General features: G+C 40.7%; 2 protein-coding genes across 5 annotated transcripts; one reads left to right on the forward strand and one right to left on the reverse strand.

Annotated features, from left to right (window-relative positions):
* Window positions 1-2,552: 2,552 nt before the first annotated feature.
* On the reverse strand, window positions 2,553-11,251 carry ENPP4 (ectonucleotide pyrophosphatase/phosphodiesterase 4). Of its 2 annotated transcripts, XM_062638477.1 has the most exons (4): window positions 11,104-11,251; window positions 8,336-9,200; window positions 6,895-7,065; window positions 2,553-4,463 (listed from the first exon to the last, which is right to left on the reverse strand). In XM_062638477.1, the coding sequence occupies exons 2-4, from the start codon at window positions 9,156-9,158 to the stop codon at window positions 4,099-4,101; spliced, it is 1,359 nt and encodes a 452-aa protein (XP_062494461.1). In that variant the 5' UTR covers window positions 9,159-9,200; window positions 11,104-11,251; the 3' UTR covers window positions 2,553-4,098. The 2 variants fall into 2 exon arrangements, with proteins under 2 accessions (XP_062494461.1, XP_062494462.1); XM_062638478.1 differs by lacking the exons at window positions 2,553-4,463; window positions 6,895-7,065; window positions 11,104-11,251 and adding exons at window positions 4,573-6,253; window positions 9,767-9,786.
* Window positions 11,252-11,802: 551 nt separating this feature from the next.
* Window positions 11,803-93,042, forward strand: CLIC5 (chloride intracellular channel 5). Of its 3 annotated transcripts, none has more exons than XM_062638482.1 (6): window positions 11,803-12,247; window positions 67,093-67,202; window positions 67,561-67,686; window positions 69,056-69,162; window positions 88,820-89,001; window positions 91,503-93,042. In XM_062638482.1, exons 2-6 carry the CDS (start codon window positions 67,147-67,149, stop codon window positions 91,668-91,670), a joined length of 639 nt encoding a protein of 212 aa, XP_062494466.1. In that variant the 5' UTR covers window positions 11,803-12,247; window positions 67,093-67,146; the 3' UTR covers window positions 91,671-93,042. The 3 variants fall into 3 exon arrangements, with proteins under 3 accessions (XP_062494466.1, XP_062494463.1, XP_062494465.1); XM_062638479.1 differs by lacking the exon at window positions 11,803-12,247 and adding an exon at window positions 18,980-21,081; XM_062638481.1 differs by lacking the exon at window positions 11,803-12,247 and adding an exon at window positions 40,781-41,157.
* Window positions 93,043-144,179: the final 51,137 nt, after the last annotated feature.

Genomic DNA, 144,179 nt, shown 5'->3' on the forward strand with positions numbered 1-144,179 from the left:
CTGACCTGTGAAGCATACTTTGAGATGTCAAATGTTTTCTTTGTTTCTTTCTGTTTGGAAACGTTGAAGTTGAAACATGTCTTTGCTATAGAGCTATCAAGCATTGGGTGCTTGCTCCATTTAAAAGGACTTCTGGAAAAGACTTGAATTGTGGGGGGATGGCTGGGGGAGAATGGCCTTAACTCATATGTATCCCAAATATTTCATGTACTCTGCAGAGTGTATCTGTAATTGAAAATAACTGGAAGTGTAATGGAACTTAAGAACATTCGGGTCAAAGTTCTTAAAAGACCTCTTGTTTCCCACCTTGCTATTGTTACCAGGAATGGTAATAATTTTTTATCAAAACAAGCTGTGCAGGTTTCCTTGGTAAAGAAAGAGCTGCAGTAATGTTATTTGCAAGAAATGCAGGCTCAAACAAAAAGGGGCACAAAAATGCCAACCAAGGGTTGTGCAGAGTGACTTTTCAGAGGTGTGGAACAACACAATCCTGAACTGTGTGCTGGGAGAATGACAAACAGGCAGTTGTTGAGTCCTGCTGCTTTGTAAAATGCAGATGCCACAGGCTTCCTGCCACGTCATCTTTCCTGCTTAAATAATGGCCACAAATGTGGGCTTGACCATACCTGTGCTGCTCTACACATCTTTCCAGAAAGGGCATGTTTGCACTACAGTAAAGGTAATGTATGTTTATTACATGTGAGGCTACAACAATTGTTGCAAGCACATGAAAACACCACATTCTAATGGGCCTTGCTGTAATGAAGTCCTGATCTGAATCCTATTAACTTAACAAATCTTACTGTTTTCTTCAATAAAAGGTAGTACCAGGCATATTAAAGCAAACCTTTGTGGTCTCATCATTGGAGGTATGTAATGCTGTTGGTTTGTATTCATAGACACTACAATTCTTTTTGAATTACAGCAGGTTAAACTTCCTCTGTAGTAAATGGTTTGGACCTGTAGTTGCTTGAATCAGATCAGTTGTGGAACTGTTTCCTTAGTGCAAAAGGACAAAAACATATAAACCCCAAGGGGTGGATGTTATAAAGGCTTCTCTATGCAGTGTTGAGAGTTCCTTTATCAAGCTAGTCAACATAATGGAACATCTGTCTTCATTGCTGGGAAGTAGTGTTAGAAACTGCCCATTCCCTTCTAAACCTTTATGCTAGTTTTAGAACTTCCCCTAAACTAATATGCCCTGTATGAACACTGCAGAGTTGTGTATGTTTCACAAGTCATTAAATGTTGCCACAAACCATTGTAGGGTATGCATGTCCTCTGTCACAGCTTTGAGGAAGGGGGAAGTCATGGCTTCTTATGTTTGTGTTTTAGACAAACTATTCAAAAGGAAATCAGGTGCTGACTTTCACAAGCAGTAATTCACACACTATAATTGGACAGTGGAAATACTGAACCATGTTTTAGGCACTAACTTCTAAAAACAATCTTCTTTAAATATTTCAACTTTATGTCTAAGGACAAAGAGGTTTCTTCTAGGTCCTTTATTTGTGCATTATCTGTATGAAATCCTGGCTGTACAAGAGCTACTTTGAAGCCTGTCCTGCCAGCAGCAGTTATGCCAGGAAGAAGACTCAGCACTCTAATTGGAATTGGCGATAACTAGCAATGCAACCAGAATATAGTTTATCCTATTTCTTAGTACTTCAGCTTTCTCTTTAAACCCTTCTCCACAATAACACTGTTTAGTCCCAACACTAAAGGGAGGAGGAGTAGAGGGTAAGAAGCGTTTCTGTTAGATAACTACCACTTGCTGCCTGGTTTCATAGGAGCTCTTCTTGTCAGAATGGGCTACCTACAGCTAGGAAGAGAAATACAGTTCTAGATTTTTTCATCTCTGACAATATGCATATTCAGATTAGAGTCCTACCACTGTACTTTGTCAACATTTACATTTCTGGTAACTAAAATCCTGGTGGCAACTGTGACACCTGGCCCATGACAGTGATGCACAGTGGAACTGAAAGCACATCAGTCACACTGCATGACAGCTATTCAGGGAAGGAGGAAGAATAGAGAAGAGCATATACTGTGCTAATTTTAGCATCTAAAATAACCCTTCTGACAGGTAGAGAACAGTTTAGTCTTTTACTGAGTCTGCCAGAAAGATACAGATAACTCAGATGAGTCAAGCCTTTCTATGTACAGATGATGAAAAGCTGAGGATGCGTTCTTAAGCAAAATAACAAGAAGCTAACAACTTTCTCCAAGGAACTCAAGCATCCTCCTTTTTACAGCATCTCTAAGCCTGAGATGCTATAAAGCATTCATTTATAGTTACTCCTTAACCTAACCTCTTATTGTATGTAATTAATTACTTTAAATCTTCCAGCAGGATGAGAAAGTGACTTCTCTATTCAGTTCTGTTACTGCTCTATTATAACAGTCTAAAGCCCACTACACTGTCAGTAACAGTACTGATTTCTGAAGGGGCCTGAACTTCTCTTAAGCTCAGATGAATTCAGAGTAAAGCATTAGTCAGCAAGTAGGAGCTACCAGTTTAAGAGGGAGTAAAAAGAAAACAGACCAGGTTAGCTTGTGCATTGTGTTTTTAATCAGTACAACAGAATCCTCAGGGAGGAAGATACTAATTTGTAAGACTTCCAGAAATAATTTAAAAAAACCCCAAATACATCCGAGTTTTGAAGTGGGCAGTTAAAAGTAACCCTTCCCTCCAAAGTCAGGGAAAAGGTAGTCTGTAGCCAACACCAAACTGCATTGAACCTGAGCCTGCAAACAAGAAATCATGCTGCATGCTACCAGGTACCCAAGTGCTGTCACTTCAAATTAATCAGTTTTTCAACTGTCAAACTTATAAGAAAAGCACTTGGTAACTATAGTTCTCTTTTGGGGACAGCATTAACAATTTAATCCATCTTCTTTGCTCACTGAAAGATAAGGTAGCACTAAGGCTTTCTAAATCAATTTCTCTTACAGCAAATTATTAGACTTGCCCATTAACAAGGAATCAAGAGTTCAAATAAAGAGAACACTAGCCCTGGTCTGCACTAGAACTTTGCATCTATACAATTCAGACACTACAGCTAACAGATCTTAACTCAAAAACTAAACTAACTTTTCCCTTTAAATTTCCAAGGTTTAAAGAAAGAGTTTAGAATCCTTGCTTGATGATTGCATATCAAACTTCCAAACTTGCTTTTTAGCACATGACAGCCTTCAAAAGATTATTACCAGCTGGGGCAGAACCACCTCTATTGCAAAAAATACCTTTAGCAGAGTTTATACCTGAAAAACTTCTCACAGCATTTAGAAGCAGCAATTTTCCCCTACAGCCCCAAAACTGGATTATTGAGGGATTCTCAGTTTAAACTGAGATCTTTGAGATAAGCAAAGTGGTACCGTCCTAACTGGAGCTGTGCAGGAACTAAATCATCCACAGGCACACATCTGGAAATGTCAAGAGCCATCTGCGCAGTGTTACAACTGCTGAACCACAAACTTTATTGCTCAAAGTAGAAGTGATATGCACCAATTCTTTTCCTGCTGACTTCCGTTTGCCTTCTCACCAGCTTCTTGTCATATTGCTGGCTGAGGGTGGAGACAGAAGTATTGGGATCTTCTCTATGCCTTCTATGCCCAAATTCAAAAACAAATCAGAACATACTGTCCAAACAGAAGTAACTTTTAACTCTCATAAAAAACATCTTTCCAAAACATGTACATGAACACTAAAAGTCAACATTAAATTTAATACAAAACCCTCATTAATTATCAAAATATTATCCCACATTTACAAGTGTTAAAAAATCCACTTAGTCTATATCCTGGCTAGTTCACACTCTGGGATTTCATTTTGAAAGTGGTCAAAGGCTTTGAAAAACTAAGCATCCTTATTTTGTTAAGCATCTCTTCAAGCAGAATGCCACCTGCTCATTGTTTTGTTGGCTCATATTTTACAGGACTACTAGTCAGGCAGCACACACAAACAAGTTAGCAAGATCTGGCTGTACAGTATTTTATACATATACCATTAAAGTGCAAAGAATGCCATCCAGTGCAAGTGCAAACTCTCTTCCTGAAATCCCTATTTAGCAAGCAAGACGAGGCTCCCTAACGCTATCCAATTAAAGGGTCATCATCATCATATTGTAACTGAAGTCTGGAAAATGGCCTTGCAGGAGCTACTCTATTCTTGGAGATGATAATAATGCAGGTGAAGGTAGTCAGTACCATCAAAGCCCCAGTGACTATCCCAATAGCTTCTGGAAGGTTTATGCACCACTGGTCAGCAAGCAAGCACTTGGTGTTACTGAAAGTGCCGTTGTGGGGCAGCGGTGTCAGGCCCAGGATGTGGCACATCATTGGGTAAATATCAACGTTGTTTATTGTGCTCTGCTTGTAACCCCGATGAAAAGCAGGCCCGTGAGCAGCCAGGAATGGATGCATGCTTGGGAGAGCATTGTCATAGCCATGGTCACCTACTGGAGAAAGGCAAAGTTTACAGAGTTAAAAATCACAATTTCTGTTTGCATATTGAGTATTCCCCTCCCCTTCCCTCCACCCCTCAAAGGCACATGTTGTAACCAAAGACTAATGCAGACCATAAAAGCAGTTCTTGGATCAAACACAGAAGGACCCCAGAGTTCCTTCCCTCCTCCCCAGTCCCCAGAAGTCTTTTCCCATAGTGGTCTTGCACCATGGTTCCCTGTCCATTGTCTTTTTTCAGCCATCAACACTTCCAGTTTTCCCCTTCCCACTTCTCATGTCAAAGTTGAAAAGGAAGTGGCCACGCTGCAAGTCAGTAACTGGAATGTAGATTTGGGCTTCTCAGGTTTGAGACAGGTATCACCCCCTTGCAAAGCAGACATTTTAATTATTTCTTAAAAGCCAAGCACTTTTCCTTAAGCAGTGTTCAGTTCCAGCATGTGAAGTACCCTCAAATCATGCTTATCATCAGATTACGTACTTCAGGTGAAGGGACACCCAAGCAGTCAAAACCAAAACACAGTCAAAGGACGACAGTGTTGGTGACAGGCATACAACAGAACGTTTGTGGCTATAAGGCCACCAGTAATTGGACATTTGGTAGGTTTTTAAGAAATACTCAGATTTTTGGTGGAATATAAAGAGCTAAAACCCAGCTATAATTAAATTTCCTAATAACATGCCTGAAAAATTTGCCCAAGATGCTAAAAGTTTCTCAAAGCAAACACAGCACAGTATTTGAGCAGCTGCATTTAAGTTTTGAGTTCATTTCTCACTAACAGTTAATGAGTCTCTGAGAACTGTCTCCTTGGCTCCTTCACTGAAGTTTCTTATGTGAAATGTCAAGATTCCTATTGATTAGGTCACACTCCCCACTTCAGTGTACTTCAATAATCCTTTTTACTGTTTTCCACCATTACATTTGTTACCACAAAGCTACTATTGCACCACATCTTGCTTGTTTTAATGCAGTCCTGTCTTTCCAGATTACACTTTTTTTCCTTCTACTCCTCTCTTGTTTTGAACAGAGCTGTTCCAAGTTCCCACTCCAACAAAGACTCCTATCTTCCACCCCTGAAGTGGGAGGGCTGGTGTGTGCTGACACAGGAACACTGTAGGAATTGGTACACTAGCCACTTCTTATGCTGCCACTCCGTCTGTGATGACAAGTACAATAAATGCTTAAAATAACCTTTTAGGCTAAAAGCGCCCCTGCCTGCTTCTGGGAAGCGTTGGCTAGCAGAACTGTTTTGAAAAGTGATTTCACTTCAACTGATACAATGCTGTTACTTATAAACATAGACTTATTAACTATTTTTAGGTACATGGAAATGAATCTAACCATAAACAAGAAAGAGACCTCTATTAGAGAACATGTGTGCCAAGTATTGCCAATTTGAAGATTATTGCACCAAATCTGTGACGAAATTAAAATAGAAACATATCATACCTTGAAAACAGTACTTTTGTACAAATAAACATAAATTCACAGAATGGTTTGGGTTGGAAGGGGCTTTAAACCACATCCAGTTCCAACCCCCTGCCATGGGCAGGGACACCTTCCACTAGATCAGGTTGCTCAAAGCCCCGTCCAACCTGGCCTTGAGCACTGCCAGGGATGGGGCAGCCACAGCTTCTCTGGGCAACCTGTGCCAGCTCCTCACCACCCTCATAGTAAGGAATCTTTTCCTAATATCTAATCTAAATCTCCCCTCTGTCAGTTTAAAGCCTGTGGCTTTCATGTAACTGTTGCATTTTTTCAGTAAGTTATAGACATTTCTCTTGTCTGCCAAAACCCAACCCTGCATGTGAAACACCTGGAAATATATATACATACATAATCACACCTACACATATGTAGGTATGCAATTTGACATTCATAACATGTAGCAGGAAAAACATGCACAGCTTAGCAGTGCACTCTATGAAGTAACATCTCATTTGTTTTTTCTCTTTAAAACATGCTATTTGATACCCCTAACAGGAAGGCCTCTGGCTTCTTTGACCATTATTGTTGTGTTCCTATTAATATTTCACCCCATTTATTTTTATTTTCTATTATATGTGCTGTAGCATTAAGTATTGTGTCTGGCATGCTTCAATCTGCGCTCTTATATATATATATATATTTTATAAACAAAAATGAGCTAAACCACCTCTAGTAGAAGCTTGAGACTGACTTGCATAAGATAACTCTTAGGTTGAACATATTTTAGCCAAAGGAATATCCCCCATCTCTTCCGTATCCATTAAAACACTCCAGACTCGGGCTGAGAATGTTCTAGAAAATGCTGAGATGTTTCTAAAGAAGCACAGTGCTAGCACTCCACTCATTAAACTGGGACCAGCCTGCACATGGCTGGAATAAACCCAAGACAGTTTATCAACATTAGCCACCAAGAGCACAAATGAGTGACATGCACTTACATTTTGACAGTGACTCGTTCTGCACAATGGTCCAGCCTTCGTCTGCAACCAGGATTATGGGTTGGATTCTGTTATTATGACGATAATGAAATCTGTCTGGAATTTCTTCTTTGAGATACACTTTCATGTGACTGTTGCATGTTTTCAGTAAGTTATACACATCTTCCTTGTCTGCCAAGAAAAAAAAGTGCATGTGAAACAGCCAGAAATGATGTCCTGGTACTGCAATTACCTGTCATTAAACCCGAGATTTTTTATTTATTTTTTTTCAAAACAATTACTCTTTAAAAGGCACATAGAAAAGTTATTTGTTCAGGTCCCCAGTGAAACACTACATGTTTCAAGGTGAATTTGACAATTTGCTCTTATTTTCAATGAGGCACCTCACAGCTGTGGTTTTGAAACTACAGTTGAATTAACCATCTGAATGTGCAAAGCAGAAGGGCAAAATTCAAGCAGAGAAATCAAGAGGAGGCAATCACACACTAAGGCAGTAAATTTTGCTACTATATGTATCACTTTGTTCATTAGAATTGCTTCAATTTGGCCACAGATATGGAAACTGAGACCAGCACTGTCACGACATGCCTGTTAGTAATTACTCCAAGGTACAAAAATTCTTAATAAACACAAGGGTTTATTTCAAGCTGTGAATTATAACCATATAGACTAAGCAAGCAACAAGACAGCAGGCATAGAATCACACCTTAAAAGAGGTTATCTATTTCCAACCCCCCTGCCATGGGCAGGGACACCTACCCCTAGACCAGGTTGCTCTAAGCTGCATCCAACCTGGCCTGGAACACTGCCAGGGATGGGGCAGCCACAGCTTCTCTGGGCACCCTGTGCCAGGGCCTCACCACCCTCCCAGGGAAGAATTTCTGCCTAAAATCTCATCTCAGTCTCCCCTCTGTCAGTTTAAAGCTATTTCCCCTTGTCCTGTCCCTACAGGCCTTTGTAAAAAGTCCCTCTCCAGATTTCTGGCAGGCCCCTTTAGGTGCTGGGAGCTGCTCTAAGGTCTTCCCAGAGCCTTCTCTTCTCCAGGCTGAATAAGCTCAGCTCTCTCAGCCTGTCTTCATGAGCATCTTTATGGCCCTCCTCTGGGCTTGCTCTGACAGGTCCATATCCCTACTGTCTCGTAGGCCACAGGGCTGAATGCAGTACTCGCACTAAGAGCCTGTGTACTTTTTCAACAAGCTGTACTAGGACCATCTTTACCACCCATAACAATTTTACACTGATTACCAAAGCAAAGTACTTTCTAAATAAACATTATTTAACTTACTCATTAAATTATGTCAAACTTGCCAAAGCAGTGTAGTTCACCTTGCAGAGGTGTGAACAATCTGCCATAGCATGTACTTTTTAGTAGCAAGATAAACAACATTTAATTCTCAGTGTATGACTTAAACAAATAACAAAGAAACAAACCAAAACATACTCTGTCTTGGCAGCACTGCAGCAACTGGACTCTTGTCTATCAGAGTGTAGTTGTTGCGCCCAATGCACTTATCCAGGACAATCAGCTTCTTTGCTGAACAGGAGGCCATTCCATGGTCACTTGTTATTACAATATTAACAGTTTCCCACAAACCTAATGCCTTCAATTTATTGGTAAGGAAACCAATATGATTATCCACTTCTTCTAGTACCTTGCGCATGTTCTCAGTGTCATCTGGCCCATACTTGTGTCCACTTGCATCCGGTTCTTCCCAGTACAGTATAGCAAAACTGACAACTGGATTAGAGCTGTTCAGCCAGGCAATGATTTTCTCCACTCTCTCCTCAAATGTTACTGAAAAGTTATACTTCATGAAGAACTGAGGGGTTGTATCATTAATTTTTACGTCGGTACCAGGCCACATTGCAGCAGCACTTGCTCCATTTCCCTGCTGTTGATTTGTCACCCAAATTGGAACTGCCTCATTCCACCAGAAGGGATCCGAATCATTGAACTGTGAAAACTTCTTCTTGGCATCTGCATCATACATGTCATTGGCCACAATGCCATGGCTTTCTTCATATAAACCTGTCACTATGGTATAATGGTTTGGGAAAGTCTTGGTGATAAAAGAATTTGTAACTTGTTTTACAAGCACACCATCCTCAATGAACTCCTGAAGATGAGGAAGTTTATAGGTTTCCAAGTAATCAGCCCTGAAGCCATCAAAGGACACAAGGAGTAACCTGGATACTGGATCACTCACAGAGCAAGCACAAAAGGCAACTATTCCAGAGAAAAGCAATGTTAACATCGAGTTCATTGTTGATACTTCAAAATATTTACAGCAGGTAATCAGATGCACCTGAAAAATTCAAGATAAGGCATGTAACACAAAGTAATTGTACTGGAACCAGTTTAACTAGCTAGACATCATGTACATCTTGCTTGTAGGAAATAACTGCAAAATAACCCGTTTAAACAACCACGGAAGTCAACAGTGGATTTTCCTACTGACTTCAGAAGCTTCTCATATATTGTCATAGTTTTTCATACATTAAAACAGCTGAGCAATGAGATTTTCTTTCATTCTAGACTAAATGAAAAGAATTGCATTCTCTTTTTTAAGCAATCACTCCATCGTTCTGTGTGTCTTATTATGATTCTGCATTCAAAGACAATCAGTATTTTTCTTCATGTTCAAGTGCAGACACCTGAACAATTCTGGCTCCACATTTAAGAATCCCCTGCAGCTCTAAATGCTCATTACACATCACTGTTCAGACCAGAATTTTGTTTTCTTCTGTAATTACAATTTTTCTTTTCATCCCATCTTTTTCCACAGTTCCTACCTTTTTCCCCAGTTTCCACCCTCTCGAGTTGCTGGAAGACTTTTGAGCCTTTCAACACTCCTATTTAATCATTGCTTACTCTGTACATAAAACTGCCAGGAGTAACTTCTGTTTTCCTTCTAAGCTGTTGCACATCTACCATAACAGCATTTAAACCTGTTCTCTATGTATCAGATTTCTAAGTAAAACTAAAAAAAAAAAAAATAAATCATTAGCAACCTTCGGTATGAATCAAGAGTTTCTCACCAATGAATTCATTACTGTTATGAAACAAGGCATGATTTGTAAGCCTTTTTTTATCCTTAAACTTATTATGTGACAGGAGTACTTTGTTCACAATTATTCTATAAGCCTTTAAGAAAGAGGAGGTGAATTCCAGGTTTCACAAAAACCTTTGCAAGATAGTCAGACAGTGTATTTACTTTTTGAAAGTAAAACCCACCCCAGCAAATTTCTCCTTTATCTTGCACAAACAAGGGCGATTCCAGGAGGAAGAGCAGGTATCTTCCTAACTAGAGTAATATCTTCTGGCCTATCTCAACCCTTTTCCCCAAACTCTTAGAAACTGTGAGTGCATTACTTCAAAAATGAAAGTAGAGGAATTCAAAGCATAGGAAATCCCCCCCAAACCAACAGTTAAAGTTTCTTTAGAAGATACAAATGTTTGAAGAACGGATAGTCCAAAATAGTTTTAAGGGATCTTCTAATAGAGAGGGCTTGTGACACACAGCCCCTTTAGAGAGGCAAAAATGAAGAAATTACATAAGCAATGGAGCAGAGAATTGCCTGCTTCATGTTATCAATTGCTTTAAAAAACAGAAGCAAGCCTTAAGCCTTACCCAGCACAGTAAGGCTTAAGACCATAGCATTAGCTTCGAAATGCTCCAAAGATGCTAAGCATTTCTGGCTTACACACTACATCAGCATTACTCCATCCCTGTTTGCATGGGATGCCCCATCCCTCGCACTGTTCAAGGCCAGGTTGGACAGGGCTTGGAGCAACCTGGGCTAGTGGAAGGCGTCCCTGCCCGTGGCAGGAGGCTGGAACTAAATGAGCTTTAAGGTCCCTTCCAACGCAAACCATTCTATGGTTACAACTATGCTGAACCTCCTAACCAGGCTTCCAAGTCCCCTGCTGCTCGGCTCGGTCAGGAACGCGCTACCTTGCGGGCTGTCACCGCAGATCCACTCTTCAGCGTTCCTGGAGCCAGAGCGCCTGCACCGCGGGGCCGCTCAGCCAACGGGCCGGGCCCTTGGGTCTCCGGCCTCACCGCACACACCGGCAACGGCTCCACGGAGCCCGACAATACTTCATTTCCCCTCACCCTAAATCCGGCGGGGTCGGAGGCGCAGCCACCAGAGCCCGGAGGGGTCCCTCGGCCCTGTCCCGTTCTCCGCTCAGACAGCACCACTCACCACAGCCCCGCTGTCGGCCCCTTCCCCGCTGCCCGGGCGCCGCTGTTCCGCCCCGACCCCACTGTAAGGCCCCACTCCTGCGGGCAGCGCCGCCGGGACAGGCGCGGAGGAGACCGGCCGCGGCGGGGAACCGGGACAGGAAGCAAGGCGAGCGGAGCGCCTGCGCACCCGTCACCCACCCCGCACAACCGCTTTAGGGGCGGCGGCACCGGCACTGCCCGGGTGGGCGCGGCACCGGGGGGCTCTGCCGCATGTGATTGGTTGAGGGCTCGCTGGCGGGAGCGCTGATTGGCTGCGGGAAGTGGGCGTTGCGCTGGAAGACGTGGAGGGGATCGGGGGGAGCCGAGCTGGGGAAGCTGGGGGTGATCGGGGTTGTTGAGGGGTAGCGGGAGAACAGAGCGGGGGAGAAGTGAGGGGAGGTGAGGTGAGGGCTGAAGGTAATTGGGGAGGTTGAGGGGAGCTGAGAGGTATCGGGGGAACAGAGCTGGGGAGAAGTGAGGGGAGGGGCGCGCAGAAGGTAACTGGGGGCGTTGAGGTGAGTTGAAGGGAATCATGGGGAGCTGGGGGGATGTGAGTTGAGGTGAGGGGCCTAAGGGGGTCTGAGTGGAGGCAGGTTGTAGGGAGCTGTGGGGGACTGAGGAGCAGGGCTGTGGGAGGCTGATGGGAGGAGAGCTGAGGCGAGCTGTGGGAGGCAGCTGTCACAAGCAGGGAGATGTGGCAGGCTGTGGGAGAACGTGGGGTTTATGAGAGGTGTTAGCCCCTCTGGGCTGGGGATGTGGGTCCTGCTGGTGAGTGGTCAGAGCTTTCCTGGGGCACAGACTGCTTGCTAGGGTGCCGGTGGCTGCGGAAGGATGCTGCCAGGTAAGGCGAGGCTGTGACCGGTTGTGTGACTAGAAGTTTTCATGTGTCTCCCCAGGATGCCTGTAACCTGCCTCCTTTGCAGGCGTCGCAGCAGCCCCAGGCTGTGGCCTTTGCGAGGCAATGGCGATTATCATCGTGATTATCAGTTTCCTGTTCTCTGGGACACCAGTTTGGCCGTGCAGCTCCGAAAGTGACTGTTCATATTGTATCCTGTGTGTGACCTTTTTGCGTTCTCTTGTGGCACGCTGCTTTGCCCTAAAACTTAAAATACAAGCAGGAAATTGTGAATTGTCGTATGTAAGTATGTATGTATGAACTGTGCTCTTGCATGTAAGAATGCTGAATGCCACTGCTGCTGTTAGGAAAGCAGTATGTTATGGTATGATGCATTGAGATCTGTTTTGTGTCCTGGTGTTTATTTCATAAATTAAGGCAAATAGTTCACATGTCCTTGGGTTTTCTTTTTATTATGAGAAGGCGTTAGTAATTCTGCAAAAGCTGTTAAGTTACTGGTGCTGAATAATAATGAAATCAGCTCTGCCTGAACAGAGATAATAATTGTCCTTTGATAGCACAGAGCAGAAATAATCACTCCATTTTAAATTTCATCATAAAACCTGGGAAGACAACCTGTCTGTAACTTCATGGCAGACTTAAAAGAATTTCATACTGTGCATCCTCTTAGCTTGTTTATACTCAACGCCTCATAGATTTGAGCTTGTTTCTTTCTAATGCCTTTTATATATGCATGAGTTTGGCAGGTTGTGCTACCTTTGCATGCTGACTGTGGAGTGGCTTTAATGGTGTGGTATAATCAGCCAAATAAAATGGCATGCCTCATGATTCACCTTGATTTAGGGAAATGTAGCAGGTGGGGCAAAACACAGGAGGAAAAAAAATCCAGGTGAGCTTATAAGACTTCTTGAAGGTATTTCCATGTTATTTGTCAAGTTCAAGTCAAGGACTTTGTCTTCTGTCCCTTTTTTCTTCTTTTTTTTTTTTTTTTTGTTTGTTTGTTACTCTAATTCAGGTCTGTAAATATGCACACAACAGTAGATCATGTGGAGGAGGGAAGTGTCCTTTACCAATTTATTTCCTTCAAAGTATTTGTTACACTGAGTGAATTAGAGGTCAGGGGAGCACATAGCAGTTGTCATCTTTTAGCCAATTTTATCAAATTTCGATTGGGGTCTTCTTAGAAACCTTATGCAGGGATACAAATATATTTTAAGCACCAATGCTCTTTTGTTTACCTTGTTTGGCGGCATAATAACTCAGCTATTCAGTGCTAAAAGGTATGAGTAGTCTTTTTCACCCTTACCCAGGTGCTTTTGAAACCTATTTGCAGTATTCACTTATTCATGAGCCTGGCCTAATATAATGTATTCAGGTTGACACATCATAAAAGCAGCATGCCACACCAACTTTGGACTTTGAACTGGGCTAGCCAATATGTATTGTATATTTAATACATCTCTTGGTTCCGTTTACAGCGGTAAACATTGGTTTGTGTCAGTGGTATTCAGTGAATGATGGGAAGTAAAGGGTTGGCAACCTCAAAATATTCTCAGTGTTTGGCTAGGTTTAGTAAAACACTTAATTTTTAGATGGGAAACAGTACTTTCCTGTTGTCCGTGTTATGGAGGGAAAACAACTCCTTATTTATTTGGAAGAAAACTAAAATGTTGTACATGGGTAGTTCAGATACTTGTCTTAAGAATAAGCTGGGTATTTTCTTTCTTAAGAAAAAGCAGGCCGTTTTCATTACCTAAGAGTTTAAATAACTAAATATTGACAGAGGCACATTTTCCTGCATTTTTCGTTTTATTTTTTCTTTCCTTAATTTTGTCTATGTGGTGAAATCTCTTTGATCATTTTTGCTGAGTATTTTTTTAATCCATTTACTGTGTTTTGATGCATCTTTATACAGTTGAGGTGAAGAAAAATGGGAAGACATTCTGTAAAACAGTAGAAGTTTTAGGTGACTAACACCTGTTAGACTGTATTCAATGTTAAGCTTTTAGTGCCCATTTATTCCAAGAAATAGGTTGTATATGAAGGCTGTAAGTGAAAAAGGGCTTTTGACTCTGCTGTTCATCAAGCTGTCCATGGAATGATGTCCGGAAGGCTGCATGACAAGGTGATAGAGAGTAGGGTGGTGTCTCTGCTTTCTCTATTTTGGATACTAGAGCCTCCATCATAAATGAGCCTGAAGACAGATTGCTTGGGCTTCCTAAGCGTGTTTGGTTTCAGAGGCAAACAAGGATTTGAAATGATGCCAGATTTTAAAGGCAAACAGAAATGTTTTCCTTGGAGCACTTGGGGGAATAAAAAGCCAGTATTTCTTAGGCTCTCAGGTTTCTAATGGAGTTTCTGACTGTAGAGCTAGAGAGAAAACCAAAGAAAGTTTTGTAAAAGGACCTGGAAGACCACAAATAAAGGGCTTTGGAGCATCCAAGTCAGGAATAATTGTTTAGGCCCTTCAGCAGGTAAAGCAGATTTTCAAATGTCTGTTGATAATTCCTGGTATTTTTAACATCTAAAAGCTGTTGATGAGAGTTGAGTGTCCTGTGCAAAATAATTTTCAATTGTTTGTCTAGTTCCCAATGGAGAAGCATCTGTCTTCTGCGGAGTTAAATTTACTGATATGCTGGCTTTAAGTACACCTTTTTGCAGTCAGTAGCAAAGCAAAATCTGGGTGAAGATGAATCACTGTTATTACAGCGTGGTCCTGAACTCATGAGCTAGCTGGCAGCATCCAGGCCAGTTTTAGCTGAGCAGCAAATGGGTTTCTGGAGGCCTGACTGCTGTGTGGAACAACAAGATGATCAAGGTCTTCTACCAAACCACTGTCTTCTGAAATGTTATTTAGTGTGTGTTTTCATTTCCTTATTATGTACCATGTCTTAAATAGAATGCAGAAACTGCTAAAGCTGCGCATGTCAACAGTTATTGTGAAACTGAGCTGAAGCGTATGTTTCAGAACATGCTAACTCCATACAGACACATAGCAGTACAGATAAAATTGTCAGTGTATCTGTGCAACTTCTTGTCCTTTGTAAAGTAGCCCTTCTTAGCAGCAAGGTTCCAGTGATCTTCTTGGGTGCCCAAAGATGACCATCCAAAGGCTGGAGCACAAATGGCCATACTGAACAGTCTTGTTCCTCCTCCTCACCAGGTCATTCCCATCTTGAAACAATTTGGGGAGCTGCAGATGCTTGGACTGCTATAGTGCTGCTTTTCACAGTCTGTTCCTATCAAACAGGTCTGTGAGTGTTGATGTCTGTGGGAATAACTGGATAGAGGAACTTGATTCTCTCATTCTTCTAGAGAGAACAGAAAAAAAACGATCCCTCCATTTCTACTGACATAAAAAAGGTTCACCATCATTCAGTTTCAGTTTCAACTGTTTCCAAGAATACGCAGGTGTTTTAACTATTAGGTTTTCTTGTTAGGACTGGACAAAGCTACTTTACAGCAAGCAACTGACAGACCTCAATTTATTTAGGTTGTGATGAAAGATTTACAAGCTCTTTGCTAAAGTGTGGAAGCATCTTCAGGAAGAATAAATAAAACTTAAAGGTTCTTTTAAGTAAAGCACTAAAATCATAGCAATAACCAACTAAAAATTGCCTCCTGAGAAACTGCAATAGAAACAGGTTGCTGTTTCTAAACAGGGCTGTTAACTACTGAAGCTGCTTGTGGCACTTCTAGATGAGTTGGAGTTTCCAGAGCTGTGGAATGTCTAGGAGGCAGGCAAATTATTTTCTTTCCTAAATGGGTACCCAGGAAAAAGTCTTGTATTAGGAATCTGAATTAAATAGTGCAATATGGCATTTTGCCTTTACTTACTAATCTCTGAGAAGATGCAAGGTATGCTGACATTCTTGCTACTCTTCCTTCTTTCTACCCTTCTCTTCCTCTTCGGATAACATACTCTCACAGTATAGGAACTTCTTTGCAAGCTAGTCTTCTGCTTGACTATTTTAAGCTGGAGGTGCTGATTGCTGCTAAAAAGGGTTAAAGGGTGAACAGCTTAAGTTTCAGTAGCAGCTTCAGTGATTTTAACATACCATTCTAAGTGTGTCAGGGCCCTTACTATGTTTTCTGGCTTTCAGATAAAACCAAGTTGGTCTGTGCAAACTCAAATACCAATAAATGCCTGTATGTGTTCTGGGGCTTCTGAACTGAGCTCCATGTTTCTCTGTAGAGTGAGCCAGGCAATTATCTAGGTTCGTAGTGTGAGTTTTGGAGTTCATTTCTAGGCTTTTAAATGTAGGTGAATTCCAGCCTTGCTGTCTGAGAAGATACCTATTTGAAGGAGCTCAGATGACTGACTTTTGCAGCAATAAAGACCATCTCCAGAATATACTTAATTTCGTTATAATTTTTTTCATCTCTTTTTATCATGGTCTCTGAGGTGCCTGTTGCTGTCCGTTGGACTGTAGAAAGAATTGGTGGTTAGCTGGTGTAGTGCTGTGTTTTGGCTTTAGTCTGAGAACAATGCTGGTAACACACTGATGCTTTAGTTGTTGCTCAGTGGCGCTTGCCCTGATCAAGGACTTTTCAGTCTCTCATGCTCTGCTAGTGAGGAGTGGCGCAGGAAGCCAGGAGGAAGCAGAGACAGGATGCCTGACCCAGACTAGCCAAAGGGGTATTCCATACCACAGCACGTCATGCCCAGTACAGAAACTGGGGAGAGTTACCTGGAAGGGGCCAATTGCTGCTCGGGTTGGGCTGCGTATCGGTTAGTGGGTAGTGAGCAATTGTATTGTGCAAAACTCTTGTTTATTTCTTCTTCTATTTCCTATCACTGGTGTCATTAGTCTATTATTATAATATTTTATTTCAATCATTAAACTGTTCTTTTCTTAACCCATGGGTTTTTACTTTTTTTTTTTTTTTTTTCCAGTTCTCCTTCCTGTCCCACTGGGGAGCAGGGGGAGTGAGCAAGTGGCTGTGTCTGGTGCTTAGTTGCCGGCAAGGTTTAAACCATGACATCTGGATTGCCCCAGCATTATGCTGGGGCCCCAGAGCTGGATGAAGTAATGCAGGGGGGTCTCTCCAGAGTGTACTAGAGGGACAGAATCCCTTCCCTTGATCTGCTGGCCATGCTCCTTCTGATGCATGGGTGATGTTGAGCTTCTCATCACCCAATACGCCCAAGTGCTTCTCCTTAGGGCTATGTTCAATCTGCCTGTATTTGTGCTTTGGATTGCCCCCACCCAGGTGCAGGACCTTGCATTTGACCTTGTTGAACTTCATGAGGTTATATGTACTAGCTGGAGTTACGGTCATGTTAATTCTGATATTTCTTGCATTAAAAAGAATAAGGTTAGCATAAAAATAGAAATTCAGTCCTGAAGTAAAAAATAAACCTTGAAAATGATGAATTATGTTGCTCATGTTCTTTGTCCTTATATGAATTTTGCTGCTTCTGGTTATATTGTTATATGTATTTCGCTACAGCAAGTAACCAGTGTGATGGGATGTCTCACGTGGGTATGGGTGGTAAGGGACACAACTTGAATTGCAGAACTAACAGCAGAAAGTATTGCTAGCACCCTACACTTGGGAGCAGAGGAATTTGGGGAATGGATTAAACTGGTGATTTCTCTGTTTTGTAGTCTTAATATTCTTGTGACGGTAGAGCTGGGCCTGATGCTTGAAGGGCTTTACTTTCCAATGGAGAATGGAGCAGAGTGATGCTGAGACTTTTTAGTGCCCTCCTGCCTCATACAACCTCTTTCCTCTCACTTCTGTGCAGGAGTGAAGTCCCATTTCACTGGACACAAGTTCCTTTGCTGGAACAGAGCATTTTCAGCTTGGGAGTGGGGGGGAAGCAGCATAGGACACTCATGTTCAAAGCCACAATGTGGACACCTCAGTTTTGATCTTGTTTCTTACAAACCTAACTTTAGAATTATGACACCAAAATTATTTCTGTCATCCCTGAAGATGAAATATAAGGGTTATAAACCAGCAGTGGGTTCACATAAGATGACTTGAAATGCACCTGATTTTCACCTGGATAAATTCATAAATGTGATCAAGTTTACTCTGGGGTGTTATCACCCTGTCACAAGAGTGAAATCTGGATCTTGGAGGTGAATGGGACTTTTCTTTGCTCTTGGAGGGGGCAGAGGAAAGGAGAAGTTTTCTGACTTGTGAAATCCACATCAACTCTATTTATTTTTAAATAATACTCATACATGAGTCTCTTATTCCTTATTTTACCTGTGATATTTTATACCCTCCAGCAGGTGCTGCTGCTTCCTGCTGATGTTGTGTTTGCGCAGGAAAAAAAAGAAGTCAGTCATTGGATTTAATGCTGTGCAACTGGACTTTGTTCTTTGTTTTGCATCATGAATATGCCTGTGTTCTCTTTTCTTCATTAAGTTATTTGCCAGAAGAGTGACTAAGGAGGGAATTTTTACAATCCCAGTATACTTAATCCTGCAAGAGCACTTTGTAAGAAGGGTTGAAGATCAAGGGAGTTGCTTATCCATGCTCAGAGCAAGTTGAACAGATGCAGGTAGACATACATTTTTTTTCCTAAAAATGTGAAGAAATGCAAGTGTTTTCATAAAAGTAAAAAATACTCAAAAAATAATAACATTTTCTAGTTGGCTTGTTGGCTTTCCCAAGTTTCTTGAGCTTTAGTAAATTAAGCTCATGATTTTAAGTCAGTTTTTTTATCACTCTAATAGCTGGTGTGGAATGCTTGAAGTTTGCAGTACAGATGACAGCACAAATTTCATAATCTCTTATTTAGGATTTCCACATGAATAATTCTGACTGAATTACATACAGAAAATGTAAATAGGAGATGTGATTGTTCTGTTCTGTGATAGGAGATGTGATTATTGTGGAGTTCTGTTTGCTGATGGACTGCATGTGCCAGGCAGGAATTTGTGGGTAATAATAGTTGAAATTAGGCCTTGATATGGGTTAGGTATCCTTGAAGCCTCTGAGGTGCCCTCATGAGCTAAGAGATATCCTTGATCTCTGATACTTACCTGCGTCTTTTACTGTGTTGCTGATTGTGAATATGTTTTTGGCACTTTTGGCATTATCTAGGAACCTTAGTTGAATCTAAGTTTGATAAGGTGAAGTATTGGTTTGCTTTTGATATTGAACTTTTATAGTTGTCTAAAAAGTTCAATATAAGAATAAAGACAGTAAATTACTATTATAAATCTCAGACAGAAAGCACCTGCTACTCTACAATGTAAAGAAGCATGTGGTCCCCCTAGTTCTGTTTGGAGATGGGTGCAATTACAATCCTTCTCTTTAATCTCTCTTCTGTGTTTCTTTTACAAATCCAGCCTTGCTGTAGCAATTACCTTTCATGAAGTTACAAGGATGCGTTAGGAGGAAAACGCCTTTAATTTAAATCGTGGCTCAACCCCAAAAGATTAAATATAATTGGATCCTAACAGTTCTGATAATAATCCATATAATCCAGATGTAGTAAACATCTAGATAAAAAGTCAGTCGGGTCTGAAGCTCTCACAACTTTGATAAATTCAGATTTGAATCTGTAATGATTTTCAACTCCACTGATTTCAGATGCTCTGGAATCTGTATCCATCTTTAAGAAGGATGCTAAAGCTGAAAGTATTCCTCTGCTTTAGACTCTGTGGGGTTTTCTGTGTGTCTCTAACCTCTAGAGAAAAGGAACTGCATGGAGAAGGAGGCTAACTAGGTTGCTGAAGTCAAGCAGCATTAACCCAACTTTGGCAGCTTGGGTCTATGTCTTATGACATGGAGATGTATAACCTGAATGTGATTACAAGTAATTATAAATTAAGTATGCAGTTACAACAATTAGTTAATGCTTATTCAGTGTTTCTTTTTCCCCTTCCTAGATTGCAGGGTAGCTCACAAGCCTTTTACAGTCTTGACTCTAGTTTATAGATGAGAGGATGAAGTTGTTAAATGTGGAGTCATTCAAGGTCAAGTGAACCACTGTCAAAACTAGAAAGAGTTCAAGTTTGATGCCTTTTTCTCATGGATATGCCACTTTATAATTTTTTATATTTGTAGGTTTTTTTTATAAATTATTATAATTTGCTAATGATGTTGTAAGTAACCAGAGAAAATGTGCAGGTGATTGCTTGTTTTGTTGAGGCACTTTTGCCTTGCTTTTCCTTGAAGCTAGGTTTTTGTGGGTTGAAAATATGAGTAAATGGGTGAAGTCTGCATTTGTTTCTCTTTACACAAAATATGCATAAGATTGCCAGTAAAACTGTTTTTGACTTCCTGTGGAAAAAGTACATATTTCTTTACCATAGCTTTGTAGGTGCTTCATCTGTTCATCACTGTACTTGGCCAGGCTACGTCTTGATGGACAACAAGTGATTCCATCTCCTAAGATATAGTAACCAGCAGCCAGATCAACAAAGGGGTTAAAACTGAGACAGCCCTTTTACTTCAGTGGAAGTGTAGTTGTTGATTTATAGCTCTCAGTAAATGATTATTGGAGATCTGCCATGTGTAGCAGAGCATTCAGAAAGCACACCACAGACTCTGCTTCCTCCTGAAGAGCGTTTGTCAACATCTCACTTTAGCTGCAGTCTTGTAAGGTACCAGCAGGCAGGCAAAACTCACCAGCCAGCAGTCATGGAAGATCAGGTCTTTACCAATGTTTATCAAAATGTTAACACCACCAATATCTATGAGATTCAGGGCTCTAAAGAAGACAAAAGGGATAATCTTTATGATCATGTCCATGAAGATCCAGTGTCTCCTTCTTCCATCACTACTCTCCCCGAGAGCATGGATAGTAGCCAGGACAGCTCAGAAGATAGCTGTAGTAATTCTGTGGCCTTTCAGCATGGGGCTGATGGGGAGGATGGTTCTTCTTCATCTCACCATGGTGCTGAAGAAGACCACCCATACCAGGAGATGGATCTGATGAGCCCAACTCTGGAAGATAAACATGTAGAGGGCATGATGTTTAAGAGCAACATGCATTTTCCTCTGGATTTCCAGTTGCGTCGGAGCCGGAGCACTTCTTCCAACTCTCCAACTTCCCTCAAGTTCCCTCTTAACAATAACTTCGGAGAAACTGACAACTTTCAGGAAGATTGTGAGATTTTCATGTTTGTAAAGGTAAGAGCTTGAGTGCTCCTAAGAACACACCAGTTTTAAACCCCAAATCAGTGTATATGTCCTCCAAATCAGTAAAATACATCTACTCAATGCTTTGTTCCCAGCTCTGCTGCCTGTGTCCTGTAGGGGTCAATTCATTCACTTACCTCTTACATCTTAAGGTACAGGAAGAGATTTGTATTGTGTGAAGATGACTGGGATTTCTTTACTTCAAGTGGATGTCTGAATGTGGTAAAAGTATTCTGATTGTTGCTGCAATTTATTTATTCTGTGAAATCTCCTGCTGTTACAGCTGGACAACTACTACTTGGTTTAGTTAAGCTAGTTTAGATATCTCTGTATTTCACTATTTAGCTAGTAGCTATAGCTCAAAAGTTATTAATGTTATGAAGAAAGCTAAATATATGGTTTAAATAATGGCAATAAAATTTCTACAAATGCTCATCCCTGAAAGTGGTTTTCCTTTTATTTCTTTCAGTGTTCAGATTAATGTGTTTCTGTGACAATTTAAACTAATTTCAAGTTAGGTAGAAATTACTGAGGGGACTTTCACACTTTCTCTAAAAAGTATTTTGTAAGTACTTGTAGTATAACTTAAATTTCAGAGCCATAAACATCTGTGTTCTTAAATAAACACTACACTTCCCTTTATAAAAGCTCTTGTATTCAACCATTTCCAGTATTTATTAGGCCATAATACAAACCTGACAGTTCCTCCTTTTTAACTACATGAGAGAAATTTTCGAGTTCTTGAACAGGACCATCCACTGTGAGTATAATGCCATTATTTCTACAGAAGTCTTGTGAAGTTCATAACATAAATAAGATTACCAGAATCTGTTCCTTAGCTTCCCTGGCAGATGCTTTGAAAGCAGGCTGAGAGATTTCATTGCCACACATAGTGAGAAGTGTTTTCAGCAATGTCTGTTCTTGTTTAATTTAGTTTATTTAAACAAGGGCACACTGTAACATTTGCATTGGTATGAAATGCTGATTATTTTGTATGAGCTAGGGGAGATCAAATGATGTGGTGGACTCTCCTAATACTTCATTTGATTTCTCTTGTAAACCTTCGATTTCTTGGAAAACGGCTTTAAAAAGTTATCCAACATTCATGGGTAGGATAAAGAAGAGTGCTTCCATGAAGTGTCAACCAAATTTTGAGATTCTCTTGAATGCATTAAGAAAGATATGATTTAAATATTTTTCCTTTCTGTTATGTATTCCTGTAGATGACAGGGTGCCTGAAGTGTTCAAAGCCAGGTGGGATGGGCTTTGAGCAACCTGGGCCCCTGCCCATGGCAGAGGGATTGGAACTGGATGATCTTTAAGGTCTCTTCAAACCCAAACCATTCTATGATTCCATGAAAAGTTGATGTTGTGCCCCCTTCATGTCTCTTTTCTCTATGTGATAGTCCTTCATGACCGCTTTTGTAATTTTTGCATAAAGGTTGATAATTTAAATTATTGATACAAAAATAATAATTATACTAATACAAAAATTAATAATAATACTAATAAAACCCAAACAAAAAGACCCCCAAAACATAAAAACCAAATACACCAAAACCAATAGCAAACCAGCAAAACCAGAAATGGCTGTCAGGTTACTCAGTCTTACTTTGCATAAGACAAACTGTACAACTTCAGCCATTTTTCTTGAATTTTAATATAACTGCAGCTAATCTGGTAGAAAGGTGAGCATCCTTCAGGAGAGGGAGTATCTACTAGTTGCTAGGTCATGAACCATTCTGAGTCCATGCTTACTGCCGCTGGTTTCTGTAGGATTGGTCTATGAGAGCCATCTGTGAGGGCAGTTGGCCTTTTTAACTTTATAACACACTGTATGACTCTGCAGCAGTAGCTGTCCTATTTCTGTGACTGGATCATGGTTGTTGCTAAACTTATGTTAATAATTTAGACAAAGTAAGATCTATGGTGTTGGTTCAAGTTTATGTCTCTGCTAGTAGTCCTACATACACGTTTGAAAAGTCATAACGATTGTATTTTGTTTGTTGGCAACAACACGGGTGTTAGCAACGTGAGTGTTGCATTTTGCTTTTAAAATAATCTCCATTCCTTATTCTTCCACATTCCTCTTGCTTCAAAATAATGATGTCCTCTCTTTATGCACAAGAAAAGCAAAGGAGTGTGGATGTTCCTGTTCAAGCAGAGATGATGGGTTAATTTGAATTTCTGAAAGGTGAGAAGAGGGGTATTTTGAAAAGAACTGTCCTGGGGAAGGATCAAGGAAGTGTTTTTCCTTGCTTTGTTGTACAGAGTAGCTGGGGATCTCGTAAAGGGGCTTATCAGCAGATCTAGAGAGAAGTGAAAACTTTGGACTCAACTCACTTGCCAAAACGTAAGTGCCTGGCGCCTTTAAGGTGTCCTTGAGCCCCAGTCCATCCCTACCTAGCTGGAAGATGGGACATGAGTCTTTCAGGTGATCCTCTCCCAGCAGGAGCTGGAGGCCTGATAGGCAGGGTACTGGATACTGCCCTATGGGTGGCTGACCTGAACTCCTGTGACAGCGTTTTGTTCCTTGAGAAATGAGCGACATTTCAGTTTGGATATTTGCTTTTCTTTCTTTCTGGTATCAAGGTAATAAAGCACTAACTCCATGGAGTGCAGATCCAGCTTTGCTATCTTTAATTATCTAGATAGCAAAAGCCTATAAAACAGAAGGTCGTAGAGTAATATATAACAACAGTTGTGAAATACCTGAGGGCTATTGCTTCTTGCATGTAGGAATCAACTCAGTTATATCAATGCCTGTTATTCATAGTTTGTTCCCTTCTCCAATGGTCCACCTGAAACCAGTGTGGCTCTGAAATTGGGTATACCTTCTGGATTTGCTCTTTTCTGCAGACATTAACAGCAGGACCTTTTGCTGTGGGACAGTAGTGGTAATGACAGTTGCCACTATTTATTTCTTCCTTTGTTCGTAGCACTAATAAGTGTGAGTGGCTGGACACGTGAGTGTCAGACAGAGGTCGCTGCTCACTGAAAACCAGAGGAAGTGGCAGATTAAATGACATCTAATTTACCATCTAGTTGGCTTAGTTGCAGTGCACTGCCTCGGACAGAATTTCAACTTCATCAGGATATTATATTGTTGCAATAGGACCATAATTTCAGTTGGACTGGATAATCTTTTCTGTAGCCCATTCTGTGTTATTAGACACCAAGAAAATGTTTAAATCACGTTAGCTCATCTTTCACTGGTGATTGGTAACTATGTCACTGCCAGTAGACTATTTCAGGATGTGCTATTTTGGCTTTCATCAAGGAATTTCCTGTACCTTTAATAGCAGAATATAGCACATGCCAAAATGGAGATGCTTGTGTGAATCCAGCATGTCCAGGCTTGTAACCGCCATCTCAATGCCCTTTCAGTAACATTGTAATTTCTTCAAACAAAAGCCTTTGCAATGTAAATGGAAATATGACTGACATACAGGCTATGTTGCTGAGTGCAGAGGACAGCTTGACCTGATTGTACTTGTTGCTCGGAGGTCCAGCCTTTTCACTTGTAGGCTGCATTTCCCTGTTTAGCCAAGTGTGTGTTCCGATGGATGAGTTTCTTTGAAAATGTTAATTTTTTGTCTTTGTGAAACTTGAGTTGTTACTTAAAGAATAGTCCCTCTATTTTCTTTTCAGAAGAAAATTACTGCCCTTCTGGTTTATTGACAACCTGCAGATTGTACCCTCTCTGTACACATTTGTGCTACAGGAGCACAGGTCCCTCAAGGAAGGTAATTCTTCACCCCAAGCAATAAACACCTTGTGTAGTGCAAACACTACTAATTTAATGCAGTCATTTAGCATGGTGAACATGCATGTTGAGTCACTGTGCTGGCATAACAGAGTTATGGATGCTGGAAGGCACCTCTGGAGATTGTCTAGTCCAACCCTTTACTCAGAGCCAGGGCCATGTCTGGTCAGGTTGTGAGTATTTCCAAAGGTGGAGAATCCACAGCTTCTCTGTGCAGGCATTCCCATGTCCTACCCTTGTGAAAATGGCTGAAGCCAGGTGGTAGGTGTAATGCTCTATATTTACATAAAATTATAGCAATTTGGCTTTTTGCTACAAGTTAGTACATGCACAGAAGAAATCACTGACAGGGAGCCAATATCCTAATGTGATAGGATGTTGGCTTTTTTGATAATTTAAATGAAATTAACAGATGTTTTTTGCTCAAAAATAGTCTTACTTAAGACAGTTTACAAGTACAATTAAGTATGGAAATACAAGCCTGCAATATCAAGTGATGTGTTTTCCTGCTCTCAGCCTTATCTAGACTATCCCCAGCAGATGCTTCTTTGAAAACATTCAGTGATGCAGATTCAGCACTTACACCTATTAGTCTCTGTCAATGCTTAATTATTCTCCTGAAACAGAAATTTTCCTTTGTTAAAATTCTGTTGCTCAGAGCTATTTTTGTATTTTAATAGATAGGTCCTTTATGTACTAGAAGATATATCAAATTCCCTTCAGTCTTTGCTTTCCTAGACTAAACAAATTCAGTTCTTTCATCCTGCCTTCAAGCTTGAGTCATCATTTCTAAACTGGAGTGGTTTGGTGTGTTGTGGGTTCTTTTGGTTTAGGGTGGGTTTTGTTGTTTTTTGGTTTTGAGTTGGGGATTCTTTTTTTGTCCTTTACCAGTTAACTTATATATTTCTTCAGCTCCATTTTTCAGGTACAGGTAGTGTATTTAGCAGTGCAAATAAAATTTACTGCAGCAAGCACCTCTTTAATTAATTGTCTGTCCAGCTCTCTAGTTGGAACACTTTATCTGCTGTATTTTAGCGTATTTGTGTATCCTTTAACCTTCTGTTTAGGATTGCAAAGTTCATGTTCTAGCCCTGATGTTTTCCCAGTAAATGCTGTTGTAATGGTCTCAACCCTTTATCACTCGCCTGTTTTCCAGCAGGTGTAATGCAGTACTCTTGCACAGTTTGTGCCTGCCATTTGACTCCAAGAACACTAGGATTCTTTTAGTGGTGCAACCAGACTCTGATCACCCATCCCTGAAAACAGTATGGTTTTGGAGTCAGAAAATTGCTTTAATATAAATCCTGTGTGGAGGGGACTATCACCAATGCTTTTGCTTTACTAACTCAGAGACTAGAGATAGACCTACAGCATCTCCACATCATGCTATGCAGATACAACATGCCTTTATGGCTAGCTCTTCTACCTTGTCATGGGTAATCTTATATCTAACATATAAACCTAGAAGCAATGCAACCTTTATTTCTGAGGAGGAAAACTGTAGTGTCTTCATAGTTTGATTTATGCTTATCTGAATTGCACTGTGTGCGTGTGTGAAAGATTAGCAAATGGCCGTTCTGTTACAGATAACATCCAGTTCTCAGCTATCAGTCATAAACATAACATGCGCTTTAGCAGCAGGGCATAGCAATTTGGTTAATCTTTTAGATACAAAGAGTAAAAGGCCTTGCTTCTGATCTCTGCTGAGTCTGTGCGTTGTTCATGCACCTTTTCTGCCTCCAGAAAGGTCCATGAATCAATTTTCAGCTGACACTCCCATGCCACCTTCAGCTTTTGGCTCCAGCAGTGACTGTGGCTGGGTATAGCACAGTAACGTAGCAACAGCTTCAAAATAAGTACCTGTATTGTCTAGGAAATTGTTACTGCACTGTGATTGCAGCAATTGCAAATACAATGTAAATATGTAGGTCATACTGAGAGAAAATGAAAACAGGATTTATTTATTCATTTCCTTATATTTTCCTTTTTGTGACTTTCTCTTTGATGTTCTGGAAATAAGACTGTTGTACCAGCTTGGGTTGTTCTTTTCTTTTGAAACATCTCAGCTCCTACATTTTACAAGAGAAAAATTTGTGGATTTGTGGATTGATTACTTCTTTGCTGTCCCTGAAAAATTATCTATGTAGCAGCATCGTCATTGTTAAATAGTTTCTGTCCAATACAGAGGGTTTTGTATTATTTTTGTTTATTGCAGAAGTAGCTAAAGAGCAGCTCTACTGAGACAGACGTTTTTCAAACCAATAATAGATAATCACTTCAGAGCAACTGCAACTGATACATGTAAATATTTGGAATCTGTAAGCAAAAAGCTGCTTTCCTGCTCTGCTCTGGATGGGGCTTTGAGCAGCCTGGTCTATTGGAAGGTCTCCCTGCCCAATGCAGGGGAATTGGAATTAGATGAGCTTCAAGGTACCTTCCAACCCAAACTTCTCTCTGACTCTATGAAGGGTTGGATTTTGCTCACCCAGCCTAAGGTGCGTCTGTAAGCTAAGTTGCTAACTGCATCTCTGCAGGAAGTCTAGGCTCCTTTCACATCAATAAGCTATCTGAAATAGTGCAAAGGGATGTTCGTATTTGTGGTCGTAGGCATCAGCTGTAGGGTGGGGTTTATTTGGTAAATGCCATTTGTTCTATTGAGTAAGGACCTAATTCAGTTTTCTAAACAGAGGTGTCCAATGCTGCCTTAAGGCTTCCCTCCTGGCCTCCAGCTGCCTCTGCCAAGGGTCTCACTTAGATCCTTTCTCATATATGTTTACAGGTTTCCTCAGCTATTGTAGGGTCTCTGAAATGCTGCTGGGTTTAGGCAACTGAATCAAGCCATAAACTTTCACTGAGTACAATGGCATTATCACCTGAAGTTAAATAAACTGAATGCCACCAGTGACAGCTTAAGTACAAAGCATGGATTACTAGACTAGACTAGAAGTTAATTCTGGTAATGAGTATCTGGAAACAAACTTCAGACTAACTTTTTTTTTTTTTTTTTCTGGGCTATTTAATTTTCCTTTTTCTCTCAGTGGCCACACTCGGCAACAGCTGAAGTGCAATAGCAAACAAACATTGCAATGTTGGGCGCTTCGGCTGTTCACTAATTTACTCAGATAAAATAATCTAATACATTTCAGTGTCTTTCCAAGACTGAGAACCAGCACGCTTTCTTTAACTTCTGTCAACCTTTATCCCTTTCTTAACAGCACCCCCATATATGTTTCTTTCAAGTGTATTTGTTTTATAGTTACTTTTTATTTTAGACACCAAAGTAGAAGAGAAAAGCCAACTTAATATGCTAGATTTGCATTCCCAGCTACCAGTTCCAACACAGTTTAAAATTTTAACTGTGAAAAGAAAATTTGCTTTGTTTCTTTGGGTCATAAAACGCTGTATTGGAGGAAAGTTTTCCACTGCCCTGCAACTTTATTTAATGGTCCATTTTAGAAATATTTTTCATATTAATGTCCTCTCATGCACTGTGATTGTGGCTGCAGAGGAGCCCTGAATATTTTTCCTGTATCAGTGGCAACTTTTAAAATATTTACAGCTGTCTAATGGCAGATGTTATGAACCTCTATGAAACTACCTTCTGTGGGAAAAAAATAATGGGAGGTGTCATGTCACTCTAAAATGAGTCATTGATTTGTTGTCTAAAGGTGTGACTTTTATATTTTGATCTCTAGGTAATCCTTTCCATGTCAATTAATAATACAGTTATGATTGACTTTGTACTGTTGGTACATCTTTATAAAAAGGACATGGAACTGTTGGAACAAGTCCAGAGAAGGGCCATGAGGATGATCAGGGACTGGAGCACCTCCTGTATGAAGACAGGCTGAGAAAGTTGGGGCTGTTCAGCCTGGAGAAGAGAAGGCTGCGTGGAGACCTCATAGCAGCCTTCCAGTATCTGAAGGGGGCCAGTAGGGATGCTGGGGAGGGACTCTTCATTAGGGACTGTAGTGATAGGACAAGAGGTAATGGGTTAAAACTTAAACAGGGGAAGTTTAGATTGGATATAAGGAAGAAATTCTTTCCTGTTAGGGTGGTGAGGGACTGGAATGGGTTGCCCAGGGAGGTTGTGAATGCTCCATCCCTGGCGGTGTTCACGGCCAGGTTGGACAGAGCCTTGGGTGACATGGTTTAGTGTGAGGTGTCCCTGCCCATGGCAGGGGGGTTGGAACTAGATGATCTTAAGGTCCTTTCCAACCCTAACTATTCTATGATTCTGTGATCTCTGATAATGTTGTAAGATGTCAGTGACCTTTGTGAAGTTACAATGATACAATCGGGAGCTGATGAGAAGTGAGCTGGTTAGTGTGCAGGTCAGGTGTCAGTACAGGCAAGAAGTGTTTGAAACCAGGGTTTCAATTCACAGGTTAATTGATTTTCTGTTGCAGCCTCCATGTAGTAACCTCAAAGCAACCTATGAGTGTTAATGGAGTAAAAATCAAGAACATATCTCCTGTGAGAAAAACATTTTCCTGCTTATAGGTTTAGAAGCATAAGGCACAGAAAGGTTTCTGTCCACTTACCAAAATCACTTTTTTGGGGTTCCTGGTAATCTGAAAAACATTTCATAGGGTTGGAGGTGACCTTTAGGGATATGAAATACATCCATGAAACAGACAGCCTCATCGTGTAATACATAATTCATAAACTGTTCAATGTTGATCTAAAAACTAAGTGGCCATTATTATTCATTTTGGAAATGTGTTTCAGAACATCACTGCTGTGATGGTTCAACACCTTAATTTCCAAATGACATTTATTCATATGCCACTAATACCTCCTTGTTCTTGTGCCAGCATGGTCCATTAGCATTCACTCTTTCATTTAGCAGTTTTTAAAGTCAGTTCAGGCTTAGACTTCCTCAGATGTTTTGGGACTAAACCAACCATTCCTTTTTGTCTCCATTTCTGCCAGTTGTCATATTAATCCCCTTCCACATGTACCTATTTTCCACAAAGTGACTTTTTTTTCACAGTTGCATCCTGTCTCAGGTTACTTCTACTTTTATAGCTAGACTAAACAAATGGCATAAAAGATTCTCTAATAATCTCTTGGTTTATGATATCTATGGTTGTTAAAGTAAACACATCATTCTGTTTGTGGTGAGCTGTCCTGTTATAAACACATTAGAGTCAGACAGAAAGTTTCATTAATTTCTTGGTGCTTTTCAGTTTTTCACTTATCCTGACACCTGTTTTCCTTTCAGAAACAGTTTTCCTGACACAATTGTAAGGTTCCCTGATCTGCCAGCAGATGATCAGCAGGGCATGATTCCCACTGTCCCATTGGTGTTAAGAGTAGGCACAGACACCAGGCATCAGTCTTAAGTTCAACAGCTTTAGAGGGCTTCTCTCTGGATCCTTAATTGGCATTTGGATGGGGTTGTTCACTTCTCTGTGTTACTGTTCTTTGGGAAATCTCAGAATCTGAAGCTCACCACTATCGCTGTAGCTTGAGAACTAGTTCAGAAGCAAATGGAAGGAGCAGAAGTTTGCATCTCAATTTATAGGTATTTAATTTCTCTCTTACGGAGGTGGAGTTACTGAATGCCTTCTTTAGTTCAGTTTTTACTGCTTTTGTAATGGTCTCAACCCTCTATCACTTTCCCTTGGTTGAGGAGGATTGGGTTAGAGATCATTTAGCCAAACATGTGTCAAGGGAGCTGGCAGATGTTGTCACTAAGCCATTCTCTATCACCTTTGAAAGGTCATGGAGAACAGGGCAGGTGCCTGAGGACTGGAGGAAAGCCAATATCACAGCAGTCTTCAAAAAGGTCAAGAAGGAGGATGCAGGAAGCTACACAGGCCTGGCAGCCTCACCTCCATTCCTGAGGGGAGGGAACAGTTCATGCTGGATGTCATCCCTAAGCATGTAGAGGAAAAAAAAGTTATAAGGAGTAGTCAGCATGGATTCACCAAGGCAAAATCATGCTTGACCAGTCTGGTAGCCTTCTATGATGGAATGACTGACTATGTAGGTGAGGGGAGAGCAGTGCATGTTATCTACCTTGATTCAACAAGGCTTTCGACACTGTCTTCCATAACGTCCTCATAGGTAAGCTCAGGAAGTGTGGGTTAGATGAGTGGGCAGTGAGGCAGATTGAGAACTGGCTGAATGGCAGAGCTCAGTGCTGTGATCAGCAGTGCCGAGTCTAGTTTATGCCTGTAGTAGCAGTGTTCCCCTAGGGATCAGTACTGGGGTCTAGTCTTGTTCCACTTACTCATCAATGACCTGGATGAAGGAATGGAGTGTACCTTCATTGAGTTTGCTGATAATACAAAACTGGGAGGAGTGGCTGTTGCATCAGAAAGCTGTGCTGCCATTCAGCAAGACCTGGACAGGTTGGAGACTTGGGTGGAGAGGAACCTGACGAATTTCAATGAAGGCAAGTGCTGGGTCACTTCTCTGTGGAGAAGGACCTGGGAGTTTTGGTCCATGAGCCAGCAGCAATGTGCCCTTGTGGCCAAGAAGGCCAGTGGTATCCTGGGCTGCATTAGGAAGATGTGGCCAACAGGTCAAGGGAGTTTATTTTCTCTCTCTGCTTTGCCCTGATGAGGCCACATCTGGAGTACTATGTCAGTTCTGGGCTTCCCAGTTCAAGAAAGACAAGGACTTACTAGAGAGGGTCCACTGAAGGGCTATGATCAGGGACCAGAGCATCTCTCTTATGAGGAAAGGCTGAGAGAGCTGGTCCTGTTTACCCTTGAGAAAAGATGACTGAGAGAGGATCTTATCAATGCATACAAGTATTTTAAGGGTGGGTGTCAAGAGGATGGGGTCAGACAGTGGTTCCTAGTGACAGAATAAGGGGCAAGGAGCACAAACTGAAACAAGGAAAGTTATGTCTGAATTTGAGGTAAAACTCCTTTACTTTGAGGGTGGCGGAGAACTAGAACTGGCTGCCCAGAGAAGTTGTGGAGTCTCCCTGTCTGGAGAAATTCAAAACCTGCCTGGATGTGTTCCTGTGTAACGTGCTCTGGGTGAACCTGCTTTAGCAGGACAGTTGCACTAGATGATCTCCAGAGGTCCCTTCCAACCCCAGCCATTCTGTGATTCTGACTTCTGCTCACATGTATTTGTACCATTGTTGGATTTAATTTAAGATGTATTTGATCAAAACTCTGGAGGTCTATGTCTAAACTGTTTAACCCCAACATCCATTTCTCTAAGCCTAAAGAAGTTACTACAAAGTCATGTTTCTGTGAAAAGTCACTAAATAAATATGCTGGGAAAAGCCCAGTATCAAAACTTTGTTGCACAAATTTAGTTGTGTCCTGTTTTGATGAGACACCAGTCTTTCTTCCCTTTCATTGGTGAGCACATGGATTTGTAAATAATCCACAGTAAGTGGTTTCTAGTTACATAGTGCATAGTTACAAGGTGACATAAAAAAGAACAGTGTTGTAAAAACCACACAGATTGTTTTATATGTACATATATATATATATCATCCCACAGGATTGCATACTTTAATGGACTTTATGAGGTGCTTGAAGTCTACTTATACTCACCAAACATGGTGCTTATCTGTTGAATCAGTAACTTCATGATGGACCTAACTATTCGTGCACTTCGGTGCGCTGGCGCGTTGCTGTGTTAATGAGCCCCTATAGCGAACAGCAGCAGGGCAGCAGTTTGGAGTAGCAGATGCAGTCGTTTGGCTCCTCCCTGTGAGGCTGCAGGGCGAGTGAAGTTTGAACGGGAGCAGAGTTTCTTGCAGGCATCCGGCGCTGATTGGCCTTGCACCCTGCAGCTGATAACAGCTAAAAATAGTGCTGGTATAAAAGCGCAGCGAGCAGCAGGGCTGTCCTGGCATTGCCTCCTGACTGCCAGCGAGGGAGGAGGAGACGGTGTTCTCCAAGCCCCTGCAAATATATGACCGAAGCACATTCTGCTGCTTCATTCCCCTAACAATTAACTCCTCAAGTAAGGACATACGCACTGGACTGTGTGACTCATGGGGGAAGTAACCAAGTTCTATTTCAAAGATACAAAAAAGACATAAACTGAAGGCCAGATTTTCTGAGCAGAGCATGACAGGTGGGCTGGAGTAGTGTCTTTGGAAGTGTGCCCGCAGAATATCTGTGGGTTTGTGTGCAAGAATGTTGTAAATATGCTCACATAATTACCTGTATGAGGAGCATACTCTATGATGACAGAATTCCGAACACTTGGAAAAACAAATGTGGTTTTGTTTGACAATGGTTTGACTAAGCTGACATTGAAGAGTTTGGGAGTGTTCTTAGCCTTGCTGTTGGTTCTGGGGAAATCAGGTCACTTCCTTGCCTTTCTGTTCCCAGCCAAACTCTGCCTGTCTTCTGTTTTAAACTGTAGTCTTGGGGGGACCAGAGACTTCAGTGGTTGATTGCATTGCAAGAAAAACCTTTGGGTGTCTGAAGTGCTTTGGATGAATAAAGAAGGGACATAGCTACATTGAACAGCTCCTCTTTGAAACTCTGGCGAAAGTTACATTAAATTGAAAACAGGGTGTAATTGGGAAAGCATTAGGAAGTCTTTAAAATTGGTGGCAGTATCAGCCCTATCAATATTAAACTATTTCCTCATGTATTTATTCCAGAAGTTCTCTGTTTTTATGAAACTTTGCACTATGAAATTTGTATGTGTAGATACCCTTTCATTTTAGTTAGAGTTTTGGTTTTGGGTTGTTTTTTTGTTTTTTGTTTTTTTCTGGTTTATAATAATACACTGCAAGGTTTATAACATCCTGCAAGATTAACAGGACCCAGCTAACTTGCCTTCAGTTTTGATTTGATACATTTTATTTTCTGAAAAGGTTATTTATAACTGCTTAGCCATTTCCCCTTTGATAAGAACATTCAATTACCTTGTGCTGTCTTAGCTGAGAGATCTCCTGTGTCAAACTAGATAAAAGAAGATGATGGTTTAGCAGTTCTGCAGACTGAAGTCATCTTTTTCCTGGTCAGGAGACCCAGCATGAGCAGAGGTGGTAGAAACACCCACACTGGCTTCCACCTAATTGAGATACAGAGCTGAGTCAATCATTACAGCACATCTAACTTCACCCTTCTGAACTTTCTGCTTTTCCTCTCTGAAAGCCAGTTTTCTGAGTTAACATGAAGCCAAGAGATAAGCTGAGAGGCTCTTATTGGTGCCATCCTCTGCAGGGGAATTCAGGCTTTCTCTCAACATCATGAGGTAGCTTTATATATATTTCTTAGTTAGTCTGGCATCACTTGCTGCTTGACTAGGAATGAGTGGATGTTGCTAATAGTATCTAATTAGCACTTTCTGAACTGATGTAGGTCTCCCAGGAAAAACTAGTCCATTTTCCACAGACCTGTATCATCGTCACCAAGGTCAGAGCAGTGAGACTGCAAAGATGACTGGGCATTTTGGTGGTCTATGAGGTTGCTTCCAGGCAACTGAGGTCCCACACCTTCCTTGTAAAAGTGATGCCTGCGAGATGCTCTGTGAAAATTGTGAATTTTGGAAAAAGTGATTTTTATTTTTTTTTTTTTAATTTTTTACTTAAGAGGAAAAAAAGTAAAAATCTTCATCTCCCTAGTTAAACCACCCAGTATTCCCAACTCTGACAGGCTCAAAAAGACTGTATCACTATTCAGACTGTGTTCAGAGTGAATTTCACACTAAGGTTTCCTTTCAGTCTTAATCTAAGCTCTTCTTTAACAATTGACACCACTATCTTTACTTTAAGGATGTGGGACATGGTCTCTAGTCCTAGTAACCTGTGCATGGTGGTCACCAATGAAAAATCTACTAACGTGAGAGCGTAGATGCACATGAGGGGTTCACTTCTGTGCTCAACTAACCATATTACTCTGATTCATCCTGGTTGTCTGCATTAACTCTGCAGGGAGAAGGGTCCATCAACAAACAAAAACTGAAATGAGATATCACCAAGTCAATGTCAGGTGCTTCAAGACGGTGAGCTCTTATATGGAAGAAAGAAGGAAAACAGCCCCAAACAACGCACCGTTCATTTAATAACAGCTCGAAGTGATGCGCTAAGGAAAGTGAGCTTGTTCACTGGCAAACTTTATGGAAACCTTATCACATAAGTACCAAAAGGTGAAATGAAAAATGAATGAGGGCAATTTTCTAAGGAGAATGGAAGAGTTCTACAGTTCACTATAAGGCTCCAGCTCAGCCACCTGCGTTAACCCAGGCGTATGGTACTGCCATTGAGGAGGTGGACCATAACATAAGCAGAGGTTAAACTTTGCTGCCATGGAGAGATGTAAAGATGTTGATACCTGCTATTTCACACGGAATAAGAGTGGGTTTATCAGGGAGCAGAAAGCCAGAGGTCCTTTCTTTAGCTGAATAATACATACACCATAGGGGATCCTGTACTGCTATGCAGATCCACACACAATCCATGCACAGGTTCTTTATGGCTTCCTCTGGCACAACTAAACATCACTAAGGCCAATGTTTGAACCCATGGGAACTAGCCTGAGTCACAAGGAACTTCAAACTGGGTTGTTAAAGGCTTCATCTTTTAGAAATAATGTGCCTCAGAATATAGAAAGTAATTTCTGCTTTCAGCTGAATTGTTTGCTGAACAACAGAGCGAAACACAAATCTATCAAGCAAAATCAGCAGCAATTGTGTGTTCTTTGCGCTTTACCTACTGGGGGTAATTGAAACCGAGCCTGAGACCCACGTGTGTTGTACATACCATTTTGAACACTTGCTGCAAATAATCCATAATTGGTATTGGAGAGTGTGTTGTGTGCTTGTCTTTTGCTTGGGGAGATTTAATCCTTGTTTCCTTGTTCATGGATCAAATCCTAATTAATTTAGACTTAATTAATGACAAGAAGCATTCAAAGAAATTATCATAATCTAAATAGGAACTTGCACTAAGAACACTTGTAAAACAGGGATATACATTACTTACTCTGTTGCAAACTTATAAGTAAAATGTCACTATAGTTGTGTGACAGTAGAGTCAGCAATAACATGTACATCACACTTACTTGCTGTTGTTTTTCTTCATCATGCTTAACAGTATGGAGGTTTTATTTTGAAAAGCAAGGGCTAAAGATATCTACATTCCTCCTTTCATCACTGTCCATATAGCTCACAGTTTGGGACAATCTGTAATGCTCTCCATTGTATCCCCTACAATACCTCTTTCCAGAGCAGTCTCAGCCCTGTTTAGAAATACCTTTTGTTTTTAACAGAAATGACAGTTTGGGAATGATAGCAAAATAAAGAAATAAAGGAATAAACTATTGCCCTCTAGAAGCCCCTCTACTGAGCACATCGTTAGGAGATGATTTTGTACCTTTTAAGTTGCACTTCCTCATGAATGGTTAGCTGTGACTGTCTCAACATGACTGCTGAGATAATTATCCATAATGAAATCCCTCTTCACACTGAACAGCAGTGGGGTTATATCTTGAGGGTGTTAATGCTTGTTAATGCTTATTAATGCTACAGCAAAGGTTGCTACTGCATCCATGTGAGAACATAACTATATAGAAAAATTCACTTTGCAAAAATCCTGTCTGAGATGATTCTAGTCATCTCTCATTCCATTAAACAGCCAGAGACCTTTAGAGCTAAAATATTGCACGTTCATAAAAAGATGAAGGAGATCTGCTGTACCTCATAACTATAATGGATTCATAATATCTGGGGATACAGAGTGGGCTATGTCAAATTAGCCAGTTAAATGATTGCAAAGTTTTCTGGCCTAGGTTTTGCCAACCAATCCCCACCTTGGGTCATTCAGTCTGCATGCTTGTTGTATCACTTGATGTCTTTTGTGGCATGCTTTTGAGAGTGGGACAGTTTATAAGAAAGAACAGAATCACAGTTCTTCCATCAAACCAGCATGTTTTTAGGCACTGTACATCTCTGGAATTGAGGGAAAATACCTGCTTACCCAGCTTTGGCATGAGGCTGAGGAGAAGAACTTTGTACATCATTGCATGTCTTGTTCATCTAGGGCAGGGAACATGCAGTCTGAGCCCAAATATCTGAGATAAATCCCTTTTGATTTTCCTGAAGATTAAACAAGAACTTGATAGTGACACATTGTAATTCAAAATGAAATTAAATTTATTGGATTAGTTCCTTGCATTTGTTAACTTGTGAAATAAGTAGCATATTGAAGCTACCAGCAATGCAGTAACTGCAGTTGCACATTACCAGTAATTCAGTTTGTTCCTGGAAGACATATTGTCATAACCTGTTCAAACATGCTTGCTTAGTGCCTGGTTGCTGCTTAGTTGTATTTTTCTAGGCAATTGAGCAGTTAAATAGTTCCCAGCTAAAATCATAGCCTCAAATGCCATTTACTGCAGCTGCACGAAGACTTCTATTATTTTCATCCATCATGGAGGTTTTTTCACAATATGAAAAATGTTACTTGTGTTGTATACAACTTGTAATACCCTGCTCACAGAATGAGCTGGGTGGCATTACCAAGGGAGATCCGTGCCATGATCCTTCGTGGTAACTTAGCGGTCTGCTGGAGAACTCCATGATAGAATTACATTCTGGATGCTTGGCCTCTGATTCACCCCCTCAGAACAAATCTTTGCTGGAAGTGAAGCTTGGATCAGGCTCATGAAAGCTGATAGCGTGTCAGAGTTCAGCTACAATAGAGGTCTTATGTGGAGATGTGGCGGTTCCTTTTCTGAAGCTGTCCTTTTCTTTTATTAATGGGATGACATGCTCATATTCGCTTATATAGCTCAAAAACCTCAAACTATAATGTCTTGGCTTATGAAGAGTTCATAATTCAGTATCTAATATTCTTGTACGTAACTCAAAGCCTCTGCTACTTCTGACTTTGGAGCAAATGATAGGCCAAACCAAGAGACCCATTCTTTGCATTAAAATAAGAGTGTACTAATTATTTATCAGTATCTTCCCCTTAATTTGGCTGAAGAAAGAGATGATTTCACAACACAAAACAGAGCTGTGTAGGCAGTAACCACCATTGTAGTCAAAAAGGTTCCACCCAGATGTAAGTGATAAGTCAGTTTTATATGACAGCAAAGCAGTAAATGCATGAATAGACTCCTGAAGTAGTGCACATATATATATTTATATTTCCTCCTACTCACTGCCTCCTACATTGTTTATCTTAAATCCAGCTTTCAGGATTTATTTAAAAAACCCCACAGCATTTATATGAGCAAGGACACATTTTCTTGGTCTGTTCTAGGGTTCTGTAGGGAGATTTCTGAAAGTCAGAAAGTTTTTGAGGTGGGCTGGGTTATTTTCTATGTGGAAATTTAAAGCACAGCTGGAATAACAGGTGTGTAGTATCCACACTACAGCTTCTGTAGCCCCTGAGCACCTCATATCAAGTCCTGGGGCAGGGGATGAGTGCAAGGTGGTGCCTCAAAGGTGAAAGTGGACGGGGGAGGGACCTTCCAGGGGCACTGCTGCCCAGAAGCATCTTGAATTAGATGGGGTCAGGCCTGTTCCTGCACTAGGTTATATCTGGGTCAGGATGGAGACGGCTTCAGGGCATCTTAGCTCCTTTCTCTGTCTTGCACAGTTTCCCTTCTGTTTTGCTGAGCCTCAGCACAATAACCTTTGTCTTGCAAACTGATTATAATGTGCCACTAAACCCAGACAGTAATTGGGAAGGAGGGATTTAAATGTTTTGACACATTGAATCTCTACCAAAATTGATACCTCTAGACTGTAACTTTCAGAAGCGCAAGGTATGCACAGCTTCTGAAGTGGGAGAGAACACGTGCATAAAAATCAGGCACTAAAGCTACAGATTTCTTTTACTTAATAATTACAGCAGGATTTGTCTGACCATAATAATGTCTTTATCTAAGCTTGTTACCCTGGGCTGCCTTTATCACCAGTGAAAAAAAATAGGCACTTCCAGGGCACATATTTTCATTCTAAAATAGGCATCTAAATAGGTCACATGCATCACATCTTATAAGCACTGATACCTTGAATGCTGATTGTATTTAAACATTTTGGTTTAGCATTAGCACTATTACCTCCTTACTGTTCTCATGGCTAGCAGTATTCTCTCTTCCAGAGTTGATATATACTCTCCTGTGATTTAAACTGTTCAAAGACCTTATCTATATCAAAACAGTGTTCTCAATGAGGCTGGAGCTAAAGGTAACCTCAGTCAAGATGACTCAATTCCCTTTGTTTCCAGAAACCCTCATTAAAGGGAAATTATGTTATCACACGAGGTGCAAATGAAACCAAACAGTTTTTCAGCAAAACCAAAATCATATAATCCTATGGTTGATCTTCAAGGTCCCTTCCAACCCAAACCATTCTGTGATTCTGTGATATCTGATAATACATTACTTAGGGATGGATTTTAGGGATAGGGTGACTACACTTTGGTTTCTGGCAGATTTTTATAGCTGTAATATATCATTACAATGCAATGATTCTTTTTACCACATGTAAGTACACTTAGCCCATGTCCCTGGAAGTTTGCCGGTAGGCCTAGGAATAATTATACAATAAATGTTTGGTAATTAATGTGCCTATTCCAAAAATTACATGTAAAAATTTGAAATCAAAGGAGTAATAACACTTAATTCTCTTCCAGTTAACCTTCCAGTTATTTGAATGAGTGCTAATTAGATCTGAAAACCATAAGCACACTTTTACAGTAATTATAATGTTGATTATGTTGTAATTACAGTTGCAACAGCATAATGAGATTTACTTGTTAACCATTTCAGTGCTTCGTGGAGTGCACATGAGACAGCTGTGGGGAAATCCTGTAGAGCTTATCCAAAAAGCCATGGAGATGTTGGCTGCTGCTGCTCTGGACCTGTGTCAAATGCCTGGGGGTCACGGGAGGGAGTTAGAGATCATCACAAAAGCACACAGCTAAGAGCATTTTCAGGAGAGGCAACCATTTGATCATGTCAAAACTATACCCAGAAGGTCTCTCTGTCAGAAAGGCAAGGTAGAATTGCTCATGGCTGGCAGTGTGAGTGGCCAACAGCCTGTGAGCGAGCTGCGGTGGTCCCCAAACAGGAGCAGAGGGCAGTGTGGATGGAGTACCCCCAGGCACTGAGGGCAATGATGAGGAGGTCCCACTGACCCCTTTGCCTTGGCTGCTCTTCCTTCCTGTGCCAGCACTCCCTTTAAGCTGTGTCCTTTCTACAGTGCCACCTCTGGTCTAGGGCTGCTGTGAGGTGACCTCTGAGCCACACAAGGAATGCCGGGTGAAGGAAGGGAGTATAGATGACAACAGTATGTCAACAGCAGGCTGAGGCCCTTGAAAGTTTTCAATCATACTCCACCCCAGCACATCATCACTCCTGTCCCCCCTCTACAGCCAGCACTCTGAGCACTGAGAAATGCTTATGGGACCCAAAATAGTGTATTTTCCCAAGGCCATGAAGCTCTTCATTCTCCCGTGTAACCTCATTCCTCTCCTGCTGAACTCATCCAAAAGTGGTGGCACCTTGGGTGCTTTTTTCACCTAAGAGTATACACTTTTGGGTTCTGTACCTCTTTGTTTTCGCCAAGGGGTTTTCGCCAAGGCAGAGCTCTGCTATTCAGCACCCTCCTGGGCCAAGGTAACAGCTAATGCACAGGGGGAGGAAATTAGGCTTTTTCCCCCCCTTACCTTTCTTAGCAATAGCAGTATTAGGACTTTGAACAGCCAGAAGCAGGACAAACACTCTTTAGAAAAGAAGGAAAAAAACATCACTGTTGCTTAAAGCAGTGAAACCAGCCTGAGGCAGAACTTCCCTCTTCCCATCACCGGTGATCCCAGCTGTAGAATAAGGGAGGGACCAACAGAAACACTGAAATTGGGGAAGAGCAGAATTATGCGCTCAGAGCCTGATCCTGCCGTAGGTACCAGGAGCTTGTCTCCTCCCCTGTGAGTTAACCCCACCCTCTTTTTTTATGCTCTGGGCTATTTTGGGCAGGCAGCGAGAACTGCGGCTCTGACAGATGAGATACTGTACCAGAGCACAGCAGCACTTGTTGCTCTGAAGGACTACACAGCCCTAACAGGGACTGCTGCTGTGCTGCCTGCCTTTTCTTATGCTTTTAATTATTTATTTATTACCCGCAAACTTGTTTTCTGAGCTGGTTTCGAGCCTTATCCTTACAAATGATGTTTTAAGAGCTTTGTGAGAGCTGTTTGGAAGGGAAACCCACCTGCTGTGCAGTTGAAGCCTCCTTTTGCCACTTGGTAGCGGGAGATCAGCCGGTAGCCTTGGGGGTGAAAAATGACAGACTCTGTTGCTGCTAATGGGGAAGGAAAGGACCCTGAAATTGAGCTCTTTGTGAAGGTAAGTTGCACTGTGAACTGGACGCTGGTGTGACTCTCAGATCAGCTCGGCTTCTACTGAATAATCAAACTTTAATTCTCTGGCGCTGAGTGGAAGCGGTGCTTTGACAGCCTGTTATCTCCTGCGCACACGTTTGTACTGCTTTCTCCTTCATGACATTAGAATTAGGTAATGTTGTGAAGGGAGAGCCAGAGTTCCTGTGTTTTATTGCTATTTCTCCCCTCGTGAGTTTGTCCTGTTATTCTTAGCCTGCTGCCTGCAATGTGCTGTGTCCTAACTTTAGGCTTTTTAGTTTAGCCAGTAAGAATCCTGACTTCCTTCTCCAGTTTTGGGAAGAAAGCAGGAAGAGCTGAGGGGTACCATGGTTTGGTACCACAGCAGAGGCTGTCAGGTCTGAAACACTAGCAGAAAGTGAACCAAAAAGGATTGAGATAAGCTGGCCATATTCTGATTATTTCCTGCAATACTTTTTTATTTGTTTGTTTTTTTTTTTCCTAAAAAAAAAAGAAAAGCAAGCAGATTTTATTCTCATTTTCCCCAGACTGAAGCTCATGCTGATTTTATGCAAGGGTAACAGAGAACAGGAACTGATATAATGAAAATACAGAAAAATCAGTACATCTGTCACATGGTGAGATTTCAGAATGTCTCAGATTGGGTACATCTGTTAGTCTTGGGCTAATAAAATCTTGCCATTAAAATCGGATGTTCAAACATATTACATATACAACCTTATTAACAGCAAACTTCATGCAAACTCTTCACTCCCAGTGAAGAGCTCAGATTTTTTGATGTTCAGAGCATGTTTGAAAGCTCTATGCACATTAAGCCTGAAATCCACTATGCGCATCTAACATGCAGGTGTCTGGTCTCTCAGAGCCTAAACCATCCCTGTAAATCAATATGATTATTATCAACATACAGGAGTTACATCAGACCCTTTGTAAACAAAGTACTGAATGATTGGGAAAGAAAATTCCATCCCCTCCCTTCTGTCAAGTTGAGGGTATATAATTGCTTTGTACTCCCTGATGGATATTTTGGGCTATAAGTTGAAATGTCAGCCACATCCATGGTGTGTATACATGGCCTTTTCACGCATCTTCCAAAACCAGTCAGTTCGGTGCAGCCTTTCTGACAGAGCCAGCATCAAGGTCTTCTTCCTTTGCAAACAGATTTTACAAGAATTTCTGGTTCATAAATGCCCAGTAGATCCTTTGTGTGTTAAAATGGACCAGCATGGGTCCACATACCCAGACACTTTGCCTCCTACAGGCAGTTTCTCTAAGAGTGCGTTTAATAGAGATGTTTGTGGGCTAAAAAACAGGTTAGTGGGATTGTTTGGCGCTCTCTTATCACAAATATATTCTGGAATGAAAACGTTTAGCTACTGATTCATTTTAGTGCCCACGCTATTTTATTGAGGCTGATACGGGTGTTTGTGATATATGGTGCTTTGACTGCATCAGCTGTTAAAGTGAAGGTCATTGCTCAGATTCATAGCATGAAATTCTGGGTCCATAAGGTACTAGAAAAAAATTGCACTGCATTTAATTGAGCCATGCCATCACCTGAAGATTTATAACTCCAGAAAGAACATTTTTAGTAATGTGACTTCCTGCATAATGTATGTCACAGAACTGCATAAAGACTCTCACATAAAACCCAGAATTTGCAGAGCTGGAGCAAAAGAATTAATTGGCATCTTCCTGCAGACTTTCCACTTAGGTTGAAAAATTGCAATTCTTGATGTTTTGGAAAGGTGCCATTAATTTAATTAAAAGTCTAAAAAGTTGTATAATGTAACCAGAGTGTGTAAGTTATACAGCTCAGAAGCTGGAAAATAAAAAAGAGAACATTCAACAACAGATGAGGAAATTGCTGAAAAATAGGAGCATGTAAGAGAAACAGGATCAGAAATCTCTTCTGGAGCATGAAATTTCTCCGCTCTTGTGAGACCCCACCTGCAGTACTGTGTTCAGCTCTGGCCCCCCAAGACAACAGGGACATGGACCTGTCAGAGAAAGTCCAGAGGAGGCCACGGAGATGCTCAGAGGGCCGGAGCACCTCTGCTACGGAGACAGGCTGTGAGAGCTGGGCTTGTTCAGCCTGGAGAAGGGAAGGCTCCAGGGAGACCTTAGAGCAGCTTCCAGTGCATAAAAGGGCTGACAAGAAATCTGGAGAGGGACTTTTGACAAGGGCCTATAGGGACAGGACAAGGGGAATGGCTTTAACCTGACAGAAGGGAGATTGAGATGAGCTCTTAGGCAGAAGTTCTTCGCTGTGCTGAGGCCCTGGCACAGGTTGCCCAGAGAAGCTGTGGCTGCCCCATCCCTGGCAGTGTTCCAGGCCAGATTGGATGGGGCTTTGAGCAACCTGGTCTAGTGGAAGGTGTCCCTGGGGGTTGGAACTGGATGATCTTTAAGGTCCCTTCCAACCGAAACCATTCTGTGGTTCTATGATATTACTAAGAGGAGATGAACAGGAGAGAGTCTGCAAAGGTGAAGGCATTTTGTTTTATGCTGGAAAGAACTGAAAGGTGACAATTTCTGTATAAGATACTGGGGCAAGTGACGCATCTAAATATACTGAACCGCACTTGAGGCCAGTTCAAATAGCAGGAGATGTTGGGGCCGGTGAGCGTTCCATCACTTGATTTTTGTGGACCTAATACTTTACTCAAGGAAAAGAGTTCTGTCCTCCACCTTTGAAAGAACATACAGCCAGAAAATGCAGAGATCAGTGAGAAAATGTAGGGCAGGAGATGTGGCCTGGAGGAAACTGTATCTTCCACGAGCACAAACAAACCAGAAAGGGCTGTTTTTCACCTGTCATGGAATCTCTAATAAAGGCAGTTTCTGTCTCAGGTTAAAAAACGAAAGGTGTTACACAATTGCTGTATTTCACTTTTCTGTTTAACCTTAAAAAGACAAGTAGAGAGGTGATTGTAAACAGAAGAGCCTCTCTGTAACCCAATGCAGGTTAGCTGTCTCCTGAGCTGTGCAGATAGGCTGGGCACCACTAGGACACAGCTGAGCTGCTCTGGCACAGACAGGTTACATGGTTATCACATCTTGTTATCATTCCCATTGATTTTACTCTTATTCTAACAGTGCCCTAACCTGGATCTATGAGATCATTTTGCGAACAAGTGTTTGTTCTTGCAAGAGGTGCTTGTTTGAGAGTAAACCCTCCCAAATCTGGGGCAGGACACAAGCAGACGGCTGGTGAGAACGGGCAAAGGTGAGGCCTGCCGGGGAGATGGTGCCCCCTTAATCAGATCTGCAGTTTGTGTGAGCAGGCCTTATGTGAACACCGAAACTCTCCAGCTCCGATTCCCCCTCTAAACTTGTTTGACAAGGAACTGGAAGAGGCTGCCAGAGGAAAAGGCTTGCTGTGCGGTGCTGCGAGACGCTGGCGGCAGCAGCCTTGGGGAGGTGAGCATTGGGAGGTAGCGCTGGTTCAGTGCTTAACTTGGCTTGTTGTAACTCAGGTTGATTTTAATTAACCTGGAGCAAAGTGCATCTGTATAAATGACACCCTGTTGGAAGGTATACTCAGCTTTTCCTGGCAATCTCACACCTGCATACTTGAATGTAATGGCTGAGCTGGAATGGTGCTCTTTTTACATGCAGTAATTCAGACTGTTAAAATCCATATGGGAGGATCACAGAATGAGTGGGTCAATCAGAGAGCCTGGCTGTACAGGACACAGCACTCATCCTGCTGATTTAGGGTGCTCCATCAAAAGCCCAGGAGTCACTGCTCTCGGGAGGGTGTAGCTGCCCTTCTCCTCAGCCTTGGACAGTTATCCCAGAGATTATTCCAGTGAGGTGCAGGATTTTTATGCATTCTGGGATTTCTTTTTGTGCATTTCTTTGTTTTTTTTCACAGAAACTGTGTCTGCCAAAAGGTGATTTCAGGCTAACCTTGGTTTGGGTTTTGGTGAACTGCTGCTATGTAGCCTTGAAGGAAGATACAAATACAAACGTTACTCCTGGTAACAACCCGTAACTCCTGGTTGGCACAAACAGCCATTCATTCCCTGCTATTAAGGCTCTTGTGGTTTTAATGTATGAGTTTCTCTGATAAGGAATCTCATTTCAGTTTCAGAATTTCAGGGTTATGAAAACAAATAATGACTTTACAAAGTGGGAGAGACAACTTGACAGGAGCCTTTTAACCTATTGCATCGGGTTTGCATGGTCAGGTTTTGGTAGCAGGGGGGCTACAGGGGTGGCTTCTGTGAGAAGCTGCTGGAAGCTTCCCCCACATCTGACAGCCAATGCCAGCTGGCTCCAAGTTGGACCCGCTGCTGGCCAAGGCTGAACCCATCAGCAACAGTGGCAGTGCCTCTGGGATAACGTATTTAAGAAAGGGAGAAGGAGCAGTTGCAGCAAGAGAAAGGAGTGAGGATATGTGAGAGCACCATCTCTGCAGACACCAGGGTCAGGGCAGAAGGAGGGGAGGAGGTGCTGCAGGCACCAGAGCATAAATTCCCCTGCAACCCATGGTGAGGCAGGCTGTGCCCCTGCAGCTCATGGAGGTCCGTGGTGGAGCAGATCTTCACCTGCAGCCCATGGAGGACCCTACACCGGAGCAGAGGGCTACCCAAAGGAGTCTTTGACCCTGTGGGTAGCCTGCAATGGAGCAGGCTCCTGCCAGGACCTGTGGTCCCATGAAGAGAGGCCCACAATGGAGCAAGTTTGCTGCAGGACTTGCAACCATGTGGGGAACTCACACTGGAGCAGCCTGCTCCTGAAGGGCTGCACCTCATAGAAGGGCCCCACACTGGAGCAGTTCATGCAGAACTACAGCCCATGGGAAGGACTCATGTTGGAGAAGTTCATGGAGAACTGTCTGCTGTGGGAGGGGCCCCACGCTGGAGCAGGGGCAGAGTGTGAAGAGTTCTCCCCTGAGGAGGATGTGGTGGCAGAGACAACATGTGATGAACTGACCACAACCCCCATTCCCTGTGCTGCTTGAGGGGAGGAGGTAGAGAATTCAGGAGTGAGGCTGCTCCTGGGAAGAAGGGGAGAGCAGGGAAAAGGTGTTTCTAAGATTTAGTTTTATTTCTCATTACCCTGCTCTGATTTGATTGGTAATAAATGAAACAGAGTTCCCAAATCTGTTTTGCCCATTATGGTAACTGGTGAAGGATCTCTCCCTGCCCTTATCGCAACCCATGAGCCTTTCACAGCATTTTCTTTCCACTGTCCATCTAAGGAGGGCAGTGATAGAGTAGCTTTGGCGGGCACCTACTGTTGAGCCAAGGGTCAGCTCACCACGCCAGTTGTAATAATACAGTTTCTGTAATTTATTTGCTTCACAGACCACCCCTGAGAAGAGCAGAAATCAGAATCAGATCTGGATGGTATAAAGTGAATTTCTGTTTCTTGAGAAATCTGGGTATTTCACTGGGTTTTATGAACTCAGCTCTTGGCTTCCATACAAAATCATTCCTACATTCAGCGAAACTTTCTAGGTAAAGAGGAAATACTAAAGAGAGAAAAGCACAAGGAAGAATAACGATACCGACACATCTGGTTCAACCTGTCTGGTGCTCAAAGACCAACAATAGCATTTTTTCCAGATCCTTGGTCATGAGGTTGGCCAACCTTTCACGCTTTGAGAGGGATGTAGTCACCATATAGGGTAAATGCATGCAGTCTCTGGCACTTCTCAGCTGTCACCCTAGACGTGGTGTGAGCACAGGGGTTATTATAAACCTTGCATTTTTCATCTCTTCAGACCTATCAAGCAGGGGTGGGCACCACGGTTCATGTCTCTTATTTTGGTGAAGCAATGTATGATCACTGGCCTAAGTCTCCTCTTCTACTGCACTGGCCTTCAGCATTGGCACTGAGGTTACCAAATTTACAAGGTTTACTGGCAGTCTGGAGGAGAATAGCTTTACTGGGTTTGTTTAAACATTTATAAACATGTTTCATAAGCTCCATGCAGGGGCTCAGGTGTTTCAGTGTAATTCTGGCTCAGTTCCTATCTTGCTTAGGTCATTTCAAATCATGAATGACTGGGTTGAGGCCCATAGAGGCTTAATATATCTATAATGAGCATAAGAAGAGAGTCAGGCTTCCTAAAATTGAATGACAAATAGCGATTCAAAATAATAACTCCACTACAGACACAGTTAAATCAGGGAAACACTCCCTCGTTGCTTCTCCGGTCTTTTAAGCAAGCTAAAGGTGAATGACAGCCTTAGGTGCCACAGTTTGTTTCCTCATATAAATCTCTGGGACTACTTGCTTTCTGTTGAGCTTGGTAGTAACAGTATCAATGTTAATTGTGATCAAAACATCTGATTAAAATAAAAAATTTTCAAATGCTTTGTTGAATATCCATAAATTCATTTCTTTAAATGCCTTTAGAAATTGGATCCCTAATTCAAATGGATAAGACTTCAGAAGTGTTCAGGGTGGGTTATATCCCATGGCCATAAAAGCCAGTCAGGTTTGTAGTGCTGAGTTCAGAGGCAGAAGATTTAGGCCAGTTTAAGTTCCAGAGGGACCTTAACATGCTTGTGAGGTGGGCTGATGCCAACCTCATGAAGTTTAACCATGCCAAGTGCAAGGTCCTACACCTGAGTCAGAGCAATCCCAGGCACAGCTACAGGTTGGGGAGGGAAGAGATTCAGAGCAGCCCTGAGGAGAAGGACTTGGGGGTGTTGGTTGATGAGAAAATGAACATGAGCCGGCTTCAGTGTGCGCTTGCAGCCCGGAAAGCCAGCCGTATCCTGGGCTGCATCAAAAGGAGCGTGACCAGCAGGTCACATGAAGGAGGTGATCCTGCCCCTCTCCTCTGCTCTTGTGAGACCTCACTTGGAGTATTGTGTGCAGTTCTGGTGTCTTCAACATAAAAAGGACATGGAACTGTTGGAACAAGTCCAGAGGAGGGCCATGAGGATGATCAGGGGACTGGAGCACCTCCCAAAAGAGGACAGGCTGAGAAAGAGAAAGTTGGGGCTGTTCAGCTGGAGAAGAGAAGGCTGCGTGGAGACCTCATAGAAGCCTTCCAGTATCTGAAGGGGGCCAGTAGGGATGCTGGGGGTGGACTCTTCATTAGGGACTGTAGTGATAGGATAAGGGGTGATGGGTTGAAACTGAAACAGGGGAAGTTTAGACTGGATATAAGGAAGAAATTCTTTCCTGTTAGGGTGGTGAGGCACTGGAATGGGTTGCCCAGGGAGGTTGTGAATGCTCCATCCCTGGCGGTGTTCAAGGCCAGGTTGGACAGAGCCTTGGGTGATATGGTTTAGTGTGAGGTGTCCCTGCCCATGGCAGGGGGGTTGGAACTGGATGATCTTAAGGTCCTTTCCAACCCTAACTATTCTATGATTCTATGATTCTAAGTGTATTTGAGATCTTGTTTAAACACCACCTACTAACTCCTTCCTCTGTTACAGCTTTTCTGAGCCTGATAGTCAAACCTGGTAAACACAGTGTTTTAATTCTACCATGAGAAACTGGGGATATTTGTAATTCTTATTGTGCCTACTTAGAGATCACCACCAGGATGCTTTTGGCGCTCTATGTTTAGCTGCAGATTGCTTTTTCCATCTCTGGCAGCAGATATCTCATCAGGCTCACAGGTTGTTGTGTCATGGCTTAGTGATGACAGTGAAGCTCCAGTAAGTGTCCCTAGGAAACTTTTATTGGCAATATATGGCTCTGTGGTGGCTATTCCCGAACAGCAAATGTCACAGAGATCATTTGACATAACATCCCAAAAATACTCAGGGATCCTTTCCAAAAGAGCCAGTAGGAAGTACATTTGCATGTGCTCCAGAGTGAATGTTAGTATCAGTTCACCTGGCTATGTCAAATATATCTTGATGGAAGGCTGTGTAAGGATTGTTTCAGATAGCATATTGATCATCATGGCAACAATATTAGTTCTTGTATGACCCATAATTCCTCAAAATCTGGCAGATACCAGCAAAATAATCGCAGCAATGCTACAAAGAGGTAACATCAACATTAGCATTTCCAATATTCAGGAAGAAGATTTTTCAAATTACTCTTGTTTCAACAAACAGATATTAAAGGCCTGTGAGTCTGAGTGTCAGTTTTATACATAAATAACAGAAGGATTCAATTATCCTTTTTATTTTAGTAAAAGCTGACTCAAAGTCATAGGGACAACCAGTCGGAATAAGGAAGGGTTTGGATTTGTGCTGGATTCATTCTTGTCCTGGTATTCAAATCTATAAATCTTATGCAAACTAGGAAATCAGAGCAGGTACCAAAGGTGTTATAGTAGGTACTTTGAAAATAGCTCAAAGTGGTTTGTTTGACACAGTAAAATTTAATGTGGGCAAAGTCCAAAATAGTTCCTTACTCCCTTTCCTTCCTTGGCCTCTCCATTTGTTTGCACTTGTGTATCAATGGCATACAGTAAAACTCATCTAGATGCAATTCTGATGACACACAGTAAAACTCATCTAGATGCAATAACAGTGATATATATTTACATCTGGAGCTATGAGTTAAAAAAATCTGTGATTTTTGTAGGTCTGATAAGTTTAATCAGCGTCATGTATTCCTGGCATGATTTTTTATATTACACTTAAGCATTTAAACTTATTACAGTGGAACAGAAATAATTCAAAAAGTATTCAGATCCAAAGACAGGAATTTTATCTAATAATACCTAAGGGTAGAGCTTTCTGTACCTGATTGCATTTACAGCATGTCATTGCTGTTTGCTGCACAACTTGATTGCAAGTTCACACATAAATGTAGAACAAGGTCCATAGGATGTTTTCTCTGACTCTTTGATTCTTTGTAAATTAGTATTATTCTGTCCCTCTCAATAATAATTTCAAAACTTATCTTTTAGAGTGTTTATGAGTTTATATGTATCCTTTTTAATGGTGGTGTTCACTGGCTGAAGTGGATCTTCCATGATATACCGCAGATTTTTTGATTTAGTGACTCTGGTGCACCACAGAAATTGCATAAGGAGAGGTACTCAGAAAAGAAACTGGGACATGCAGCACCTGAGCTACAGTTGTGTAACGCACCATAGCATTTTTGCTATGTTTTGCCATCTTAAAATTGCCCCTGTGTTGTCAAAATCTGAATCAACATTTTTTGGACTTCCCATTATATGAACAGGTCAGTGTTTCAGCGCTTTATTTTATTACAAAACTACAGCAATAGCTCCCACCTTTACAAACTCTGTTTCCAATTACTTTTTCTCCAGCTCTAATCGAACTATGAGAAGGTTCTGCCATGCAAATTTTGCAAGATGTTAAGCTCTGTAATGTTAGTAGGTTTCTACCTGCGTTCTTGCAAGACTTCTATTTACTTTTTTTGTTTTTCTGCCTCCTTTAGCAAACCAAGGCAAGTTATTCAGACTCTCCTTGGTAAAAGGCTGATAAGCAGTCCTTCTCCACCAGAGGTGGATATATTGTGGGAGCAGGGGACATTCTTCACCCTTATTCCAGTATGGCGTACTGAGCACCACTTAAAATAGAAGAGGAATATATGATGAGCTCAGGTCTCCAATATAGAGCTGTCTTCTGGCAAAGCATATTGAAAATCTCAATTTCCTGGACATAAAATATATCAAACTAGAGGAAACACAGCATTTGCTCTCAGGTAGAGGCCATTGGGTTCTTTATTTAGTATCTGGACGTGAGCTAGCTCTAGCGAAGTGTTTGTGGAGCGGTGCTAGCCCTGCACTGTACCCAGACAGGTAGTGGTGCTGTGAGGAGATCAGTTTGAGATAATTGAAATGTATTTCAGAAGGATTGCATTGTAATAACCTATTAAGGCCTCAGTAGGACAGCGGGAGTTGAACCTATCCCTTCTATTGCTACTTTGGCATAAATGACATTGTATTAAGGATGAAGTTGCTCAGATAGTCATAATTTGCTCTTCTCATTCTTGATTGTCATTACTTTTGTGTGTGGAACAGAAGACGGAAGCCCATGGCATTCACCTGTATGTGCTTGAATTAATATAACAAGGATTTCTAAGCCTAATATTCAAGGCCAGAGCTGACTTTCATTTGCTTTAATCTGACTTAATGGTGCTCTGTATGACCACCCTGGTCCCCTGCGCCATCCTTTAGGCATAGCTCTTGTGTCTTCTGTTTTTTACTTATCACTTAGCATGACTGATTCAGTGTTCATGTGCCACACCTGCTTAGTAATTAATTCACAGTAAATATTCCAATAATAAATACACAAATTATACTAGTCACAACTAAGCTTTCTTATTTTTTTCCTTTGCTGTTAGTAGGGAGGGTCAAGGTTTAGATTACCTTTTGGCTGGCTATTTGAAATGCACATGGGTCTAATGTGTGTTTTAATATTGGAAAATACATAGAAAAGAATAATTTTAAGGCTCAAAAAATCCTTAAGGCAGTCTTTCTCATTGAAGTAAAAGACCAAATGTCACTGACCGCAATATTAAATGTAGGGGGCTTTTTAATATAGTGATAACAAATATAACAAGACATTAATAGTTAAAGTCAGATAGAGTCAACTTAGAAATAAGCTTAAATAGTAACTGTAAAAGTGATTAACCATTGGAATGAGCCAGCAAAGAAGTCATGCCCTTTCTTCATCTAGTTCAGATCAAGACTAGATATGCTGTAATGAAACACATAGTTAAAGTCAATGAAGGAATAAACAAGCCATAAAATCTACAAACCAGGAAGATATTGCAATGGAGGATATCTTGTCAGACCAGAACAGGGCTTGGTTTAAGCACAGAAGAAATCTTTGATTTCCGTGTCTCTGATAGATAGCACAAATTTGGTGGAAGACAGTCTGATAGAAATGATATTCAGAGGCTGCTTGCATGTCTTAAAATATGTCTTGGTGTCCTGGGTGTGATGGTGGGATATGATTAGTTCAGGTAATGGTTAAATATGCGATTGCTTATCTTTCTCTGGATATGAAAGGGCCAGACTTCAGAAGCGCCTCTAAAGGTTGAGGAGACGCTGGCTTGGCCGGGGCTCTCAATGCTGCGTCACTATAGGTCAGACCTTGGGGCTGAGATGAAGGAAGAGCTAGACTGGAGATAAGAGAGCTGAATTCCCTTTGTCTGTCGTTGCCTAAGTCGTGGCACATCGTTTTGCCTTGGCTTAATTTCCTATGGAAAATTTGCACCAACATTTGTGTTCATATTTGTGTAGCCAGATAGCTTCTCCAGCTAAAATTGCCTTCATAATTTTTCTTTACATAGAGGAATGACTATAAAAGCTACTCAAGCCTTGTGGTTTAACACCTCACAAAATACTGAATTAATCCTTAGGTCAGGCAGGTGCTTCACTAGATCAGTTGCCAAGCTTATACTCCCCATGACATTTTAACACCCAAATAAACATCCTGAACCTCACCACGCACCACACATAGCTGTTGTTGTTTTGGGTGCTGGTGTGTGTCTGTACCTGTATATTGTCTAAAATAAGTGGAAATCAGAGAAACCAGCCCCAGTGAATTGCTATTGTTGCCGGTGTTTTTCTAGATTGTGATTCAATTTGTGTGGGTCAACAGGCATGTTGTGCTACTGCTTTCCTCTTGCTTTTAGCTGCTGAATGAGCAGCTTCAAACAGATACAAATGCATATCATGGGAGGAAATTAGTTTCTTTCACTGCCCTGTGTTTTGTGATGAGCCATTGCTGCTGATTCAGTGTGCAGCTGAAGACCTGTTTCATTCATTTATTTTATTTATAGCATTTTTTAAAAAGCTTTTCCTGGATGATGAGGGGTTGAATCATGGAATACTCTTGCAGGTTACAACATGCATCAGAGTGGCCATTCTAGTTGTTTTTCTGTCCCCAGTTATTTTACCTGTTCAGGACATACCAAGAGGACCCAGTGCTTCAAATGCCATCATTATTAAGCTGTTTTTTCAGACTTCCACTGGCATTTGGGTAATTTTATTGTACTTTTATACTCTGACTGTTGACTCGCCCATGCAGCTTGACAAGGAATAGTCTTTTTGCCTTGATTTACTGTTGCCTTTTCTTGTATTGAGGGGCTCTAACTTCAAATTTTTGTTTTTTTCTTTTTAAAGTCAATGTATCTGTGTCTCCCCATTAGGCTGTAGATCCAGTTCTACAGCTGGGTCTTGTTTGAGGTTCAAAAATGATCTGTTGCTTCCTCTGCATTAAACACTCCCCCTACTCCAAGACAGAGACATGAGGGTCTCCTTAGGGTGCCTGAATGTAATCTTTTGGGGTTTAGTTCATCTCTGACTTCACAGCATTTAGCCTGCAATAAAGGCATATGAACATGCATGCAGGAAGACTTTTTTCAGATTGGGAAGTATTATCTGCCCATCCTGGTATGCTGAAACCAGCAGGCCTGTGGTATGTTTGTATAGGGACGCCTCATTGTCTCACTGGCCTGAGTATGATCTTTGCCTGATGGCCTCATGGTTCGATGTTTGTCTCAAAAGAGATGATTCTATAATATTATTAATAATAATAACATCATCATCAACAACAATAATAATAGCAACAATAACAATTTTTAAAAGTGCTAATTGTGCACAGCCACCCAGTTCTAACCTCGGAGAGCCTGGGTAGTCTGTGACTAGGAAGGGAACTTAAAGGAATCATGGTCCCACTCCCCTGACAAAGAGAGAAACCTTGAAATATTAATTTTCTTTTCCAGGGGAAGGAAATGCCTCCTTCCCTCAACCTTGGCCGCTCCTCTCAGCCTTGTCTACACATGTGGCAGCACCTTGCTGCAGCTCCCATGGGCAAGAAGGGATTTTTCAGAATCAGCCCCTGGACATCTGTTCCACTCTGGGCACTGAGGATTATTTTTTTTTTTTTAAATGAAATTTGTAAATTATTTAAATATTTTATTTATTTAAAATTATTTCTTTAAATATTGATTTAGCATTTATGTAAAGCCATATCTAGGATCTTTGAGAATGAACAGAGTTAGTGGTAATCACACTGCACGATGCTGTCAGAAAACGGGTTATTGTACTGACTGATGCTTAGCTCTTCATTGGACATGTGAATTTATAGGATTTCTATGTATTTGTTATTCTTCAAGAACCACCTGTGTGCTTGGCATTTCACAATAGTAGAAAAAAAACCTCAATTTCAGAGAAATTTGTAAGTAAAGACGAAAATAATACCTAATTCTTCAGAGCTGAGTCAGGTACTTGAGTGAACCTGGCCTAGCTGTACACAAATGTACATAAAATGTTCAGGTATTGTCTTGCCCAATGCTAATTTCTCAATTACTTCATTAACCTGGAGGTACCGATAAATTTTTCTTAGAGGGTGCTTGGCATATGGAATTCGAACGGCATTCTGCAGATTGCAGTTGTTCAGGCTAACAGCTCTCTGACAGCCTGCAAATGGAAGCTGCTGCCTTCTCTGAGCAGGAGCACAGGAAAAAAACAAAGTTCTGCCAGAGAAACTTCTTAAATGAAGCAGGATGAGAATTAGCCTTTCTCTAGAAGGTCTAGTGGAAGGTGTCCCTGCCTGTGGTGAGGGGGTTGGAGTTGGATGGGCTTTAAGGTCCTTTCCAACCCAAACCATTCTATGATTCTGTGACTTACAGAGCTTGGTTGAAGACTGTCTTCCGAGGAGGAAAAGGTGGCATCTTCTTCTGAACATGATAATAAATAGGTGAAGGGATTTAGAGGGCATGATCTCTGTGTCACACTCCATTCCCACCATATCAAATGGGATTTGTTTAATTTTAATAATGCAGCTGGGTGACCATGTCAGAGAAGGGACAGGAGATTTCAGACTTGATCACTGAAGCCAGTGAACAGAATGTGTGGCTGAAAGATGAGGGGCAAAAAATGAAACAAAATTAAGAAAGTGATTTATTTTTGAAGAGTAAAGAGAGTGAGCAAGAAAAAATTGTGAAAAAGGTCAGTGATTGCTTCTGAGACAAGGTATGATAGGAAAGAACAGGATGGAGAAGAGTTTTACTGTATGATTATTATGCTGGAATCACTGCTGGTCTTCTTGGAGAGTGGTCCACTTGGAGCATGAGAGAGGGACTTAGGAGTGATGAGAACAAAACAAAAAGATGATACTGGAAATAGACAGCATGGTCAAGGATGCCAGGAGTGAAAGGACAGTAAGAGGTGAAGAGGTGCTAGGGAAATTGTAATGGCATAATGAGGTAAGATTTTGTATAAAAGGAAGAAAAGTAAGAATTGTCTTTATAAATAGCACTGAATTAAACTTAATTAAGCTTTTTTTTATGCTGATAACAGGATAAAATGAAATTAAAGGAAATTCAGTCTAAGCATCAAGTTAAAATTTGTTTTGAGAAAATTGTGAAAACTGTTTCCTGTAGGAAGTTTGTAAAGCAGCATCACTGGAGCACTTCAGACAGACGCAAGCAGTATAGGGAAAGAGGTTTAAGAAATCATCCTGCACTGAGACAGTGGGTGGACAAGAAATGTGATCCTAACTCCACTCACTGATCCAACTATTTTAATATTTACATTTATCATACATCAGTTTCAGAAGTCTGTACCTTAAAATACATGTGAATTGTATTTCTACCTGTACACACACTTATTCAGAAACTCTCAGTAGCTTTTAGAAATCATCACTGTTAGTTTTTTTTCCTGAGCATTTGATATTGAAAATGCAGCTTGTTTTGCTTTTAGATGAGTCACAAGGAATGTTTGCTTGCTGTGTGTATGTTTCAGACTCTTGTTTTTGTTGCAGGTATTTACATGTATGAACTCAGAATTTGCCTGTTGTTTCTTGTTTAAGAAAACATCCAGAGAGATTCACATTCCCCTCCTTTGTAGATGGCTATCAGAAAAGACTACCTTGTAGCGTAACAGCCCTTTAATGCCTAAATTTGACTCTCTGTAAATGACCAGACAAACAAATACAGCAGTTTTGGCAAATAAGAAAATATTAAAGGTGAAAAAGTATCACCTGAACTGTAAACTCTGTAATGATTTCTCTGTGAGTGTATGGGAACTATAAAAATAATTTATATTGCATTTGTATTCTTATGGCAGTAAGACTTGATCCAAATGCTGGAAGCATTGCATTGATAAATGATGGGTTTACTGAAGGTATTGTGGGTTGCTTTGGGAAGTCATACTGAGATGCAGACATCAACTCAAAGACCAGCCTAAGCCTGCAGTGTGCTGCTTCCTTGCAATGCAACTTGATCTGCTTTCAGTGAAACTCGTAAACACTCACTGGGGCTATGCTTCTCTCCTACCCTCTGCAGCTCAGTGAACTTTGGAAATGCAAAAGGAGATAGGAAGACCAAGTCCTGCCCACTGCAGGATAGCAACTGAGAGTTACTGATTGCTCTTTCATCCCTTTTAAAGTCACCTATGAACAGTACTTTTACGATGCTAAATAAGATCTAAAATGAGATCATCAAGGGCAGATTATGGCCTACACTGGGGTTGGTTGATAGGCTGGTAAATGCCTTTATCACTGAGACCCTGCTATTCAGACCTTTATTTGTAATGCCTGCAAGTGACTCTCTCTTCTAATAGTGCAAATAAAGTCATGGAATTTCAATAAATAATTCAGCCCTGGATCTGATTTCAGGTTCGGCATTAACTTTCAGCACCTGGCTGCTGATATTTGTTAGTCTGATGTGCTGCTTAGAGGCATGGAAATTTGGCTGCAATTCATCAACATTTGCAGAATATAATACATGACCAGATTACTGTCCCTTGTTCAGGGATTTTTAACAGACATTCAAGTTCCAGATGTGCACAGGTTTAATTCTTACAAGAAAACCTGCATGCAGGGTTCTGGTAATAAGAGCTGAAGCTCTGCGCAGAGCTTGCTTTGGAGAAATGACTCCTTTATTTGCACCTGATCTCTACCAGGAACAGGAATAATTTGACTATAATTTGCATTGCCTGTGATACGTTTTGACAATGATCTATTTCTTATTTTATTTTCTGCAGCTTTCCTAGGGGAATGATTTTTTATATATCTAATCAGCTCTCAGGATATAGAATCATCAATATTTAAAATGATTATAATTGGTGCTTTATGAATAGCTAAACTGGATTAATTCCTACATTCTGTCTCCAGAGCCCATAAAATGACTTGTGGTTTTAGTCACTTATTTGAAAGAATCCAGTGAATCCGAAGTGTGACTGTACTCTTACTAAAGTCAGTGGAGTATTTGTCATTAGTGGGAATATTTTGTATGAATATTGATTGTTATGGAATTGGATCAAGCATATAAGAGTATAACCCAGTACTAGCTCTGCCACCAAAAGGCCAAAACCAGAATATGGAGCTACAAGCATAAGTTTCCAAAATGTAGGAGTTGCATTCTGTACCTGCAGAGCATGAACAGCCATCCATCCAGTATGAATATATTTCAGGATAATTTTATTTGTCTTTAAAAAGGATTTGTGTCTTTCCTGTTCAAAGTCCTTACCTCTTCCTATGAGATACGCTGTTGTATCCGAGATAACCAAGCAGTAGCTGATGCTTGAGCCCCTCTATTGACTTTTACTAAAATTGTGACAATTTTCTGAGTACAGCTGTGGATTCCCCAAATTCTGTGACTAAGACTCCTTGCAGCACCTAACCCCACATATAGAAATGCAACTGATGGATAAAACCCCCCACAAAACAAAACCCAAAATCTATATAAGTGATGGGGCAAGTTATCTACCTTTAGCAAAATCCTACAAACGTGAGGTTTGTGGCTGCCTTCCATGCGAACTTCACCCTGCAGTGCAAGCATATACCGCTAGAGGGGATTTTACTACCACTCTAGCATACATCTACTCCAAAAAACCTTTCAAAACATATGTTCTAGTTCAAAGACAAGATGTTGGCTGCAGGCTGAGTGAAATCTGTGTTTGTATTACGCAAAAGGTCAGGAAAGATTGTTTTAATTGTCCCTTCTGGCCAATAAACCTATGAGTGAAATTCTGGCTCCATCAAAGTCACAGGCAAAATTCCCATGGACTGCACTGGGAACAGACTTCATTCTGTGCAGATCAGAGGAAAGCAAAGGTCTGTCCCACCAAGCATCTAGCTAGGACAACTTCATTGTCAGTCCCTGATATATACTGTTAGAAAGGATTTTTAAAGCATCCCGTGCATCAGGAGGAAATAATTTGAGACCAGTTTTACCAACCTTTTTTTCCTCTTGATTTCTTCAAAGCTTCCACTAATGCAGATTACACAACCTCCTTAGAAGGCCTGCTTTGTGTTTTGTTAGTCCTATAATTTCACTGGATTTTTTTCCCTCTAAAGATTTATTGTTGCAGATTAGGCAAAATACTTAATCCTATTCTCTGTGGGCATGAGCAACAATGGATCATCATCCAATTTGTAAAGTAGTCTTATATATGCTTGAGGACTGTTATGTAGTGGTAGAACATTGCATGTACATTGCATTATATTGTTGCCGTTGCTTGTAGTTGCATACACTAATCATTCATAATCACAATGCTTGTGATTTGTGTAAAATCTCCTTTGCGGCCTCTTCTTTTGTAAAACCTCAGTAGCTTTCCCCATTCTACATCTGTATATTAGATTTTGTTCTTCTTATGTCTTATACCTTGACATTTACTTTCCTAAATTCCATTTAAGTGATTACTTTATTTTGTTCAAATTCCTTAGCATCACTTTGGAATCTGCTCCTCTCCTGGGAAATAACAATGACATCTTCATGTTTGTTGCTGTCAGGAAATTCAAGATTCTGTCTATTCCTTCCTCCATTTTGCTAATGGAATCATTAAATATGACTCATCTTGTTGCAGAGCTTTCTGGTACCTCTATTTGTTATGTTTCTAGACTAACAGAAAACTTGATTATTACTATTCCAGAACTATTTTTTCAACCACTTATACAAGCACTTTGCAGAGATTTCCTGCTATTTCCTCACTTTGTTTAGGAAAATATGGTCTGGAGCTCTGTCAGTAACCTTACAGACATCAGCTTCTAGATAATGGCTGCTTCCTTCCTACCTACTGTGCTTGGTAGAGAACAAAATTTGCTTGGTTTAGTGTCATTTGTTCCTTAAAGTCCATATTGCCTTTCTTTATCAATTTTCGATTTCCCTGTGTGCTTGTGAGGTTACTGTTTAATCATTTGTTCCAGTATCTTTTATGTGTTAAGCTAAGACACCTGTCATTTCTTGAGATCTTTTTTTGTTCCTGTGGTATCTCACAATATGTTATTGATAGGTCCCCAAAAAGCAAAGCTTTTAACAGCTATTCTCTGTGATTACATCTAGTGGCTAATGTGGGTACACAGAATCCTGTGCCATGATGCTGGTGAATGATGGGATCATAACTGTTTTATTAGATCGGGAAAGGCTCTGGAAGAAGCATAAAGGATGATTGGTATTAGTCCATCAAGCCAAGACAGAAACATAGATTTCCAGTTCACTATGTCCAGAAGCCCATGACCTTTGTGCATAAATCTGCTAACAAGAGCTATGATGGGAATGGCAGTTTTGGGTTTTGAAGAATTTCAAGGTTTTGCTCTAAGTCTAAACTCCAGATTTTGAAACGTTCACAGCGTTGTTGAAGAAAAGCTGAGGGTTCTCTGTGAGGAGGGAAGCTGAAAGAGGGTCAGTAATTTTCACAGGAAATTTTGGCTGGTGGGTGGGCCATGGGGTAGCCAGGAGCCCTGGCTGAGCTGCACATTGAGGTTGGGACCCTGTGGTCTTTTGACTTTGCATGGTCCCAGCACCTTGCCCGTGCTCCAGCTGGACTGCAGGGGGGAGCCACAGACCAGGACTCTAGGCTATTTCCAAGGTGGTATGGCCAAAGCTATTGCACATCTCCACCAGGTATTTGATAAACCCCAAGTGTGCTCCTCTAAAGAATATTCTTCCAAAGGAGAAGCTGTTCCTTCTAGGTGGCTCGTGGCCTGATTTTCCAAGTGTTGAGAGTTGATATGTGTGAGAAGTCACCTGACTTCAAACTGTCTCATAGGATCTAAAACTGCTAGCCACTTTGAAAATGTCAGCCTGCATTTACCACCCATCCTTTAGCCAGCATTTTGCTGATAGTGAAAGAATATACATTAAAGATGTGCTATATGTGGTTTGTCGCTACAGTACTATTGATGTTACTTAATGACTCTCCTCTTCTGGGGGCTTTTCCCTTACACATCACCATGTGAAAATCAGGCTCGATATGCAGAAATTCCTCACAGCAGAGCACGCTGGAACATGGTCTCCTAGAAAAAAAACATGTTTGTGCCAGCCTTAATTCATATAGATAGATAGATAGATAGATAGATAGATAGATAGATAGATAGATACGTATATATTTTGGTGTAGGAAGTTTCATTACAGTTCCCACTTCCTTTAGTTATCTACTATCAATTTCTCATTACTTTGAACACGTAAGCAAGAGATCCGCAAATATTAATGGGGACAAAATCATTTCTTGGTTTGGTTGTCGAACCAGTCTGTGCTTTTCTACTCTGTTGGTATTTGTCAAGTCATGCGTTTTTACTTCTTTATAGAAAATAGGTGATGGAATAGCATGAATCATTTTCACGTGATGAGATTATTTACCTGTGTTTAATCTGTAATTTTCCAAATCCAAACTGCACATGACTGGTGGGAGTTCACAAAGTTTATTTCAAAGGGAAACATATTTAACGTGGCACATGTGCAGTAGCCAGTGGCTCTAACAAAACCCTTGAGGAAGACCAAGACTTATTTGTGCAGGTTGATCACTGTGTATGTAGCTGCCCTGCTACCAGGACTTCAGCTGATGAATGTGCTCTGCATCAGGCCTATGGACCAGCTTGAGTCAATGGATCTTTAACTGTGAACATCCCAAGCCATCATGAAAGGATCCCTAGGAAGAAGCTGACCTTTATGACTGATTGCTTCCTGCCCATGCTGCCATTCGTGTGAATATGAAAAACTGGAAAATAATGATTTTCCAAACCTGATGAAAATACTTGTCATGTCTCAACTACTGATGCCTATGGGGTCTCCAACCTGCAATTGCATCTCCTGGAAATTCTGAATGTCTCGAGGGTACAAACACATCTCTCTCAGACCTGCAGAGATCTGAGAAGTACAATGACAGCTTCTTGGAGATCCTCAACTCTACTGATGTGCTGCATAATCAGTTTGAACCGAGAGTTTCAAGCCAGCTCCCTTCAAATTGGCCAGCAGTGCAGACCATGTTAAGCTTATGTGCATCTATAATATATGTCTGTATGTATGCCAGACTTGGACAACATTTTGGCTGGCTTTTGGAGAGCTGACTAAAGAATTTCACCACTTCCTTTTTGTTTTGTTACTACCCTGACAGTCTTTTTAGCAAATGCTCTATTTTTTTTTGGCATGTATGCACATTGTCCGTTTCCATGTATGTGCTTAGGAATATAGTTCTGCTCTATCTTGCCCTCCTTTGGAAGGCTGATGCTCAGAATTTCTCCCAGCAAAATGAAATCTCAGGGAAAGTCCAACAAAGTTAAAATGCTGCGCAGCAAATTTATTATTGTTGTTATAGGCCCTTATTCAGGAAAGTACTTAAGTTATGTACTTAAGTCCCATTGAAATCATCAGGACTTAAGAACATGCTTAAAGTCAAACATATACTTCCTCTGAATTGGGATGTATTTCAGCACATGCTTAAATGCTTTCCTGAACTGGAGCCACAGTTAACAAGAGCGGCCTGTGATACACAGGACTTGTGCTACAAGATTTACTTCTTACTTGAGACCTACCAGCGCTGCTCTATGAATATACACTTCTTAGCTTGCCTCTCTGTTGGTGGCACTCCAAATAGCTTACTGGCTTTTACATTTGGATGAGAAGTTGTGAAAGAGACAAGAAACTGGAAAAGAAAATGATCATTACTAAAGCAATACCATGGCATGTCTGATCTCGTGTTTCAGCCAAAGATTTTCCTCTACAATGGAGATTTGTGCTATTGTGTGTGTGGTATAATTACTAAGGCAGATTGTTTGTTTTTTTTTAATGGCACAATAAATAGGATATTTCCTGGCCTGCTCTGGGTTTCAAATAGGATTTTCACTTCCCCTTTGGCTTCTGAGTGTAAGGAGAGTAAGTGTCAAAACGCAGGCGCTTTCCCAATTTTAAAAGAGAGGGTGTAACCGTGTGTAATGTGAGTCTAGATTTTGATTGTAGGGATGATGAAATCAAATCCTTCCTTAATCCTTACTGGGAAACTGAGGTAAGTTTGCCTTCCTGATTTTGCTGACCCGTTAAAAACCTTTTGAAAAAGAAATGTGCTTTAGTGTCATCAAAAATGTCTCCCTACTTCACCCCAGAGTCTCAGAGGGTACTGGACCATTGTGCAGAGTAGCCTCAATGCAATGAAAATGGAAAGGAGGAGGAGAATGGGTAAACCCAGGTTTCCTGGAGAAAACACAGCGCTTTCGGATATGGAACCCTTTCCAGGGCTGCCTTTTTTAAGCTAGGTGCTTAGTCATTGTTAATGACAGTATATTTCTTTAAAGCTGCTGTATTTTGGAAATAACTGGAAATGAAACTTACTTTCCTTAGTCAAAATAATATAGAATTGTCTCCGTGCATTGCAGTCACTGTGTTGGTGTATTTTTGGAACAAGTGAGGAAGCTTATTCCAGTTATTTCATTTGTAGCAAAGCATTAGCTGGAACTTGAGAAGAGCTCCCTATTCATGGCATTCAGCTGTGCTGGGCAGTGGTTGGATGCTCTCAATATTACCTCTACTTTACAAAAGTACTTGACACAAACTCATCAGCAAGACTACCTCCCCCTTCCTTAACTGTGTTCCTTTATAATGTGTTCGTACATCCCCCAGTTGTGCACACAAATATCTTTGAAGTTTAATTAATTCATTAAAAATAGCTGAAGTATTTAAGGAGGAGTACCTTATAAATAGTGAAGGAGAATGTCTTGTTCGTTCTTGCCGTTACTCAGATAGAAACAAGGAGCTGGTATGATGGTGGAGGTTTCATGATGTGATTACACCGAATTCCAGGGCAGGACCTTGCATCAATTGGTGTGAAGTATCTAAATGGCTGGAGATGAAGTAGAAAAGGATTTTTATTTTTTTAGTAGGTGAACCAATGCAAGTAAGCTTGTGAGAAGCAATGGGAGCAGAAACTGATGTTTCTAAGATGGAGCACATTTATTCTCTAGAAATTCTGCCTCCACAAACTCCAGGCTATTCTATTGCTGAGGTCCACATTCATCACACCTGAATTCAGGCACTGATTGCTTTCAGTCAAAGTGAAAGGTGACCGGATCAGTCTTTTGGGTGTACATGCTGGCCTTGGCCTTAGGCATCTCAGTTAAAGTTCAGTGGGATAAGCATTAACCAGAATCTCACCTAGCAGATACTTCTGTCTGGTTTACTCTTCCACAGTCACTCTGGGGATTTGCCTTTTCAGATTAGGTTCTTCTCTGTAGGAAAAAAGTGGCTCTGAAACCCTTTCACAGCTTTAGGACTTACAGTGTTCTTTAAAAGCTATGTCCTTGATCCTAGTGCCTGCAAAGCCTCAAGCCTATCCCTAGGTGCAAACATTAAATCAGAAATATTTGGTGTTTCTGGCAGGGAGAGTGCATATATCATCAACTTCCTCCTTTTTATATGTAGTTGATCATTTTTGCTGTGCTTCAGGGAAGCTATGTGGAAAAGCTTTTGTGCTCATTTGTGAATAATAGCAGGGATAAATGGTGTTTCTCTAACTTGTCAATTTTTTGTTCTTTTCTTTCCATCCACTGTTTGATTTCTTGATGAAGGTATTATTTAATTCCTGCATTCTGAGCTTGGACAGAATACAATACAATAAACTTGTATTTGGGCACTAGTAGGGTGCTTTAAGCACGCTGTTTTTCTTTGAAGCTAAGAGTGACTAAGGCTGGGAAGTTCTCTTTTCTTCCTCATCTCCTCCTGGTAGTTAATATACTTCACAGGGGTCTCGAGACTCTCTGATAAGTCTCTGAAGTTATTACCTACTAAGGTTTTACTCTTTCTGAGTGCTGAACACTGAACTACTGACTGCTCTTAGAAGCAATGAGAAAGATTTCACAAAACCAACAGAGCCTTGACTATAATATCTGCAGAAAAAGAGCTGAATTTAATGAGTAATTTGTGTTGCTGGGGAGATTTTGACTCTGTTCCCTCCTCTGTCACCAGCTTGCCTTGTGATTTGTGGTAGCATTTTCAGTTATGCCAGTCACATGAGATCAAAAACCATGAGTCAGACACCACCCAAATCATGAGCCTGGCTTCCAGATCTCTTTGAACAGAGATCATACCATGCTTTTTCTTTAGTTTATCTTTCATTTCTGGAATTTCCTCTGTCTATTCCCAATATGTCTCTAGCAATTAATGTTTCCCACTCCTTTGGAAGTGTTGGGAAGATATTTTGACCGTTTGGGCTGTTGGAAGCCTCATTTGACCTGCACAATTAATTTTGGTTTTGATATCCAAGTGAATCTTATTTCTTCCAGACTTCACATCTTCCTCCTGTCCCCAATGACTTCTGCATCCCTTAGCCTCACATGACCCATCACTCCTGTTTCTTCCTTGCCATGCAGCTGCTCTGTTGCCCCTTTAGTCCTCTCTGGTAATGACAGGGTTTTTCACTATTGCCTTGCAGGATATAGAACAGGTAAAAAGATGCAGATCTGGGTAACCCTTAACCTTTGTAGGAGAACATATAATTGGAGACAGCAGGGAAATGGTCTCTCTAAATACCTTTCCTGAAAAAAAGATGTTACTTGCAGCATAAGATGTAGGTGATGCGGACAGGAGGGGGATCACCTCTATGAAGGATGGAGACCTGCAAGGAAGGCCAGAGCTTTGCATGTTGCTATGAGACATGACCTCTTTGCTCTCAAGGTGTTTGAAGAACTTGGCAAATCAGAGTTTTACACTCTGAAGGGAATCAGGTGAAGAATGAATAGGAATCAATGAATTTACAAGCCAAAGTAAATACAGAGCATGTAAGATGAGAATCGTTTGTTTGGTCTGCAGTCTTTAGCCCTCTAATTCAGTAGTTGATCTGTTTTTCTTCAGATTTTAGGTTTATAATATATTGTTCAGACTCACTTAGCCAGCTCCATTATGAAGGATATGATTATGATTTGAGATGGTGAAAAAGCCAAAGAGAAATTTGGTGTTGTATTGTTGTATTTTCTCCTATAGCATTTGCCTCTTTTCAGGAAGGGTAAGAAGTTAAAAGTTCTTGGCAATGGTTTAACAAGCCAAATCAATGAATATGACTTTGCAGTAATTACTGCATGCAATACAGTTGTGCCTGATATTCCCATTGTAACATTGTCATTGTTTTGCCATGAGATTTGAAGATCAGAGCTAACTAACTAGAGAAATTTTGCAGAACTATGCTAACCACACCTCAGGCAGATGGGAAAATGCATATTCTTTTGCTCATCCTCACGCCATATCACTCTTTCACCCCATTGTTTGCTGATTCTTGAATGTGCCATGTGCAAGGCATATTGCAGATCCATAATTCTGTGTAAAAATACAGCCAAACTGTACCCCCATATCCAAATACCCCTAGAATCTGTGTGCTTAAAACCAGTCTTAACTCAGAGAAAAACTCTTTACATATCCCTAAACTTCACAGCGGGTTGTCTCCAAGCCTTGATTGCACAGTCTCTCTGTGTTTTGGTGGGTAGGAGTTGTGGAATTTGTTTTAAACCCAGAATCATCAAGAGCTATGTTCAAGACATGAGGAAGATTCCTGATGCCATCCAGAAAATCTCTCAGCTAAACATTTCAGATGCAAGGCCTGAATCGGTAGCAACTGGACACATCTCAAAGTGCTTCTTGTTGTGCTGTGAATGTTTCATAGAACTGCAATAATTAGAAATGATTCTTTCCTTAAGACAGACAAATGCTACCTCGCAGCTTGAATATTAACAAGATAAAGTTTATGAGAGCAAGCAGAGTAATATAATATTTTCTCCAAAGGAAAAGGGCATCTATTTGCTTAGCTCTTTCATCAGCCGTTTTCAGACACGCACAGTGTGCATAAAATACAGTTATGCAACCCGTGTGGTTCAACAACGGAAGGTTGGTTGCTTCACCAGGATTAAAAGAATCTTTTAAACACAATGGTACCACAAATTAAAATGGAAATCTATCAAAACCATTATCGTCCTGAAAACTTTGGCCACAAGCATAATTATTGTAGAAGGATGTTGTCCTTGGACGCAGCTCTGGCTCAGTTCAGCTGGTGTTATTTGTATCCCTTCATGGCTCAAAGTCAAGATTTGCATGGCTAAGGACCATAAATTTTCACAGGAAAAAAATAGGCTGTTTCCTCAATGCTAACACTAGCATTTTTTTATTGTTTTGTAGTGGTTTGTAAGCAGCTCATTAGATACTAGAGGTAGGAACGGACTGAAGGTGGTGGCTGAAATCTGCTTTGAACCTTGGAAGGATTCAAATAGAGATTTTGTGTAGATCTGGTTGTTTGTGTCTGAGGCTGTTGCTTTACTGATATGAACAAGAATGAGTGAATGTCCAGAGTGCTTGGGTTTAAATTTAAATCTAAAAGTTCGCATTTTGGACCATAATACAGTGAAACAGACCTTGAGCTGATACAAGCTGCAGTCCACAGTATTAAACAGAGCAGAAAACCTGTCCTGAATTTTCTAGCATGTCCACAAGGTGGGCAGTCCTGTAGGGATGTGAGTAATTCAGAGAATATATTCTCCTGGATACTGCTTGCCATCAGCAAGGGACACATCTCCTTTACCCAGAGCTCCCCTCAAGAGAAACTTCAGGCGACTTTCTCAAGCTCTTGATGATGGCCAAATCCTGGAGTAACTCCATTTTTGTGCTGATGATAAACTGTATTAAATAGCAGGCACTGATGGTTATTTTTAAAGTGGTTATTTTTCTTTCAACATCCAATTTTCCATCTTGAGGGAGGTAAGTGATTAACAAGTCTGAAATCTGTTTTTCTTCTCTTTCCATCCCTCAGGCTGGGATAGATGGAGAAAGCATTGGGAACTGCCCATTCTCCCAGCGTCTCTTCATGATCCTCTGGCTCAAAGGAGTTGTGTTCAACGTCACCACTGTTGATCTGAAAAGGTACAAATCATTCAGTTTAATTGAAAATAGTTATATGATCCAGTGTTTTGCCTATAGAAAGGCCCTCCCAGGTTCAATCAGATTGGTATCTAGCCTAGAGAGTCTGTGGTACACAATAAAATAGTTGGGATTCAGGCTGGGTTGTTGGTTCTTTTTTTTTTTCATTTGTGGAATGTTTTTATATTAAACAGGGCACTTGGGGTAGTTTCAAAGTCTTCTAACCACAAACTGGATTAAAAAAAAAAAAAAAAAAAGGCAAACACCAGAAAGACAAACTGATTTTTTAGGATCTATACATGTCTGTGCAAATACTTGGCCATAAAGATTAGTGATTTCATGACTTTTTCTGTCTCTGCAGAAAGCCAGCTGACCTACACAATCTGGCTCCTGGGACCCACCCACCTTTTTTGACTTTTAATGGAGAAGTCAAGACAGATGTTAACAAGATTGAGGAATTCTTGGAAGAGACTCTTGCACCTCCAAAGTAAGAACTTGTGATTTTTCTTTCAGTCAGTATTGCATTTCCTAGGAATGAAAGATGTCTTAAGAGGAGTTCCTAAAAAGCACTCCATCCTACAATCTTTACTTACAGGAGTAATATTTATTTATGAAACTTACTGGCTTCAGTGAGATGACTTCCATGTGTGAAGATTGCTTGTATGACTAATAACTGCAGAATGTTTTCTCTGTACACATTTCAGGATGCCCTTGTATGCAGAATTAAGGAGACCAATGCTAGAAAAATTTTGTAGGGGTCTGCTGTCCACATTTCACAAAGCTAAAAATAGCTTGGAATAGATGTTGAGAATTGCCACACAAAAATATCTGTGCCAGGAAAAGCATTCTACAGTGAAAAACTGGAGGTTTCTGAGCTGTATGGTGTATTAGAAAGGTTGGAAGGGGAACTGATTACAGAGTACGAGAGGCTCTGGAGGCAGAAAAGTGCTTGTTATTCTAGTGAAGAAATGACAAGAGCCCATGACTGGAAGTTATAACCAAACTAATTCAGATTACAAAGGAGGCACAATTTTGTTCTGTATGAATGATTAACCATTGGAACAAGCTTCCAAAGAAAAATTTAGATATGCCAGGTACACCGTAGTTAGTCCAACGTTTTGGACTTCATACAAGGATAATGCGGGGAGAGGGGAGGGAGGGAAGGGAATTGCTGGCTTGTGATCTGGACTTTAAAATCTATGAATCAATGAAAATTGGCTTGGCTCCTCTCAGGGTGTTTTACCTCAAAGTGAATCAGCAGCTATAGGCCAGTCCTGAGGCAAGAGATCAGATATTTAAATTTTCTATACTCTGTTCCAGGACCACTGAAGGCACTAGGAGTCATTCGTTTGTGTTGGTCTTTCAAATAGATGTATTCCTTTGTGCCAGATGTCTATAAAAAACAATTCAGGGACTGAAAATTTTATGTTCCTTCACCTGGGTAACACTAATATGCCTCGCTATTACATTCTGGAGTACATTTTCAGTATAAGGAATTAGACACGACTGACATTCATAATGGAGAGAGCTGGCTGCCAAACTTGCCTGCACCTTTCTGGAAATGTATGCTTCCTTCTGATTTAAGGCCACTGTATCTTGGATTGTGGTAACATAAAGCACCAGCGCAATTACCTTTGTGATGAAGCCATCCCTCTGTAACTATGCAAACGCCTGCCTTGACAGACACAGTTATTATTAAGAGGGACTTGCCAAGCTGCTGTTTCAAGAGAAATGACAGTGTTAATTGCAGTTCCTCGTACAGGGCTTTTTTCTTTCTTCTTGCAAATTGTATTTGTAATCATCATTATGTTGCTGGTAACAAGATGTCATTCTCCACACTGCTTCTCTCTTTTTAGGTACCCCAAGCTGGCTGCCAAGCACCGGGAATCAAACACTGCTGGAATTGATATCTTTTCCAAATTTTCTGCATACATCAAAAACACCAAGCAGCAGGATAATGCTGGTGAGTAGGTTCATTATTAAATGTGCCAGGGAGTTTGTGTGCTTAGATGTGTAATAATTTTGCCATTCTTCCATAGTTTTATTGTAAACTTTGTTCACATGACATCAGGTACTGCTACTGACCACTTTGAGATGATTGGTTCACTGGACTCAATTCACATGTCCATCCACGCTTGAATTAACTACATCTATAATAATAAATAAAACAGGCTGCAGAATACTTAGTAGTGCCTTTACCAACTGTCATGGCACAGCTCCTGTCCACAGAGCCAGCTTCTCCTCCAGAACAGGATCCCATACTGCTTACCAGAAGTGCCTCGTGGTCTGACCGCCTCCTCTACTCTGCCCAGGCACCTCTTAGAGGAACATGTGTTGACTGGGTTTAAAACTGTGCTAGTACTGAAAGTTTAGTAGTGAATGACTGGGTGAGAGCAGCTCATGCCCTGAACCTTCATAATTGGTTGGATCTAGCCATCATACTCTTGGCTCACTTAGGATTATGTTACACTGTTATAGCTAATTTGCTCATGTAAACTGACTTACAGCAAGACATTAAATGTAAAATAAATAAATCAAAGAAGTGGCTTTAATAATTGTAATTTGCACTCTGTAAGCTTCAGACTTTTCCTCACGTGTGTGTGTGTCAAAAGAAAGAACTCCCCAGAAGCTGGATGCCATGCATATTTATGTGCATCCTACACTGTCTTCTTAATGAAACTGCTTTTATTCTTCATATTCCCCCTGGAAAGGCAAGACTTCAGCTAGTTTAAGCTCCTCTTCCTGGGTGAAAGCTAATGGATTTACACTGCTATATCCCTTGAAATGATCTAAAAGAATACTTGCAGCTACTCACTGATGTACATCTTACTGTATATTACTAATTTCACAGACAGACCTAAGGCGTGTTAAATACCATGTGCTTGTATTGTATCATTCAGAGAAGACTAGATTTTTTCAGATTCCAGCTTTGCCACAGTTTTCATCTGTGTGATTATGTTTCATTGCCTGGGGCTGACCCATGAGATGAAAATGGGTAAATGATGGTTTATGTCAGATAACAATCTGCTCCTTAATATTTTTGTGTTGTTAACAGAAGGAAATAATTATAGTGCTTCACTTCTCAGGGATGCTAAAAAGTTGTGTTTTTTTGTCTAATGCTAATGGGATGCTCAGCTAACCTCTGTAGGAATTTGTAAAAGAAAGATAAATGAAGAGTTAGACTAAATAGATGTTACAGCAAAAATAAAATATCTTGGCTATTTAAAACAAATTTTTTATGGTCTGCTCTGCAACTGTAAATCTTAAATTCATCTGCGCTGCCCTTTGCATTCTAAAACAGCCACAGGTATCTGTCCACATGCATAACCCCAATGTGTTGCTTCTAGTGACTCTGCAACATGCAAATCTGGACTCATAAGGGCTGGCATTTCCAGCCAGTAATAAATGGTATCTGCATCCGGTTGTAACCAGAGCTAGAATTCAAGGTTATATATCTGCTCCTGTAAGATAATGAATCTAACTCTGCAAAGTGCTCATGACCAGGTCTGCACATTTTTACTAGCTGCAGTGTGATTAATGTGAACTTTCCCTAGTTCTGCCCAGCAGACTCTTGGTTTAGGTACTCTTAAAAATGAAAGGAAAATGCTTCCCAGTGGCAATTATGCACACTAAGGCTATAGGGAAGAGGTGTTAAGTGGCAGTAGAACAACAATCTTTGTTTCCTTCAAACATCCTCACTCCTTTTTGTTATCTGGCTTGTGATCTTGTGATATCCAGACACACTGCAATCTCTAAACACACTGATACTCAACTTCCCTGTTTGAAGCAGAGGAAAATTTTTAGCTTAAGTTTTTACAGCTGGAGTGCTGCAGTGCAAGGAGAATAAAGCAGAGATGAGCAGAGTATAAGTAGTACCTACATGCTTTTTCTATCAACAGAGTAAAGTACCTGAAGACCTTGGAGTCCTTGGGACTATCAGTGCAGACTTATGCCATAGAATCATAGAAAGGTTAGGGTTGGAAAGGACCTTAAGATCATCTAGTCCCCCCGCCCCCGCCATAGGCATGCAGGAAGTAGATCTCAGTTTTGGAAAACTGACTTTCAGTTTTCAAGGGCTAAGCAGTAATAGATTTTCCCTTATCTCAGGGATATCTTACCCACTTTCTTATCCAGTTCTTCTGAACCTACAGCAGTTATTCTGAAGGCTGATTTGGATGGCAGATGAGTTAATGTGTTAGATTTCTTGAGCAGTGAAAAGACTACGCAAAAGGAAAGGACAACACCACTGGATGCCTATTTCCTAATGAACTTATTGCTTTTTGACTGGCATTTTTTAAAATTGCAAGGGTATTTTTATTTTTAAATTGCAAGACCAATTAGAAAGGGGTCCAGGGCTCTAGCCCTACTCTGATGCATGTCATTTTGCAGAATGTTCTCATGCATTATCGTTTCTATATAACAATAGGAATAGTTGTATATAGATCTGTAATAATAGAAAGCATTTTATAAATATAAAATGTGTTTATGTACATGAATGTCCCTTTCCCTGTGTCCATATGAACAGGTGACATCCAAAAAGAACAGAGATTGCTGCTTGTGGTTAATCTTAAACTGTTCCCATATACCCTAGCTCTCAGAAAAAGGTAATGCATGTAATACATGTCTCACAGTCACCCTCTGATCAGCTCGTAATTCCAGCTGACTCAAGTTCTTGTGTTAATCTGGAAAGCCATGCCAGTGACTGGGACAGCAGTTCTGCATGATCAAAATGCACAAATAGAATAAGACTTGTTAATAAATCAAGAATAGAAAGCAGAACACAGACTGTTATAAAAATACAATCGTAATTTATTTTAGTTGGGAACAGGGGAGTGCTGACTACCAAGTAGGTTAAATCACCAAACATCAGGTTCTTTAAATTATGTTCTCTTATACTGGGAGTCAGGGAGGTGAATTCATTAAAGTGTGGGAGATCAGACTGGGAATTTGTAGCATCAGCCTATCTGTAGCTGTGAGAAGTGTGAGTTAAGTGTAATTATGTATGGTAATTCTTCATAGCATACTGGTTTAGCAGCGATCGTGCGGTCTGTGTAACATGAGCTCTCACTACAGCCTGTGGCTATTACCCCTTTGCTGAAAAGTAGCAAGAAGTGGTTGGGATAATGAATGAGATTTATGCAGTATGAGAATACTGGATCTGAGAATTAATGAGAACTTAATGCATGCTAAAGATAAGACCAAGGCGGTGTTCCTCCCAAGACAGTTTACAGTCAGGGTCATGCAACACTTTCAGACTTCAAATGATTCCAACACTTAGCCATGTCATTGCAGTATTCCCTATCCTGAGAGAGGTGGTAAGGTGGCACAGGTAACAGAGTCTGCAGCCTTTAATTAGTTAAATGATTTCTGTGTTTGGTTTTTGTTTTTTTTTTCTGGTAGTGCGAAAGTTACAGAAGAAAACAAGATTTGTAATTTTTTGGTTTAGTGAATGTCTGATTTTTTTGCCTGTAAAGGATAAGATGCAATGATGCATATATATCTGTTTCTAAGATTGTGATACCCTCTGCTGGCAAATATGTGAATACATAAAGGAAGCAGCTTTACAATTGGGGCTGAAACATCCCCTTAACAAAATAGGTTTCCTTTTATCAAGACAATTTCCTCTTATAAATGCAACATCATCAAAAGAAAAGTGTTTCACAGTAACCTATCAATTTTGACAAAGTTTTCATGGAAAAAGAAAATCTTGTTTATTCTGGATGGGTTAAAATTACTTTGAGGTAAAATGCTTTAATGTTACAAAGAAAAACAGCATTTTTATTTCTCTGGATTCATGCAGTACTTCATTAGCCACACACCATTATGTTTTATGTCTGGCACAGAAGCAGGTGATAACCTTCTCTGTAAGTCTGTAAGGCAATATGTTATTGATCATGATTCATTTACTTACCAAAGGCATTTGGCAGCCAGGCTGCCCTGATTTAATAGTTCCCTGAATTTCTGATTATTTTTTTCCATCTTTGTTTTCCTAACTTTTCTGTCTTATAATATAAAAACGTTAAAAGGCTTGGAACAGGCTGGCTAGGGCTGTAAGCCCAGAAGCAAACATGCTCATGCCATATCAAAGTCCCACCACTTTTAAGCTTCTTGAAAGGGAAGGAATTGATTCCAGATTCTCAGGATGTGGCAAGCTGTGTTTAAAGAAAGTGTGTGCATTTATTATTTCAAGTCACTTCAATTACAACAGGCTTGATTCCTTCCACCCCCCGTGTCACTTGATAATTTTATAACAGGCCTCTCTGAAGGAGTCATCTCCTCATTGCAGGATTAGATCCACACCTCACTTCAGCGGCACAACTGAGTTACTCAGTTCTCCAGACGTCGCCACCAGGCTTCACTGCTTGTACTTGAAATGACAAGTACTCATCCACACAAGAGCAGGGGTCCTTGGGAGAGTTTAGTGTCAGTCATCTTAAAAACTGTTTCCTGGATGCTGTTGCTCAAGTTTTCATGGCCAATTTGAGGGTTTTTGGTTGCTTAGCAATTGTTTAATATCTAGAAAGCAATCTTGTTTGAGCACAGGAAAGTAAACAAGCATCTTGTGTGTTTACTTTGGTTCCTTTGCTTGATGTTAGGCAAGTCATTCAAGCTTTGTACAGTAACCAGGGTAGCAACAATGTATGTATTCATTGGAGGAGGATGAAATTTTATTAATTGGAATGCTGTGTACATATTTGGTATCCTGCTTATTATTTTTTCTTGTGAGACTGTATACTGCAAACCAAGGGGACAACCTATAGTAACCACCTATTAACTGTCCCGCCTAAAATTGTAAGTTCTTTGGCTCATAGAATGAGCCCTTTGATTTCATTTATGAGTTTAAAAAGTTGTTCTTGAATTGAGTTCTTAGGGGGCACCAGCTCCAGTGTGGGTGGGCGCATTCATTAGTGGTACGGAAGGATATTTGACTGTATGGCTCTTCAGAAGGCGCTGAGCTGGGAGACCACCAACATGATTTCATGCAGAGGAATTTCCAGCCGTCTGACCAGAGGACTCTGCTTGTCTGGTTTGGATTTACATCAAGAGGCCAAAAATAAAAGCGCATTTAAATCATTAACTTACATGTGATTAAATGCTGTTCACCTCTTTCAGTAGCTACATCACACTTTGTGGTTAAGTGCGTGAGATGGAAAATGTCTCCGTGTGCTGTGTATGTATGTATACAGTAGATAGATATGCATACACACATACTGGGCTGGAATTAAAACTGGCCTACATCAGTTTTATGCTGTGGAGTTACTCCTGCTAAGAAGAGAGTTAGATTAATAGCATAGGTATGTGCACATACTCGGTGGTGTGCCCTGGTTCTTTTTAGAAGTCATTATGTGCCTCCTTAATAAGCAGAAAGTCAGTTCATTTCAAAAACCTACAGAGTATTTACAGTAATAACAGCTCTGTGGTGCAGACCCTTTGTGGCACCTGAGCTGATGTATGTACCTGGGTAGGAGCCTCTCAATGTTGTGGGTCGGCAGCAAGTCAGTGTAGGAAAGCAAAACATCTGTCCCCAGAGCATCTCCATGCTTGGTGGGGAAGGGCTGGGGTTCACCTCTCTTCCTTCCAACCTGGCTTCTGACTTCCAGAGGGGTCAGATTATAACTGAAAAGCTGATGCAGCTTGTCGTGACTCTTTGAACCTTCTGGCCTATTCCGTGCCTAAAGGCTTCACCCTGTGCTCAGCAAAGTTCCTGGCAAAACTCCTCCTGACTTTGACAAAGCAAGTTTAAAAAGCTGTTTGAATGCCCTTGTATTGATGGTGAGTTTCCTGTGGCAGGGATCTTGGGTCAGGTTCTAATTTGGAACCAACATTAATGGTTTATGCTTTTTGTACAAATTTCCAAGGTGCCATATGAATATATAGGTATAAATATATTTGTGTGTGTGATGGCTGTGTATCAACTTGCCATTAAAAGTTTTCCTTCTTCCTCTTTAGTTGAAGATTTTCCCTTTTCCACTACAAAACTCAACACCTGTCCAAGGCCCAGCACAGGCCACAGTTCGTCCTATGCTGTGACAATATTAAGTTTTCTCTGTCATGCAACCAGGAAGGAGTTGATAATAGCTTTTAAAATTTTTTTAGAGAAAAGGACTTGCTTTGTGATGGAAGATATCAGGATGACAGATCTTTAACTTTGGCATTTTGAAGCACAAAAAAGCTATTTCAGAACATTTTAAACAAGTTTTTATGACTCCCTCTGATGCTATGATTCTATGTTTCTATGAATACTGTTGGACTCGTGGTAGCTGAAGTGCCTGGCAGCTTTACAAACCAGCCTTAATATAAAAAATCCCCAGTCTTTAAAACACATGTAAAATAGCTTTTCTGCAACATTTGTGGCACATGAAGTACCACATACATGTTGGTGAGTGTGATATAAAGCTTTTATTGCCATTCATTTGGGATGACCCATATAACTCACTCGTGATATGTTAATAAAACTGTTCTCCACTCTGTCTCTTTGTGAAAATACACGTATAAAGATGGCTAAAACAGCGGTGATAGCTGTGTGCTAACTTAAGTAGCACTGCAAGTTGCATTTATCATCTCTCCTACTTTATCTACTTTCAAACCAGCAATCAAAGATTGATTCTAAAATGCTCAGAAACAGCACTTTGCAAATAAGTTTGCTTGAGAAATAACTTCTTGAAAGTTCTCCTCAAAATCATGCTGGCCAGAGGCCCAGAGCCATCAGTATTCTGTCTGGTACCAGTGACAGCTTTAAGGACCAATATCTTTTGACTTGCCAAAACTAAGAACTGAAATTTTATGCCATTGGAAGGAAGAGGTTTTTCATTTTCTAAAATTATAACAAACCATCATCTGAATCTCAGAAATATCTACCTTACTAGGGAATGTTTCTTGACCTTCCTGTTATCTGTTTTTTTTTTCCTTCTTCTAAGACCTTGCTAATTAAGGTATGAAAATTTCCTGATGGAAATGTAAAAAATACTATTCTAAAACCATAAAAAAACAAACTCTCTGTAAGTCCAGATGCAATCAGACTGCAAGCCCACAAGGCAGGGACTTGGTATGCCTGAATAGTAGTCTTAGATGCAGCTATTCTGGGAACTGTAAATATTTACAATTAATGTACTAGAAAACACAATTTTCTGGCGCATCTGTGCTGAAGTAGCTTTGAAGTCATAGCATACCATAGGGAGGGAGAGAAAAAAAAGAAAAGAATATATATATATATTTAAATAAGTTCAAGACACAGAATATGCAAACCCCTAAAAATCAGTTGACAACATATCCCAAAGTCAAAGAGATTAATGATATGATTAACATGAGCCGGCTTTGGTGTGCACTCGCAGCCCAGAAAGCCAACCGTATCCTGGGCTGCATCAAAAGGAGCGCGACCAGCAGGTCGAAGGAGGTGATCCTGCCCCTCTACTCTGCTCTTGTGAGACCTCACTTGGTGTATTGTGTGCAGTTCTGGTGTCTTCAACATAAAAAGGACATGGAACTGTTGGAACAAGTCCAGAGGAGGGCCACGAGGATGATCAGGGGACTGGAGCACCTCCCGTATGAAGACAGGCTGAGAAAGTTGGGGCTGTTCAGCCTGGAGAAGAGAAGGCTGCGTGGAGACCTCATAGCAGCCTTCCAGCATCTGAAGGGGGCTTATAGGGATGCTGGGGATGGACTCTTCATTAAGGACTGTAGTGATAGGATAAGGGGTAATGGGTTAAAACTTAAACAGGGGAAGTTTAGACTGGATATAAGGAAGAAATTCTTTCCTGTTAGGGTGGTGAGGCACTGGAATGGGTTGCCCAGGGAGGTTGTGAATGCTCCATCCCTGGCAGTGTTCAAGGCCAGGATGGACAGAGCCTTGGGTGACATGGTTTAGTGTGAGGTGTCCCTGCCCATGGCAGGGGGGTTGGAACTGGATGATCTTAAGGTCCTTTCCAACCCTAACTATTCTATGATTCTATGATTCTATATACTCAAATAAAGGCATATGGTCAAGCCTTTGCTGAATCTGCACAGGCGTATACGCACAGGCCAGGCCTAGACTAAAATACTTGCAATGGGAACAGTAGTTGGCAGATGCTGTTCTTTAAGAGGGAATTATTTCCCCTGTGTGCTTGAATATTCCTCCAACTGCTGCTGGCTTTACTCAGATGCTTTGTTCTGTTTCCCAGCTGAGCTCCCATGCTTGCACACAGGAGCAGTAGCACAGCTGGAAGTGGATTAGAGCAATTTGGAGGCAGCAGTCCTGGGAGGAATTAAGCGCCTCGCTGCTGGAATGGGAGGCCTAAATTACATTATTATTTAGAATTGAATTTTAACTTCATTGCCTTATGGTTTCACCCTGGTGGGTAACTCCCTTCATTGCAATATACTTGGTGCATCTGAAGTATGTTCCCCACAGCAAGGATTTAGATGAAGTTATGGTCTTACTCAGTAAAGTGTCCAAATCTTACATAAGCAAATGTCCAGATTTAAGCACCCAGCTGGTCTTACTGTCCCAAGAGGACTGTACGCAGGCTTATGTTTAACAATTGTACAGCAAGCTATCACATGACAGCACCCAATGACTGGCTCTTCTGGAAGTCAGTTTGCAACACTGTTGATGACTTCAAAGGGAGAAAGATTGGCCTGGAATCTGTTTTTCCCAAAACAGATTTTTTTTTGTTTTATGCATGCAAATGTTCTTCATAAAATAATGGGGAATAAAAAGAAACAAGACATAAATTAAAATCAATGTTGCTAATTTTGTTTATTAGATTGGATCCTAAATATTTGACCTTTAGCTTGAAAATAGTGCTGGGAATAAGATGACTAAATGGGAGCTGGACACACAGTTCTTGTCTGCATATTGTGATTCTTCTGATTGCGGAAAAGAATCAGAATTTCATGGATTTGAAGGAAGAAGAACCTTTGCATTATTTGCTATGGCCTCCTGCAAATTATATTCCGGTAAGTTTTGCCCATTGAGCAAACATGTTAGGATTTCATCTCTTAACACAAAAGTTGCTCTCTATCAGAACAGAGAATAGGAGAAACTCAAGTGTCTTTGGTCACAATGCCTCTTTAAGGGGGAAGATATCCTGGGTGAGGGATACCCAGCTGGTGGCAATAGCTGGTCCATGTTCTGTACTGCAGGGGAAGGTGAACCCCCAGTGATTCACCCACTCAAAGCTCAAAACCAGTTATTTCCCAGACCTTAACCTGGAATCAGGATGACTCTGAACATGTGAGGAAAGCATCTACTCAGCAAGAGTTTGTGCACCACTCCAAGGCATTGGTCCAACCATTCCCATGTCTAGAAGAGAATGACCTGATAGCCATGGAGAAGCCCATAACACACCTGATTAATTGCATACTAGGAGAAAAGATTCTGTGATTTTTTTTAAAACATCTTAAGCATGAACTCTTAATGTTGAATGGCAAATTCTCTGTGACATCGATGATGGTACAATCAACCTACTTCAGTTCTTGTTCCAAGACCTAAAGGTTGATGTTAGGGATTTTAAAGTGCCATGACCTGCCTATGCAACTCTGTGTTCCTCCATCCCAGTTTCTCCTATTTCTGTCAGAAATGGATTAAAGCCTACCTTTTCTTAGTCTCATTAAAACACTCTTCTCCTTTGACCACTTGCTGGGATTTCCAATGCCTTTTTAAACTGGGGACACTAGAACTTGGAAAAATGTTCTTAGTACTTGCTTCAGCAGTACAGTTCCAACAGAGAGAATATGACCTCCCTAGTAGCACTTGAAAGTTTTACATACATCCAGACATAATTATAACTTTTTGCCTCTGCTCCCTTCAGAGAGGTTAAGTTGAGGCATAGTCACGATGATCTCTAAGTAATTTCATGGGGCTTGAAACAAGAAATCTCAAAAGCAGAAAAACAATGGAAAAGAATTAAGATGTGAGTCATTTGTAAATCTCATCATCTCATGGTTTTTGTATCTCAGTAACAATTTTTGGACACAAAGGGCAGAAAATACTGGAAACATTAAAATGCAACAATTTGAGACTGAGATTTGCCAAGTTAATGTGGGATTTCAATAAGCTTTAAAACTTCATCCTCAGGTGCTTCTGGGCTGCATTGCTGCATTTCCCTCTCATGTGTCTTGCCTCCACCATTGCTGAAGTTAAATAACATACTCGAAAACAGGGGAGTGAAACGGGGATTATTATCCTGGTGTAAACAAAAGCAGACTTTATTCCTCTACATGCCTGGGATTGAAAGAATATTAAAGATGCAAGCATCAACAGCCTGTAGAGGAACTTAAATATTAGAACACAAGGGGTCCCCACAGCACTGTCTCTAAGCCCAGTTGCAGTCCCTACCAGAAGTTAACTTTAGTGCAAAAGCATGTAGTTAGTTTTCCTGTGTTAGTCCCAGAATCATCTTTTTGCTCTTTGGTAGTAAACCAAAACTTTACACTCTGAGTAAACAGATACAGCATCCTAAAAATCATGATACAAGAGTGATAATCTCATGCTATACATATGTGGTTTTATAATCAGCCAGGCTTGGTGGTTTTGGTTGGTTTTTTTTGGGGTTTTGGGGTGGTTTTTTTCTCAGTTTTCTGATGCAAATCAGATGCTCCTTTTCTGCATTTGTTTTAGGGACACCTGCAAAAGACTAGCATTACAGGGGTCAGGAATAGGCCCTTGGGGATGTGCTCTAGGAGTGATGCTTGTCACTGAAGTGCTGCTGCAAGGTTACAATGATTTGTGAAATGCACGTTAGGTGCTGTTCTTCCTGGGGCACTTGTAGGACAGTAGTTTTACATTGACTTGCTTCCTGCCCTCAGGGTCACTTGGCCTCTTAAGAGACTGGGAAATGAACCCCTCTTTCGGTGTCATTGGAACACCTGGGTTCTCTTCTTAAAAAACAGCATTTGAAGGAGCTTCAATTTCATTCTTTATGATAAAGTTACAAGTATTACATTTATTTATTACCTCCACTGTAAAGCCATGTAAGAAAAGAGAAGGAAGAAAACTGATTTTTTAGTCTAAGACTAGAAACAAGTTAAAACAAACTTTCTAGATGTTTGAAAAATGTGTTTAATTTTTTTTTTTTTTGTTTTTTTTTTTTTTTTTTGTTTTTGAAAACATTATTGATTCACCTGTTTCTCTAAATTTAATCTGGGAGTAGGACAGATGGTATCACAAAAATAGGAAGATGTTTCATATTTACTGTTTATCCCCCTCTAACCTGAAACATAAGTCTGTGGCTGGTGGACTGCTTTTACTTCTTTCTTTTTGATTGCTAAAAATACTGGTTCTACCAATGTACAGTTTGTGGCTGAAGAGTGCTATTACCGTTATTTTATATATAGGAAGTTGGAAGGCAGGGAATTTAAGTCATTAAACCTTATATAGGTCATGTAGAAAAGCTTGAGAAGAAGAGACTCAGGTGTCCTAAATCCAGCTAACCTCTTAAACTTGGATCATTGTGCTCAGTCTTAGGAAGGGGTACTTGGGGAATTCAGGTGTCAGTCCCTCTGAGACTGAGAGATGCCTTCTGTGGAGTTTTTGTGTGAAGTCTGCTGAAATATTTACCATTAAGAGGGATGGTAAGGGAGGGATCAGTTCACCTAAGTCTCTCTAAAAGGTAAACATTACCCATTCAATATTCCTGGCTTCTTTTGTGGTCAATGGAGAGAGAAATAGGTCCATTTCAGAAGGGCAGCTTGATCTTAAAATATGGATATAAACGTTTGGCAGTGCCTTTCTTTCATTGCGATCTATAAAGGAGACTTGAACAAGTAGATTGGACTAATTACCTAATGCTTTGATGGCTGAAGTTAGGCAAGGTGAACCTTATCTGTAAGTCAATCATTAGACTTTTGATGTGTCTGTGTTCCTAAGGTTGCTTTGGGTATCTAACAACTGTATTTCAGCTCCATGTTCCTTGAAGTCATGTATGAAGTGCTCCTGGGGTTTAGCACCTCCATTTCTCTCACTAGACATACACAGAACATATATGCCAACATATACTGAAATATATATACCTATTTATGCATGGTTTAGACCACGTCTGAAAGGCAACTTATGACTGAAGTTGTGTGGCTGTTTGCATGTGTGTACCTGTGTTTTTGTGGCTCATCCCACTACTGGTGTGAGCTCACCTGAACACTGACTAGCAGTAAAAATCCATTTTCAAGTCACAGCTCTGACTGATTTTGATGATGATTACGATCCCCAGGGCCCTAAGAAAAATTCCTAAGAGAAATCTCTAACCAGGAAAGTAGACTTGAGGAATATGAAAAACTAATCTATTTTTCTTCTGTATACACAACTAGGTATTCATTGATTCATTAAATTAGGAGAAACAGATCACAACCTTTCAGCATAGTTGTATGGGCATTTATCTTTATTGTGGGAACATGCAGAAGTCTCTGTTCCAGTGAATATTGAATTATTTATTTAGAGTGGAACATCTTTAATAGGAGGGTGACTCACCCTGAAACTCCCTTTGGCCCAGAGTTAGGCATCTGTATGCCTTGGGTTCCTGGGAGTATACAACATCCATCCTCCTTCTCTGAATTTCTAATGGTTCTCTTTGTGACTGCCCACTCATTTGCCTCTCAGTATAGGCACTGCTCAGAGCTGGGGATTTTACAAGGCAGAAACTTGCCTGGAAAGGATGTTGCGATGCTCAAATTGGCAATGTACTTTGGGGAGTAAGCCCTAATATTTAAGTAACATGAAATAAAATGGGAGGTGTAATCCTACATCGCTTAGGTGAACCGTGAAATTGTAAAGGGTAGGATTCATCTCACCTAATTTTACCTCCCTGAAAGTTAGGTGTCTAGTCTGAATTAGTCCTTTAGGCTTCATCTATAATTCAAGCATCAAGGAGGGCATGTGTGGGGTGAGTCACAGCAGTTTAAATCAGGTGTCTCAGGAAGTGGGAAGGAATTGCTCTCTGGAGATGCTTAGTACCTCTGAGCAGAGAGGGAACCTACATAACCAGCTTAGACAAGATACCTGACTCTGAAATGGCTAAACAAAAGAAATCAAGGCAGCACTCAAATCCCAAGGGTTATATTGAAATCACAGGGGGGAAGATAAGCTGTTCAATATGTAATACAGTGGTGTACATATTGCAGTCACAGCTCCTCCATGTAAGAAGAATTAATCTATACAGATTAAAGTTACAATACTCTGTTGAGCCTGCCTGGAAAAAAAATGAGCAGGATGAAGAAAAAAAGAGAGTGAAAATATGAATCCTTGGTCTTTAATCAGACTGTCAGGCTGGTAGAATGATATTTTCTTACCTTAAATTGCTGTTTCTTAGCTGGTTTCCCTCTCCTACCAGAAAACAGTATTGGGTCTCACATAATATCAAACTCTGAATCTGGAAGTGATCAGGAAAGGTGGTTTGTATTTTTAAAGGAAAAATAAATCTCAGATTGTTTGTGTGAGACTGTGAATATTTATGTACTGTTCCCCCTTTTCCCTCATTGCATATTTCACCAAGTTCATTTGCGTGTGTTACAGGATAAATCTTACTGGAGGGCAGTGGAAGAAAGCAGTAAAAAGGAAAAGCATCAATCAGTGATCCAGGGTAGCAGCAGGAATCGTTGTTCATTTTTGTACATGGATCATTGTTGAACTTGCCCAGGCTTGACAATTAAGAAACTTGCGGTTCTGCTGAGGTCAGTCTCAGGTGGTTTCAGATGATGGCTACAAAAGTCATTATGTTGCTTGGCTTAGATGACTTCGAAGCCTTGTTGTCACTGTGCTTTCAGTGGTATTCACTTATGAAGAGGGCCACATGTATTTTACTTTGCCTTGGAGAAAATATTTTGTGACAAAATGTTTATTTGACAGAAAAATACCATGTGCGGTGTGAGTAACCTGAATTATTGGCAAATGTGGGTTGAATTTGGTGAAGAATGACTTGTTTTGAAAAGTGAAAGTATTTTCTCTTAAACCTTTTGAAACTAAAGGTTATTCATTTTTTTTTTCAATTTGGAAAAGATGTTAATTTTGAAGATTACCAACATTTTAAAAGTGATGTGAAAATTATGGAATGTCTAGGCATGATTTACTTAACCAACCATCCCAAAACATGGCTTTCTTTTTGTTTTCATGCTTGTTTGGAAATCTGATGTTATTTTTCTTTAAACTACTTTGTTTGCTTTTAAACTTTGTTTAAAGAATGAACTAATCTTGCTCTTGTATAACATAAATCAAACAGTTTTTCATGTTCAGTTTGGCAAAGAAACAATTGTTCTTAATGCTCTTATTGTGCCCTCTGTGCTTTGCATCTCTTCTCATAATAACTATCAAGTAAAATTCTCATTCTGCAATGGTTCCACTCAGACACATAAAACAGGAGTCATCTCACCTAATTTTAGCTATATTAAATTTAGGTAGCCAGTCTGCCTGTTCTCAAAAGAGAGAGGTTCCTCTGGTGGTAATTCAGCTTTTCCTAGGCTACTATTTTAGGATGGAATGATTTGCCTTCCAGTGGCTCCTTCAGGCCACAGAGTTTGGCATTTATGTGCTTTGTCTGTTTTGCTATTTCACTTCATCCCAGCATTGAACAAGGAAGGAAATATTTGGAGTTCAAGGAAGGGGAAGAAGAGTCCTTGTCTGACCTCTGCAAATGCTGTGGGTGTGGGCAGCCTGAATCAGTTTTACTTTTTCCAAACAGTTTTTCTTTTACTACTTTCTAGTTACTTTCCACTTTAATTCAGCCTTATTTGACCCACAGAAAGTAGAGATGGAAATGGCCAGTGATGATGGGAGTTTTATGGCCAGTATTATTTTGGAGGTCAGATTAACTGGTAATAGTAGTCCTTTTTGGCTTTAAAAGCTTCAGTAGAAATCCTAACTCCAAGGGAGTCAACAGCAAAACTTCCATGGGCTTTGGTACGATCAAAATTTCATCCTGAGTACCTAGTAATGAATCTTTGACATTTGCTCACCCTTTCCTTCCCCCCCCCCCCCCCTTGAAGTATTGCTCCATGCATTTACGTTTTCCCATGTTTGGTTCCACTGTGGTATAACTACTTCAAGACACAACAGCTTCTCTTCGTCCCCTGGAAATAGTTGCACAGGCTAATAGTTTAAGGAAGTTTTTGCTTGAAGAGTTGAGTAACAGAGCCAAAGTATGTTCTTGGTTGAACTGGAGTAAATACGGAATAGCTTGTTGACAATGTGGAGTTACTCCTCTTTTATGTCAGTGTAACTGAGAGCACAATTTTGCCAATTATTAACTTCTATTACATTATTTATATTTCTGTGCATGTCAAGATTTGTTAATGTCATTGTTCAACATCAAGTAACCTTTTGCTGAAAACAGAGCGTCATTGTGAATTAGGTATCATCAGCTAAATTGAACCTCACCCTGTGCATTTGACAGATGGTAATACATTCATTAAGTGTTCTGTGGTTGCTTTGAGGTTGGAAAGTGCTATTTTTCTGGCTTCTAACTCAGGATTCTTAACTAAAGTTGTATAAAGCATAGTTTTGAAGGGAGAAGGAAAATCACAAAGAGTTCGTGAGGGTTTTTTTTGTTAATACTGTTGTTTACTACTGGTAGGGTGACACATCAGGACTGTGATTGCTATAAATTGTCTTGGACTGCATAAATAGCCTAGAGTGGAGGATGAGACAGATGGTTCCACCGTGGATTTTGTATATACACAGCTAGAGCTTCTTAAAATTTGAAGTTACATTAAATATGTCACTGTGGAGGCAATACAATGCTTGTGCCTTTGTGCTTGGTGAATTCACTATCCAGGAAGATAGTTTCTAAGAGTTCAGACATTGCAGCAGTTGCATGGGTAAGCTAACAGCAGGGCTCCTCTTGCAGAATGGGTCACATTTGGGATCTTTATATTAATACTGAAAGTCTGCAGAGTGGGGAAGTAGAAATTCCAAAAGCAGCAGAGCCACATTCTCAGGCATAGTTCCATTCAGTGTTGTAATACCGAATCGTCCACCCTGACACTACCAAGACAATGCAAGTCTGAGATTAGACACTTCAGGAGAAGTTCTCCAAACAGCTGATTTAGGGGACACCTAAACCAAATGTAGAAGAGACTCCATTGACTACAGGAAGCTCATTTAATTTACTCACTTCACAGAAGGTTAATCCCACCCATTGATTTGCATTGGAGCCTCAGCTGTTACCAGTTTAAGTAGTTACTTAATGATGTTTCCAAGAGGATAAGTTGCCAAGGGAATTGGCTGTTTAAATGTTTCTGAAATTGCAGGATCTTGCTCATGGCCTTGTTGAACTTCATGAGGTACGCACTGGTGCACCTTTCAAGACTGTTGAGATCACTCTGGATGGCATCCCTTCCCTCCAGCATGTTGATTGCATCACACATCTTGGTGTCTTGGCAGACTTGATGAGGGTGTGCTCAATCCCACTGTTCATGTCACTGACAAAACCAATACTGATCCCTGAAGAATGCCACTCATCACTGCTCTCCATTTTATCAAGCTTTTAACCTCAACTCTTTGTGGTCACAAGGAGCACTTCTCCCAGTTTTTTTTCTAAGAAACTAAAAACTGTCCTTTTGATACCTCTCTGTTCGGGGAGGTCACTGGTGAATTCAAACGTAGGGTGAGTTCCTCAGTCATGCCAGCATTATACTTTTGAGTCTTTCTGAGATACGACACTTAGAAACCTCTTGCTTCAATATTTTTGAGACTCTTTTATTCATCCTCCTACCCTCAGTGGGCATTTCTCTGAGCACCTTCTCAACGAACATGACTTAAATCATATAGATAAATCTGAATCTGTCAGGGCACCTAGAAGGTAGGATTTGAAATATGGATGTTTGCATATGGATTTCAAAAAATGGCTTAAAAAACATTGACAGACTTTAAAAATCTGATCCTGTACCTGAACTCCATCTGAAATGGCAGGTTTAGGATCTTAATTCTCTTAGCTTTTAAAAATTCTGTCACTATTCAGTTGGAAGAAAGGCAGTTCTCCCTTCTTCACTACTCTTCAATTTTCATGGCTGTTATGAGAGATCTACTAGAATCAGAAGAGTTTTGATTAATTACATGGGGTCATTCATGTTACAAGTAGTGATTCAGTTCTTGACTATCAGGGTATGAGATGGCCCTGCCTGTAAGATGTCAACAGGATCCTGTGGGTTCCAGCAGTGCCTGTGAATTAGGTTACAGATGTGTTAAACTATGAACATATACTTATTTCTGGCTGAAAGTTGCTGTCTGCAAGTCCCAGGTATGAATCCAGATAGATGTTTTTCCCACTGTCACAAATAGGCTTTACTCCAGCTATTGTTTTTTTGCATCGGCCATGAAGCACTTTGATATATCAGTAAGAGCAAAAAAACCCCACCTATAAAGAAAAGTTACATAGATGCATCTCACCTGCTGCTCCTGTCTTTGTACACACACCTAACTGGCCTTATGGGCTAGCCCCAAACATCTAGCATAGTACTGATACTGGAAATATTGCAGAGAGGACTCAGACAACCAACAGTCCTACTGGGTGAAGGCGATACTGGAAAATGCTCAGTGCTAAGCCAGTTCTCTAAAGTCTGGATGAGCAAAATTGAATTAAATAACAGTAATTTGATTCCACTGTCTCTAAATGAATGCACTCTAAGAGGGCATAGTCTGAAGCTGACCAAGAGAAGGAGAACTATCTGTTCAACAGGTGTCATGGGTCAAACCATAGACTGCTGAATCTTTTGAGTGTTGCCACGTGGGGGTATATTACACACTATGAAATTATTACCCTTCAGTAGAAGTTGTGCAGCAGAGCACAGCTGGAGACAATTAAAGACACCACTGCCAGCATCTGACAGCAGAATGTCAGTGTCAAAATTCAATTTGGATTGATTAAATAAGGGATGGCAACACTTTTGTTTCATGGATGGCAGCACTTCAGTCGCTTTAGATGCTCTGCTTTCAGAAATAAAATTCTTTCCCTCCCTGCTATGTTTGTTGGGGTGTTTTCAGTTGGATTGCAGTCATTTCTCCAGTCAATCAATTAAGCCAGGATTTGCCACTGTGTCTAGGAGTCAGCCACAAAAGAGCTGGTATGGCTCCTGGTGCTTGGCCAAGAGGCTTCGGTGGGAGCAAAACATCAGGCAGCTTAATCTGACTTCCCCTGCTGGCACAAGGTTTTAATGGATGTTAAGGCAGCAAAGAAATCATGTTCTGTGATGTTCAGCTCCTCCTCTCTCAATGGCCCTATGCATGCCTCATTTCTCTCCATGCCAAAAGCACAGGGGTGGCTGACAGCAGAGCTACCTGTGCTATCAAGCTACTCTATGCTGGGTGATCCCTGAAGCCTTTTGAGGCTTGTGTGGTGCTCCATAAATATATTTACCTCCATAGGCCTTGTAGTGCTACACCACCTGAGTAACCTGAAGCATTGAGTAGTCTTCCCCAAGTTAAATGGCAGTACGTTACTCAGGGATATAACATTTTACAGGATTAGGCCTTAAATGCTGACTCCAGGCCAGATCTGCAGCAGGTATAAATTACTACAGGTAATTTTCACCAGCTGAAATACTGGCCCTAAGCCCATGAGTCATGTTGTTATTTTTTCACATTGTAAATTCTTGCTGTTTCTTATTTATATTGCTTTCTCGCTTTGGGGCACTTGTGAGGGGCAAGGACTCCCCTCTGCTTATCAACCTTCGAATAGAAATGCAGAAGACCCTTCTTACCCTGGAGTGTTTGACATTTAAATACCGTGCAAACATGGCCACAGTCATTCAGCTTTCTGTAAGTGCATTATTGCAATCAACTTTTTCTGTTATCCAGGCAGTAAAGTATAAGAACACAAATTCTGTGCCTGGGTTGGTACTTTTAAGTAAAAACTTTGTACTCTTCTTTATATTATGTCTAAGTGGCATTTAAAGACTGGAATTTGCTGGAGCCAGCAGCAGTGTGGGACATGGTCTTCAGTAAAAGGTCTAAAATATCCTCTCCATTGTGACACCCTGTTGGAGACATGTCAGAAAGAGAATTTGCACCTAAGTTGAACATGAAGTGGGGAAAATCTTAACAGTGGTTGAACATCTCACCTGTGTAGCGATGTATTTCATTATTGTTAAATATCAACAATATTATACAAATCTTACCTTTGTTTCAGTTGCAGTGTATCTTCCAACTCCTTAGCGCTCTGGTTAGCATCTTCAGAATTATTGCTATTGCCTTTAATTACTTGGGAAGAAATTTAAAACTTGCAAAACTACAGCTTCTTAGAACTGAAGTAATGCTGGGAAATTCTGTTTCATTACAGTCCTACCTAGCTGTTTAGAAATATAAAGTAACAGCGTACAGGCCTCCAGTTTACTGTGTGATGGCCTCAACAGACCAGAGGAATGCTGTAGGGTGTATGTGTTTTATTGGTGTATCATGCTGACAAGCTGTTCTTTCCTTCCATGAGCTCTTTGTGCTAGTCAGGAGAAGACGTGGCACAGTAGTTTCCTGTGTCCACTTTTTCCATTTTAGGATGAACTTTACCTTCAGGCAGACCTAGCTGGGCTACTTTGGAGTGCAAATTAACAACAAAAAGATGATTCTTATTTTTTTTCTAGATACTACCATAGCCATTGACAGTGGGTGTTTCTAAATAATTCTTACTTTGCCCTAATCACTTATTCATTTCTTTTTGACAAAGCCCTTGAAAAAGGTTTGGTGAAGGCTCTGAAGAAGCTGGATGACTATCTGAGAACCCCTCTGCCAGAGGAGATTGATGCAGACAGCACTGAAGAGGAGAAAGTGTCTAAACGCAAGTTTCTGGATGGAGATGACCTGACCCTTGCTGACTGCAATCTTCTGCCCAAGCTCCATGTTGTCAAGGTAAAAGATGTCATGTGATGGTCAAAGAAGCCTTATCTGACAATGAAGTGTCCTGCTCTGACAGCTGCCTGCTAAAGTATTTCAGCATAGATACCTTAAGTACCTTTGCTCCTCACTATTTCCTAAAGGTAATTTAAATAATGTATTAAATACATGAGGAAACTGTCCCATCACTAATTAGTGGCAAAGACAATATTAAGATCTAGGTATCTCATCTCTTTATTTTTACCCTGCTGCAAGTAACAGCAGTCTTTCATATTTATTAGTTTCCATTATTCTTAAGAGAGAAATCAGAACTTTAGTCAGTTCCCATCCATTTATAACTTAAGAGCAGCAGTCCATCTTTTTAGGGAATATTTGTTCCAGCTGATATTTCACACAGAGAAGTTAACAAATCAAAGTCACTGCTGAGGTCCAGGATTTAAGATGTACAATGGTCACTGGTATAGTGCAAACGGTGTACATCATCTTGACTTGTAAATGTTGCATTTACTTTATTTATAAGATGACATGTTTCTTTAGAATAAAGCAAGTACCTGGCAGGCCTTGGCAAGCAAATAAGCTAGGAATTAAAGACATGCGTCTAACTTGGCTCCATGAGCCAAAACATAAACTGAGCCTGGCAGCTGACTGCACACATGCAAAGGAGGTAAAAACAGTACAAAAGTGCATAAGTCACCAGGTAAGAAATGTGATAATATCCTCACAAATTTAGCTCTTTATTTGGCTTGTCTTCATTGGTAACATTGGAGTCAGACAGTGCAAAATGAATATGCGGCCCTTTACTGGTTCTTGTCCCCTTGGATGAAATGAAAGATGTTAAAAAAGAATTAAAATCTTTCTCAGACAAGCATAGCCATAGGATATTGCCTGAAAAACATTTTACAGATGGAAGAAAAGGGTAAATTAGTTTTTAATTTGATGGAAGATGTGTGCTGGAAATTATGAAAATCTTGACTTAAGTTGCCCAGTGGGTTTTATCTTCCCCATGTGTGTGTGAAGCATCACTGAAGGCAAGAATGCTTAATTAAATGCAGTTTAGGACAGGATTTGGACTTGCATATACCAAGTGAATCCTGCTAATAAAAAGAAATCACAGTCATTTCTAAGAGCATGACTGTCCTGAGAAATCTGAGATGGGAAAGAGCTCTACCATGTGCTTTAAAAATAAAGGGGAACTCTGTGGCACATATGTATGTAATTTATGCCCAGGAACAATTTTATACTGTCAGAAAAATTAGAGATTGGAAGCACTCATTAAATTAGCTAATCCATCCCTTCCTATCAGCAGTTCATTCTGTCACCGCAGGATTATTCTATATGGTATATTCTTACAGGAAAACTGAAATGTCCCAATCCAGGAAGCTACTTAACCCACCAGCGAGCTTTAAGCACAGATTAGTCCCATTGACTTCAATGGGACTATACAGGTGCTTAAAATTAAGCATGCACTTAACTATTTTCCTGAATAAGGGCCTGACTGTTTTTAGAAATCGAAAATTTCCCTTGATAGACAATTTCCTAGTCTGACAAGTCTTGAAATAACCATTTTCTCTCCCAGTTTGTTCTAATACGTCTGTTTCTAATGTCTGCTAAATCATCTTGGTTTCTCAATCATGGTACCCATATCACCCTGAATTTTTCTTTTGCATGAAGACAGATACAGCCTTCCAACAGCTGTAGGTGGTTACATCCTCTGACATCACTGGCCAGGCAAAATAAATTGCATATATTAAAAATACAGATACAGGATATATAAAATATAATGGTAAATATAAATGTTAAAATTAATATGAAAATATGTTAAATAAAATTGTTGCTAATACCTTTTTCTTAAACCTATCTTGCATTTTATGATTCAGCTTATCAGCTTTTTCTGATGTGGCATCTCAGCTTCAAGTAATGTACTGAAGACTGGTAAAAAACCCCCAAACCCAGTATGGTAAAATTAATGAACTTCAGATACCATAGAAGTCTTAATATGGTGACAGTAACCAAGCCATTGGTTTAGAGTGTCTTTAGGCCAAGTGGAATCCTTGCAAGATATGGGACAACAAACAGTCACTTTTCAGGCTTTTTTGTTTCTCAAGTCCCTGAGCCTCCAAACATTTCTGTCCTTTCCTATTTCTGGGGAGGGACTCTTCATTAGGGACTGTAGTGGTAGGGTTCAAACTTTGAGCAGGGGAAGTTTAGATTAGATATAAAGAAGAATTTCTTTACTGTAAGGGTGGTGAGGCACTGGAATGGGTTGCCCAGGGAAGCTGTGAATGCTCCATCCTTGAAGGTGCTCAAGGCTGGGTTGGACAGAGCCTTGAGTGATATGGTTTAGTGCCCATGGCAGGGGGGTTGAAACTTGATGATCTTCAGGTCCTTTCCAACCCTAACTATACTATGATTCTATGATTAATTATGTAATAAGAAAGAGTAAGAAGCTCTCTAAAAGAGAATCTGGAGATATACCACTAATAATTCACTTTTTTCTCTCTTTTATCTTTGTTTAGATTGTTGCAAAGAAATACCGCAACTTTGAGTTCCCAACAGAGATGACAGGGCTGTGGCGGTACCTGAAGAACGCGTATGCCAGGGATGAATTCACCAACACCTGTGCAGCTGACAAGGAAATTGAGCAAGCTTATGCAGACGTGGCCAAGCGGCTCAGCAAGTCCTAAGTGACCTCAGTGGTGGCTCATTATCCCCTTTTACAGACTCTTCTCCTTGTTGCCTTAAGATATACTTTGTTGTTATGCTATCTGGTTGGCATCCCTATGACTTCATCTGTTCAAGTGTATTGGTAAGGGACAAATCTGCTTCTCCCTTGAGAAAAGAGAAAGCAGCTCTAGTGTGGGATCATGGAGACCTTTTGAAATCTGAACCTGAGATCTTGCTCAACTAGTATTATTTGCAATCAGTATTTGAAATTAATCCACTTTAATAGTTCCTTTTTTCATGTTGGGGTATATCACCACCTGTGTTCTTTGGAGTTTTAAAAATAGGATATTAGCTGAATTTTCAAGAGTTAGGAACACATAGAACGGGTTCTTCTGTAGGCTATTTCAAGGACGTTTTTTTCCCTAGTGCTGTTGACATCCTTGAGGCAGGAGCAAAATCTGAGAGGGGTTGGGGGAAAAGGCGTATGACCCTAAAGGAGAAATGTTTTTAACAGTTATATTTAAAAAAAAAACAACTCTCAGACTACATATTCTGTTTTAGCAGGCCCAAGAGTTTATAGGGCATTTGTTTTTAACTTGGCACAAGAGGGGGAAACCTGAACAAGTATGTCAGACTTGCAGATGCTACTTTGCATAGAATTTACATGATATTGCTGGATCTGAATATTTAAACAAACAAGAATGAACAAGTAATTGGGTGGGCAGACCTTGGATCTGCAAGTTGGTAGTGACATGCAGACACAGTGATAATGGGGACAGCATATTGTCTCCAGTGACTATAGAGGAAATTGGCAAAGCTAACCAAACGATGCAGGGTATTGTCATCTTGACTGTGTGGTTGCCAGTTCCTTTATGACTGCTATCTTGGGAAACTTGGATAGGCAGTAGAAAGCTGTTGCTGCACATGAATTCCAGGTAGGGGGGGGCATTTTCCTCATGTTGGGCTCCAAATGGATCACTTTCAAACACTCATCATCTCACCCCAGAAGTTTGCTCTGAGACCCTCAGAGAGGGCAGGCTAAAACAGAGAGAGGCACACTTCCATCCAGAAATTCAACAAGTATGCTAGCCAAAATCCATTCATGATGCCTTAGTCCCATTCATCCAGGTTTGACCCATTCAGGTTACATGATTCTGAATTAGGATTATGTTCTAAAACCAATTATTTGTTCTATCTGTAGCATCTACATGACACAATCTGTTTTATGTGAGTGATTATTTGCACCTTACTTTAGCAAATTCATAATGACAGCTCTTTTGCATGAAACCCAGCTGCCCTGATATGTACAGCAGTGCACATGGCTCTTGATTTTCAGTTTGGGGAGATTTAGTGTTGTTTTCAGGGATAAAATAAGGCTAAGATGTAACCCAAGGTGGCTTCCCTTCTGATGAGATCTGCTAGAGCTGCACTGATTTGAAGGGAACCACAAACTTGTGAACTCTGACCGAGGGGAATCTCACAGCAGAGAGATTCTTGTTTGGCACCAAAAAGCTGGAGGACTGGAGACAGGATTGAAAGTCAGCCTTTGCCATGTGATGCTGATGACAATCTGAAGCCATCCTCTTGCTTTGGTGGGATTATTCCACTTTTCACACTAACCAGCTGGGAGCAGAATGTTGATTGTTGATTGTGAAGATAGTTTGTGGTTGACTATTGTTTCACATGCAATAGTCAATTTGTTCCAAACTTTCAAAACCTTGGAAGAAAGTACATGAACTCCCAAGTCTTCTCCTAGAATGGGCTATTTTAACAGTGGCTAGACTGGAGAGCAAAGGCTCGCACTCTTTAAAACACTGCTGAGAAATCAACTGGCTCAGAGAACACTGATAGCAGCCAGAACAATCTAATGAGATTAGAAGTGTCTGCACAAGCACATGTGGCTTGTTAAAAACATTTCTTCATGAGATTGGAATTATTTGTAATTTATTTTTTTTTAATTATGGCAACTATTTATTTATTTATTTTAATTGACTCAGTCCTTTCTGTCTGTCTTTCTGGTTTTCACTCATCACACTGCTCAACATGGCTGCCTGTTTAGAAAAGTGTCATCAGCAATACTCGGCAAATTCATTTCCAGAGAAAAGTCTTCTATCTGATTAATGGTCACTGGGATTTTTTAATTTTCACTATGATTTGGCTAGAGGCATGCCCATCAACAGAATCTACATTTTTCTCAGTTGATTTTTTTCCAGGTTTGTACTTCGGTTAGTTCTTTTGCTTAATCACAGCTGCAGTGAATCTTTGAATAAAGACGCAGAGGCAGATGCAGATTCTTATGTGCTTATTATATTTAGCTCCTTAGAGAAGATTGTCCAAATATGAAGCAGATCTCAGGCAGGGTAAGTGAACAGGTTCAGGGTCTGACCTGATTTCCACCTGAATCTTCACCAGTTTACTGGATCCTGTGGTTCTGATATGTTCTAATGTCTTTCTTTAGGTTTGCTAGAAGAGGGCTAAATCATAATCAGTTGTTCTCAGTGACCTCCAGTTGCATCTATTTGTAAAAAACTGTGTTTAAAAATGATTGAGGTTATAACAAAAAGAAAATGAGCTGTTAGTGCAATGAGCTTTTTTTTGAGATGATTTTTATGTAAAATTTTTCTAGAATTTAATTATAAAATCTGAAAATCCCCAAGCTACCTTCCTTTTAATTAATAAGAATTAAAAAATCCTTAAATATCTTCATTATTCTAACACCCCCAAGATACTCTAGATAGATGTATTGATGGATATAAGAAAAGGAAAGATATAAGAAACAGCAAAATGAAACAGTTTTTACCTACTATGCCTGTTCTATCTGAATTCAAGTCTCACCCTGCATCCTAACTTCGCATTTTACTTATAACTCTATTATAGGCTGATCCAAGATCCAGGCACTCCCGGACCTATGTTTGGGTTCGAGATCCAAGCTCATGTTTTCAGATCTGTATCTTTTGCTCACCTTTGTGCTTTTTTGGCTTTAGCCATAGTCAGAAGCAGGAAATACTGGAAATCCTACATAGAAAAGTGTTTTGCTAAGATTTTAAGCTCACTCAGGATCCATCACTAGTGAGATTTTAAAGGGCTCCAGACTCCTTTAGGCAGGGTATGTTTGGTGACCTTCCATTGTATTTAGAATTATAAGTAATAAATATTAATCATTCAGGATTGTATATCTACATTGGCAAGGCAGCATTTCTGAAAAGAATCTAAGTGACAAGACAGACATTGCAGATTTACAATTACTTTGTTCATAAATTTTTTGCAAGATGTAAAGAAAGACATAGTGCAGAGGGGGAAGAAGCCAACAATGTGGATTTAATCATCTACATTTCTGAAATGCAGACCAAATGTCTGTAAAGATGTCCATTTCATCCAAACATTTCTTAGATATTTATTTCAAAGCTCCCTGTTCAGTCAATCCAGCACTCCATTCATATTGGAACTAATATTAATTTTTCTTCTATTAGCAGTGGTATGGGAGTGCTACAGTATCCCATACATTAGTTACGCTTATTCTCGGTTAGACTGTTTGAATTGCCAAGAAGTCGTCTTGCTGTACAGGTACGACTAAAGAAGTATTTGTTTCAGGAGTATTTAAATGAGGGCTTATGACAAACATTTTCTTCCAATACCAAGAATCTTATAATAATACTGCTTTATCAGGTCTAGTGTGGAATATAGAGCTACAGGTTATTTCTATGTTTGCAACAGCTGCAAAGCCACTGACAGGAAGGACTGAGAGTCTATATCACAAAGAAACTAAACATCTCAGTTTCCTACACGAAGGTTCAGCTGAATTGCACATTGCATTTATTTTGAATATGTATTCATTTAATTTTAACCCCTAGCCACATTTCCACATCTCTCATCCCTGTTCAAATTCAATCTCAAGCTAGCCAGAACCATTCTGCCATTTCCTTAGTGTTAAGTAGCAGGGTGCTCATGGATGGATACATGGAGAACTGTGTTTCAGCTTAACCCATCTGTCTTGAAGGATGAAGCAAAGAGAGCCCCCATTCTGCACTGTTTGGCTAATTTAGCTGAGTTTAAAGTACAGCAAAAGTTTAGGCAGTGCAAATCCCACTCATGTAAAGCCCCAGAAGCATATAGATACTTTCTCTTTAAAAATGAATTGGTGTTTTAAAGAAAAAAAACCAAACCCCAAAGTCTTATGTCCTCCTTCATGTGCGTTCTTGTACGCATCAGGAAGTTTGTTTATTATTCTGATAGATATGTTCATTATTCTTAAATTGCTTTTGATATCAAGAAATATTTCTTTTTTCCAGTAAGATTTTGCCTTTCTGCTGAATCTTTCACCTCTTCATTAATTTTGATGTCTGCAATGACTTAGTAATTCCAGAGGAGGCAGGGAAGCTGTGAGGCTTAGACTTGTTGAGAAGATCGAGGAGGTAATGATTTTTTTTTTTTTTTGAGAAAACAGTATTAAAAGCAGTTTAAAACAAAAATGTGTCTTTTCATCTGGGATACTTAAAACTAAGAGTGATAGACTGTTTAGTTTGTACTGTGATTTTCTGCACAGACCTGAGCAAGCCACCGTGTGTAAGGTGGCTTTGCTTAGGTATTTCCCAGGATACATAAAGATGTACAGAAACCCCATCCAATGCTGGTTTTCAAAGCTTGATCAATCCATGTTTTGACATGTAACATAATGGTCTGAGGAGCCCCATGTAACTTCTCAGGCACTTACCACACAGTGTTACAGGACCCAGCACTCTCTCAGAGCCTGCAGCAATCATGCTATTTCACTGCTGCCTCAAATCATTCCCCTTTCACCATTCATTGCAAAGATGCTAAAGCTGAAAATGCTCCAGAGGATACACTTGAATATGGTGTATTTTGAGCTGTGCTCATCAGCTAACTAGCCCTGAATGATGACACTGTGGCAGCTCAACAGTTTGTGCCTCTGCTGCCAAGCGGACAGCCTATCGGCCATTGGAGTAGCAGTGCTTGGGAAGGAAATGCTGAAGCTGCTCAGCCAGTGATGGTGCAGCTTGGTGCAGCAGTGATGGTGAAAGCAGTGATGGTGAAAGGTTTCAGTGCCACCTTTCCTCCAGCCAAGCTCTCTAGTTGAAGTGTGTTAGCAGCTCAGCTGGGGCCATGATCCAACACTAATGAGCATTTCTAGCTTGCAGCGTGTGAATGGAGACTACTCGTGTGTTTAATGTTAAACATGTGCTTGCCTGCTTGCCTGGAGAGGGGCCTAAAAGTCATGACAGAAAAGCCTATATTAATGAAGAGCGTTATTATTCTCTTTCCTTTGAAATCTGGTGGCAGAATTCCCAGTGGGGGAATTCCCAATAGGAATTCCTAGTAGAGCCCAAGGCTACATAAGCATGAAGATGTTTCAAGTGTGAAGATGTCCTTAGAGAACAGAAAACTCTCAAGGAGAAAAGGAAGCAGCAGTGATATATAGGATCTTCTTACAGAAAAAGGATACCAGCTATGTTCCAGTGGTACCTGGCAGGACACCACCAGTGCTGCCAGGCTCCATTCTGGTTTAGCATAGGGAGGTTCAGAATGGAGCTGGGACCAGGCCACGCTGTAGTGTAATGCCACAGCATGTTCTGCTGTATCTCCAACCATGCTCCCTATGGTGGTATCCTACAGTATAACGATGCCTCCGTTGTGTCTGCCTCACTCTTATTATGAAGTTGCTTGTCTAAAAAATACTGAGAAGGGTGGGGGATTTTTTTTTTTTATATATACATGGAGTAAAAACAATCCAAATATGCTCTAATGGTTCTCAACATGATACTGTCAATTCTCACCACAGGGTAGAATTTGTTGGTGGAAATTAAATTAAATTAAATTAAAACAGAAAAGCTTGGCTATTGCTAATGGGTACTACTGGGAGCCCTAAAAGGAGTTTGCAGCATAGAAACATAAGAGGAGTGAACATCCTTTAATTCCCAGAATCACTTTGGTTTCACAGGGTCATTTCAGCCTATTCTGCTCCACTGCTGAGAAGTTGCTTTTTCCCCGTCTCCCTAGGTCTATAAACTCTGAAAAATTTGGGAAATGGCTACGGGCACCACATTAATCTTTTTCTCCCCCTTCATTAAATTAACTACTTTAGTTTGGAAGTAAGCAATAAACAAATAGAACTTGCAAACAGCAGATTTCTCTGCTTTTCCAGTAAGGAAGTTTTTAAGAGCTTTAAGGAAATGAGAGGTTATCCCCAGCTTTGGGAATAAACTGTGGTATAAAATATATATAGAAGTGTGATTCTGATTAAATAATTTTAGCAGGAAGACTCTGGTTTGGTTTAAGGAGCATTCTTAGGAATAAACCGACAAAATACTCCATATACTGCAATAGAGACTTAAGATTCAGGTTTAATCTCTGATGTTTTGGGTTTTTTAATTACTTATTGTACAACATAGAAACTATGTATATATATTTACTTTATTTAACTGCATTATTTAATTCAATAATGTGCTATAAATCATTTTAGGATGGAAGGTGGCATAAAGAGGAAAACTTACACTCTTGAAATACCACTATTATTTCTGTGTCTTCGATTTTGTTTCCACTAGAATAAACAAGAGCTGCAGCATTTAGTTGTGTAGGAACAGGATCTCGAATTCACAGATCCAGATAGCTTGGCAGTCTCTTTGGAGCACAGAGTAATTTGCCATTTAGCAATCTGAGTCTTGCAGTAGTCACAGTGCATTTCAGAAGGCGTCTGGGACCATCCTTGAGTGAACGGATAGCATTGCTTGTGAAGGACCACAGTGAATCCCCTGCTGTTATGAAATGAGATTAAGCCATCATAAGATGCGGAATGGCTAACCCCGAACCAGACGCATTTGCCTGCAGCCCAGCCACTAAATAGGTCTGACATCAGGAACCACAGCGTAAGAGCTTGGCCTCAGAAGTGAGTCAAAGCACCATCTTTGTCACCAGTCATTTTCTATTTATAATGACACAGATCCATTTTATAATCACGGGGAGGCACAACAGGAGTGTACTTTGTTCTGCCTAAATCACATTTCTCGTGCGGGTGCGTTTAAACACAGCCTTTGGCCCCTTGCCGCACACCACACACACCCAAGGCGGGCAATTCTGGCACAACAATGCACTCCCTGTCGTGCTTGAATGCTCAAAGACTCCTGTGCTGAAGCAATAAACTCCTGCTAAATGGCTTAAAAATGTTCCCTTAAGTGTGCTGAGCTGCCACGCTGCCTCACTTCTCATTTCCAAACCCATTTTGTGTCTAAGCCCCGTGTTTCAAATAAACCAGGAGTATTTTGCATTGTTTAGTGCTGGAAATTACTGGGCATTATTAACCATAAGAAATTAAGATGAAAAACCCCAAACCCCACTCAATCATCTTTCCTAGTGCAAAACTGACTGCTTGGGCATGTGAATGTATTTTCAGAATCTGTGAATAGATTCCCAATAGCTCCTTGTTTTGGCTTCTGGAGAATGGGTCCTCATCTGTGCAAATCCTCAGAACTCTGATGGTATCCCCCTTTTTTTTCCTTTTTCTTTCTTTTTTTTTTTCATTTTTATTTTCAGGGTGCTGCTGTGTGTAGCCTGGAGATGTATGACCCAGTGATCAGTAGATTAATTTCTGTTGTCTGTTTTCATTTCTAAAGCCTGAAGATCAAATCAAGTTACATACTGAGACCCAGGGGTGACTGGAAATGCTTTTTTTAAATTAAAACTCCATTTCCAAATCCTGACTCATTTGGGGCACAATCCTGGTTACTCTGAGGAGGATCTGAGGTTGTAAGAGAGGAAGGGAGACCCACTGTATGTGCTACTGTCCTTCCACTGTAAGAGGATAACAGGAACTGATACAGAAGTCCTAGGAGGTATATGGACAGTTTCTGATGTTCAGCATGAAAGCAGCCTGTACCTGAATGGCCCTAAGATGACACACAGTTCCTTAAAAATTGAAATGATGTTAAAAGCAAAACCTGGGATGTGAACACTTAACATGACGACCGGGAACAGTTCCTCTTTGGGACATTATACAGGCAAAAAATATCTAATTTGGAAGGACACTCAGATTTTTAGGTGTTGGCCCAGAGGCAAGCCCAGGAACGGATTTTCTTCTCCAAAATGTCATTAATCTCAGAACTACCAAATGGCTGTTGGGATTGTCACCACCTGAACTTCTGGGGTAAAAGCAAAATGAGGAACTCTTAAGAAGGAAGCAGGAATGACCTTTGAACTCAGAACTTGTAAGCTTAAAAGTTATTTCTTTGTAAACAGCTATTTTATAGTGGTAGATGATGAAAAGTAATTGTGTATCTAGGGGTCTGCTTCAGCTATGAAAGAAAAGCAGGAGAAATCCCTTCACATACCCGTGATTTTCAGTTGAGGTACATCCTCTGTTAATGGATAATTTTAGATTAGACTGTAACCTTTCGGGTAAGAACAATATATTTCTTCTCTGTATGTGCAGCTCTTGAAACTAAAGGAACCTGGTTAGTGCCTGTGTGTGCTGCTCTAACCCTCATAATATATAATAATAGGAATAATATAATTAAAATGTCATTGCAGTTCACTTTTATTATTTTGATTGTGTGGCTGTATTCTGTCAACTGTGAACAAAATTAATGTCCTTTTTGTATAATAGGTAGTATATTTTATTATTGAAGAAATAGTCAAATTTAATTTCTAAAAGCAAATAAGAATCTGCTCATTGTTTCATTTTAAGCTTTTGGATAAATAATCAAACATTTCTTTTGTATCCTTCAAATGAGTATGTGTTAAATCAAGAAATGAACCTTCCTGAATTGGAGCTGTTTATAATCTTATATTCCAAGAGTGATTAACACCTGATAATTTAATAAAAATGGTTTATTTTCTCATTGGATTATTCCTGAACTTTTGTTTAATTTGTTAATTGGGTCTTTTTGTTTGTCTGATCCATTGAGTTTTTTTTGAACAGGCACCATTCCCTTGTCTGCAATCAAAAAAACCTTGTGCTCACAGCTTGAATACAGCTATACTCATCACTGGATTTAGAAATAGATTTAATAGAAATAAAGGGAAAGAGAGCAAGGACAAGTAAGCTACATCCGTACTGGAAGAAGAAACATGGCCAGGGTATAACTCACGCGCTGTCTCCGGGATGTTGGTGCCGTATAGATGGTGCAGCTAGTGGAACCTTTTTGGCCTGGACCAGTAACCTCCCTCCAAGACAGCGTCCAAGTGCAGCACACAGGATATGAGAACTGGTGGTGTTATAAGTCTAAAAAATAATGAAATGGGTGAAACAGGGAATGATTATTCAGTATTTCTCATATCAGGGAGTATGTATTCTTAATGAAACGATGAAGCAGCAAGTCAAAAGCAAACAGAAAGCACTGCCTTTTTACACATTGTATACTTAAACTTTGGAAACCTTTACCAGAGGATGCTCTGCAGATCAAAATTAAAATGGGGTTCAAATATGGATATGACAACTTCATGAGGAACAGATCCATTAATGTTTTTAAACAGGAAAGTTTAGATGCAGTTTTGAGGTCAAGTAGTCCTTAAATATCAAGGCTGGGAGAGGGTCCGGGAAGAGGGCCCAGATTTCCACTTGCCTTATTTCTTATATTACTTCTGCTGTGAGACGTGGCGTGGCTCTGGAATGGCCTTTCTGGCCTTATGATACATAAATATGAAGTATTGAAAATTTTATTCCAGCACAAAAGTTTGAAGTTATCTTCCCCAAAGCAAACCACTTCCAGAGAAGCATTAGAGACAAAGGCTCAGAGTCCCTTTCACAGCAAATGGCAGGGAATCAGCATTTATCTGGAATAACAACAGTTCATCATCAACAGCTGCAATTGGAGAGGAGCATGTAGGGTTTCTCCCAGGTTACACATCAACTTTTTTCTGGTGACCAAAGACTGAAACCTTTGGGCCACATCCCTCTAGTACAGCATCTCTCATGATGTGTGGTATACAAATGATAATTTGTTTCAGATTCTTCTAACCCAAGCTCTTAAGTGTCAGTTAAATGCTTCTGCTTTAACTAGTGCTGAAGTATCCATTCAGTTGTCCAGAACTGTAGAAGCCCTGGTCCTCAGCTGGTTGCTTTTGGACTAAGCTCTCAATGTATACTCAATTGCACCTTTATAGCAGATGTAGTCGTTCCCTTTGACAGCATGGAGGGAAACCAGAGTATCTATCTGCAAAGCTCACCATCAGGCATATCAGAGAATGAATAAATAAGGTAATGTGATGCTTTTTTTTTGCCTAATTTGTAACTGGTCCTGTAGTACAACTTGCTGTTTGGTCACTCAATTGCATGAGGGTCAGCTATGGCTAGGGTTGCTGTGGCTGATTGGTAACACTGCCATGCATTTTCTGATACAAACTCACACCTTACACAGGTCCATCATGTCGCTGCATTGCCAGAACCACACACACGAGACTGTGCCACCCTGATGAGCATCTCTGAGAGTGGTCTGTACTGAATGCTTCAAAGGGTGGTGCCAGGAGCCCCAGGTTGGGATTTAACATACTGATCACACACAAAAAATATGCCACACTGGTGGTGTTTTTTCACTGTTTATTTCATTAAAAATAGCTACCTATAGGTCTGGCTGCTCTTGTTGTACAAACAGACCAGACACTGGTCTAAGGCTTTACGAACACTGCTCTGGGTAATATGTTACGGTAGTGAGTGCATCAGATTCATTCGGCTCTGTGTAAGAAAAGAGGTTTCTGTGTGTGAGTGACTGTGATTGCAGACCTGAATGATGAAAAATGGGGTGAGTAACAAGCTGGATCACTCATCATTTTTCCTGTCTTTATTTTATCATTCCTTATATGTCTGCTTTGAGCAACATTTCCCCTTTCCACAACCATGTGCATATGCTGATGGTCATTTCTTTGGTCATTTGGTCTCTGAAGGATCACTTCTACCCAGCTAATCCCTCTATCTGACAAGGGATTTGTACTGTTGTCTCTCCCGGCTTGCTATGTGAAAAATAGTGTCCTTAGCAGGCTGCACAGAGCTGCTGGAACCAGTTCCTTCAGGGATGGAGTGGGGGAGAAGTTTTGTGAAGGAGGGTTTAGTTTGGTTTTTCTTTTTTATCTCAATACCTGCTGTAACACTCTACACATCCTGCTAGACACACTGCAATCAGTCCAGTCTGCGCCAGACAAGAGTTTAGACATTTCAGGTGTCATCCATCCTTCATATCTCGTGCGTGCCTTTCTTTTCATGAGCCCAGCAGATGCCTTTAATTGCCAGCCACTGCTGTTGGCTTTCCAAGAAGTAGCAGAGAAACTATGGAGTCCCTCTGGCGAAGGATGAAACAAAGGGGCCCAGCAGTGTTATGACATTTTCTTGCACTGAACTGGCTTTGGGAAGAATGGGCTCTTTCCTCCCGTTAGATAAGCCCAGAAATCTTAAGCAGATGCTTGCAAAACATCAAATAAATATATACTTAAAAAATAAATATAGGCTATACCCACATGCCCCAAAATCTGGCCAATGTTCAGCCACCGCTAACAGTATCTAGCCTTTCTCTGGTGAAGCCTGGAGGAAAAGGAAAAACCCGCAGTCTAGTCACCCCACAGCAGGCTTGCAACCACCTCCACCAGCACTGTCATCACAGGGCTGAGTGTCACGATGCTGGTGCCCAGCCTCCTTTTGTTCAGCAACTAGATGGAAACACAGCCCTTCTCTCCCATGTGTTTTATGCGCACTCCAGGGCCTTTTAATCTGTTTAAGTTTCTCCTTAAGTCAGCATTGTGGAATGCGAAGGGTTATTTAATGCCATAGGGAAGAAGGTAAAGCAGCCTGGAAAGCCTAAATAGCCAAAACCAAAAAAGAAAGGGTGTTTTCTTTGGTGCTTAAGTCCTTATGCTCCTGATTTCTCAGGTAGAGATAATAGGGGGGATTTATTCTATTAGAAGCCACAGGGTTTGGGAAAAGCTAGCTGAAAGTATATTAATTGAGAAGTGTGAGAAAGAATTTATTGCAAGAAGTTTCCCTTCCCTCAAATCTTTGTTAAAACAACATTAAAGAACATGGTAGGTATCAAGAGAAGGACTTTAAAGAACCTGCTGGAGTTCAGATCACCCATGTAATCCTCAGTCATGTCCTCGTGCAGACGGGTTGTGGTACCAGCTTTCATCAGCTCACGTACTACATCCTGCACAGGTCCTACCCCTGAACAGGTGATGCCATTTGTTTTCTCAGCTGTGTGTGGTGCTGGGCCTTCTTTGTTCCTTATTACTCAGCCTGTTAGGAAACTCTTTAAAATTGCCATGGTATCATGGCATCGTGGTGCTCAGTTTCATCTATTTAACATGTAGTTTTTTGCAGTATGTTGCACTAAGCAGCAATTTCAGGGTACTGCTGTATCAGTAAATTCAATGTGCTGGGAATTTCCTGATCTCTGAGACAAACTGGTGCAATATGGCTCCTGTCCATACTGGCTTTACTCTCCCAAACTGGATGGCTGCTGCAAACTGCTTGTTAGAAACAGACCCTAGGCAAATGAATCTGCAAACAATGCTGGGGACAGTTTAGTTTGAGAGGGTGCTGGGTGGCCTGAGCCAAAAAGGATCTCCCAGTCTAGAAATACACACATCTATACATATACGCTAAGTAGTAAAGGCAGGTATTTGAGTTCCTGCTGCTTGTAAGTGCAGCTGGGAGTGCTCATTGCTCCAGCACCTCAACTGTTGCTTCAGGTCCTAGCTCTGCCAGAATGCTCATGTATAAAAAGTAGCACATTTGGGTCACTGAGCAGTATTTGGTCTTTGCTAAGTTTGAAGTGTTTGACTTTGCAAGTGTAGTAATGTTTTAATTTTTCTTTGTGTAATGTCTTGTGTGTGTGTGAATATGCATGCATAGACACATACATACATCTATTTACATAGATGTATGTATACATGTATAGTGTCATCCTTCCCTCTGAGAAGCATTTTAAGTCTGGGTTTCTAGAATCACAGAAAATATGTGCAGTTGCTATTTGGGCTGCCACAGGGGACCAGCTGGCTTTTGTACCCCATCTTTACTGAAGCCATAGTCCTAGTGAGGTTATTTATCACACTGCAGTGAGAGATGTGCTACCATGCCCAGTTGGCTGGGAAAATTCACTATCCCTTGCCACAGGGCATGATTCCCCAGGGAGAGCCCCACTGCTGTCAGAGCCAGTTGGATGCCTTGCTGTGCATCCAACCAGTAACACTCATATTTATGGTGTATGGGCTAAAATCTTTATTCACAAAGCAGCAGCTTTAGCTTTTCATTGTCAGTGTGGATGTTGAACTAATCAGAAAGGGGAGCAGGGAAAGGGTGGGGACAGGAAAAGAGGAGTTTGTGGGACCATAACAATGTGAAAGAAAAAACTTTGCTTGCTGTCAGTTAAGTCTTCCCATTAGTAACCTCTACCATTATGGATTCATTTTAAGATCCAGACTTCAATATACATAACTTTAAATCACTAACATCTTTCAAGGCTATGTGATTTGCTGGTTCCATATGTAGCCTCTTGGCCCATTGCATTGGCACAGGTTCAATTCTTGTTCTTCCTTTGGGTTACGGTTTCCTTGCTTTGATGGGGGGGATCAGGAGGGGAAGAAGAGGGAAGGAGAAAGAAAGGGATGGTGAGATAGAAGACAAGTGATGGGGGAGAGGGAAAGATGGGAGGAAAAGAGAGGAGCAAAAGGAAAAGTAGAAATAATACAAATGGAGAAAATAAATAGGAAGCAAATAAACAGTGTGGAAAAAGCACAGAGAAGAAAACAATGAGAAATGTTGTCATGAGCAGCTGTCCCCATCCTGCTGCTTGTCAGTGCTGGGATACTGAGGAGCAGGAGGAGAAGGCTGATGCAGCCTTTCCTCAGTGCCTGAAATGGCAGTGCCATGCTGCCATTCGTCCCTGTTCAAACTGGCTCAGTCCCTGCCTGAACTTTATAATTAAGCTCGCTGAGATTTTGCTTGGGGTCTGGGCTGACAGCTGTATTGAATTTTGGTTTATTGTGTGATTTATCAGGGCCATAGATGGGCATTTGGATGATTAAGTGCTGCAAAAATACCTTGGAATGCAACACACAGCAATATCTGCATTATTAATAACAATAATAATAAAGATAAATGTTCCTCCCCAGAGCTTTCGATGGCTGTGCCACTCAATTTAACATTTTAACAGTGGCATGTGGCCTTTCCATGGCACCTGGTAACGTCTGATGCATTCGAGCAGGCAAAGAAAAGGTTATTTGTCAAATGCTCAGCCTCAACTGTAAGGTATTTTGAAAGCTCCAGGTCAGAGCAGCTTGAGCCGCATTCCTGTCCCTGACATCCAGCGAGGCTGAACTTTGTCATGTTATTAAGCTGTCAGCAGTGCTGGGGCGTTATTTAGATTTCTGGTGGGAACTCCTTGCACATGCTTGGGGTTCTCTAGTGGGATTATATCAACACCATTGTAAAACACACACAAATGAGCTGTGTTGTAATTACCACATGAAGACCTCACTTGGCTGGGTTAATCAGCAGCGAATGGAAATACCAGATAAACACAAAAGGGCCACCAGGATGTTTATTCCAGTGGCAACAATGCCATTGTTTCCTTCAAGACCAGACTGATTCTGAGGCTCCTCTGGCAGCCAAACTATTGACTGCTGAGCATCTGTGCCGTGCATGGAAAAGCAACATGGGACTCTGCTTTCTCCCTTTTGTACCAGGGTCCTACAGGCATGACCAGCAAGACCGCCTGTAAAGAGATGCAGGGGGACCAAGGGGTTTTGGGTGATGTGATATTTGCTTATGTAAACAAAAAAAAAGTAAAATGTTTTCTCTACATTTTTACACCAGTTCTACTCAAAGATCTGCTTTGCATAAGACTCTTGTACCCACCAGGCAAGACAGAGACTACTTTGGGTGCACACCTCCTCGCACTGCTCTCTTAAATGGAAGGGGCAATTACAGCTTTATCAGTTCCAGCTGCCTGTTGAAGAGACACTTGGGAAAAGCAGCTGCCTAGGGAGTTTTGTTCTGTTGGTTGCCATTCAACAAATCATGTTTTAATGTTCTTTTACCTTTCACTTTTTAGGGAGAGACACAGCTTGATTTAAATTCACTGTACCAACCAGTGCCGCAAGCCACAGTGGTCAAGTGGGACCATGGTGCCACCAAATCATCCTGGGAAGTGCACAAGGATGAGATCCTCCATGACAAGTCCTCCTTTCTCTGCCAATGAATCAGATTTGGTTTATCTACATAGAACCAATGGGTAACACCAGCATCGTTTGGCACAGCAAGCTTTGAAAGAGGTTTTACACAAAGCCTGACATCGTATTTTAGTGATGTAGCAATATAATAATGATTTTTCTCTATGAAAAAATATGACACACTATGTCAATAATGTAATAAGTTCATGAAGTGATTGTGCTACTCCCATGTGTTTGTTAGCCAAATGGGATAAAGTTGCCTTACTGGAGCCTCCATTTGCAGAGAGGCTTGTCCAGAGATGTTCACTCATCACTCAAATAGCCAGGTTAGTAGTTCAGCCCTCATATCCTGGAAATTAATGTATGAAGCAAAGGATCACCAGTGCCCTCCTATTTCTAGCATAAATAAAGGAAGGTTTTCTACTGCATTGACATGAAGGTGAGAGGAAAAGGGTAGTGGTGTGTTTCAATTGAAACCTAGAGACAGTGGGTTAGGGAGAAAAAGCCAGAGCTAAGAAAAAATCGTGTTTACTTAGGGCCTATTTGCCATCTGATGGTTCTAGAAAAAATTATAGCCAGACCATGCTCTGAAAAGCTCCCCTCTGAGTCCACAAGTCTTCACTTATTTCTGGAACCATGTAGGATACCAGACACTGAATAACCATGACAATCTCATTTCCATTTCTTCCTCCCTGTTCTGTTTGCCATGCTTCATGTTAGCTCTTGACCTCCTGTCTCATGGAGAGGGTTGAAGTCATGCTCAGCACTTGGGCAGGATAATGCAGTTAATAAATAGTACTGATCAAAAACCCTCATATTCTCTGTGCCACCACCACTATAGCAGTCTGTCATGGTTTAACCCCAGCTGGCAACTAAGCCCCACACTACCACCAGCTCCCTCTTCCCCAAGAGGGATGGCGAAAAGGATCAGAAGGGTAAAAGTCAGAAAAATCATGGGTTGAGATAAAGACAGTTTAATCATTAAGCAAAACCTGTGCATGCAAGCAAAGCAAAATAAGGAATTCATTCACTACTTCCCGTCAGCAGGCAGGTGTTCAACCATCTCCAGGAAAGCAGGGCTCCGTCATGCATAACAATTGTTTGGGAAGACAAACGCTGTAATTTTGAACTTTCCCCCTCTTCTTCCTTCCACCAGCATTATATGTTGAGCATGCCATACATTATGGAATATCCTTTGGGTCACTTGGGCTCAGCTGTCCCAGTTGTGTCCCCTCCCAACTCCTTGTGCACCTCTAGCCTGTTCGCTGGTGGGGTGGGCTGAGGAGCATAAGAGGCCTTGCCTTTAGTTACTTGATCAACAGTAACTTAAACATCCCTGTATTATCAACAATTTCTCCAGCACAAATCTAAAATATAGTCCATACTTGCTACCATAAAGAAAATAAACTATCCCAGACAAAACCAGCACACAACCAAAGGATTGGATATCACATATAGGCACCTTTCTTGTCTTTATCCACTCTGTAGTGAGGCCAGTGTAATCCTGATGTCTCCTAGGAGTACCTGAGAGCCATGAGAGTGGCTCATCACCTGTAGAGACTTGGTCAGGAACCTCTTGCTGCACTGGGGACCTGAGGTCCCAGGGCACAATAATTTTTATCAACATTTTTGGAAAATTTGAATGCACAGCTCATACATCATCTGTGTCTGACTTCTCAGTTAAGTAGAGGCTCTTCTGAGCAACGTCTATCCCAAATGAAAAACATTTTTCAGCCAAAAGGAAATTCTCATTAAAAAACGTAATCTTCTCAAAATTTTCCATATAAAATTGGTGGTTTGGACACACACACAAAACCCCACCAAAACAATTAATCTTCATTTACTAACCAGGATGCCAACGTTAAATATCTCATTGAAAGCCAGTATTTGGAAATGCAGTTACATATTTAAGTAAGAGGGCAGCTCAGAAGAAATTAATCCTTCCTATGCACCAAAAAAGACTATTTTTGGCTGGTAGTCACTGTCACCCTGTATTCCCCCTGCTTGCTTTACTCATTTGCTGTCCCCTGACAAGTGGGCTGAGTGAACATGGTGAGTACCATGGCACACAATACAAGGGGCTCACAGTCTACTACTGATGAAATATGAATGAAGTGGAGGAATACATGAAGAGGAGGCTCTACAAAGGGATCTGGATGGGCTGAATCAATAGACCAAGGCCAGTTGCATGGGGTTCAGAAGGCGAAGTGCCACACCCTGCACTTGTGCCACAACAACCCCATACAATGCTACAGGCTGGGGAAGAGCGGCTGGAAAGCTGCTCAGTGGAAAAGGACCTGAGGGCGCTGACTGGCGGAGCTGAACATGAGCAGCTTGTGCCCAGGCAGCCAAGAAGGTCAACAGCATCCTGGCCTGTATCAGCAATAGCGTACCCAGCCGGGCCAGGGCAGTGATTGTTCCCCTGTATTGGCTGCTGGTGAGGCTGCACCTATAATCCTGTATTCAGTTCTGGCCCCTCACTACAAGAAAGACATTGAGGTGCTGGAGCAGGTCCAGAAAAGGGCAACAAGCTGGTGAAGGCTTTAGAGTGCAAGACTGATGAGTGGCTGAGGGAGTCTGGGTTGTTTAGTCTGGAGAAAAGGAGGCTCAGGGGGACCTTCTTGCTGTCTACAACTACCTTAAAGGAGGTTGCAGTGAGATGGGGGTTTGTTCTCTTCTCCCAAGTAACAAGTGATAGGGAGATAGGAAATGGCCTTAAGTTGCTCCAGGGGAAGTTTAGGTTCTATATTAGAAAAATTTCTTCTCTGAAAGGGTTACAAAGTGTTGGAACAGGCTGCCCAGCGAAGTGGTGGAATAAGTGCTTAGGGACATGGTTTAGCTGTGGACTTGGCAGTGTTGGGTTAACTGTTGGACTTGATGATCTTAAAAGTCTTTTCCAACCTAAAAGGTTCCATGATTCTATCATAATTCATCATAAGGATGGGTGCATGCAGCCGCTTGGTTTCTTTTTGCCTGTGCCCAAAGTTGGTCAGATGCAGCATGGATGTGATCTTTCATTTCTTTGACTCCCACTTGGAAAAAAATCATGGCCACACACTTATCTTTAAATCCAGGGCTGAAGTCAAAGGGATTATATGGTCTGTTGATCTGGGATAGAGTTTAGTGTGTGCTTGAAGATGTGCTCATTTTGTTTACTGAATGGGAGCATTTCCATCAAGTTTAAAGAAAAATGGATTGACTGAAAAAAGAAGGGCAAGGTAAGGGAGAAGGTCGCTGTCACTGAACAGAGGTGACACACCAGGAGAAGCACCTTTAGACAGCATCCTCTGAACAGCAGTGATCAGCACCTTTAAAAGTTGTTCTTTAAAGTGTCTGCAGCCAGGCACTGAAAACTAGTGAAAAACAAATCAGTAGGGATATTTGAAACTTACAGATATGTAGAAAGTAGAATTTGGAATAATGAGGAGTTGCGCAGCCCTGAATTGTTCACTATGTAGCCCATGTTTTCCTTGTGGTTTTATGAAATGTCTCATGCAGGAAAATAAGAAAATAAATACCTTTTCTCCCAGAATGCTTGAGTATTGCATGCTTCATATTCTGCAGTATCAAGATTTCTTACCTTGGTAATTGTTTTTTCTTTGCCATCATTCAAAATCTTCTGTAGCCTCAGAATAAAAAGCCTCAGAATGTATGTTATTTTCCTCATAGCTGCAAAACCAGAGTCTTTCCGACAAAATGTAGAGCTCACTTGAAGAAGAGGGTTAAAAGTGTTCTCTCACAAAAGGGAAAGTATTCTAATGTTTGAAAAATTATTCTTCCTGGGACTCAAGATTTTTACCAGTGATCTGCATCTGCAGCCTTTCCCAAAACACTCTATCATCAAATAATTCAATGTCATCATCAAAGAATTTTTGGCTACTGACTTTTCTTTAATAATAGTTGAGAAGTTTAATGAAAGGGAAGAAAAGATCTGTGCAGATTTCTTCCTAAATTGGATGTAATCCTGCCTTTTTTTATTTTTCCTTTTTTTTTTCTTTTTTGGTAATATTTCTACTCAGAGAAAATTATAGCCTCTGGTGCCAGTGATGTGCTATGTATGTTTTGTTTATTATGGAGGTTTAAACTGGAACCATGGGTAAGGGAGTATCATTATAAAATTCTTGATACTCCTGATATATTTGTACAAACATAGTTGTGGGCACAGAAGGCAGAGGAGGAGATGATGTTTTCAAAGCACTTTCTCCTTTTTTTTAAGCATCTGCTCAGTCACTCTAAAGCGGCATATGCCCAAATGCTCTCTAGGCAGAGAGAAACCGAGGTCTTGGTTCAGACCAGACATCTGACCTCACGTTGTCCATCCCCACCTGCGTTGAAGCTGGTTTTCTGCAGCTGCCACTCCAGCTGAGCCATGGCTTGGTGGTGGTCAGCTGCTTCCTGGTGTTTGCCATCACTGCGTCAGGGGCATTGTGAGGATTTGTATGGCTTCTCACAGCCTGGACTTGTACAAACCAGGAATGACTGCAGTTTGTAGTAAAAACATCCCGAGCACATAGGCTACACACATGCGGTGGCTGAGGGGAAAAGGTGGTTGCACCAGCTTTGTGAATAGCAAGTGTTGAGCCCCAGAGACCTACAAATATGTGCCATGTCTGCAGTACCTGTGAAGATGAGCTCTGGAAATAAGGCCTGCTGGCACTCTCTTCACAATTGTCTATATTTCTTTATTTATTATTTTCTAGCACTGGGTTTCTTCTGACTCCTTGTAGGGCTGCAAGAGGTGACAGATGAGGAGGAAATAAACAAGAAACTTTGGCTTGCAAGGGCCAGTTTTTCTAAAGACCCAGGAGCTGGATTTTTTCCCATTTGGTCTCTGCAGGTTGAGCCAGATTTTCCAATGAATTCAGCCAGCAGCACTAGGTGTCTCCTGATGGGACACTGTTACCTCACTCTGCAAAAAGCTTCACTCATAAAGATGTTAAACCCTCTTAGAAACATGTCTGCTGCGAATCACAGGTCTGCTTATTTATTTATATTACTGTGAATCACCAGGATCAATTAGCTGATGGTGATGTGCAGGAGGAAGGAACCAAGATTTCTATTTGTCTTCAGGAACTGCTGCATCAGTAAGGGCTGAGTGTTGGCTCTGCAGAGCCCAGTGCACCTTGGTGTGACTCTGCTAAGTTGGGGGTTCACGCCAAACACTTCACCTGGGCTTGTCCTTATCTAATGTTGGCTACCTCAGACCAAGGTGTCTCTGCTATCAATGACATGTGATGAGCACCTCCACAAAGCTGTTTTCCTTGCTGACTGTAGACACATGTCTTAGAATGGGAGGAACAAACCTATCTTCAAGAGGACTGTCTCAGACTACTAATTTAGCTTTATGATGGGTGAACTCCAGCGAGAATAATCTCATATGGAGATGAATGGGACTATGAGTGGCCTGAAGTGAAGCACTGAGCTTGCACACTTTGCTGGATTGGGCAATCAGCAGCTGCTCTAACCAACCCTCAGGATTATCTGCGGTCACATTCACTGAACCACTGCTCTGCAAGGGACAAATTCCGCTCCAGCCCCAGAAAGGCTCCTCTCATTGCAGCGTCATAGGTCAGTAATTAGGAGATATATGAGAACACATTTGTTCCTCCAGTGGTAGATGTAGCTGCCAGCAAAATGTGATGAGTAGTAAGCAAACCAGGCAAAAGCTGTAGACATCCCCCACTGGAGCCAGGAGAAAAGCTCTTATTGACATCTGCAAATCAGGGCTGAGCCAAACAAGGGCTGTGAAGAGAGAGCCCTGTGTACTGTAAGGTTGTGTTGGTCGACTACCAAGGAGTTGAATATTCTGTAGCTAACAAGGTCCCTGCTGGGCAGCACAAAGACAAATTTCTCTTTCATCAGCACAACTGGAATTAGTTTGGGTTTGTTTTAGTGCAAAAAAGGAATAAATCCACTGTGCACATTTCCCCTCCTTTCTGCTTCCCCAACACCCTGAATATACATTAAAAATGAGTCCTGAAACTTGTTTCGAAGAAGAGACAGCTTGAGGTCTACATGCTTGGATTGCTTGGGAAATATTTATTTGACAGTGTCATCATCTGAGGTAGAGAAGAGGAGGTGAGGGAAGGAACTCTCAAGAAAGGAAGGAAGTCAATAAAAGACCGGTTACTCAAGAGTAGGATAAATTTAGAATAAATAAGTAAATACCTTGTTGACTCAAGGCATCTTGTTAGGAGTGGCTCTGAAAGCAAAATGTGGAGTACTCAGTGTCTTGGGAGAGCAATAGTGGTTTTGGCTTCTTCAGTTGATCCATGGCTTTATGTTGCTACTGCTGCTATTGTTTGGGTTTTTTTGACAAAATACACTGTGTCTTCACCTATGCTGGTAGATTAAGCAGTGCCAAGGAGCATTTTTTTGTGCAGCCCCTTGGTTGCGTCTGCTGTTAAATTGCCTGAATTTTCCCCAGCGTGCTTCTGGCCCTATCCCATCAGGGCCCGGTGGTGGGCTTGGAGTTAGCATAGAGCAGGAACTGCTCCCAGTTCCCAGTAGCAGCAGCAAAGGATGCAGCTGACCACTTTTGGATCAGTATTTAGCAGTGTAGACATGGACAATCCAGTGAAGTGTTGCTCCTATATTTAATGTACTAGTATAAATGCATAGACATTTTTAATTATGTATCTATCAAAAAGAACTAGAGGTAGATTTCTGGAACGTGTTGGGATGGAAATTCTTGGAACAGCTGAACATCAGGGTCTCACAGTCCTGCACCTTCTCTTTCTTTGCTCTGCTGCTTGTCGAACCCCTATTGCCTTTTCTCTTTCTTCTCTCAATCTATAAAGTATTCCCATCTCCCTTTTTTTTAGTGCGTTTTGGCCCATGTTTTCATAGGGTACATGTGTATTTCATGAATGTGCAGTCTTGCGTGTATGTTGCTCATGCTGAGTATGACCCCAGTCTGTATCACAGTCATTTACCAAGCAGGAAGTAGTCCAAAGCTTACTATTAATAGTAACTCCTGGCATTTGGCAGTGAGCATTCAGAATCTTTGGATGCTGGGAACATATAATTCATTGCAACAGCCTCAGACTAGCCCACATAAAGAAATCAAGTTTTAGTACAATACAAAAAACTATTCTAGGTTGCTTCTTATTTATTTTAAGGATTTTAAGGGATTTTCTTTTCCAAAAGTCCAATTATGAAAAAATACAGGAAAAATGCCTATTTTCAGTACTTATAGCCATTTCTTATCAGGATGAGGATAGGGAAAGGTCATCACCTCCCACGAGAAGTGAGAAGCTAAAAAATATACTAGAAGGAGAAAAACAAAGAAAGTCAACCTAACACACAGGCATTATTCAACAGTGAACAAACCAGGAAAAGTACTAGCAAATTAAAAGAGGCTGAAAAAAGATGGTTAAAAACCAAAGGAAAATGATTAAAATAGTTTCCTTTAATTCCCTTTCAAGCAACCCCCAGTCAACGATTTTGCAGAGCTTTAGTATTTTGGGGCACTATTGAAAACTAAAATTAGCTGATGGCGATGTGCAGGAGGGAACTGAGATTTTTATTTGTCTTCAGGAACTGCTGCATCAGTAATAATTATTTTAATATTTACATGCATATTAACTAATACTGTATATAACTTCTAGGTTTGAATTTCTTAAATAAACAGGACTGGTTAATTTTACTGTATTACTTTGTATCAATAATACATCGGGATATATTAATGTTGTCTTTTAAGGGTAGGGGAACTGAGGCGCAGAGAGATACTAATAAGACAAGTACCTGAATAGAGAATATGTAGAGTGTATCTCCAGCTTCTTCACTAATGAATTATCCATGGAACAATACCACCTGTATAAACTCAGGCTGTGTTTAAAGATACATCTTTTAAATGGAAGTTGATTGAAAGTAGCTGGTCTCCTGTTGTGCACTGGTGTTCAGGACTTGACTACTGGCTGACACTAAATAAGTTTAAGTAAACTTATACAACTGTGCACAGTGGGAACAGAAAAGCAGTTAATTTGTTTCTATAATCCATGCATCCTTGTTACTTATGGATTCAGTTGGAAAAAGAGGTATTTTTCTTTGCCCAAGATTTCATGGAAAATGAATATTCTTCTGGAATTTTTGAAAACAAAATTGAAATGTGGGCAATGTCAAAGGTGTCAGACAGACCAAATGAGGAAAAAAAGCTTAGGGGGAACTTGGTGGCTTAGGAAGCCCAAAATGTCATTCAGAGTCTCACTGTCACTAGGTGATCTTACTCTACCTGGGTTTATAGCTCCTACCACACCAGGCAGATTTGCCAGTTTTTCATGAAATAAATGCTTCTAGTGAAGACTGTGGACCCTCCAAAGGAATGCTGTACATCTTGATTTTCTTTGCATGTTTAGAAACATGAATTGATGTTCATGCCAGGAGCAAATGCCCTGGTCCCATATGCTCTTTCATCTCCCCACTTCTCTGCTCCTGCCTCTGTTGCTGTACTGCATGTGGCCACATAGCTTGGCAGGTATGGCAGTGCTCCTTGGACTGGTTTGGGTAAAATAAGTCCTCATTTTGAATCTTTGGAAACCCCTTCTTGATGCAGAATCTCAAGGGCTTTCCAGTTTCCTCTGTGTGTCATATCTGTTTGTCTTCATGATACATCTTTGCCAGGAGCAGTTCTTTCAAGGATTGCTTTCTTCTTGCAGAAAAGCTACATTTCACTGGCAAGGTCTGAGTTAAAAGATTTTATATAAAAGTTTATATAGAAAGTTTATATAAAAATATGAAAATATTTTTTTTCATCTTCTAGGTATAATGGAGCTGATTTGAATAAACATGTTCAATCTTAAAAGCCAAACCAGATGAAGAAAGGGGAAGCATGAGGAGTCTGACAAACAGGGCTGGTGGAATTGGCAATGATGGGTTCCAGGCATGATTGTTGCCTCTCTGTTGGGGGTCACTACCCTGCCATTCTACTCACAGCAGTTTCTTCATGAAAACACCAGCAGCATCATTCAGTCCATACACAGGGATGTGATAGAGCTGAGGAGGCAGAAATTTAATTGGACGCTACCTGTGAGATGGAGGTGATACAGACCTCAGGATGTGGCATTCCCATTGGCATGTCTCTTGGAGCCCTAGTTTTCCAGCTCTTTCTACCTGCCTTGCCCACTTGCACCAGTGAATAGGGTCAAAACATGCCTGAAGCATTCATTAAGCTCAGGAGGACACACTACATGCAAATGTGCTAGGTTCCTCTTGGTCATTAAATGGAATGTTAAAGCTATCTACATACATGCCATAACAATTTGGTTCAGATCCTTGATGTATCAGGCACAGCAGAGAAGCATACAGTCCATCCCTACCCACTCTACTCTGATTGGCTCCATATTCAAACCCCTGATGAAAGTGGGGAACCAGAGATTTCAGGAGGTGCGTTACCTCCGGAGAGAATGTGAGACGCTCAAGCAATGCCTAGCGCCTGTGGTTCTGGCACTGGCAGAGCTGACTGCTGCACTTTCACCAGTGGCTCACTCATGGCAATGGAGAATTCAATTCAGGAAGAATTCGGGGAAATTGCTTTTTTAATAACAGGCCAAGAGTTTTCACCCACCTCTTTCACCCTAGCCTGAATGCTATGGAGAAAAGTTATCTGTATGAATTGGCTTCCTCAGCCAGTCTGAGTCATTTTTCTGAGTCTTAAATTTTAAGGGATTTTTTTGTGGCTACACATTGACTCTGGTTTTGTCCCTGGCATCCCTACAGGAAATTCAGCTCCACAGTTTTGGTGTCAGACTCAGCAAAACAGCACTAGACTGAGTGGGAAGAGTTAGACCCTCTGAGAGAACAGTCAGGGTGAGGAAAGGTTGCCCCATTGCCCTTGTTATTCTAGTTTTGTGGATAACCAGAAGGTTATAGCCTTCAGCATTTCTGCCAGTCAGAGCTATTTTTAATTAAAAGTAAACCCAGGAAGTTTTTAATATGGACAAACCAACAACAGGTTGCGTCACTGGCAAGTTCTAAAAATTGTACTGCTGAGGCTTTATTAAAAAAAAACAACCATTCAACCATTTTGTCTACTATCTTTAAAAAAAAAAAAAAGTTGTTTTTTTAGGATTTTTTTTTTTTTTGGCAGAGGGGGAGTGGGTAGGGTTCTTTTTTGTTTTTTTTGTTTTTAGGCTCAGCCATGAGCCCAAGTGTTAAAAAGTCTTTTTCTTGCTGAAAACATTACCTAGAGACTTGTGCAGAAGCTGACAATCCAGTCTGGAACACTATTACAATACAGACTTTCAAGTATAAACTGAGAAGGGTAGAAGGGTATGGTCAGCAGCATGTTCTACACTAAATGATATTGTCTTGTTATTATCATGTGTTTATATCTTGCTCTGCCCTCTAAAAACCCCACAAGATATCAAAAAGTATGTGGTAGCTGATCAGTGATCAAATATGAATTGGATGGAAGATGTGTAAGAAATTAGCTCAATAGAAAGTAAAGATGAGTGTGATGAAACAATTTACGTATTTGGCTGGAAGGAAGCTATTACATCAGTTTTCTCAAGGACATTGTTTGTCATTATCCATTTCTTAAGAACAGATTTAATATGGACATTAGTCACTTTAGCACCAAAGGCTTTTGAGATTTTCTGATGACATAAAAAGAAGGACTGAGGTATCAAGCAGCAACAACCAATGTCCTAAGGGTGAGAAAAGCTGAAATAAGATGATATTCAACTGAGCAAAATACAAGGATTTCATTTTAGAATTAATAATGGGAATTTTTGCTGGAATATCAGAGACATCAACTGAAAGTAACTTGAGATGGGAAAGGCATTAGTTTGCTAGCTGATAATCACATTTATTTGGAGTCACCAACATAATGGAACCAGAATAACATGAAAGGAGGTGATCCTGCCCCTCTACTCTGCTCTCGTGAGACCTCACTTGGAGTATTGTGTTCAGTTCTGGTGTCCTCAACATAAAAAGGACATGGAGAGGAGGGCCAAGAGGATGATCAGGGGACTGGATCACCTGCCCTATGAAGACAGGCTGAGAAAATTGGGTCTGTTCAGCCTGGAGAAGAGAAGGCTGCGTGGAGACCTCATAGCAGCCTTCCAGTATCTGAAAGGGGTCTATAGGGATGCTGGGAAGGCACTCTTCATTAGGGACTGTTGTGACAGGACAAGGGGTAACGGGTTAAAACTTAAACAGGGGAAGTTTAGATTGGATCTAAGGAAGAAATTCTTTCCTGTTAGGGTGGTGAGGCACTGGAATGGGTTGCCTAAGGAAGTTGTGAATGCTCCATCCCTGGCAGTGTTCAAGGCCAGGTTGGACAGAGCCTTGGGTGGCATGGTTTAGTGTGAGGTGTCCCTGTCCATGGCAGGGGGGTTGGAACTTGATGATCTTAAGGTCCTTTCCAACCCTAACTGTTCTATGATTCTATGATTCTATGAAAGTCTTCCCAGGATGGAAGATATTCCCAGAAAGGAAGTTATTTTAACACTATTGTAAAAGATCTGCAGTATTGCCTATTTCTGTGTACTCATCATCTTGTGGACAAACCTGAGCAAATCAATCCTGTGAGAGCAGACTGAGGGATGCCACTAAATGAGCTAGCTTGGGTTGCAGAAACACTCTCAACAGCTAGCTTTTACCTGGCATGTGACTTGGTCTGAACTACCTCCTGCAGACCTGTGAAAATAGATCTTCCTGTAGGCTCCTCTCCATTAACCTCTTTTGCTGGAAATGTAGCAGCATATTTCCAGCACTGCTACCTTACAGTTGTCTTCTTCAATGTGCCAGCAACCTCTTCTGAAGCATCTGATACCAGTCACACTCAAGAGATGTAACCATGGTAAAATGAGCAGCTATTTCCAGTTTGGCAGCCTGGCAATTTTTGTTTCTCTGGGAACTGGCGACTGCCCACATACAGTGAGCCACTGTGCAGGAATCCATAATTAATGTCACATTTGCTCTACCATCAGTCTAGACACATTTGTCTAAACCATTGTTTTTAAAAAAGAAATAAAAATATTAAAAATGTCAATCCTCAACAGACAGAGGGTAGAGAGTAAACAAAGCTGGCAGGCTCTTTTGTCTTTGATCAGTTTTGCTACATTCCTAGTTTTCTTTTGAAGGGGTCTGACAACGATTTGCAAAAAATTATTTCCTTTACCCTCTTTGGCTTTAGAGTCACCCTGCATTTGTTCATCACACAACAGAGATGCTGTTAGAATTAAATAAAGTAGCTACCATGATTAGAGTTTAGCAGAGCCACAGCATAACCCCAGGTTCCAGTATAGGTTGGGGAATGACCTGTTAGAGAGCAGTGTAGGGGAGAGGGACCTGGGGGTCCTAGTGGATGACAGGATGACCATGAGCCAACACTGTGCCCTTGTGGCCAAGAAGGCCAATGGCATGCTGGGGTGTATTAGAAGGGGGGTGGTTAGTAGGTCGAGAGAGGTCCTCCTTCCCCTCTACTCTGCCCTGGTGAGACCCCATCTGGAATATTGTGTCCAGTTCTGGGCCCCTCAGTTCAAGAAGGACAGGGACCTGCTGGAGAGAGTCCAGCGCAGGGCAACGAAGATGATTAAGGGAGTGGAGCATCTCCCTTATGAGGAGAGACTGAGGGAGCTGGGTCTCTGTAGTTTGGAGGAGACTGAGGGGTGACCTTATTAGTGTCTATAAATATATAAAGGGGGAGTGTCACGAGGATGGAGCCAGGCTCTACTCAGTGGCAAACAATGATAGGACAAGGGGTAATGGGTACAAACCGGAACACAAGAGGTTCCACTTAAACTTGAGAAGAAACTTCTTCTCAGTGAGGGTGACGGAACACTGGAACAGGCTGCCCAGGGAGGTTGTGGAGTCTCCTTCCCTGGAGACATTCAAAACCCCCCTGGACACATTCCTGTGTAACATTATCTAGGTGTTCCTGCTCCGGCAGGGGGATTGGACAAGATGATCTTTCGAGGTCCCTTCCAATCTCTAGCATACTGTGATACTGTGATATGGTACTCAGGCACCTTTTGCTGTTGTGTTATTCTGATGTATTTTGCTCAGCCTGCAAATGTCCAGAAGTATTCAGAAATTGCTTCACTTGTCTCTGAAGTTTAGTTATTTGTAAAGCATCATACTGAAGGAATAATATTACAGAAGATTTTGGATCACAAGTATATCATTAAACATCCACATGAAAGCACAGGGAAAACTTCAATTGGTAGGATCCTGATTCAAATATCTCGCTTTATAGCAACTAAGGATTTATTCTTTAAAAATGCCTGTAAAGATGGCTGTGTAATTCCTCAATATATGATGCTATTTTCTATTTAAAAAAAGGAATCACTCTTCTTTCTCTTTTTGTCTTTCCTTCTTTTTTCTTTCTGTCTTTCTCTCTCTTCTCCTCTCCTCCTTCTTTCATTTCATTGAATTTTAGTCCTCCAAAGCTGTGTAGGTAGCTTTAATCATTCATCTAAGGCTCCTCAGAAGTTAGTGCTGTATGACATCCCATCAGTTATTTTACACTGGTCTCAACTATGATGGCCTGTATACTTACTTTCTCCAATTTTTACTCTTATAAGAAATATAGCTCTATAAAGCTCCCCACACAGCTTTCCTAACTGTACTTTTGAAAATACATGGTAAAATTATTATTGGAATTAAGGAGGCAGATATACACCAGAAAACATCAAGTGTTTTGCAGAAACCTGTCTTGAAGTGACAATAACGCAAATCATGTAAAATTAGGGAGAAATCTATCATAGACAAAGTTTGTGCACAGTTTCTGTGACTTTTTTTTTTATTTTGCTTTGTGATGGCAACATTTTGTGTTTCTGAGTGTTTGGGATTTCAGAAAATGAGTAATTGCAAGAGGAATTTTAATGAAAGGTGAAAGAAAAAATGTCAGAAGAGTGAGTGGATGGCAAGAAGCACAGTGTGCAGAAATAATGGTTTCCTGATGCAAGGACCCTCGACCACGCCTAAAAATGAGGCTCAGTTGGAAAGAATTACTTTTTTCCTATCAAAATAGACATCTTAATAAGGCAGTAATTCAATTCTGTTCAAAATTTATATTTTAACTGAGGAACTCACAGGATTTCTTTACGCTCAAAGACTATTTGTAGATTTTGGAGGCATTTTGGGGGTAAAAGACCGTATGTGTGGGCACAGTATAACTGTTGCAAATGTCTGGAATCCCCTTCATACCATCTCTGCAAGAACAAAGCTCAGGGAGCGTGATGAAAGGCCAGGGCGTATCTTCTAAAGCTCAGTACAACACAAGCCTACAAATGTACACAACTTTCATCCAGGAATTTAAACATCTCCCCACTCTACTACCTCATGCACTCACATGTGTGCTGGACTCCTGTTCCTTTTCCCTCAGTGAACATCAGCAACCAAACAATGACCTGTAAGTCAGTTGAGGAATGAGACATACAATTAGCAGTGAAATAAAAAACAGCTGGTGCAGCTGAATAGCTGTTATTCTGAGCACATGAACCTGAAAAGATACTGTTTATTTTACAAGACAAACAAAATTTTCCTTCTGCTTGATCTAGGAGAGCATCTACCATTGGGAGCTGTCCATTTTCATTTAGACTTTCTGGTGCCAGGGCCAACTGTGCAGAGTTATAAACAAAGAGCAGAAAGTATCACTTTCCTTGTTAATTTGACAGTAAACAGTACTAATTTAACTGTGCAGCTGTTTATTGATACCACCTCCCCAACAACTTAATATACAAACCAGTAGCCAGTGTGTTGGGACTTCACTGTTTACAAACTTCAAGGAGGCAGAGTGGCCATAATCTCTTGCTGTAAGAGAGACATCAGCAGGTACTCTGATTTGTGCCTTTTTCATTGCATCAGGGTAAACTATGGAAACACATTACTGAGGTCAAGATGAGCAATATTTCCTTCATGAGTGCCCTCAATGTGGTATTTCCAGAAACATTTCTTAGTCTTTCTCTGGTTTCTGTAAGGTCAATGGGAGCATTGCCTTCTGCTTCTGTAGCATCTGTTCAACTAGCTTGCAGTGTCTGACACTGAAAATAGGTCTTATGTATTTGATTATAAGACATTCTTAGTACTAATATAGATGATATGCTGTATTGTATAAAACAGTGACTGGCAATATTTGGGCTGAAAAAAATGAAGCTGACTCTGAAGTTGCTCCAATGTTGTGTGATAAAAATGGAGTAGAGGTATCATGCAGAGCCATATTGATTTGCTTATATAAACACATACATCTGTGTCTATAGGAGCCAGACTACAGTCTTCACTATCATCTCGTAGGGTGAATATCCTTAGACCATCCATCATTAAGAAGCTATGAAGGCAATCCCTTCAATCATCACTTGTTTTCTTTCTAAATACCATCTGCTTAACAACATTCTTTTGGTAGGATTTTAAAATTGTGCTAGGATGCTGAATCTTAAGTACTGCTAAAAGCTGAGTCTTCTTTGTGACTTCTGTTCTGTATTTTTAAGGGTAAAAATAAGAGAATCACAGAAAGAGTTATAGTTCCACAGAGGACAAACAGTAGTGAATGATTGCACAGTCTCACCTTGGTCCAGACTGGTAAGGGACATTAGTCATTATTACTTGTTGTGCTTGCAGTCTGTGGACTTGCTTGGAAGATATGGATCATGTAGAATAAGTAGGTGCTCACATGAAATTTCAAAAGGTTAAGCTCTGCAGGTTTCATTCAGATGACAGGGATAGTGAATAGACCAGAGATGTCCTAAAGTAGCAATTGGCCTCTAATTCTATGCCTCACTTTCTCGTTTTGAAGATATGAATGGAACAAACTGGACCCAGACAACAGTCTTGTACGTAATGCTTTGGGTCTGGTCATCAATAGCAATGGTTCTGGGCCCCATAGTTCACCCTGACCATCTCTCTTTCCTAGTAAACAGGATGTTTATGGGCATAAACCTACAGAAACTTCCTTTTGTATGTAGGTGGGCATTGGACATTCTTTCATTGGCAAACTTTCCAAACCAGAAATATTCCAACAGGCTGACTAACCTGTTACAATGTCTTTGTCGTGGGTGTTTTAGCCCTTGAAGACTGTGGAGAAAGGACAGGGGGATCGCAATGGATTGTGTCAGTGCTGGGCTGACAATCATGACAGACTGGTGAGGCAGAAGTTTATCTTTAAGAAAGTGAGAAAAGTGCAAGTAGCTATTTGTGTTCTGTGAGAAGAGCCAGGCTGCTGGCTCTGCTTGGGGTGTGTGGGCAAAGCAAATCTCGCTTTTCCGTTGGCAGCATTTTAACCACATATTAGTGGCGATATTAACCACAGGGACAAGATGCTACCAAAGGACATGCTGGGAAGGTGGCTTGTCTTGCAGAAAGGCATGTTGGGAAGGTGGGACTGGCACCAAGAATGCCTTTCCCTTGCAGAAGGGAAGGCTGCAGAGTTCCCCCAGCCAAAGATACCTTCCACCTCTTTTCATTTGTGCTTGTAGTTTTGATCTCCAGCTTCCCTGGGACAATAAAGGAAGAAATTCTACAGAGATTCCATCTTGCTGGTTTTATTTTCTTAAGAATAATGTAGACATGGCTCTTTTTTTTTGTGTGGACATAGGCCTGTGCCACATGCCAGGGTGAAAATCTTCTGCAGAAAAGCTGATGTCCACATCCAGAGAACACTCACCCTACACAGATGACATGCACAAGTAGTCAACATCGGCTGTCATATTTGAGAAAAACAAAGCTAAGACATTCCTTGCCTAATCTGCATGATTTTTAATAAGAGAGTTTTTCATTTGCCTTTTCTCTTACCTATATTGTTAGTGCTTCCTTGGAGTGATGACTGATGCTGTATCAGCCTTTTGGATGAAGGATTGTTTTAAAGATCGTGATGAATGCTTGGAAGAATTCGTACCACTTGATTATGCCAAGTTTTGATTGGATCAGTCTCATTTGGCTGAGATGGTGATATCATCTTTAATTTTTTTTTTTAATCACTGTTGCCCCATTTTTAAAGTCAACAGTTTGATAATTAAAAATATATGTCTGGTTTTCTTTGGGCTGAAAGGTAATTTAAGCATATATATATAATACCCTTATGTGCATTGGCAATTTAAGGTAGAGCAGAGAGATCTGAAAACTGCTTTCCATCAAATACACAGAATTCAGAGGAACAGTAGTGGTGCAGACCAACAGAAGTACTATGACTCCATTTGCTTTGAGATTTTTCAAATAAAAACAGCCCCCCAAAACCACAGAAAAACAGGAATTTAATGTCCCTATTTGTCACCAAAATGCAAATAAAGATCCAAGTATTTGAAATTGCATCCGGACATTCTTCTTGATTCTCACTGTGTGCAAAATCAAGAACTACAACAATCTGATCCATGGAGCTCATGGCTGCCTCATGATAGGTATCTGTTGAGACGTTTCTGAGTTCTGTTGGATAAGGAATTTAAAATGTTACCCCTTGTGATACAGCTGAGGAGCACTGACAGTTCTCAGGATAGCGAGATGTTTACAAACAAATAAGGATATACTATACCTCTTATTATACACACCCTGGATATGGTTTCGGTAGTGGTTTAAAGCTTAAAAGCACTGCTGAGAGTTTTCTTCTAAATGAGTGTGAAAGATGTCTTCTCCTCAGTGAGCTCAGCGAAGCTTATCTTACCTGGAAAATGTGCTTTCCTCCTCTTCTGGGGTTAGTATTCGGGTGGCACCAGTAATAGCTGTGCTCAGTGGTGATCCTGCATCCAGCTGTACCCTAAAGTGGCACCACCGAGTTAATTTTGTGGTTTTGTTTTTTTCCCCAAGATACTGCCACTTCAACAATGGAGTTTATGTCTGAAAGGCAGAAAGTTACTTACAGCTAAAAGCTTACTCCATACTGCTTACTTGCTCTTTCATGCCACTTTGCATATCATTTTGTATCTGCTGGGCTGAGGCAAGGGGATGTAGCAGGAAAGCAAAAAAAAGGCTTGTAGCAATCGTCTGGTAGTGAATCTAACTAAACAATTTGTGGACCCCTATTAATAATGGCAAGCCTGAAAAAGTGGTCTAGCGCTTCTTCTAAGGACTTTCAGAACAGTCCTTACACAGCTCTTTCCACTCATTTTTCTTCTGTGTACATTGGCCTGTCTGTTGGCTCCAGATATGAAGAGCAGTGCTTGGACTTGGAGAACCTGAATTGGATTTGACTCTCTCTCCAAGCTGTCACAGGAGCCATGGTCTGTTGAGCATTTACATGACCAAAGTCTTAAAGATTTTTATAAATGATTAATTACATACTTTTCAATACTTTTCTTTTGTTGTATTGGACTCAGAACACTTTGCAGGTTTCTGGAGTTCCTGTAGATGGCAACTGCAGGAGAGTTGTCCCTAACTCTAATTGAACATCTAAACTGTGAGATTTAAGCTCAGGGAGCCAGGAACAGGAAGGGTCCTCCCAGTTGAAACTAATTGGATCCATGCTCTGATATCCGTGCCTGTTTCCAAAAGGGTATAATGATTCCAGCCAGACTGTTTGCTCAGTGTCAGTCTGAATTTAACTTCATGCTACTTCACTTTATTTTAATTTGACATTATTTTTGTGTTTATTTTACCTAATAAGTGAATCATTTAACTATAAAAGACTCATTTTGGAGGGTTAAGGGTGGAATCTGGAGTGGGTGAAGCTTGGAATAACCACTGACCTTCTCGATTATGCTAGAGTAGGGCATGAGCAATGATGTCATGTCAGGGAGGCAAGCCAGACATGTAGAAGTGAACAGGCTTGCCATTCTCCCTTCCTCATCATTAGAAAAGTCAGTAGACTTGCTTGAAAGACAGATGTGGTTGAGTTTGTGATAAAGACTCTCTGAAGACTCCACCAATCAGAATGCATTGATGTTAATGTTGATTTTCACTTAAAAGAATGGATTTTTAGAGAAAACCAATGGCATTTATACCATGAAAACACCATTTCACAAAATCTGCAATATCATGATACATAAAATATGAGACCTTGAAAGTGGCTACTGATTAAGTAAACCTCACCTAAGGGGTACACAGTCTATGATTCAAAAAATGCACTGTGAAACTGGGAGAAACTGCTTCTGAAAACTGGGCCCTTTCACCATTTATCAGACTATCTTTCAAAATAAGTTGTCAATTGAAGTCTCTTTAAGAGTGAATTGAGTTATTCCTGGTATATGCCACTCTAAAAGTTTAATTTAGTAAGAGATATGTTAATGTATCCTGACTGCATTTGTTTCCTTTGTTGTCACTTGAGGTGAGATTCATCTTGGATAACTTTAGAAAGATACAATGGGGATATCAACATTAAGGGTGATCGCCCAGGTATCTTGTATAAGCAAAGGAAATGGGATCCCTTAGGTATTGCTTCATCTTTCTTATTTTTGTTATCTATATTTGGAAGAGATATGTTATGACTTTAAAATGCATCTGTCCTTATTGGCTATTGGGATAGCTGGGGCTGTTCTTCTGAAGAAGAGAAAGCTCCAAGGAGACCTTGTAGTGGCCTTTCAATATATAAAGAGGGCTTATAAGAAAGGTGAAGAAAGACTTTTTACTAGTGCCTGTAGTGACAGAACAAGGACCAATGGATTTAAACTAAAATATGGTAGATGTAGATTAGACATAAGGAAGAATTTTTCTATCAAAAGGGTGGTGAGATGCTAGAACAGGTTGCCCAGAGAAGCTGTGGAAGCCCCTACTCTAGGAGTGTTTAAGGTCAGGTTGGACAGGGCTTGGAGCAATCTAATCTACTGGAAGATGCCTCAGCCATTGGCAGGGGAACTGGTCTGGATGACCTTTGAAGGTCCCTTCAAGTTCAAACCTTGCCATGTTTCTACGGTTCTATGAGTCTATGATACTGTGTCTATAAAGAGAATCTAGAGTCACTGTTTTTTGGTGGAAGTCTGTATTTTAGTGTATACCCATGGTAAGGTGAACTTGGTCCTTGTGGTCTAAAACTGAAAAGTTTGAAATAGTGCATCTGATTTACTGTACTTAACAGACTGTTACAGTTTATTTCATTATGCCTGTCCTGGGTCACATCTTGACTGGCCAAAGCATAACATTAATGTATCTACCCATATTTTCCAGAAAAATATCTGTTGCTGGTCTGAAGATCCTGTGCACAGTCTGCACTACTTATTTCTAGAGCTATGCTTACCTAAAGAGGGGAACCTCTTTCTATTTTTTATTCAAGGCCGGGTTGGACAGAGCCTTGAGAAACGTGGCCTAGGGTGGGGCATCCCTGCCCATGACAAGAGGGTAGAAACTAGATGATCTTAAGGTCCTTTCCAACCCTAACTATTCTACGGTTCTATGATTCTATATTGGCTTTATGCATGTCTTGACTGAAACATATTAGTACATATGGATTGCTGCAAACAGTATATGGTACTTCTTATCCTGAAAAAAGTTGAGGAATGACTGAACACAGACCAAGCAACTTGCACAAATCCATACCTTGAACATCTTTCTCCCCTTGTCCATGTCTCTCAAGCATTGCATATTGAAATCCTTTTGTAGGCCAAGTAACAGAAGGGCAAATCCTGCCCTCATTAATACCAATTCAAACCCACAGAAGACATGAGGATTGGGATAGCCCAGCTGACTGCTACTGTTAGCCCAACATTGACATTTTTCTGCTTATGCAAAACCTCATCAATAAGGATAACCAAAACTAAATGTGACTGATTTATGAGAAGGATGATGTTGTGGTCAAGGAGCTGGAGTTAGGTATAGGATCCTTAAACTCACTTTCTGGTCATTTCACAGTCTTCCTGTTTGACCATGGGTAAGGCTAATATAGTAATGAATGCTACACAGGGTTTTTGGCTAACTCTAGATCATATTTTAGTTGAGACAATGAGGGTCTAAGCAAGCTAGTTTTAATTTCACAACAATTACAAACCTAAAAAAGTCTTTCCATAGAAATAGTTACTCAAAGGATACAGAGATTAACAAGATAAAGGATAAAAAGTATTAGAGCACAAGCCATGACGTTTTGATAACATCTGACATCTGAGTAATAAAAAGTTGATGAACATTAGTCATTCATAAAGCATCATTCTTACAAAGGTTTTTTACACTGGACCTTCATGTGAAGAGAAAACTACTATCTTAAGGGAAATAAAAAAAGAGTTTACTGCAAGGTCCATTCTGTTGAGTTGGAATCTAGCCATATAATTGCCTTGTTGTTAAGCAGCAATATTTTCTTATTTCATATTGACAAAGAAATAAGGCTTTGTGCAACCAGACAACCTGTATCAAATAAACTGAGTTAGACAGATTTGTCTAAAGTTGTCTTGGTCTCTCACCCTCTTTCCAGCACTGTAATCTGATCCTGCAAAATTTCACAGTGAGCTTTTGGCAGTTGTTCCCCCAAGGTCCGTGACTCTTCCGATAAAATCCTAGACACTGATCGGAAGAAAAACCTTCAAAGCTAGAGAGAGAGCACATTATTGCAGTGGTTGACATAATGACATCTGGAGGAAGATGTTACCACTCAGAAATTGACCATGGCAGTGTGGTAAGCGCTGTGGCTTCTCCTAACTTCAAAGCTCAACATGGTAGTTAACAGATGACAATACCCACTTCCTTGGGCCTTACTGAACTTACTTACTGTGCTTCTTGAAATGTATCTTCTCCACCACATGAGTGACCAAATAGAAAACCTCTACAGGAAAAAAATACATTAGCATCTGTACTATGGAGTCAAATGTGCCCATGTTTATACGGGGCTTTGATGTGTGTGAGCAAGTGCTGACTCTAGATTTTGTAAATTTAGTATAATGTGTCCCAAAACATTTTTAATACAGTTTCTGAACACAGTGAGAATATGAAACCTGTTATCAGATATGTAGCAGGTCAAAGAAAAATGTACCCCTGCATGTTCTAGTCCACCTATTTAGGAGCTTTTACCTGTTTGTCTTTCTGTTCTGCCTGTCCAGAGAATCATTAAATGCCCACATGTACAATTTGACACCAGATATTTTTCTGCTCTGTTTTGAGCAGCTCTATAGGGGAGAAGCCTGGGATTGGGTAAAGTGTCAGAAGAAGGAAGAAGTGTGGGAGAAGTCAGAGAGGAAGGGGAAGAAGGAATGAGCCCTGGTTTTGTGCTCACTGTAGTCTGGATGACTCCCATCATTTCTATTGCTCTTTATTCCTTTGAAGTCAGTAAATGTCTGTGAAAATTGCTGGTGAAGTTTTCTCACCTCTACCTAGGTCTGGTAGAAGATGACATTTACCCTCGCCACTACTTTCCCACTTAACTTTAGCAGTGGTTGGTCCATAGTCTGCATCAATAGTGTCTAGCCCTTCCCATGACCCAAATGAATGTTAGCATGATAGCACCTGCTGAACCATGGAGTAGGAAGAGAGTAAGGATTTATTGAGACCTGGGGTACACTTTTAAATAAATAAATAAACAAATAGTCCAGCCAACCTGAAAGAATATTTTATAGTTGTAGAATCAAGCACTTAAAGGTGATAAATGCCAGAATTAAGGATGTCAATCAACTTCAAAACATTGCCTTCTGTCATTGCAAATTATGATACAGTCTTTAGTTATCTCATCTCATCACATACACTTTTTTCCTCAAGGGTCGTGTCTGCAACTGCACATGTAACAGTGAGGAGCAGAAAAAAAAATGGAAGGGCTGCCTATTAATTTTGCATCAAATGAAGTAAAGCTGAAGGTAAAAACTGAGTTGCAAAAAAGGAGCTAATAGCTGCAAAAAGGGAGTTAAACCACTAATTTTGAGATCATAAATTTCTGACAATTACTGTAGTGCCTTTTTCATCTCTGTATTAGGGGAAGTGCTAACTTCTTAGATTATAACCAGTCATCTGACCAGTCATCACTCTGACAAAGTGGTTCCTCTGGGGCATTGAAGATTTGAGATGGTTGTGGAACCAAAAATACAATGTACACACCCATACAAATTTAGAAAATTTATAGAAATGTACCAAAATTGCTATTGGACCTTAACTGTTTGCTTTAATACTGATAGAGAATCATAGAATCATAGAATCGTTAGGGTTGGAAAGGACCTTAAGATCATCTAGTTCCAACCCCCCTGCCATGGGCAGGGACACCTTATGCTAAATCATACCACCCAAGGCCTTGTCCAACCTGGTCTTGAACACTGCCAGGGATGGAGCATTTGTCCAGCAAACTGGTCAGTCCTTCTCTTTTCTGTAATCTGATTAATTCCTTTCTTGCTGGTAGAAAAGACAATTAAAAATTCTTCTATTTCAGAAGACATCTTTATTACAGGCAATCAACCAAACCTGTGTGCTTACACTTATAAGTCATGGACATGTACGGTCTTCTTGACCACATATATCCATATGGTCAAGCACACTCATGTTAGATCTGATGGTCTTTGTCCAAGCACTGCAGAAGACCCAAATCAAAGATAGCCTAAACAAAAGGTCTACACCATCTCTTCAGTCTTTGTATTATTCAAACACCTTTAACCTCACCATTAGCAGCAAAGAGGTGAAACATTACTTTTGTATCTACTCCAAAACTGGACTTAAATCCATCCTACTAAAAGTGCTAGGTGAACAAGCCTGAGACTGATGGACAAATTAATCTGTTTTGTAGCAAATTCAGTCCAGTCATTGACAATGCATCACAAATGTTAGTTTGCCCTTCAATTATCACTTGGGTCTGGAGTAGAAAGAGACCTGACATTTAGCCTCCATGTACACCATGCTATCATGTTTCCTCCTTTCCCTGTCCAGATCTGAATTTCAGACACTCATCAAAGACAAACAGCTTGGATGTTCCCACCACTCTTGTTTACAGCATATTCCAGGTATGAATTTGTAGTTCTGTATAGAAAATCTGAGTCTGTATCCCACAACATGCCTCCCCAAATCTGAAGTCCTCCAGATAGTTTTCCTCTATGTCAGAGCAGAGACATACTTGCCACAGAAGGATGTCTGAGACCAAAATATGGACATTCAGGATGTACTTGTAAGTCTGTCAGATGAATATTAGTAAAAGACAAAAAAACAGGAGTGAAACAAACAGTACAAACCAGACCCAGTGCCACTGTTACTAATGAAAATGGCAGACAGGAAATAATAATGATGCTGGCTGTCTCATCATGCATGTGTGCAGGGGGCTAAAGATAGAAAAATGCCACAGAGAAGCATAAAGTCTAGATTTTATGAACATTTTGAAGCCTGCTTTGTAATCTTACTGATGTTTTTCTAATGTAGTTTTATGTGTGTGATGTGACATCTCAATTAGAGAAATATAGTTCTGGAATTCTGGAAAAGACTTCAAGAAGACTTTGAAGACAAAGCTGAATGTCATCCATGCTGTCCTTCACATGTTTGTCTGCTCTAAAAATCACCCTGTGATGACAAACTCAAATACACAAGTAGTATGCTGTTTTAGCTTTAAAAATTTTGTCCCTTTGTCAAACCTAAATTGTTCTTGTTGAATTTTAAACTCATTACTTCTTGTTTATCTTCCCCTGTTCTTCATGTGCACCTTGTGCGCCTGAGCCCGTGAACTGAGCTGTCTAAAGTGGTTTCGAATATCTCTGTCTCCCAAAGGAATTTTAAACTTTAGTTTTGTATTAGTCTACTTAGACATGGTTAAAGGAATAGGATTTTCTTTTCACTTTGATCTTTCTTGGTTTTAGCCAGCTCTAGAGGAAGCTCTGATATTCTCCAGCCTTGGAGGAACTTGTCCTCCCCACCTTCTCAAAGAACAGCTGCCCACAGCACAATGATGAGTTGCTTTTATGGTGAGGGAATGGTGTTTTAGTCCTCTCCCATTTACCAGAAGTGATTTCTGAACACCTTCTTCCATCAGGGATCTCAACAGGTAAGTCTTTCTTTTACAGTGTCTAAAAAAAGAGCTTTGTCTTTACAGTATTGAAAGGGCTTCTAACATTAAGTACTTCTTGTGAGTATACTTATGATTTCTTGTGAGAAATACTTACCTAGAAAACCACTGAAATGAAATTCAAAGTGAATATCCAGCCACCTATCACCCTCTGAAACAACTACATGTAATAATTGTGATCTTTTCCATATTCACTGAGAAGTTTCAAACACGTCTGTATCAAATGTGATGCCATCTCACAGACAGGTGTTTTCAGTTGTCTGCTGTCTCCATTTCTTAAAATGCTTTTCTACTGCTTGATGGGTTTTCTCTTTTTTTCATTTTCCGTCTAACATTACTGAAAAGTGATGTGAAATAGATAAATACTTCAGTTTCCTCTTTCATTCTCAGACTCATACGCACACACACTGGGGGGGGGGGGTGCATGAAGTGCAGGAGACAGAAAAAATAATTAAAAAAATAAATCAGGCACATGCCTTTTTTCCTTCTTCAGTGAATGAAAAACTGAGGTCCTGAAGTACGAGAATCCTACAAGACCTGCAATGCCAGCATGCTGCTGCCAAGAACATGCTGTCATTTGTGGCTCCTCACACTTCCTTGACCACAAGAGAGCCTGGAGACAGCCATCCACCACTGAGGCTTTAAAAAGGCTGCATTATGCTATTGAGCAACGGGATTAATGAAACTCTCCTTGTTATCCTATTTGTGGTGTCTCTCAGCTTTGAAACCCATGGCAAAATGGCAGTTTCTGACTGCAGTTTTACCTTGAATATTGTATATTTTTAAACTAGACAGTCTTATGTCTGTGTTAACCCAGACACAAATTAGCTGGGAAAAATGTATGTTACGTACATATGCATGCACGCATCTCTCTTTGCTTCAAGAGCTTTAGGTCACAAAGGCAAGCAAGAAATTAGGAAAAGCCACAGTTTAGGTAGCTTTTGCAACTGTTTTCTGTCCATGTACAGAAAGTCCATAGTAAAGTCTTGAATAAAATGATCACACCTTTTCTCTTCTCAATATCATCCAATGCTCAGGATCAGTATTCTCAGGGGTGAAGGAGAACCATAAAGTCCCAGGATCTGCCATATGGCAGTACCATACCTCAAGTGAGGATGTGGGAAAATGGAGTAGGGGACTACAGGGAAAGAAAAGAGCTCTGTAAGAGGCTCCATCTGCTTTCTTGATGTGTTTTCTGCTCCTGGTGCTGTGAGCACTTGTGCTTATATCTCCCCTGGTAATTAGAATTGCCTCTTTTCTTCCAGCTGACAGAACATAAAACTCGCACAGAGAGTTAAATTTTCATTAAAAAACTATATAAATTACCAACTACAGTAATTGTGGGAAAAACCTGAACAGACAATCCCAGCAGCAATGACTGGTCAAAGCCTATACTTGATTTCATTTCTTCCTTGCCCTACTTATACCCATCTCCAACCCGACTGCTGTGTTACCCATCTCCCTTCCCAGCAGGCTCCCTCATGCTGCTCTACTCCAGCAGGAGGAGCAATCGGAGCACACGAGAGGCGTCCCCCATCTCCCCAGCATTACCAGCACCCCTTCCACAGCCAAGAGCAGCAAATTATCTGGAAACTCATATTTGGCTCAGGGCTGGAGGAAACTCCAAAGCTGTTAAACTTGGAAAAAAGTCTCTGTGGAGTGTGTGCGACCTCGGAGTTCCCAAAGGCTCATTTTGTAGGATAATTTCACTGGAGAAGGTTTTTGCAGGAAAAGGCATGTCTCTAACAGTAGGGTAAGCCCCTTACTGAATTCCAAATCTCTGCTCCAGAGAAAAGGGATAGTAGAATTTTTTAATGAAACACCTATTTGGGTTTTGGTGTGTTTTATATTGTAAAATAATGGATTTTTTTTTTCCTTGGGATTCTTTTTTTGGAAACAGGTGAACTGCATTTGTAAAATTTCATCCCAAATGGTTAAATTTACGAAGTTATGAACAGCTATAAAAATAGTGTCATAGTGTGATGAAGTATAGGCTCCCTTTACTGTAGGCCAGGATATGAAAGCCATGTATATGCTATAGGACAGTGTCCTTTGAAGAATGGTACAGAGCTAAGGGCTCATGCAGTTCTTCTGCAGGTGAAGGAATATGCTCCTGCCAGTTTCATCCCAGTGCTGTTACAGAGGGTATATGCCACACCAAGTGGTGTTAAAGAAAGGCTAGAGTTTACTGAATCACCTCTCCTCCCCACTGGTAAGTGTATTCCTGGGAAAATACAGGTGTATACTTAAAAGAGGATTAGAAGGACTTAGAGATGCAGAATGGGCTAGGCTGCTTGCTATTTAGCAGTGCCAAGAACAAAGATTTGTGGCAAATTTAGGAAATACAGCTGATGGTGCCTTTGAGGCATCTCCAAAGTTAGGTGGGAGGTAACACAGGGATTTGGATTTCATGGGAGCTTAGAGGAACAGCTTAGAGGACAAGTTAAGCACCCAAGACCTTTTGTGGTTCTTGCCCCCAACAGCTGTGCAATGAAGCATATTGTCAAAAGTGGATGTTTGAACAGGAAACCACTTTTAACAAAGCCAAGAGAAAGGACTTGAAAACCTCTAGAGAAAACCAAGCTGTCAGAAAGTAAGAACAAACGCTGGTGTAGTCCTCCTGCATTTCCAGTGGTGCATTTCAAAGATAGAGCAATGCCATGTAGATGACACGCCCACCCGCAATCTAGGCACCAAGTGCACCAAGAGATCCATGCATTTAGGATGGCAGGTGGTCCAAAGTGCATGGGTCTTACCCTTTCAAGTCCCCTCTGGTACACTGCTAATTACCTAGATAGCCACAGAGGCAGAGGGCAGCTGGTCATAAACTACCCTGAGATTCCTGAGGCTGGAAAGGGCTGACGGGGCTGAGGTCGAAGTGCACCAAGCTGCGTCTCTTCTGCTCTGCTCCACTGGGAAAACAGCAAGACCAGCTTCATGCAAACCACTGTGAAATGTCAGGACATTCTTGTGGTTGGCTCCATTATAATTTGCTTTGGAGATATTTGGACGTCTCTCTTCTCTGTTGGGCAGGGGAGGAGGAAATGTTTGAACCTTTAAACCTAGTATGTCTGGCTCTGTTCCTACTTACTGCTATGTGAGAGGGTAAAGACAACACTTGAGTTTAGAGGAAGGGTAGAGCTGGTTGAGTGTTTCATGCCTACTAATTGCTTTTCTTAATTCATCTGCCTAAGAGGTTTATGCCAATATGTTGCGTTTTCTTATTTCACTATCTCTAAAGAACAACAGTTCTTGTGGCAGTTGGACAGTTTAGAAAAGGCATATTGACTTCAAAAGTGATATTACTACATTCAAAAAGTTATCCTGCTTTCTTTTCACCTGCTTTCTTTTCTCACAGGGCTTTGGAAGTAGAACAATATTTCAATAACAATGAATAGGATTTTTTAAGCAACCAGCCTAAATCCTTTATAGACAGATATAACGCATACAATATTGATAGGGCATTGGGGTAGAAAAAGACAAGAATTCAGAATCTGCAAGTCCAATATTTGGATTTAATATCATCAAGAAAGCAGACTGATGTGCAGGGCATGCAAAATTCAGACTGTGAGTCCTAACACCAGAAATTTCACTTCTCAGTGCCTTGAATTATTATCCTATAAACTAGAGTTAATTATACTTGTCAGCTTTGTAAAAGACTTTGAGGATCATTGGCAAAAATGAACATCTAGGAAAAAAGTGTTATTTATATTAGGACTGATGACACAAAGTTAAGCTGTTCCAATTTTATCCAACAGCCAAACACGTGCTCCAGTTTTACGAATTACAGTGTGGGCTATCCGATTTCACGAGCACACTTGCCACCCGGTGCCACAGCTTTATAACTCTGGCTCCACAGTTAAGGTGAAAAGAGTATAATCACCATAGAATTTGTGTCAATTTTGTGGAAATATTATGATTATTCACAGCTGAGACTTCAAACACATCTTAAAGCACTTGATAGCTGTAGAGTTTCCTGTCATGAGTCTCACAAGATCTACCTGCTGCACTCTCTACCAAGCCTGGAAATCTGCCCACTCAGCTGAAACCTGTGCCCACCCAAGAAGCCCATCTCCTGCTTTTATGGAAGTGAGCCTGAAACAGCGATATTCACCTTCGCTTCCATTAATTAGCTCAAAAGTGAAATTTTCTGGGTTTGCATGAAGACGACAGTGGATTGCCCGTAGCCAAAGTATATAAAAGGAGGCTTTCTGGGTTGTCTCTCTAGGATTTTATTTTATTCAATAATATAAACAAGCATAAATCTTAAAAACCCTGGAAAAACTCTGCTAAGCCTCTGCATTCAAACTCAGCCTGTGTCAGGTGTATGTTACTGTCGATATTAGATCAGATTGGTAATTTCTAAAAAAAAATAAGTACATCTTGGTGGAAACATGATGGAGCAACTTTTCCTTAAAATTATGTCCATTAAAAACATTATTCAGATGAAAAAACAAAGTCATTAATATCATGGGGCTGATTTTACCTCTACATCAAGCATAGGATCATATGATCAAAAGTGCTCCCTGGCATGCTTTTGATAGCTGCCAATAAGGACTCACCTGGTCTGTACTGGCTGGCTATGGCATGGTGTTCCTGGCAAGCAGTGCAGATAATGATGCACTGGGGGTTTTGGGAAGGAAGGAGAAGAAGACACAGACATGATTTATGTTGTGCCATTTGCGCTCAGGACCAGAGAAAGGCGTCTGACCCCATTTAATTTATTTTTATAAATGTAACTGTTCTGAGTGGGATCCTCTGGCCTCTCTCATAACTTACATCTTTCAAGAGCCATTTCCAGGATGGGAAGTTTGGCAAATAACTTAAAATTAACTAAGTAACTGAAAACAATGCAGAAAATTGTCATTATGTGCATGTAAGCTGTGCTTTTAGAACCAGAAATAACACGTTTAATTTTAGTCAATCACCTTCTCTGAAGAAAGCAAAATTTCTGCACACACACTCTTGAGATTGACTGACAAAGGTTTTTATTTATTCATCTGCAGAAATGATAGTTTTTTGTTAAAGCTAAGAGAAAATATTTTGGCTCATTTCAATGAGTATCCACAGGGTTAGAAAAAGGGCTGAGAACCCATAGGACACTTGAAAAAATATTTCAAAACAGAGACAATCCATTTAAAACAATCAGCAATGTAACATATATAATTTAAGTAAAACATCTGATGTTTGAGCAGAAACTCTCTGCTTTTTATAACATTTTGCTATCTATATGAGAGAAAAATTCTGAAGTTCTGTAGTGTGGGAACTTAATTAAAGTCCCAAAATACCTTGGTTTTTTTTCTTTTCCACAGTGAGGAAACGAGAGGTCTGAGTCAAAAATCAAGGCCTTCTTATGCTGCATATTGTGCAGAAAGAGAGGAAGAAGTAGGCTGTGGTGCTAAAAGATAACTGTCTGGAGAGATGAGATTACGGGTATTAAAATCTAAGTACTGTTTTTCTTACATTATAAAAGAGGAACTAACAACTACACGCATCACTCAGAGGATTGAATATCAATTTTATCTGAGATGAGAAACTTGCAGCTTAAGAAAAAATCTGTTCCAAGGAGTATCAGTTTCTGTAGCCTCTCTAGTAGGGTCTGATCTTGTATTGCAAAGTTGAAGGAGCTAGATGGCCATGAGGCTGTACCCAGTCCCTGTCACTTGGACAAAAAATGGACACTGACAGGGATTTAAGGTTGACATCCACTTCTGGTCCAGCACTCTGCTTGCATCTTATTGTGATGGAGAGGGAAGCAAGGAAGGTGCTGGACTCCATTTCCTTCTTTTCTTCCAAGCGGTTTGTTCAGTGCTCTTTGCCTTCAGCAGCTGTGCTCTGGGACTTTGTGGAGCAGAGGGTGCTACTCCATAAACAAAATGGAACAACAACGTTCTGGTCTGAAATTTGTCTGAAACCATAAGCTCCAAGTCATCAGGGGATTGCACTCCTCCTCCACTCAGTGGAAGCTTGTCTGGAGCACAGGTCTGACAGCTTCACAAGTGATAGACGAGTCCTCTTACCTGACACGTCATGGTGCAACTCAGAAACCTCCAGACAGGAAAGCCTAGCTAGAAGTTGTAGTAACTCATATCCGCTGTAGGTTGGCAGAAAGAGGACCTGAAAGTCAGGCGCAGCAGTGGCTTGAGAAAGCCACACACCATTCCTGAGGTCAAGTTTTGGTCCTCATGCATCACTGGGAGTTTTGCATTAAAGGTAAGATTTGGTGTTAAGCAAATAAAATGCTTACCTTGTGTCAGGTCTTCAGCTCCGTTTCTTTTTATTTTCCCCCTTTTGAGCAGTCAAATGGTGTCTTATGCATTTGCAGCTAAATATGGCTACAAGATTAGGTAAGCATGATAATAAAGGGTTATGGAAATGTGCTGACCACAACTCAACATGCAAGTCACAGTGTATGAGAATACACATGTTTAGGGGTTTAGGTTTACGAGAAATAAAGATGTGAATGATGCTGTGCTTGCGAGTCATGGGCCTTGTGTTTTCTTAATGCCAGGAGTGATTTATTTCTTGTAAACAGTTTTGCTCAATTGAGGCATCCAATTACTATGGACCTTGTTTGGTATAAAAACTAACGGCATAGAAAAATATTGCTCTAGCAAGGTTTAACTGGTTGTCAGCCCAAACATGTGGCTGAACATGAATTCCACTGCTTGAAATATCCTCTAGTCGCTCAGCAACATCTTAATGTCAAGAGATTACAGTCAGCGTTCCCAGTGAGCCATGACTCAGACGTACTGTATGGAAAGAGGACATTTCCAGCAAAAGCATGATATGGAAACTAAACACAGAAGTGCTGGAAATCTTCCCTCCCATATTAAAAAAAAAAAAAAAGGAAAAAAAAGTGAAAGACTAGCTCTTCTGAAGTGGAATTTTGGCTGTTGCTGAGGACATTATGAAAATACACATTACATGCATGGTTCCTCATACACAACTATGTTCCACAGCACATCTCACCACCACCTTTGACATCCCTTTTTTAATTCAGAAAAGACACAGGAAAAGACCTTGCTGCTCAACAATAATAAGTGCAAAATCTTAGGAAGGTGCCATTTTCCAAAGCAGGAACTCTGGTAACTTGAAACGTTGTAGTTTGCTTGTGTTGCATAAAAGCTGGCTATTAGCATAACTTAGATACTTTGAGAGGTACGAAAATGTTTAAAAAAAACATGGACTGAAGAGATTGGCCTCATTGAAATTTACATCAAAAAAAACCAAGGAAATGCTTAAATATTCATAGTTTCCATTTCTAGTCTTTCTACTCATAAGTTTCCTGACATACATAACTCTCCGCTGTGTTTGTGAGATACCCAGCACTCTGAGGTCAGATGAATATTTCTTGTTTGTATCCAAATAGGTTATTTAAAAAGTTCTGATCCTGTACAAGCTTGCATACAAGAATCATAGACTCATAGAATAGTTAGGGAGTAAGTCTAAAATGATCAGGACTATATCCAGTTTTAAAGCCAGACACATATTCAGGTATGTGTGCAGATATATATGCATATGTATATATATGTTTGTAGGATCATGCGATATGGAATCTAGTTAAGAAAAAAATAATGTATATGTAATATGTCAGGCTTAAAGGCTTGTGAGCAGTGGCATGAAATACAGCTGGAGGCCAGTCAGCAGCAGTTTGCACTAGAGGTTTATACTGGGGTCAACAGTGTTTAACATCTTTGTCAGTGACATGCTTGGGGGAACAGAGTGGACCCTCAGCAAGGCTGCAGATGATACAAAACCAGGTTGCCCAGGGAGATTGTGGAGTCTCCATCCTCAGATATATTCAAAACACAACTGGACACAGTCCTGGACAACCCACTGTCGGTGACCCTGCTCTGAGCTGAGGCTTGGATTAGGTGATCTCTTGATGTGCCTTCCAGACTCAGCAGTTCTATGATTTTGCAATTCTGTTGAAAAGAACACAATTGTTTGGAGTTACATGATGAATTATTTCCTCATTTTTTTAACTTCATGAAAACCCATAAAAGTTTATGAGAAACAAAACGATGGCTTTTGTTCCAAAAATTAAAATCTGCTCTGCTTATACATAAGGTTGCTTTCAAATCAATTACTTGTTTTAGGTCCTCATGTACGTTTGGTAACCTTATGTAAAAGTAATGAATTTCAAAGGCTTACTACCCATTGTGTTAAAAAGTTCTTTCCTCTCATGTGTTTGAAAAAGCTTTGTTTCCATTTTCTTTTTTCTTCTAGCTCTTATACTATGAGGGGGAGGAAATAAAAAAATAAATATGGATTTGCTTTTTATCTCAAATATCTTCTCATGAAATATTACCTATGCAAAGCCAGCATGTGATAGATTTCACTAACAATGGAATAAAAATGTGAAAAATAGGGTGAAGTAGCCTTAAGTACTGAGAATGGAGTCCACAGGTAATAGCATTTTGATGAAAGGGTAGTCTATAAACATTTTTTGGCAGTATTTTTCTTTTCACTTGATAATTTTCCATTTTTCTATGTGCAGTGATTCAGTTCCTAGCAAAGGATGGCCTGGGTCCAGTTATGACACTGGCCTTAGCAATCATTTGTAATGAGAATCTAAGCTGAATTTCATAACCAAGAACAAAATTTATGGGTCTTTGAATCCTGAATTGGATATGAATTTTCTGGTGGGGTTGTCTGGAATTGTTGTTGTTGCAGGAGACCTGGACCTCACTGTGCTTTCTGCATAAACTGCATTAAAAGTGGCTTCTTCCACTAAGAAGTCAACAGTCTAAAAAAGTAACTTTTCTGTATTCAAAAGCCAACCACTCATCAGAGCAATCTGAGACTATCCATCTCTTAGGTGTACAAATGCAGTGGGAGGTGTCTGGTGTCTGGGACTGAAATATATCCTCCTGCAGTATACAGCTGACCATGAGCCACCAGTTGGGTCAGAACAAGCGAACAGATAGCCCTGGAGTTAGAGCCAATGAGTCATTGCTGGTTAGTATGTTAGACACTGGGGTAAGATTGTTGTTTTTTTTTCCAATTTGATCTTCTTTATGCAATATGACAAAGGAAATACTTAAGAAGAGAACCAACGTAATGAAAATAGCGTAGGTTTACAGATTTTATAGACAGCAAGTCAAAGAAATGATTCTCTCCCTCTACTCTGCCCTCGTGAGACCCTACTTGCAGTGCTGTGTCCAGCTCTGAGGCCCCAACACAAGAGGGATGTGTTGCTGTTGGAGGGGGTCCAGAGGAGGCCACAAAGATGCTGCGAGGGGCTGGAGCACCTCCACTGTGGGGACAGGCTGAGAGAGCTGGGCTTGTTCAGCCTGGAGAAGATAGGGCTTCAGGGAGACCTTAGAGCAGCTCCCAGTGCCTAAAAGGACCTGCAGGAAATCTGAAGAGGGGCTTTTGACAAAGGAATGAGGTTTTATGACAAGGGGGAATGGCTTTAAACTGAAAGAGGGGAGATTTCATCAGATATTAGGAAGTTCTTCACTGCAAGGATTGTGAGGCACTGGCACAGGTTGTCCAGAGAAGCTGCAGCTGCCCCATCCCTGGCAATGTTCAGTGCCAGGCTGGACAGGGCTTTGAGCAACCTGGTCTTGTGGAAGGTGTCCCTGCGCGTGGCAGGGGGTTGGATCTTCAAAGTCCCTTCCAACCCAAGCTGCTCTATAATTCTATGATATTTATCAGAAACTTCTTCCAAACTCAAAGGGCAGCCTGGAAAAGAGGTGTGAAGTTATGAGTTATAAAAAATAAATAACAAATAGACAAGAAAGATTAACTTTACAGGTAGCTCAGACCCTCTAGTTCCTACTAGGCAAAGAAGTACATTAGAATGATGCTGACTCTTCGAGAGCTGTAATTTGATTTCTTCAGCTACAGTTTGGAAGAAAATCCAGCCTCTGGTTACTATTAGCACTAAAGATACTGTTACTGCTGGCATAAACAGGAACCTTTTCCAAATACAGATAAGCAGCAAAGGATGTAATATCAAATTATTCTGCCAGTCTAGAGGTGACCCTTCTGAAACAGGCTTGAGGCCCATATGTGCATGGCAATGCAGTGAGGTATATCCCACTGTTGCTTTCTCTGTATCTTTTCCGTGGCTATGAGAGGGCTTCAGCCTTCAGGGCTGTCAGCTGGACATCTTTCCCGGCACTACATTTATTTTAAAAAGCAAATACCACTGGGCTAATGTGCACACTCAGCCTTGATGAAGTCATTAACGTGGTTTCCAGCAAACTGTTCATAGAACTCATGGCTGCACTTAATTGCTACCATATTCTTCCTCCTCACATATTCTTATATTAATGAGAAAAAATGCTGAAAGCCCTAATGAACTGCATGCAGAACAGGAATGCTCGAACTGCAGTTAGCTGGTCGAATCACCGCAGATATGCAGGCCAGTTGTCAAACAGGGGATTATGTGTCACTTAAGGCACTGAATAGCAACACAGCCAGCGAGGTAGCTTAAGCCCGTTTCTCTTTACTCAAATGCTGACAGCAGATGCACATTGCTGGGTGTGATGCGTGCGTGGGGACAGAAGGGGGGGTGCAGCTTATTTACTCTTTGTGTCACTTTTTTGGTTGGCACTCTACTCCTGCAGTGCTGAGCTGTGGGCTCACTAAAGAAGACAGCTTGTCAGTGTTCTCCTAGGAAAAATTAGGGTTGTCCCAACAAGGACACTTCTTCCTGAGAATTCTTATGTGGTGGTTTTGAACCTATAGCTCTACAAGGGGCCAGGACAATGTCTGGGTGCAGCCCAACCTGCTTCATTTGGGACTTTACATCAGACAAAAGGAAAAAGGGAGCAGGAGACTAAATAACTGATGTCACGTACCTGAGCTTACTTTTAGCCTCTAGCTTGGTACAGATTTAACGAGTTGTATTTATCTCACTGAACTTTAGCTCTTTAAAAGCTAAGCTTCTTGTCTAAACAAATTGCTTAGTCCTTCTGTATGGCTAGCACCTTAAAAGGGCATTAATCCCCCTTATTTAGGGTTATTTTAGCTCTTGGTAAGCTGCTTACTCCTGATCCTAGTCCCTGCCTGATCTTTTCCTCCTGAGTGCAGAAGGAATCTCAATGACTTGCTTAGGTTATGTCACTAATTTTTGGAGAGCCAAGATTAGGTGAGATAAGTCCCACTATGTGTGATGGAATCTGAGCCACCAAGCTATTATCAGCTCCAGGTAGCACATGCCAAGGGCAGTTGTGCTGTGTGGGGTGGCAGTGACTTGCACTTGCATTGCAGTTTCTCTAACTTGAGTCTCGAGAGAAAATTTGAGCAACAGCTTCACAGAAATCAGTATTTCAAGGGCATCACCCTGATACTCATATCCTACGAGAATAAGATCCTTTGCTTTGTAGGCATACCACAGTGCAGTGGGATCAGTGGAGTTGCATCCAAACTCGTATATCTAATTTATGCCAACACACAGGTTGCTGGAGGATACTGTCAGAGAGCCAGGATCCTCCCCCAGCCAGGCTGGATGACTTGTGCTGCAGAGTTGATCGATGTGTGCACAATTCAAACTGCTGCAGTGGCTTTCTTTTTAAGTGAGTCTTTTGTACTTGCCTGGGGTTTTGGTTCTGAGGACAGCATAGTGGTTTATGACTAGGGGACCTGCCACTCTCTGCTGCAGAAATTGTTTGGCCCACTACTGAAACCTCCTTGGGAAACACGTGTCTTTGCATAATGCTACATACTACCTCTAGACAAGACCGAAAACATGCTTTTCGACTATCCACTATGAGTGAAACAAGCTGTTAAGAAGAGCATAACTGTCCTGGGCAGGATTTAGCCAGAAGATAGGGAATGAGAACCTTCAATTTGATGTCTCCTGGCTACAGCAGGAAAAAAAACAAAAGCCTTTGTTCCCATTTCTCTACAGAAGCTGACATTCAAATCTTAGCAAGAGGCATCCACAAAATGTTTGAGGGCTAAATATATATCACCATCTGGAATGGGATTGCCAGAAAAAAGAGCGAGAGAAAGGCTTCTTTTCACATGTAAGTTGTTTAATAAAAATAAAATTCCTCTTGCATTTCTGACATGGGACTGTAACCATTCCACCCTAACTCTCTTTGTCATGCTCAGATCTATGAAGTAAGAGGAAATTATAGAAATTTATCATGTCTGGGTTCTCAGGATTGATTATGACTCGCTGCTTTTATCTTCCAAACAGTCACTAAATCTAATTGCCTTGTTGTAATGGATTAACCCCTGTGGTCCACAGTAGCATTTATATTGTGTTCAAAGAGACTGTTACACAGTTAGGGTACTTTTTTTCACCAATGTACTTTCATAACATGCAGGCGCTCTTTGGGCATAACTCACCCTTTGTAGGTCTAGGGGGTCTAATTGGCTTATTGCACTGTCTTTCTTCAGGGGATGAATTTCACATCACTTTGGGAGCAAGTATAAACGGGTCAAAGGACCTTCCACAGCATAACCATTTCTTTTAAATTACAATACAAGCAGATTTTGAAACCTTGTGTTCAAACATCAGCATCTGTATTGTAATAAAAAACATTCCCTTGCTGATGTTCATGGGATTAGTAGTATTATTAGTCATACT

The sequence above is a fragment of the Pezoporus occidentalis genome, unplaced genomic scaffold (assembly GCF_034315485.1).
Source record: "Pezoporus occidentalis ecotype Australia unplaced genomic scaffold, CSIRO_AGI_Poc_V1 ctg57, whole genome shotgun sequence".
Taxonomy (NCBI): domain Eukaryota; kingdom Metazoa; phylum Chordata; class Aves; order Psittaciformes; family Psittacidae; genus Pezoporus; species Pezoporus occidentalis.

Coding starts and splice junctions, on each gene's coding strand:
- CLIC5 (XM_062638479.1), top strand. CDS start 20,440: ATGATTATTGGAGATCTGCCATGTGTAGCAGAGCATTCAGAAAGCACA. Junction 21,082..67,092: donor AGATTTTCATGTTTGTAAAG/GTAAGAGCTTGA, acceptor TCCATCCCTCAG/GCTGGGATAGATGGAGAAAG. Junction 69,163..88,819: donor CAAGCAGCAGGATAATGCTG/GTGAGTAGGTTC, acceptor TTTTTGACAAAG/CCCTTGAAAAAGGTTTGGTG.
- ENPP4 (XM_062638477.1), bottom strand. CDS start 9,158: ATGAACTCGATGTTAACATTGCTTTTCTCTGGAATAGTTGCCTTTTGT. Junction 7,066..8,335: donor TGCAGTGCTGCCAAGACAGA/GTATGTTTTGGT, acceptor TTTTCTTGGCAG/ACAAGGAAGATGTGTATAAC. Junction 4,464..6,894: donor GAACGAGTCACTGTCAAAAT/GTAAGTGCATGT, acceptor GCCTTTCTCCAG/TAGGTGACCATGGCTATGAC.